Here is a 140,029-nt window from a genome sequence, read left to right as displayed (position 1 = left end):
GTTTAGTCTTCGCCATCATTCCATGCAGTATGTGGGCCAGAAGAGTGTGGGAGATGTGGGCCACAACTGGGCCAGATATCATTTGGGTATGAGAACCTATACCAAGAACGCTCCCTGCAGGTTATTTGTTTTATAAAAGAGAACCTTCCAAAAATGTTCCCCACTGTAATATATATATATACACATTTATGATTTGTAAATCAAAACATTTTTTCTTTTGTCAAATCAACTTAAATAATTTATGTTGTTCAGATAACATAATATTTTGAGTTTCTGGTGATTAAATCAATCTCCTTCATTGTATTAACTCAATTTTTCCATTTAAACGAACTTAAAATTTCAAGGCAACCAGGTTACTTAATTTATTAAGTTAAACCAACAATTTTTTTTGTTTTATATCCAACGAAATTGTGCCATCTCCTGGAAATGAGTTTTTGCAAGGTGGGATCTCTGTAAATAATGATGAAAAGAAGTGAATGTAAGGGAATGTTCTGGGAATGTTACGGGAGAATAGGGGAACTCTCTGCAAACCTGGAAAAATGTTCTATTCCATAATGAAAACTTTAAAATAATCGAAAACAAACGATACAAATACATGTTTTGGGAACCCCAAACTAACGTTCCCAGAATGTTCTTGGAACCATTTTTTTTTTTCTCTCTCTTAAACAATCAAACATGTTGTTCTGTACACTGCCATTATTAAAATGTCAAATGTAACATATGTAGACAGAGACGCAAGCAGAGAGTCAAGGAGATATTCTTGCCATGGGCTAATGCTTGGCAACCTCTACATCTGCAAGAGGAAACAGCTGCTGAATTATTGTGTGACCCGATGACTCACGCCACACATTAAATCCTCTGCCTTGAATTACAGCCAAACCAATATATCCATCACATCCACACAGCCACTCACTCATGACCAATGCTTTGTGTGAAATGACAAAGACAGAAAAAGAATATGAATTTGTGTGTGAAAGGAGATTTTCTGATTCTCTCTCCATTTCTCTGCAGATGAAAAACTGCTAACTGCATCTCTGGTTATCTGAAGCGCCTGGGCTTGATTTAGGGTCTTATAGAGCTCTCAGAATCAATTAGTTCCCTAAAGGCCCATTAGAATGAGTAAATCAAGCTAAAAAATCTGCAGAGCCCACAGTGCACTTCTTAAATTAACAGTTTCAAATGCTCGAGGATGGTATTTTTTCTCTTATGGCTCTTATCTCGGGTAATTTCTGCTCCTGATTACACTGCAAACTCTGACGATTTGCTACACCGGGTGCTTGAATTAAAGCAAGATAACCAATTTTCCTCTCTTTCACAAAACACATGTGGAGGTCGCTAAGATAATGCTGATGAAATCATTTTAGTTTACATTCAGAGCGCAAGATGTTAAAACAGACTTGAATCTTCGTGCAACAGCGCCATCTATTGATGTGGCAACGGTAGATGTAAATCTCATCCCGCACTTTGGGTGGCGCTGTTTTGCTAAATATAATTATTTACCTGCATGCGTGCTGCAAAAACAACAACAATTTGCCTTTTTTTTTTTTAAACCTACAGCAAGTCATTGGCTCACATAGGCTAAAAATAATCCACAGGTTTATATGGAAATTATGAAATCTATGCAGTTATGTTTCTTAGTACACATGACACTGACATCTTATAATTATTTAATCAACCAACTGTCCGTCTAGACGCTAGAGTTATGATTAAAATGCCAGCATGTGAAAGTTCTGCTTCAGTGAGATTTAATCTCAGAAATGTAGTTTTCATTTCCATGACTTTTTTTCACAAAAGTCTAAAATTTTTTCAAAAATATTCAGACAAGATCATTTGAGTTGCTTTGTAGGACTACATTAGTTTTGTAGACCGATTTAGCACATTTACAACATGACTGTAAATACAATTGCTAGGCAACTACCCAGATAGCAGACTGACATTGAATCAACGTGGAAATATGACATCGAAACAACGTTGATCTGACATTGTTTTGCTCATCGAATTAACGTTGAACCAACGTCAGATGCGTCATTCTTTCAAAACTAACGGAAAATCAACTTGAAATCAACGTGTTGTTTCAACGTTATGAAAGCAAACCAATTTTCGATTTCATTTAGCTTTGAAGAATGCCGCGTCTGACGTTGGTTCAACGTTAATTCGATGAGCAAATCAACGTTGTTTCAATGTCATGAGAGACGTCGTTTCCACGTTGATTCAATGTCAGTTTGCTATCTGGGTAATACGCTCAATAATATACAGTAGCTAAAGTAACATTTAAATGTGCATGATATTGTGAAAAGGTCTCGTTTTCTTTTCTTTTTAGTGCTCAGACATACTATAAAGCATCTCGTCCGTGTCTCTTTGCTGTGTCTCGCTTTGAGGGCACAACTAGACCTTCAGGCCACAAAGGATGATATTTTCACTGCAGATGCCTATCTTGAAGAGCAATAAATCATGAAGTTTTAGCTTCACCGTAACGCAAGTTGGAGCAGATTTCAAAAGCGTATTGATTTTTTTTTTTTGGGGCGATGGCAAAGTACTGTCACGCTGTCATCCATTTGAGGTGGGACTGGAGTGTCAGGGAAAACATAGCTAACCTATCCCCCAAAAGAGGAGCCATTTCAAGATGAGGCCTCTTGAACTGAAAAACTTCATGGTATTTTACTTGCTGAGGAGGTAATAGGATTTATCAGTGAGTTCGGTTAACGCATGCAGCTAACATTGCACGTTTTTATGCACAAGACCACATGGATACTCATGTGTGATCAAAGCGAGAGCAGCTCATTTACCTTGACTGAATCATGTTTGCTTGATGCTCGCCCTAATTTATGGTGGAAAATAGCATGCTTATAAACCTCATGTAATTGAGCTGATTAATCAGCCTGGGTTCAAATTTAGCATCATTAATAAGAACTAATCTCCAAATAAGTACTTCATTAAACTTCCAATTCCAGTGGTTGGCAAAAGAGAGGAGTGACTAACAGCACCAGAGAGGTAATAATATGAACATGAACTGACTGAAGTGTTGTTAATTACAATAAAAGCTTTTTTCATCAAGTGGTATAGGTACGTTTAAGTGTGAGTGTCATTATACACTCACCTAAAGGATTATTAGGAACACCATACTAATACTGTGTTTAACCCCCTTTCGTCTTCAGAACTGCCTTAATTCTACGTGGCATTGATTCAACAAGGTGCTGAAAGCATTGTTTAGAAATGTTGGCCCATATTGATAGGATAGCATCTTGCAGTTGATGGAGATTTGTGGGATGCACATCTAGGGCACGAAGCTCCCGTTCCACCACATCCCAAAGAAGCTCTATTGACTGTGCTGTGGGGGTCATTTTAGTACAGTGAACTCATTGTCATGTTCAAGAAACCAATTTAAATTGATTCAAGCTTTGTGACATGGTGCATTATCCTGCTGGAAGTAGCCATCAGAGGATGGACATGGTCAGAAACAATGCTCAGGCTGTGGCATTTAAACGATGCCCAATTGGCACTAAGGGGCCTAAAATGTGCCAAGAAAACATCCTCCACACCATTACACCACCACCACCAGCCTGCACAGTGGTAACAAGGCATGATGGATCCATGTTCTCATGTTCTCAGCCAGATTCTGACTCTACCATCTGAATGTCTCAACAGAAATCGAGACTCATCAGACCAGGCAACATTTTTCCAGTCTTCAACTGTCCAATTTTGGTGATCTCTTGCAAATTGTAGCCTCTTTTTCCTATTTGTAGTGGAGATGAGTGGTACCCGGTGGGGTCTTCTGATGTTGTAGCCCATCCGCCTCAAGGTTGTGTGTGTTGTGGCTTCACAAACGCTTTGCTGCATACCTCAGTTGAATCGCCCGTCTGGCACCAACAATCATGCCACGCTCAAAATTGCTTAAATCACCTTTCTTTCCCATTCTGACATTTAGTTTGGAGTTCAGGAGATTGTCTTGACCAGGACCATACCCCTAAATGCATTGAAGCAACTGCCATGTGATTGGTTGATTAGATGATTACATTAATGGAAAAATTGAACTGGTGTTCGTAATAATCCTTTAGGTGAGTGTAGATGTAATTACAGAAATGAATTACAGATGTAAAAACATGTATTTAAAGTAGCACTATGCAGCTTCTTTACCTTAACTGAATAGCTTCGGAGTTATTGCAATGGTTATAAGACTATTTTCGGGTTGAATGTTGGGCATTTCGACCCGTCTCGAGTGACGTGGTAACTTCGGCACTCTATAACCCGGCACGGTATACATCGAGGCGCATACAATACAGACTGCCGACAGTTCAACAGGGCGCTGCCCACCATTTATGATAGTACAAGTACTCCACAGCGACTCTAGGGGTCACAGTTTGACAAAAACGTAAATCCTGCATAGTGTAGCTTTAAAAAAAAATATTACAATGTTAATCCCATTTCCCATAACCTGACTGTCGCTTCCACCGTAAATGGATTTGGATGAGTTTACAAGTTGTGATTACAAATTTCTACGAGGACCTGTATCTCATAAGACAAATGTCGTTAATGCACCTTTTTTAGAACTGTTTGTGCTGTTTTTCATAACTGTTAGTTCAAAATCTGTTTGTTCCCAATAAAAAATTACAATAATAAAATCTAATTTTCAGTGTGTACTCTATACCCACATTTGAGAGTTTGAGTGCCAGTGTTCAACACATGCACTTTAATGCTAGGTTACAATGATGAGAAATGTTCCTGATTGATGCTTCTTTATTTAGTCAGCTCTGTTGATAAGTGAAAATGAAGTGTAATTTTCTCTTCACTGTGTCCAGTCATTAACTCACTGTCAAGCTTACTTCGCCACCGCAGGAACCCTATAATAAAGACTCTGTAAGATAAGATTTCAAGACAATTCAATGCTTGTCTTGGAAGTATTATTCTTTACAATATTGAATCACAGAGAGCATGGGTATGTTCATTTTCATTCTAAGAGACCTAAAACATCTCAGTCAAGCTAGTTTTGTGGTTTCAACCCTGTTAATAACACACATTATTTGCTGTGCGCATGTCTAACACATTCTACACCGTGTCCTATGTGCGACGGCGTGATAAAGCTACAGGTTTGGGATGCATCAGAAATCGCATACTCTCTTGAGTATAGTACGTATTAGCGTGCTAAAAAGGTATGTTCTGTATAGTGTGTGTGTAGTATGAATATAATCTGGATGTACTATATTCGCCTTTGTCCTCGGATGTAGGAAATTCGTAGGCCTTAATAGTAACTTTTTACTGCACGTTCCCTCAGGTAGGATGGAGGAAGCGAAACAACCCTTACAAACAAGAAGTTTATTAAAGTGTGCTATTATTATACTTCCTTTATATTAAAAATAATAAAGAATATTTTCAGTCTACTTTTTATATTAAACTGAAAATCTTTCTCAGAAATATACTTAAAAATTGCACTCAAGTATACTTGACTTATACTGACAGAGAAGTATATTTGGCCTATACTTGTACTCAATATTTTGATCGAGGTATACTTAAGTATTAAGTACTCTTTTGATTGAGTAGCCTATTAAATACTTTGTTTAAACTGTTTTATAAAGAAAACTGATATGTTCCTAATTCTGAGTAGGGCTATGTGAATTTTTTGATAGGCTAGTCCACTTAAAATCTTAAAATCCACTTAAATTAGAACTTAAAATCTCTTTCCCCGCCATTGACTAAGTTTTCCACCTATCCATCCATATGACACTTCGTCTTAAGGAGTACTGAATCTCCAGATCAAAACACATGCGAAGAAGAAGAAGCAGAAACAAGTGATAGAAGATTGCTTATGCAAATGTATAGCCTAAAATAACAGGGCCATCACGATAACATGATCATCAAACATTAAACAGCATGTAGATTCAAAATTGGATAACGTCACAGAATGAAATGATGACCCAAGAAGATGACTGAAGCTTTGGGGGTGTTGATGGACTCTATTTACGCCATCTATGTTTTAATCATTTTAGGCTATGTGTAGAGATTTTGACAACACTCTCAGAAAAAAAGGTACAAAAATGTCACTGGGGCTGTACCCTTTCAAAAGGTAACCTTTTGTACCTAAAGGCTGCATATTGGTACCTTAATGGTACATATTAGCACCTAAAATGTACATATTAGCGCCTAAAATGTACATATTAGCACCTAAAATGTACACATTAGCACCTGAAATGTACATATTAGCACCTGAAATGTACATATTAGCACCTGAAATGTACATATTAACGCCTAAAATGTAAATATTGGCACCTAAAATGTACATATTAGCACCTGAAATGTACATACTAGCACCTGAAATGTACATACTAGCACCTAAAATGTACATATTAGCACCTGAAATGTACATATTAACACCTAAATGTAAATATTGGCACCTAAAATGTACATCTTAGCACCTGAAATGTACATACTAACACCTGAAATGTACATATTAACACCTAAAATGTAAATATTGGCGCCTAAAATGTACATATTAACACCTAAAATGTAAATATTGGCACCTAAAATGTACATATTACCACCTGAAATGTACATATTAGCACCTGAAATGTACATATTAGCACCTGAAATGTACATACTAGCACTTAAAATGTACATATTCACACCTAAAATGTACATATTAGCAACTGAAATGTACATATTAGCAACTGAAATGTACATATTAACACCTAAAATGTAAATATTGGCACCTAAAATGTACATATTAGCACCTGAAATGTACATACTAGCACCTAAACTGTACATATTAAAATGTACATATTAGCACCTGAAATGGACATACTAGCACCTAAACTGTACATATTAAAATGTACATATTAGCACCTGAAATGGACATATTAGCACCTAAAATGGACAAAAGTTTACCTATTGAAAAGGTACAGCCACAGTGACAGCTTTTGTACCTTTTTTCCCTGAGAGTGTATGTATTAGTTGTATGCTATGTGTGGGCTAAAATCCCAGCAGGAATTCATTTTTATTTTATGAACGTGAAAACAAAACTGCCACTGCTCAGATTGCATTGTTATTTTAGCAGAAGCAGGAGGTTCCTTCAACAGAAATAATACAGGAGCCTCTGTTATTGGCCCAAGTCTGCATATTTTATTTAACAATGAGGGCAATAATAATATAATGGCCAGAACATTCAACTCAATGTCTAAATTCAACACTGGCCTATAAGCATTGCTACAAAAGAAGTGAAATAAAAACAATAGGTCACACAGTATAGTGCACTTTTTGTTTTACTGTGGTCCAGGTAAAACTAATTCTCACAGAGATAGTGAAAAACATGCAAATCACACGCTCCTCCCATATCTCCAACACTGAAAATTACAGAACAATGGGAAAATAATTGCTTTTATTGAATTGTTCCAGGTGAAGAAACCTTGTAACATGTACTTAGATTTTAGTGATTAATTCATGGACTCTGAACGCACCCATTGCTCTATGTCCAAAAAAATTTACTTCACTTGGAAACACTATAGAAACGTCAAAATCAATTAAGACTATCGTTTTTTTTCTTTTAGATTAATATAGCTGATCTAACTGGCTTTTCCCATTGCAATGTCCTTCTATTGGCCTTCACATAAAACCATCATTTCTGCTTCTGTGCCTGCAGGATAATCAATTATTTACTTCTCATCACCGTCTATTGTCCAAAACTGATCATCGCCATTATAGCATGCAGTGGAAGGAATCTCATTAAACAGCTTTCTCATCAGCAAAAACATCATTCTGTCACCTGCCTGACTGGACCGTAGGCCGCGGGAAATTGAACACGTTGCCACATTTAACCCATTTCTCCTAAATATTTGAGACTTCACCTTGCAGAACACCTTAATGGACAACATGATCCGTCCTTCAGAGGTGAACCTGAGGCAAGGTGTTCTGGGTCCTTCTGTCTGACTGAGGTAAGAAAAAGCTATTGATCTGCACTCTTAAAACCATTTTTGCAGCATAGGGGCTTTGTAGGAACTCAGTTATAGGAACTAGCCAACAGGGCGGTTCCCAGAGAACTGCATTTCCTCATATCGACATTTTAAGTGAAGTGACGTCAAATCTTGCTGTTATGCAGGACTTTTTTTTACGGCGCTGTCAACTGTTTCTTTTTGTTAGCATGAAGACATTAAAGGAGTAGTTCACTTTAAAAAAAACTTTTGCTGATAAACAAATCTTTTTCTGAGTCAATTCGCTCGTTTTGTTCGTTGAATGAACCAAACGACTCGGAAAAAGATTCGTTCATTTTGATGAACGAGTTCGAGAGCCACGAACGTGCATCGCAGTACAGAGCAAGGCGAGCATTTGAGCTTATAACACTTAAACTTTGTTATTTATTTATTAAATGAGCGATCGTTTCGCTTGATCAGACCCTTATTCATCATCTGGTATCGTTTTAAGCCCTTTGAACAGTTTAAAGTTTGCACTGAAACTGTCTTTTGGAGCTTGAACCGTTTGGTTCTCATTCAAGTCCATAATTTGGAGAAAAATCCTGGAATGTTTTCATCAAAAACCTTAATTTATTTTCGACTGAAGAAAGAAAGACATGGATATCTTGGATGACATGGGGGTGAGTAAATTATCAGCAAAAGTTTTTTTTTAAAAGTGAACCTTTAAGGCTCAATCCCAATTCACCCCTTGGCCCTTAAAACAGAGTTACAAGGGCCAAGAGGTTGAAATATTCCCCTAAGAAATGGAACAACTCTTCATGAACCCGATAAGCCATCAGTCGTCGGCGATCGCTCTGCCGTTACAGAGTTTTTCCAGGATTTCTCCATGACAACGACTTACAATAAGTGCAGCTGCTCTTAACTTTGAGGAAACATGACGATTATAACATTCCTTCCTCGAAATGTATGTCTTTTCTGCCTTTTGGGGACCCTAAGCAGAATTTGATTTGGGGGCCCCTCCCACTATGCGGAGTCACCTGTGCTTGACGATTATTGACACAAATATCACACAATAATAATACATTATAAATTAATACGTAAATTAAAAAGAATTTTCTTCTGATCTTAAAATGATCTTAAAACATTTTTACACTAAAAGAACCTTTTAATGGAATCTTAAAGGTTTTTAATGGAACCATCAATGCCAATGATGTTTTTTTTTTTCGTCTGAATGCAAAACGTTATTTCAAGCAGACATCATGATTTTTGCTCTGTATAGCTTTTCATGCAATAAAAGCCTCCAAACTTTAGTTAAATCTTGTTTGACATGCTTCTGTTTAAATCTTGATCTCCATCTTGCAGACCTTGAGTTTTCTGAGCGGGCTGCGACACCATGCTTTAGCTATAAAGCCAATGATAGGGTGAGTGCCTGCTGAATTAAAAGAGCCGTGTTACAGGAGTTATCAGTCCAGAGCTCATTAGAGGGGATGTGATCTGACGGTGTGTGTCAAAGCGTGAACACCGCACACAAATAAAAAGTGATTGTGCTGCCTCAGCAGCCCTTGTGGTCTCTCCTCTCTGAAAGCGGGCTGACTCAGTGAGAGGGAGAGCCATGGTGGATTTAAAGGCCCTGTTTTCATCTTCCAGGCAGTTGGTGGACATTAAGACCAGCAGCCATCACAGTTCACCCATTTTACCACAGTATACTGTGTGTGGGAAAGGAGTAATTAAGACAAAAGACATGCTGGAGGTCTTAAATTGTTTCCTTTGTTTTCTTCTTTTGGGGAAGTGGAAACAAATGCTTAGTTTGTGAATGCTGGAGCTTTCAAATTATCTTTCCCATATGGCAGTTTAATAAATATTATACATGATTAAACAATTTGTTAGACAGTTATTAATGTATGTCACTTACTGCACAGCAGCACATTGCCTTAAAAATGCAAACCTGTCAAATCTGGAACATTACATTTGCTTTCTTTTTCAAACATATCAATAAATTCAAACACATTTTTTTTGACACGGGTGTTTCTCAAAACCAAGAATGCAAAGAACAGACTTGTGTTCTTGGGGAGAACGCTCTTGCTAGTAGGCCTAGTTCTTGGAAGAATGAACTCACAAGGTGACGAGCACACAGAACGCTGCTGACAGTTTGAGACGATGTGTTCTTGCTGGTATTGTGCAGTAATACCCCCGCACAGACACCGTCTGCAGTACGCAAACATAACGAGAATTATTGACGATAACAGCCAGGCTGCAATTGTCTCTTGACTGTGAGGTAAAACGAGTCTGTGAGCAAACTGGCCAGTTGGCTCGCTCGCTGGCTAACTTAAAGGAGCTTTTCACCCATTTCAACTTTAATCTTTATTGAAAAGTGGATCATATATGTAGTTGAAATGTAAAAGAATTTTTGAATCTGGTGCCCTCTTGACAGAGAAAAGAGAAAATAATTGAAGGGCGCATTTGTATGTAAGACAACAACTCCCACAATGCACCACATTGCACAGCTCCGCAAGCCACACCCACTAATCCGGAACAGCGCAAACAGAGACATCACTCTTCCGTCTACAAGGCTGACGTTAGCTGCCACCAGAGATTGAAATTCATTTCACACTAAACTTCTAGTTAGTTGGCTGTGGCGAGCAGGACGATCGAGGGTGAGGGACGTGAGAGGACGGCGCGAGGCCGGTGGCGTGAGTGATAATGAAAGACACCGGTCTCTCACGGAGGAGCGAAATCATCAAATGAGGAGCGACGACGGCAGATCGAGAGAGAAACAGGCCTGATTTTATCTTGTTTTGTTTCTGTTGTGTGTAACATTGCAGTAGTCGTCAATGAGGGGCTGCTGGCTTATACTTTTTATTTTGTATTCGTTCATCTTACTATTAAAATGTTTAAATGTTCGCCGGTTCCCGCCTCCTTCTTCCCACAACAACAAACCCTGTAAGCAAACTCATTAGTGAATTACACCTCGTTTGTATTTATTTCTGTTTGGTGAATTACTGCATGATACCTGGATGTTTAGTCGGGCGAAACTATCACAACACAAACGTCCGTGTGCTCGTCTGATTCAGAGATTTCGTCCAGGAGAAATTGCCATCGTGGAAACTCTCCGCAGCAGACGAACCCTATGTGTCCATAGTTCACAGCGAGAGCACATGCACAGCAGTCCGCCTCAGCTCGAGCCAGAGCTCCTCGACCGCGACACGACAGGCAGCCGCCTCCTGTTCCTCCATCAGCCTCAGTTGCTCTTCACTATACTACGAATCGTAAAGATAGCTACGAACATTGGATTCGAGCAGCAGAATTTCAAAATCCTCTTCTTCAAATATCATGTTTAGATTCTTCTGTCATTATCATACTTCCTATCCCCACAGCGCTTGATAACTTAGCTTCCAAACAAGATGGCTGATATTGATTCCAGTTTCTGCAAGTGAAGTCCCACCTAACACAGTCTCATCGCAAAAAGTCATATAACTGACGTCTTGGGACATCTTTTGACCATACGTCAATATCCGCCTTTTTAGGGCCCCCTTAAACGTCGGTAGATGGCGATCCCGGGCCGTCATACAACTGACGCTTTACCTTTAACGTCAGTTAGGTGACGGGTTAGGTTTAGGGTTAGGTTTAGGTCTGGGGTAGAGTTAGGATCCCATAACCTCATCTACCGACGTTTAAGGGGGCCCTAAAAAGGCGAATATTGACGTATGGCCAAAACGTCAGTTATATGACGTCTTGGGATGAGACCGGGTTGTCCCACCCACTGATCTGTAATAGGCCTGTAGCGTGAGTGGGTCCCACACCCTTGAATAATGAGGAGCTAATGTTTGTAGTCTCTACACTTTTTAATGAAATGTGACTTTGCTTATTATGACGCAAAATGACGATTTTTACGTCATGATCGGCAGGAAGTAAAACACTTAAATCCTTATTTCTCCCATCTCAGGGGAAAATAAGGGAATAAACCATGACCATTCAAAAATATGACTGGGTTTCTTAAGATACAAAGCTTAATGCAAATGGGTGAAGTGACACTTTAACACCCGCAGGCGCTTATGGAGATTCTCACTTCCGAAAACGTTTGAGCACTTTTTTGATTCGCCATCAGTTTTCGTAAAAATGCCAAAATTTGAAATCTACACAGTTGATTTCTCGCATCAATTGTTCTCAGAAGTGAATTTAGTGATGAAATAGAAAAAAAAAAACAATTACTGTTTGACCTGCCTCTCCTTCCTCGACTGCCGAATTGAATGCAACTTGACATATTTCTGCTGTCAAGTTCACACAAGTTACCAAACTATGCATCCTCGGTAAAATGGCGTATCAAGAACACACCTGGGATTTTTTACCGTTCTTGCCAAAATGCAAACTTGTGTATTGGGACAGCACTTGGGCCACAAAAGATGACGTTTCACAAGAACACAAGTACAGACAAGAACACAGATTGAGAAAGGCCCATTTTCTTTCATTTTTTTAAAAGCTGCAGTACGCAGTTTTTCCTCTTTGTCGCCATCTGTGTTCGAAATCTGTAATTGCAGTTATTCGCAAAATTATCAACTTTACGTGAGTTGTGCCTCGGCATGGCACAGCCCGAATGAATCCAATGTTTGAGGAGAGTGTGCGGCTGTCAGTCGCCACGCCGGGTGGATATTGTCATTCACAATCACAGATTCTACTTTTTGGAAGTATGACCAACATAATAATTTTCACCGGAAAATGTCATCTGTACAAGTAAGCAACATCCACTTTTGTTCTGGTTCTCACCAACTAAGAATGAAAAAAATCATTGCAGTAAATCGCGCTTATTAAATCTAACAATCGCTTATCATATCACGTCACACCGTGCAAATGATACTTTGTTCTCAAATTATAATGTTGACAACATCAGCATTGCGTGACTACATTTAACGCCCTTCCGATATTAAAAGAATTCTTTGCATCAAAATATACATATATAAAAAGACGCTTTTCTTTTGAAATATTTCACAAAAAAAAGAAGTTTTCAGGTTTCAGAATATGAACCAACAGATACTGTACAGTATATTGTTTAAAATGAAGACAAAATGTCTTGGACACTTTCTGGTTGTCCGACTTGGTTAATATAACAATTTGTTAATATAATGATCTACACCGGTGGCTATTCCGTTGGGAAATCTGACTTCACACATCCACGAAAAATGACCTTGAGATCATTTCATTACAAATAATTGAAAAAGGGGCTCAGAAAATGACAGCTTTTGTTAACTGATGCCTCTTGGCATTGACATTTTTCTCCAGCTTTCCCCTGTGTCTCCCTGTGTTTGGCACTACCTGGATACTTACAAGAAGACGAGGTGTGAGCATTCCTGTTCCCAATCTTCACGTCTACGATCACTCTAGCACCTGCAAAGACAATAAACACCTCTCCATTTATACTCGAAATCCTATAACCTTGATTTTTTTTACCTGCATTACTCCATTTTTCTCATTACTGCGATAAAAAAGAACTGCTGTTGAACTCTGTCAATGTCATTCCATAATAACCATATTTTATAATCTATTCTTAAAGGGATAGTTCACTTTGAAATTAATTTTTGATATGTTTTAGCTTACCTCAAGGGCATCCAGGATGTAGGTGTCTTTGTTTCCACAGTAGTTTCAATTTTAATATTTTTAGGTCAAACCGTTCTTGTCTGTCAGTTGTGTAACGGAGGTCTATGGTCACCACCTCAAAGAGCATGCACAGAGAAGTCCAAATTAAACATGATTTAATGACTCGTAAATGTAAGTACACATTGATGGCCTAAGACACGAAACGAGCGGTTTGTGTGAGAAAACGAACAGTATTTATATCGTTTTACCTCTTGTTACCACAGTCACGTCCAAGTGATCTGAGGGTGAGGGCGCTTCTGTCTGCGCAAGCGCGCCGGAAAGCGCCGGAAGTGATCTCTTAATCGTTTACGTCACTCATTGTTTACACAGAGATTTCAGAAGTGTTATCCTTCACTGTGAAGATCTAAACATATTTAGATATATAGAGGAAATTGCAATGGAAGACGATTTAGATATATCAACAGACAACTTCACAGATATCACTTCCTTCAGATCACTTGGACGTCGCTGTGATTACAAGAGGTAAAAACGATATAAATACTGTTCGTTTTCTCACACAAACCGCTCGTTTCGTGTCTTAGGCCATCAATGTGTACTTACATTTACGAGTCATTAAATCATGTTTAATTTGGACTTCTCTGTGCATGCTCTTTGAGGTGGTGACCATAGACCTTCATTATATGACTGACAGACAAGAACGGTTTGACTGAAAAATGTCAAAATTGAAATTACTGCGGAAACAAAGACACCTACATCTTGGATGCCCTTAAGGTAAGCTAAAACATACCAAAAATTAATTTCAAAGTGAACTATCGCTTTAAGCATTGTTTGTTGTTGGTTCAGGCTATGTAGGTACCTGATGTAAACAGCCTTGTAAAACCTTTAAAAAATATTTCAATGTGCACAAATCTCTCTTTTGTGTATGTAATCCTGTGAACTAGAGTTGAACATTTGTTGGAAACAAAGTTGGCAGTTTTTGGCTGCAAAGTGGACAAAGTTCTACAAGCCCAATACTGGCGCTAATGTGGAAATAGAGATGATCAGGCCTACCTTTCCAGATTTACATGAGCGCTTACAGTCTGTGAGGTTTGAATAGCGATCCTGCCATGAGTTACATGCAACAAAGAAATTTCCAAGCCTCTTCCTTCTCTGTGTCCAACTGTTTTCTCTGAAGTTGTTGTCATCTCTGATTGTACAAATGAACCGCCGCAGCTAAAAATCTGGAACAAAGGCTTGAAATGTGGTATACGGAAAGGTGATAAGCGACAGGCTTGTGGAACAAGATGCTCGGCTCAGATTTAATCCACCAGGCACATCATGCTGCCAGGAATTCACACCTCATAGTGAGAGAGCGAGCGAGAGCGAGAGATTGGTGGAATATACTAAAAATAACCTGGATGCTAAAATGTAGCCTATTTATTTTTTACATTTATTTCTCTACCAATTCAAACATCTGTTATAGTTTTGCATCAACAGACTAAAAGGGAACAGAAAGCGACAATCAATAGTAATTTAGCATGGACCTTGAGGTCGCCCTCAGTTTAATCTGAAAACATTTCAGGATGTGTCTGTGAATTTACTGACACACAGACACACACACAACAAAGTATATTATTATTCTGAATTACAGGATCAGCTTTGCATTGAGACTGTATATGAAGAGTTCAGATGCAAAAGCCTCTAAATGCCATTTGAAATTTTCTTCTTTAATGATGATTTTTATCAAACTTGTATATTTAAGTTTACTAATTTCACTAAAATGGCAATGATAATTACCTATTAATTGTTATTTAAGTGAAATTACTGAACTTAAATATACAAGTTTGATAAAAATCATCATTAAAGAAGAAAATTTCAAATGGCATTTAGAGGCTTTTGCATCTGAACTCTTCATATTATGATTCAAAGATTAATTCTAGTCTCGGCAATAGCTAAACCTCCATTGAGACATAATATGTTAGTATCTGGTTGGTGTTAGAATGCTGGTCATTTCTCAAGTATGATTATTATCTTCAGCAAAGGGCAAGTCATGAATTTATATATCAAATTGTGTTTTATTCTGCAACAGAATCTTGGCAGTGAAGTGCTTATCTGAATAAGAATGTTTAGCGGGTTGTGAGATACATTTCATGGTGGTAGAGTAATATGTTGTCTGATGACACAAAACATCAATCATGCTTTTTAGCTTTGATTTATTGCTCATGGGAAATTACTGGCATTTACTGTATTTCATGTTATAAAATCAGGCTAAAAATTCTAAATTAGCTGGGGGAAAAATGTACACTGAAAAATAAATGGCATTGAAACTACAATATTTTCACTCAGAAATTGGTAGTAAATTTAGGAATTACAAAATTACTTTAAAATCACTGTGGGAAAAAATACTTCTGGAACCAACTCAGTTGCTCATCTGTTCTGATTGGTTGCTAGGGTGTTGCTAGTCAAGGACTTTTTTGCTATTTATACATTGCAGCATCAACTCTTTAATCAAATAATCTGAAACGGCTCAATCAAGGATTCACCCTCTCAAAACCGAGTCTTTCTGAAAATCTACTCTCTGATTGATTGGTCCGATGGCCCAGTCTGCTGTGATTGGTCTATGAACGGGAAACATGTCTATAAACCGCGAGGTATTAAAGAGACAGCTCGCACAATGGGTCCAAGTAAAGTTGTTTACTAATGTGTCCGCTGAAGCTCGGCATACGCAGCGATTGAAGATTTTAGAAGACATGTTTGTCATAAGAGTTTTATAGTAAGAAGAATATAGCGTTTCAACAGTGATCAGCAATAACGATAAGTCTAATACTCACAATACAAATAAGGTCATATAGATCATAACACAGTCTCGGAGGTGAGAAGGGGATTATCCTTCACCTGAAATGTTTGTCTTTTCATTCTGAAATGTGAGGCAAATGTTGGATCACAATAATTAGGAACCACAGTTTCCACAAGTCAGTTTCCACAAGGGATGTTCTCTTTTGTTCTGGACGACAAGGGCATGAGTGTAACATTGAGTGTATTTTGCAATATTAAACACGTATTTATACGGATTTTATCAGGCTCCGAAAATTCTTCACAAAAAACAAAAAGAATGGCCTTCTCAGTTGCCATAGTTGCAACTCTTGCGTCATCAGAACAGTGTGTTCATCGCACCACCGTTACGTTTAAAAATGTTTTGCAACTTTTTGTCGGGGGTGCTAGTCTACTATGTTCTGATTGGTCAGATGGCCCAGTCTTTTGTGATTGGTCTACTTTGTTTTGATTGGTCAGATGGCCCAGTCTGTTTTGAATCGTCTACTTTGTTCTGATTGGTCAGATGGCCCAGTCTGTTGTGATTGGTCTACTCTGCTGTGATTGGTCAGATGGCCCAGTCTGTTGTGATTGGTCTACTTTGTTTTGATTGGTCAGATGGACCTCTCTGTTGTGATTGGTTTACTCTGCTCTGATTGATCTGATGCCCAGTCTGTTGTGATTGGTCTACTTTGCTCTGATTGGTCAGATGGCCCTGTCTGTTGTGATTGGTCTACTCTGCTCTAATTGATCAGATGGACCTCTCTGTTGTGATTGGTTTACTCTGCTCTGATTGATCTGATGCCCAGTCTGTTGTGATTAGTCTACTTTGCTCTGATTGGTCAGTTGCCCAATCTTTTGTGATTGCTCTACTCTGCTCTGATTGGTCTGATACCCAGTCTGTTGTGATTGGTCTACTCTGCTCTAATTGGTCAGATACCCAGTCTGTTGTTGGTCTACTCTGCTCTAATTGGTCAGATACCCAGTCTGTTGTTGGTCTACTCTGCTCTGATTGGTCAGATGCCCAGTCTGTTGTGATTGGTCTACTCTGCTCTGATTGGTTAGAAGACCCAGTATGTTTTAATTGGTCTACTTTGCTCTGATTGGTCAGATGGCACAGTTTGTTGTGGTTGGTCTACTCTACTCTGATTGGTCAGATGCCCAGTCTGTTGTTGGTCTACTCTGCTCTGATTGGTCAGATGCCCAGTCTTTTGTGATTGGTCAACTCTGCTCTGATTGGTCAGAAGACCTAGTATATTTTGATTGATCTACTCTGCTCTGATTGGTCAGATGCCCAGTCTGTTGTGATTGGTCTACTCTGCTCTGATTGGTCTGATGCCCAGTCTGTTGTGATTGGTTTACTCTGCTCAAATTTCACAAATAATTACAAAGAAACGTACAAAATAAATTGGACATTACATTTTGAAGTAGAAAGTACTTCTAAAATGCATACTCTAATAATCTTTGTTTTATTTAAATCTTTACAGTGTTTAGAGTTAAACGAATAATATAAAACAAATCATATAATCTTCATTAAAAGAAATATGTGACGTGAATGTGACAAAATCTTAAATATAACAAAAGCTCTGTTGAGGCGAACATTTTAGAGTTTTTCCAATCATGAGTTACAAGGCAGAGTGCACGCACCAGACATTTTAATATGTCTCCGCATTGATTTGGAAGATAAAGAGTGGCTCTTCATTACAAGCAGAGACCCTGAGGGTCTGTGCACTGTTAACTTCAGACGGAGGCAGATATGGATTCCCGTGCCTTTTCTCACACCCTGGTCACTCAGCTCAGATATGTTTCAGGTTAATATGTTCTAGGACCTCCGTTAATGACGTGCCCCAAACCCTGACTAATTCATTTCCTTATCTTCCAGCCTGGCAGGAATGTAGTTTGCTTTCAAATGAAAATGCATTAACTGGCATCATGATGGAACACTGGCCTTGATAAGGGGAGAACATCCCTGTCTGACTACAATGCTGATACATTGTTGAATTATCAGTGCTGTTTGCCGTGATGCCAAATAAAAATAATTGGTGCATGCTAAGGCAGTGTTATCGTGTAGGATAATTAGTGTTTCTTGCTAAGGCAGACATCTCTATTTGCTCAAATGCTCTTCAGAATTAAACTTCCCACACTGTTTGTTTCACGAACTTAAATATTACCTCAAATCATGTGACCGGTTAAGGAGAGGAATTGATTTCAGTTCAGTCAGGAATTGAGTCTGGGATTAGCATGTTAGCTAACCATGGTCTTCGAAGCATAACAATTGCGATGCCCTTGTAACCATTTAGCAACACCATAGCAACCAATCAGAACAGCTGAGCCCAGATTTCCCACTTTTTCAACTCAGCTGTTTCTAGAAGTATTTTTCCCTTAAGGGGGTTTGAAGTGCACCTATTATGCTATTTTAAAGGTTCCAAGTTTTGTTTTGCAGGTCTCCTACAATAGGTGTACATTCATCCAAGGACTCTTTACTCAAAGAGTCTGAAACAGCTCTATCAAGGAATCACCCTCTCCAAACCCCTCTTTTCAGAAAGTCTACTCTGCTCTGATTGGTCAGATGCTCCACCACAACATGTTATCTCAGGCTCTGGGGTGCTCGTGAACAGCTATTCCCAATTCTTTTCAGACAATTTGAAGTCAATCACTAAATCCATCACCAAAGACACCCTCATACAAGTGGCTCAAATATTCATTTGATGCTATCTGATTCAGCTCACTCAACAAACTCTCTCTCTGCTTTTACTCTGACTACTCCTGCTGCCATAAGTGATCTAATTGTGATGTTTAATTCCAAATCCGGCTGGCTTGATCCCACACCTACTGTTTTCTCTTAGGTTGCACTGTTCATAACACATATGATAAACTGTAGTTTTGTTTCCGCCATTGACCCAGCAGAATTAAAAATGGCAGCGGTGACCCCCATTCTTAAAAAAACAGGCCTTGACGATCTAAACATAGACAATTACAGGACAATATCTAATTTAATTCTTAACCAAAATCCTTGAAAGGGCTGTGGCTTCGCAATTGCAATCGTATTTAGATGTTAATGTTCTTTGCAAACCTTTTCAGTCAGGATTTCACCCATCTCACAGCACTGCAACTGCTCTTCTTTGGTGGTTAATGACATTCTTTTGTCAGTGGATTTAGGGTTAATAAACATCTTGATGCTTTTCGATCTAAGCGTTGCATTTGCACAGTCTACCATGCTGCTCTTTCCTGGTTCATTTCTTACATCAGCGACAGAAAGTACTATATCAGCATACTGCCACTGTTTCGCTTACACAGGGTGTTCCTCAAGGTTCAGTGCTTGGCCCACTATTGTTCATCATCTAGATCCATATGGTGATATAATACACATACATGTAATAGACATCAAGCATTGGATGTCCCTGAATTTCCTCAAATTAAATAATAAAAAAAAACTGAGATATTACTAGTGATTGGCTCTGTTGCCCCAGTCAACCCGGTCTCACCCCAAGACGTCATATAACTGACGTTTTGGGACGTCTTTTGACCATACGTCAATATTCGCCTTTTTAGGGCCCCCTTAAACGTCGGTAGATGAGGTTATGGGATCCTAACTCTACCCCAGACCTAAACCTAACCCTAAACCTAACCCGTCACCTAACTGACGTTAAAGGTAAAGCGTCAGTTGTATGACGGCCCGGGATCGCCATCTACCGACGTTTAAGGGGGCCCTAAAAAGGCTGATATTGACGTATGGTCAAAATACGTCCCAAAACGTCAGTTATATGACGTTTTGGGATGAGACTGTGTTACCTCAGTCAAAAGGATGGACCTGTCCTTTGATATTAATGGAGTTCATATTAAGCCTTCGTCATCTATTCTTAAAGGGTTAGTTCACCCAAAAATGAAAATTAAGTCATTAATTACTCACCCCCATGCTGTACCAACCCCGTAAGACCTTCGTTCGTCTTCGGAACACAAATGAAGATATTTTTGATTAAATTTGAGAGCTGTATAACTACCACATTGGCTCCTAAGGGACTGCCTCTTGACGGCCCAAAAAGTCAATGAAGAAAATGTTTAAAAATCACAAGTGACTACCGTGGCTCAACTATATGTTTATCAAGCGACGCGAATACTTTTTGTGCGAAAAAACAAACAAAAATAACGAGTTTATTCGACTATTTTTTTCTTCCTTGTAGGCCAGAACGAGACTTCCTTATAGATTTCCACGACGCATGCGCGAGAATTGCGATCTGAAGTGGTGTAAGCTGGTGTAAGCAGATCGCAAATCTCGCGCATGCGTCGTGGAAATCTATAAGGAAGTCTCGTTCTGGCCTACAAGGAAGAAAAAAATAGTCGAATAAACTCGTTATTTTTGTTTGTTTTTTCGCACAAAAAGTATTCGCGTCGCTTGATAAACATATAGTTGAGCCACGGTAGTCACTTGGAATATTTAAACATTTTCTTCATTGACTTTCTGGGCCGTCAAGAGGCAGTCCCTTAGGAGCCAATGTGGTAGTTATACAGCTCTCAAATTTAATCAAAAATATCTTCATTTGTGTTCCGAAGACGAACGAAGGTCTTACGGGGTTGGTACAGCATGGGGGTGAGTAATTAATGACTTAATTTTCATTTTTGGGTGAACTAACCCTTTAACCTTGGTGTCTCAAAAATCGACTCAACACATTCAAAAAAATGCTGGGTTGTTTTAACTCAATTTTGGGTCAAATATGGACAAACCCAGCCATTGGGTTACATTTTTAACCCAATGTTTGAGCTTGTCCATAGTTGACCCAAAATTGGGTTAAAACAGTACACTATATATCTTTTGGCTCTGATATTTCTTCCCTTGTTAAAAACCCTTTTTTCCATCTTCGTAACTTCGATCGTCTTCGATCTTCTCTCACTTTAGCTGATGCGGAAACCTTAATTCATGTGCTAATCACATCATGCGTGGATTATTGCAATGCTCGATTGCTTGGTCTGCCCAACAACGTACTGCAAGATTACAGTGTGTTCAGCTCACACTACTCCTCTGCTTCATGACCTTCACTGGCTACCCATGGTTCACTTTAAGGTATTACTTTTAACGTTTAAGGCATTAAATGGTCTTGCACCTCCATATCTGTCTGATCTACTTTACTCTTACCGCTCTGTCAGCTGTCCCTTAGATCAGGTTTATTATCCCTCGTTTCTGGTTGTGTACTGTAGGGAAAAGGTCATTTAGTGGTAATGCTTCTAAATTATGGAATTCATTACCCATTACACCTTGTAATATCTCATCTGTGGCTACATTCAAGACATGTATTTTGGATAATGAGACTATATGTGTCTTTATGTGATTGTAAATGTATTGTAATATACAATGTAAAGCGACTTTGAGTATATAAAACATGTTCCTCAGATATCCAGTCTGTTGGTCTACTCTGCTCTGATTGGTCAGTGAGACTAAATGAAATGACTAAAAAACCCATTTGATCAAAGTTATCATTTCCCTATGAAGAAAATGAATGTACCACTCACATATTTTTAGATAGATTTTCTTCTTCTTCTTCTCATTTAAAGTCTAGAATACTGATTAATAGAGCATGTTTCTAAGCTTACAGCATAATACTCTAATAAAAATATATAGCAATTTTACTAAGATGAATAAATGCTTTAAAAGTATTTTCAATGTCAGTTTCTTAGTGAACCTTATTGTGAAGAGTTTAATTTTTTTTCAAGACCCCAAACATTCAGATGGCTAAAAGAAATGTATATCATGATTGATTGAATATCAAAGACATTTGGCGTGATATAAGAATCAGTCTAGTATTTCAGAACATCAGAAAGCCTATAAAGGTTGAACGCTCTCTGGTGGTACCAGTGTTGTAGTACTCGAGACTCGGACTCGTCTCGGACTCGAGACCATATTTTAATGGTCTTGGTCTTGTCATGGACTCGTGTCCATTTGGACTCGGAATTGACTCGTACTCGAACATTTTTTTTTTAGGACTCGGAATTATTCCCGAGTCCACTCGAGTTCAATTAAAAATATTTTTCATGATTATTAATGTATGTTAATAAAATATTTCTTTAAATTGATTGACACGCCCAGTGATTGGTGATTTTCTAGTGCGCAACTGCGCATGACAAATTGTAATAAAATTACTTTTAACACCACCCACTATGTGGCCTTTTTACCCTGAACTGATCATATTTTTTAAACTAAGTAAATTCAGTAAAAAAAAAAAAAAAAGGATTTCTCTAAGTAAATAAAAGTAAATTAGGTAATCAACCCTCACTGGTCTCGGTCTCGACTCGGACTCGACCGTCTCTGGTCTCGGACTCGACTCTCTATGGACTCGGTCTTGACTCGGACTCGACTCTCTCTGGTCTCGGTGTCGACTCGGACTCGAGTGAGGTGGTCTCGACTACAACACTGGGTGGTACTGCGTGGGGCTCATAATAATAATAATAAAACCTTTATTTAACCAGGTGAGCACATTGAGAACACATTCTCTCTTTACAATGGCGACCTGGCCAAAAAAAGCGTCGAGGTACAAAAACATAAGTTACACATAAAATTACAAGACAAAGTAGTACTCAATTAACATAGAAGATTAATACAGATCCGTAGATCAAGTGCACAGATCAGGTTAGCATGTACAATGGTCCGACAGTAAATTTGCTAACAATGATTTAAAAGTGATTAATGGGACAGTGGATTCAAGTTTCAAAGATTTTTGAAGTGTATTCCAATCATTGGCAGCAGAGAACTCATGCATGGTACGGTGGACCGTACGGACATGCTTAAGATGCTTCTGGCTAAAATGCAGTGAGTTGTCACGGCAGCTGTCAGACAGTGTAATCATAAAGAGCTCCCTGGTGCTTAAAGAGCATGGAGCACAGGCCCTGCTTGTTTCTGATTGCATCGGGGCATCATGCATTGATTGCATCGACCCCCCCCCCTGCTTCCACAGCGCAGAATTAGCTGGAACTACAGTCATGTGAGGCACCTGATGAAAGATATGGAGAAATCTCTTGTCCCCTCCTCCCCTCCCTATCCACATTCGTCTGTTTTTGCAGCGAGAGTCATTAGTGCATTACTGGCCGATTGTGTTGGCTCTGAACACGTGCCAGCCCTCTCGCTGCTTTATTTTTTGGCATAGTCTGAGCATATTTGGAGAGTGCAACAGTTTATATTATATTCATCTTGTACTATGTGAGAGCCAGCATGCACTATAAAACTCATCAGATCTAAGTACTTAAAATCAGATGTCAAAATAAGCTAAGATTAATCTAGAACTGAAAAACGAATTGAATAATAAGCACGCTTCTGTAATTAGGCCAAATTAAGCATGCTTAAGGATCTAAATCAAATGAAGTGTATATTGTATCAAATATCCTTGCCAGATTGAAAATATGAAATCTATTTAAATCTGGAAATAAAATAATTTCAACGGAGACATTTTCTGATGTAAAATGATTTTGAAATGGGTGCTGATGAAACATTTCAGCGTTTCAGTGAAGTTGTTATGGTGATAATAAAATAATGCATGATGAAGAAAGTGTATTAATATGGAAAAATAAAGCATTCAGCAGTGGTCTCATCTCAACACATTTAATGTGATGATGAACGAATTGATAATGAATAGTTTTTAATATTCTGTGACCACAGTTCCAAATTATGTGTAACAATTACACATTTCAGTTGTCATATTTAACATGCTCACAAATTTGAATTTAATAACTAGATATTTTAGAAGTCAAATAAGACTAAAACAGGAATATAGAATGGGATTAATGTATGCTTCAGGCATCGTCAAAATCCGTGGTGCTATTTGTCACATTTGCTCTGGTGTGAATTCTTGGTCACAGTTTTGCTGGTTTTATAAAGTGTAATATGTAAAATGTATTACACCATCACAAAATTAGAGGCAATTAATTCAAAATACCTCTCGTGTATAAATTTAATGGAACTGGCTGCTATTAAATGCTTGGCTGTGCTCCTGAAGAAACAAAACAGCACATCGTTCCTATATTGTCTTTTTCTCCAGATCGTCAAATCGTGTGTTTTTGGCCTTGGTACCATGAAATATATATATATATATATATATATATATATATATATATATATATATACTGTATATATATAAACATTCTTTGACAGGCATCTGATGTTAAAACTGTGTTTTTGTGTACAACATTAATTTTTCCCCATTTAAAACAGAGACAGATGGAACCCACACGTCCCAGCTGATAGAACACTGCTGTAACTGTCACACTTTGGTTGAAAATAAAGATGAGTAAAGGATCTAAATGCAGCAATTTTATGTTTATTTTACAACTCAGGAATTAGGCAACAAGAACAAAACAACCAAATAGGCTAGTGACAATGCCCCAGAATTTTTTACATACCCCAACCGGAGGTAAAACTAAACCCAACAATGCTTTTCCTCATCTCTAAGGTCTCCCATAAATGAAATGGATTCTTGGCTCAAAATATTTTACTGTTAAGATTGTTAAATTAACAGATATTGTTATACACACCCCAAAACCAAAAAAGGACTAAAATATAGCCTGTCCGTATAGGGGTTAAGGCATATAAACTAGTGCAGATCAATCACACACAAGCTCTGATAGTTTGATATCTTAACAATAAAATATTTTTTTTAATTACCTTTCCTTTTTTTGTTGAGTTCGTCACATAAAATACTGCAGCAAATATAGATCCTACTCTTTTATCCCTGCAGCAACCACATGTGACGACTAAAAAATAATAATAAGTAAACCCACAACACCCTAGCAACTGCATTGGATGTTGCTATGCTGCTGCTACAGTTGCTAGAGTCCTGTAGGTTGTTGATAGGAAGCTGTTATGCAGTTGTCATTGTGGGTTGTTGCCCGGGTTTTGCTATGCAGTTGCTAGGGTGTAGTGGGTGGATGCTAGACCACACCAACACCTTACATATGGTTTATAGGAAGTTGCTATGCTGTTGTTAGGGTGTTGTGAATGGTTATTAGGGCATTTGCTTGGTTGTTGTGGGTTGTTGTAAAGAAGCTTCTCTGCAGTTGCTATAGTTGGTTAGTGGTTGCCAGGGTATTGCTATGTAGTCGTTATGGTGTTGTGGGTGGTTGATAAGAAGTAGCTATAATGTTCCGAGTGATTACTTGGCACACAACACCCTAGCAACTGAACAGTACAGTTGCCTTATAGGAAGTTGCTAGAGCATTACAGTGTTGTGGGTGGTTGATAGGAAGCTATTATGCATTTGCCAATGTGGGTTGTGGCCAGGGTGTTGCTATGTAGTGGCTAGGGTGTTGTGGGTGGATGCTAGACCACACACAACACCCTATGTATGGTTTATAGGACGTTACTCTGGTTATTAGGACATCACAATGCAGTTGCTAGGTTGTGGGTGGTTGTACAGAAGCTTCTCTGCAGTTGCTATAGTGGGTTAGTGGTTGCCAGGGTATTGCTATGTAGTTGTTATGGTGTTGTGGGTGGTTGATAAGAAGTAGCTAGAATGTTCCGAGTGATTACTTGGCACACAACACCCTAGCAACTGAACAGTACAGTTGCCTTATACGAAGTTGCTATGCTGCGGCTAGAGCATTAAGGGGGTCGCACACTGGTCTTCAAAATTCGAACACATTATTCTCTATGTGTGTACACACACCGGCGGCGCCATTCGGCGTCTGTCCGCGCTGCCCAGCTACGGCTCAGGACCGTGTTCAAAACCCCGCCGCGCCACAGAGCGCCATTTGCATAGTTTTATATTAAAATTGCATTTATTTGTCTCAAATCGTCGTTAATGTACATACTGACTTCACCCTGCTGCAATATACATTTAAGCCTATTTAACATTTCCAATTTTCCTAATTCCTAACAGCTTGAATAGTCATATTGGGAAAAAAATGTAAAACAAACATAGCCTTTTTAAATCCATTTTTCAATAGGCTACTCTATCACATTAACCATACACTAACTGGGTTATTATTATTATTAAGTACCAGTCTAAACCCATCAGTGCGAAATATTAATGCATAGGTGATGTAACTCACGTGGTTACATTCAGGGTCGTGTAGAGCCACCTATTCGATTTACCAGGTCACAACACACTTCAGGTAATTTCTGTAGCGTAGCAGTGGAGCGAAATGGACGAAGAAAAACTCATCAATGAAGGAGTAGTATGAAGGAGTAGGGAGTAATCAATGAAGTAGTTGCCTAGACAACGGATAACGTTACAACAAAATAACAGACCTAACAAGGTGATAGACACTTTTACTTGGTTAATAACGTTCAAACATCAGCTATTTTATTCACTTAACATAAAAAATATATATATATATATATATATATATATATATATACAGTATATATATATATAATACATCCAGTTTAAACTCACCCATCTTGCAGCTCTTGACTTCTACCAGGAGTTGATTCAAAACTGAGCTCGTGCGAATAGAATGTGCGCGTCCGGTGTGCGATACCTGTGAATTGTTCTAGACGTGGCGCGGCGCGGCGCTGCACTGCGCGCCCGGTGTGCGACCCCCTTTACACTGTTGTGGGTGGTTGATAGGAAGCTATTATGGAGTTGTCATTGTTGGTTGTTGCCAGGGTGTTGCTATGTAGTGGCTAGGGTGTTGTGGGTGGATGCTAGACCACACACAACACCCTATGTATGGTTTATAGGACGTTACTCTGGCTATTAGGACATCACAATGCAGTTGCTAGGTTGTGGGTGGTTGTACAGAAGCTTCTCTGCAGTTGCTATAGTGGGTTAGTGGTTGCCAGGGTATTGCTATGTAGTTGCTATGGTGTTGTGGGTGCTTGACAAGAAGTAGCTAGAATGTTCCGAGTGATTACTTGGCACACAACACCCTAGCAACTGAACAGTACAGTTGCCTTATAGGAAGTTGCTATGCTGCGGCTAGAGCATTACATTGTTGTGGGTGGTTGATAGGAAGCTATTATGGAGTTGTCATTGTTGGTTGTTGCCAGGGTGTTGCTATGTAGTGGCTAGGGTGTTGTGGGTGGATGCTAGAACACACACAACACCCTATGTATGGTTTATAGGACGTCACTCTGGTTATTAGGACATCACAATGCAGTTGCTAGGTTGTTGTGGGTGGTTGATAAGGAGGTATTATTTAGTTGTTATTCTGAGTGGTTGCCAGAGAGTTGCTATTCAGTTGGTATTGTGTGTGAGTGGTTGCTTTGAATTTGCAGAGGGTTACTGAAAGTAATTGTCTGTTGTACGAAAATTTCAACGTTTTTGGCTAAACCCAGAGTTCGTTCTCAAACCTAACTATTGAAAACTCACCATGATATCTAGATGCACTGTAGTGCTTAAAGATAAGCCGTTGAGTCAGGCGTGGAGGTTTGAACCATGAGCATTGACTGTGAAGGCAGATAACACGTTATAGCAGGGTGCTAAGGCACTTACAACCCTCAAGATGAGAGGAGATACATTCATTAGTCCATGACCTGCAAGGTCCTTCGGTGTCACTATTCCCTCAGATCCAAATCTCCTGTTATTGAATTCGTCTCCAAAAAGCAATAAGCAGCATCCTCTTTCAGAGCGGCTGGGGACATGGATGTTAGACAACACGCCAATATTAAAGAATCACAGCCCAAGCAAATGAAATTATGGAGCCTCTTGCTTGCTAAAAGTCACCACCAACCGAACAACACAATGACCTCCTCAATCTCAGATTCACCTAGCCGATGCTTTTCTTCCTTTTGCTCCTCTGGAATTAGGGTTTAATGCTCCTCAAATGGTGGCGAGGAAAGTAAAAAAAAACAAAGATGACATTCATTTAGAAGGGCAGTGGAAAAAGCATACAGAAACAGCTCTGTGAGGGTGGACGAGGATCTGTTTCGTTGAGACTTGTTGGCTGTCCCCCCGTTTTGAAAATCCAGCTTTTAATGTTGTTTATATGCTTTCAGACAAACCATTTGTAGATTCATAAGCACTCACCATTGCTGAGTTTTTTCTCCTTAAATCTGCAGTGAGCCAAAGACAGTCCCAAAAACGAGGTTTGAAATCGCTGATGTTTCTGACGTCACAAGCTACCTTGTAACCAATCAGACATGTGATCGTCAACGAGTGGATCTCTGAGCTGCTGTGAGTGAGTGGAGGCGGGGCTCGTTTGAATATTCATAGAACTGCGTATACTAAATGAGGCAAGGGTGTAGAGTTCCATTCAAGCTATTTTAACGCATGAATAATTTTTCAAGGAAAAAATTTTTGTAATTTGGGGGATCAAAGATGAGTTAAGACTTTAGGACTGTTGAAAGAGTAATTCTTCAGTGTTTCTTCTCATCCGATACTAATCGTTCATGCTTTGATAAAAATAAATAAATAGGGATAGACACTCATGCTGTTCATTCCCATGGAGGTTTTGAGGGTACAATGCAGTGGTCGCCGAAGAGCATCTTTAATACTTCAGATACAAAATGATTTGATGGACTTTGATGGGAGAAGGAATATAGTTTTGTCTGTAATTCTTCTCAATATATTACTGTGCTGGGTTTGGAATTGGACTGTAAATTGGCTCTTTTATTATCCTGGAATATGTGTATCCGATTTTCCTGTTCCGTCTTGCCATCTTGTGTTTTTGGACTTTTTTCTTTCCAGCATCCCACACACTGAACAGCCAGACTTTCACGTTTGAATGCAAGAGAGCATAGTTTGAGGAACTAGTAGATTTCAATCCAAACTTTCTGGGATTGTGCTCATGTGGATGTGTTGCCATAGTAATGATATTTAAATTCCCTAAAGGCAGATTACTTTTGAGGATCTGGTGATAACGCTCATTTGGGAAACCCACACAACACATGTATAATGTGATAATATAACAATAAACTAACCTTTTTTTTCTTACCAGTTATTTATTTTCTGGCAGAGCCCGCATGTTAACTTTAAAAGTCGTGTCTAATAATGCTCTCATGGGGTTTCTTTATTCTTGTACTATTCTCCTGGGGGAGGGACTGTATTTTTGTCCTGTTTCTTCAGGAATGACAAAGTGTCCCATGAGTCTTACTGGATTCTTGTCCAAATATACTCCAGGGCTGCTTTGCTATCTTAGTCAACATGAAATCAAAACGGACCCTGCCTATTTTTTTTTTAATACACATTCTGGTCTCTTTGTGCATGAAAGTGCATATTATAAAAAAAAAAAGAAAAAAAAAAGAAAAAGAAATTGTGAATGTGATCTATCATCGTTCTCTCCTTTAAAATACATACACATTTAACTTATACATACAAGACACATACTTGCATACACGTACTGTACATAGGACTACAATACATCACTTCTATGATGTTTTAATTTCTGAATTTTATTTTGTAAATTATTTTCGAAATTATATCCCTGACAGCTACATAAACTCTAAAAAATTCTGGTTTGTTTCAACCCAAATTTGGGTCAAATATGGACAAAACCAAATGCTGGGTTAAAAATTCAATAAAAAAATGTACAGTTCTTGAAAGTGAAAGTTGAAGTCGGGTTAACAGTTTTAATTACATTTTAACCCAACTTTTGGGTTTGTTTGACCCACATTTGACCCAAATTTGGGTTAAAACAACCCAGCATTGTTTAGAGTGTAGTGTCTGGCCAAATCCGGTCCACATCTGGTACAGGTGGATTCCACACGGCCCAGATGTGGGCCGGATCTGGGCCGACACTATGTTGCTGCATAGAGAGGACCCATGAATCCCTCATCACTGTGTGTGAAGTTTAATAAGACTCTTAAAATATGTGAAAATTTAATTTGATAAAATACAGCTGTTCATTGTTTGTTCATGTCATTGACCCAAATAACAAATCTGGATATGCTATTTATAAGATATTTTCATTATTTCTGCTGTAATTGTGACAAATGTGCTTTTTTAAAAACTTGATATCATCTGAAACTGGGAGTATCTATCTATCTATCTATCTATCTATCTATCTATCTATCTATCTATCTATCTATCTATCTATCTATCTATCTATCTATCTATCTATCTATCTATCTATCTATCTATCTATCTATCTATCTATCTATCTATCTATCTATCTATCTATCTATCTATCTCTTTTATGTTGTTCCTTTCATCCTTCCGCTCAGGCCCATTACACATTAGCACTGCGAGCAGCAGCACACACTCTTAAACACACAGCGTTATGCTACACAGAATACACACGGAAACTGCGGGTGTTTCACATATAAAAAGAGATAATGTTGAAGTTACCAAGTGAAGCGGATAAGCGTAAGGAAAAGTATGCATGGCAACGGCAGTATTACAGTTTTTCTCAATTGCTTTGGCACATTTTTCGAAACAGTCTTAACATTCTCTAAACTGTGAGTGCAAAAGTCACAACTGTTTGCAGGAACTTCAAAACTTTATAGCATGTCTGCAAAATGTAGTTACTCACCCAAAACATTTAATTCATGCTTCAAAACCTAGTTATTTTGTCAATAATTTGGCCAAGGCCACCAAAATCTAAAGTATTTTTGTCATTGTGTGAGCCACACTGGTCAAAATGTTTAGTTGTTTTTTCACCACAACAGTCAACCATGAAAATTAAGGGTTTACTGTAAACAAATCTCATATTTGTTGAGAAAAGTCAATAGTATGTAGAAAAAAAAATCTATGAACATTTGTATTTTTACAGTGTTTATTTTTGTACTTCATGTGTATATACACAATACAAGTGTATTTACTGTACATGTAAAGTAACTGACAAGAGTAACAAGATTTCACTTTACATTTCATATTTGTGTATTACCACAAATACACAAACAACAAATAACATTCATGAAAAAAAAAAAAGAAACAAATTATTCTTGGTGGACATCTTGTCGCTCACGTTGGTCAGGCCAAATATTTTCATCAACATCACATCTGATGTTACCATTGCCACACACCGTGGAAAAAATCTCCTTGAATGCTGCACCCATCCCCTGCAATGGTCAGATTTATGACATGATCCACAAGTGTGGCTCTGATTTCATCAGAGGCTCTGACTCTTCTATTTCCACCTCTTCCTCGATTATTTCTTCCTCTACCACCACCACCACCACGTATTCTTACACGCCTTCCAATTGCTCTTCCATGAGCATGTTGCTGCAGTTCAGGGTTGTGAATGTCCTCCATTCTATATATATACTCCCAAAGTTGATTGGTTAAATGGTTAAATGGTTGATTCATATTAGAGGTAATTTGCAATTAGATTGCGAATGCAATTAGAAGTCATGTGCCAATTTAGCAAACATTACAAACAATGTCAGATATATTTTAGAATATGCATGCATGTATACTAATTATGATCATTGAATAGATCGTTTTGAATGTGATGGCTTACACAATAAAAAATGTCTGAGAAGTTCTGAAGTGTTTGACAGTGTAAGTGAGAATCGAGTCATCAGTTTTGATCAACAAGCCATATGCAATTATTTGTTGTCCAAACTGCAGACAGTTGTATGTACTCTTTGCACACATGTGCCAAAGCATTTGCAATTTGCTCAAATCAATAAGAAATTCCAATCTGATGTGAAAAAGAAGCGAATTGTTCAGAGATCTGAACTTAATGTTTAGGGAAATAAAAAAAACATTTGATAACTGAGCCAAAGCAATTGAGAAAAACTGTAAAGCCACGGGTCGTTTAGATCAGGTCTCAGGAGACACTTTTAATTGACAAATTTGATCTAATAAGGTTCTGCGCGCCGCTGGCTTTCTCCCTTTAAATCACCTCTACCTGAGCCAAGAGATTGTAAAATACTCGGTGGAGATATTGATCCAAAAGATTTACTTAAATGTCAGGTGGTTCTAGAGGCCGCTGTCACTGTTAAATTTAGAGAGACTCTTCAATAAACCCTCAAGGCTTTTTCCACATATAGGCCTTTCTTATGAATTAATTGGATGGAAATGGAAATGCACATGCATATATAATGAGGTCATTTTTAATAACTGTACTTTGTAATAACATTCCATTTTATATTTAGCATAAAATAGGCCCCGCACCGTTCAATATTTCCCAGTGCTCATAAATGTGTTCATTTCAGGGTGAAGCAAATTAGGAGCAAACAGATTGGCTGAAACGGGAGGCATGTTTTCTGGCTGACGCGCCAAGCATTTCATTGCGGTTGACGGTGGACTTTTGTTTGTTTGTTTTCCCCGTGACAGCTGTTCCGGACTCGACCACACAGCAATTTATGAGGACGCTGTGGACAGTTTATCATAGACAGAGCATAGAGCATACAGCATTCATCACAGAGGGAGCCAGGACATAGCCAGGAGAGCAATTCCAGGGGCAACCAGTTTGCAAGGCACGGCATGAATCACTGCCAAAGCAAAGGCACAGAAGAGGAAAAGAGGAGAAAAAACACTTAAAAAAATATAGTTCACCCCAAGATACGTAAGAATGGACTGCACTAAATCCTTCCGCACATCACGGCTTCCGACACCAAGAGACTCCTCAAGAACAACACGTAGGGGAAAAACAGGGATGATTGCAACGCTCAATAAATCTCAGTAATAACTGAATGCACAACGAGCTCGCAGTGGTCCTATGCAAGCACAGATCAGCTCTACTCCCAGAATGATGGTATACACATCCGCTCGGTCGGTGGACAGTTTTTTTTTTTGGAGCCTCTCATGATCTTGATCAAGAGATCTTGCATTTTTTTTCCCCTTTCCATTGCTCACGTCTGATAGCGTTTTGGTTTTGGTATTAGTAGGGCTGTTCTCGATATTAATCGATTCTCATTTTTACGAACCGATATCGATTCTTAAATCTCAAGAATCGATTAGTCATCCTGTTTCATTTGATGGCTGTGCGCATCCAAAAAAAAAAAATCGTAATAATCTTTGTCCTTTGTTACTATTGATATGAAACAAAGTCTGAATTTTCAAATTACGTCCATTTTCTTTAGAAATTCAAAAACATAAATAGCGTTTTGGCGCTGTGGCGTGAGATCGCTCTGGCGCAGCTCAAGAGAAGCAGCAGCGCTGATCTCTCTTCCGGCTTAATAATAGCAGTTACAGCGCGAAATAAACATGAATGAGCATCTGAAAGTGTGTTAAAAGATAGAGTACAACTATCGAAATCCGTATCATCTCACATTGATTCGCTCAATCAGCGTTTCAACCGTGGAAAGACGTCAGTAGAACAGCTTGTAATCAATGTCATGTATCGTCATATTTACCTCAGGATAAACACGTTAGTCAGCTAGAAAAAATAAGGAGCATTTTGCTAAATATATACACCATATTACATATGCATTATAATCTTAATGTTCTTCAATATTTAATGCATATTTGAATAAATCTGGCAAGTTTTTATGACAGCCATCATTTAAATGTTTATATTTCATATAATTTTCTTATTATAAAAATAAATAAAAGTGTAATTTAAGTGTTTGTATAGCTACAAAACAGTTAATTATTACCTTCATATTAGGCTACAACTTGAATCCCATAGTTTACAGCATTAGTTAAGAGATTTGATTTCCTTGAGAAAATTTGCCATTTATTGTAACTGATATCTAAAATAATCAATATTGAATCGAATCGGAATCGAATCGAATTGCAAGCTTGTGAATCAAAATCGAATCGAATTGTGAAATATGTGTCAATACCCAGCCCTAGGTATTAGTATTAGCTTTGGTGTAAGTGCCCTTGCATAGAAAGTGTTTTGTGTAATGTCAGAAAAAAACAACAAGGAGAATGTCTAAACATTTGAATAATTTCCAATGTTTTCTGAGTAAGTGTTGACTGCGAGCGGCCATGTAAAGTTTCTAATGTTCGGCTACTACTGTACTTGCATGTTTCAAATGACAAGCCACAAGTTTGAGGTCGATGAATGATATGCGAATGATTAGATTTTCCTTGGGTACTTTGTCTAGTATCACTGTTTGTGTACATATATGGCGCTTTTCCATCACCAGTACCAGCTCGACTCGCCTCGCTTTTCGATACGTTTCCCATTGCAGACAGTACCGCTACAAATAGTACCCAGTCGTCATAGCGACGCCTTTCGTTACATGTTGCCCCATCAAGCTCTCGCTGGATACCAACCAAACAAAGGAAAGTCTGCACCACCTCACTTGACCATGGCGTATTCTTCCGATTTGCCATAATAATAGCAGTGTTGTAGTCGAGACCACCTCACTCCAGTCCGAGTCGACACCGAGACCAGAGAGAGTCGAGTCCGAGTCAAGACCGAGTCCATAGAGAGTCGAGTCCGAGACCAGAGACAGTCGAGTCCGAGTCGAGACCGAGACAAGTGAGGGTTGATTACCTAATTTACTTTTATTTACTTAGAGAAATCCTTTTTTTTTTTTTTACTGAATTTAAAATATGATCAGTTTAGGGTAAAAAGGCCACATAGTAGGTGGTGTTAAAAGTAATTTTATTACAATTTGTCATGCGCAGTTGCGCACTAGAAAATCACAAATCACTGGGCGTGTCAATCAATTTAAAGAAATATTTTATTAACATACATTAATAATCATGAAAAATATTTTGAATTGAACACGAGTGGACTCGGGAATAATTCCGAGTCCTAAAAACAAAAATGTTCGAGTACGAGTCAATTCCGAGTCCAAATGGACACGAGTCCATGACAAGAACAAGACCATTAAAATATGGTCTCGAGACCGAGTCCGAGACGAGTCCGAGTCTCGAGTACTACAACACTGAATAATAGTAGTAAGTTTAGTAACTATCTCAGACCCAAATAAGTTATTTGACACTGGTAACTTCTGATATCAAAGATTTCAAAGCCATACGCTAAACATTTTCACAATTAATAAGCAAAAACTAAAACCTATCGCAATTATCCCCCTTCATCCAGCACCATTATAATGTATGAATCACATCACATAAACCTGTGTATTATCCTCTCACATGCCCTATAATCAAAATCAGCTGTTTATTCAGTACTATACATCTCTCTGTGCATCTGAAACCGGATCGGTGGCTAACACAACTGTCCCGTGGCAGCCTGGGTCATTTTACCATAGCTTGCAAGTTTTATTTAATTGTTTATAAGCCTCAACAGAGACTGCGTACAACATGGGTACACCAGAGAAAAAAGAACATGGTTTAATCCAGTCCGGCCATTGATCTAAAATGAGTGAGACACCCCTGGGTTAGAGGCTGTCAGAGACCTGCTAAGATGAATAGTGCAGTTCCACTCCAATCTATTAGTCACGTAACAGGCCTAAACAGCTCATGCATTATTTCTAACTGGTTTAATAGTGAAACAATAGGACAAAGGACAAAGCCAGCCGTGGTGCAAGGCCAACTTCCAATTCAGCATTTGTGACAGATATTTGTGCAAAACTATTTCACTGATAAAAGGAACTAATTATTAAAAGCATGTGCACTATTTTGATATTTGTGATGAAATTAGGGTGAAATCCAGCGAATGTGACACTAGTACAGTATGTGCTAATATTGTTACAGCGATCTTGTGTTTTTATGTGAGCTTTTGGACTAAGGTAATGATTTGATTTTATATATTATAGAAGGCAGTATGATCACATTAGGCACTGGATAAACTTGGTAAACCTTTATGGGAGAATCACACTCACTTGTAGTGGTACACTACATATACTGTATAAAGTTTGTGGTCAATACGATTTTTTATGTTTTTGAGACAGTTATTTTAAATTGTAATAATATTTCACAATATTACTTTTTACTGTATTTTTTATCCAATCCAATCCATATATATATATATATATATATATGAAGAGTTCAGATGCAAAAGCCTCTAAATGCCATTTGAAATTTTCTTCTTTAATGATGATATTTATCAAACTTGTATATTTAAGTTCAGTAATTTCACTTAAATGGCAATGAATTGTTATTTAAGTGAAATTACTGAACTTAAATATACAAGTTTGATAAAAATGATCATTAAAGAAGAATATTTCAAATGGAATTTAGAGGCTTTTGCATCTGAACTCTTCATATATATATATATATATATATATATATATATATAAGTCACTAGACACAACACATTTATATATATAAAAACATGTTCTTATAAAATATATTTGTAAAAAAAAAAGAAGACCAATCTTTCTCTAATTAGTGGAACATATTTTGCCAAGACATGTCACGAAACAGTCAAACAAGCTTTTAATTATGTAGTTGAATATTGCGTAAAAAATTCTTGCTTTTTAAAGATTCTCGAAACTGATTCGGAGTGATTTCTATATCCTGAATTCATGCCGGTGAAAATCGTGTGGCTTTAAATGGCAGTGAAACATATTACAGAACAAAAGGACTCAGTATTGTGACATTATAGAGGTAAATCTCCAATAAGTGTTTTTTTTTATTATTAAATTTGCTTTAGAAAATGTACACACATTAAACAATCAACATGCACAGCTTTACTATATACAATCCAATTCTTTTCAATATGAAAACGGTATTCAGCTTGATTACATCATCTCACAGAGATAAGTATTAAACAATGCATTAATACAGAAATATCACAACATCAGGTCAAGTGTTGTTACAGGTATTCGACATATGGAAGGTTGATGTATTTGAATCTAACACGCAAAGTTAATCTCGATCTCGCAATCCACTACATAATGTTCCCGCGAATCAATCTGTGACAGTCACCGTCAAATTGCTTTACTTTTAAAGGACAACACTTGACCTTTAACAAAAAACCCATTACAAGTTTGATGTCATAAAACTGAACCAACAAAACAATACGTACAAAATACAAAACACTTTTACCTTTTTTCTCTGAAGCAATCACAAAAACCAATGAATTTTTTTTTTAAAAACTTTTTTTTTTTTACATTTATAATAAGCACTTAAGGATCTCAGATGAAGTACTCTAAAGCAACTCCAGGATAAAAAAATATGAATAACATCCACAAAATGGCCTGACAAATAATAATAAGCACTTAAGGATCTCAGATGAAGTACTCCGAAGCAACTCCAGAATAAAAACATGAAGAATATCCACAAAACGGCCTGACAACCCAGAACAAAATACAAAAGTCCCAACAGTCACCGAAATGTCAGCAGCCATTATCAAAGGTCAAATCAAAATCATGCAGCAGCCTTCATCCCGGACACACGAAAAAACACACATCCAAGAGCTTCAACAGAGTTTGATGTGACATCTATATTGTACGGCAAGTCTGTGGGGACAAAGCACTCTCACTTCAGACTGCTTCTTATTTGACCTTGCATATCAAAACCAAGGCCGAGTGTGCGGGGCGGCCCTAGAGTCTCCTCAAATCTGCGTGAAAGGTCCTTTGATTGCGGTCATCCCAAAATAACAGAGAAAGGAAGGCGGCTACATCCCTTTCGTGAGGAGAAACAAAAGCTAACCTGCTCCTCGTCCACCTCACATCCATCTCGTCTCGTCTGTCCTAATCACCATTATTCCCTTGCAGATTTGGTCAAAAGCCCCCGTAGGGTGCTCTGTAATTTATTAGCGCGCTTTAATGGCCTCTACATCACGGGAAGGATCAGTCAAATCGTGTGCTTTCGGGTCATGTCTCTCAATTTTTCATTATTCTTGTGGTTTATATATTGTGGCTGCAAAGTCTGAGGCCGTATAAGAAGTATAAGAATTATTTACCGGGACTGAAAGAGTCTAAAGCAATCCGCGTAAGCAGATTTTTTCTTTCCTAAACGCATCTGATTCAGCTGATAAAGGCCCTGAGGAGCATCTGGTTGAGTGGCCTAGAAAGCGAGAACGAAACAAATAAAACACAAGCTATTTATCTGAGCTTTGCTAAAACAAGCTTCAAATACATAAAGTAGCAGACTTTTAACAGGCACAGAAGAACAAGTCACGATGTACATGGCTAGGAAAAAACAAAAACAAAGTGGCATTTTGCAAGCGTTCAGCATTTTGGGTTTGAGATGCGGCAGACGTTTGCAGTATCCAGCGCTGCCGTCGCTTTAAAAAATAGAGATGCGCTGATATCTGTACTATCTGTGCTCGCTCAGACGTAACAGCCTGCAGATAACCAGAGGGCAAAGAAAATAACACAAGCTGACATCTGATTTGCTGTTATATATAAAAACAACTTTAAATGGAGTCAAGAAGGAATTGAGTTTATGCTGTAGTGCTTTGTGTTAAAACCGATTATTAATGCGTCAAACATGTCCGATCAGTCTCACGTTACCGTACCAGCGCTATTGCAAATATTTGGTACTGGAGGAGATCAAAATATATTTCAAAAATAACATGTCAAAATAATATAATACTTGAGCTATCCCTTGTGGAAAAGAAGTACACTTAAGCATTATTTTAAAAAGACTAATTATTAATACACATATTCTATCGTCTTTGTAAATATAGTTAAAGTGTACTGCTGATTGTATTGACAAGCATTTGTCAATACTTTAATGTTCTTTCTATTGAAACTTGTCATGTATTTAAATCTTAAAATGAAGCTGCAATTAAGTACATTTTTAAAAAAAATATTACCTTTAAATGTAATATCGAGTACTCTTTAGTATGTTAGTCAACACATCGGAATAAGTGTATTTCTTTCAAAGCATGACAAAACATTATTAAAACACAATTAAATTGTTCTTTAGGTTACATTTTATTTGGTAACACTGTTTTAAAGTGTCATACGTTACATGTACTTACCATAGTAATAACAGTAAATTGTGCATGCAACTAACACTCAATCAAACCTTGATTATACCCTAATCCTAATCCTATAATAAGGACATGTACTTAATATTTCTCAGTTCTTAAAGGAGTAGTTCACTTTAAAAAAAAAAAAACTTTTGCTGATAATTTATTCACCCCCATGTCATCCAAGATATCCATGTCATTCTTTCTTCAGTCGAAAAGAAATTAAGGTTTTTGATGAAAACATTCCAGGATTTTTCTCCATATAATGGACTTCAATGGGAACCAAACGGTTCAAGGTCCAAAAGACAGTTTCAGTACAAACTGTTCAAAGGGCTTTAAACGATTCCAGACGGTGAATAAGGGTCTTATCAAGCGAAACGATCACTCATTTAAAAAATAAATAACAAAGTTTACGTTTTATAAGCTCAAATGGTCGCCTTGCTCTGTTCTGTGATGAGCGTTCGTGACTCTCCTGTTCGAACTCGTTTATCAAAATGAACAAATCTTTTTTGTGTCATTTGGTTCATTCAACGAACAAAATGAACGAGTTGACTCTGGAAAAGATTCATTCATTTTGATGAACAAGTTCGAATAGGAAAGTCACAAATGCGCATAACAAAGCAAGACGACCATTTGAGCTTATAAAACTTTAACTTTGGATTTTTTTTTTTAAATGAGCGATCGTTTCGCTTGATAAGACCCTTATTCATCGTCTGGAATCGTTTAAAGCCCTTTGAACAGTTTGCAGTTTGCACTGAAACTGTCTTTTGGACCTTGAACCGTTTGGTTCCCATTGAAGTCCATTACATGGAGACAAATCCTGGAATGTTTTCATCAAAAACCTTAATTACTTTTCGACTGAAGAAATAATGACAAGGACATCTTGGATGACATGGGGGTGACTATATTATCAGCAAAAGTTTTTTTTAAAAGTGATCAACTCCTTTAAATATATAATTACACTGTAACAATGACAAAGTTACAGTGTAGTTATATTTAAGTACCGAGTAATAATAATTAACTACATGTACTTACTGTAGGATAAGGGTTAAGATTAGGGTGAGGTTTAGGGTTAGTTGCGTGTAACTATGCACAATTTATAGTAATTACTATAGTAACTACATGTAACGTGTAACAATGACACTGTAAAATAAAGTGTTACCGTATATTAAAGTAAAAATTCCAATTTATAGAAGTGTATCAAGGAACAGAGGCCCTGTTTCAAATGGCACACTTCATTTGTACTTTTATAATTTGTACTTCATTTGTCTCGTGGACTTACAATGGCTGCCATATTCGCGTGATCGTGAAGTCCACCAGACTACAGTATATAGGGTGTCCGATTCGTCATTTTAGGTTTCAAAAGGGTGCTCGTGGGCGCCCCCTTTGATATCTAGTCTGCAAGCCCATGAGCTCTGTTACAGACTACTTCCCAAAAGTGCAGACTCATTGGAAGACAGCAAGAGTTTATGGTGCCATTTTGGACAGGGCCTAAGTTAACTCTTTAAGTACACTTAAGTGGCCTTTTATTAATATCATTAAGTAAAGTTTTTAAAAATATATACTTTGAAGTACTTTAAAAATGCATATTAAATACTATTAAGTGCACTTCTTTTTTTCAAGGGATGATAAAGTGATAATACTGAAAAATGGGTCATCAAAATGTGGCTTTATCACTCCAGACTTGCTGTTAGTGTGGAAAGAAAGCCTAATAATGCTCATATACTGTAAAAATTGGTTGCTGATCTCAGAATTACATTTTCACACACCTATTACTAAAATTACATTTCTGATAATAAAAAAAGAATGGCATTTCTTCAATAAACCAAATCGTTTATGACTTAAGTGTCGAAAGGCTTAATTCAATTTTTAACATCTCTAGCATATTTATAAAAGCCCAATTATTTCCTTGATGTCATTATGATAATTACTATGTCGTCGTGAGTGTAGACAATTTTACCTTGAACTTCTCCTAGTGTTAACGCAGATGCAATGTCACAAAATCTGTGAATGCAGCACTGTGGCCATCATGAATACTGGAGGCTTTTAGGTGCCTGGAGCAAACAAAAACAAGCCTTGTGTGTGTGTGTGTGTGTGTGTGTGTGTGTGTGTGTGTGTGTGTGCACGCTAAAACATAGATAAGGCACAAAGACAACTCTTGAACAAATAACTGAAATGGTAAGCAAGGGCTAAATATTAATTAATGATGTCATTACAAAAAACAAAAACAAAAAAACAGTAGCTTAAAGGGAACGTTTACACCTTCTGTCATCATTTACTCGCTCTCATGTTGTTCCAAATGACTTACTTTCTTCTGTGGTGAATTTTTAAAGCACACATTGGCTGCTCTGTTTATTATAATGAAAGTGAATGAGGACTTCTGACACTGAAACACTGAAAAATGACTTGCTATATGTCTAGTCATCATAAGTGATACAACAGTTTTAACCAGTATACTGTAATGTAAGATTTTAAGTACTTTTCCATTGCTGGTTTATAAGAAAATAAAATTAACAATATTCGATTCATGAACAAATTGTTCTTTCGAGTTTAATCAGTCGATCCTGTTCACAAAAAAATCTTATTTTTCACGTAACGTTCACCCGGCGCAATGTGGCGAAACACAAGTGTTTTTTGCTACTTTCAGCCTGACGCACTTATCATTTTTTTCGTCTTGTGCTACGTGTTTTAAATAGCAAATGCATTTTCACCTATTTATGCGCCCATGGGCGCACTGGTCTGAAAACAAGGTGTGTTCGGGCGCGTTGCTGGATCGTTGCTATTTTGATGAAACTGAAATAGACTGCGCCAACTGAAACCTGGTCTAAAGTCAATGGCGCAATATTGTTTTCGTTATTTAAAGAGTGTGTTAGTAATGTGCGCCAATAGGCGGGTCCACTATGTGCTTAACACTCTGATTACTACACACACAGGGACACACACAAACTAGCCAAATATGATAAATACAAGGATTACAATGTAAAAGACTTTTGTGTACATAAAGATTTGATGGAATCTGGTAAACCTCACACACGAGCAGATCCGTTCTGCTCTGGAGAAGCGTTCAGTCTTTCCGCTTGCAAAGTCCGCCATTGTAAATAGCGAATCCGCCGTGGCGCAAGTGCAACTGGCTTTTTAGGGGATGGGAAACGAGACTCTGGTTGGTTTATTGTATGTTACGCCCAAAACACACCCATTTCTCATTAAGAAAATAGGGACGTACCTTTTAGACAATGTGCTGGGCGCGCAAACCATCTTTTCCCATTGTTAAACTAGGACTTGCTTTAGACCATGCTCTTAGATCCTTAAAATAGGGCCCTCCATTTCCATTCGTTATAGTTACAGTACGTGGGAATGAGCGCCCAGCATCCAAAATTCCTTTTTTGTGTCCCACAGAAAAACAAAAGTCACACGGCAACAACATGAGAGTAAGTAAATGTTTTTTGGGTCAACTAATCCTTAAATGAATGATGTGATAATTACAAAACAATCACAATATTACCCAACAGAAGCTTAGTACAAAGCAAAAGGACGTTAACTACTTTGGCATGTACATGGAAGTAAGGCATTTGTTCTTCGGGATCAATGAGAAGATGCAATCTTAGTGCAGTAATATGACTAATCCCACCTCATACACCGGTTTGCTGCAAAAACCTTCATCTGTAACCTTGTTAGGGTCTCGGATCACTTAAGAGACAATGATACACAGTACATAACATGCACACGAAATCCGACCACCGTGGCGCCGACGTTTTCCCGTTACGCTCCTCAAACGGTTCGCTAGGCATTGCCTCAGATAACGGAGAGATGGATCAATAATCTTGCCTCAGAAGTGTTTTGGTGCACCTCTCCAGCGATTCCACGGCGAGGAAGAGCACGGCCAATCACACTGGCCGGAGGACGTTCGATCCTATAGAGTGTTAACACAAAGCCGGTTGCAGTGTCGATAATGCGATGATAGAAAGCAAGGAGGCTGGGATGGTGTTGGGCCGCCAGGCTCTGGACCCTCGTACGCTCATACCTGGAATATGGAAGACAGGTCCTTAAGACGCCGAAGAGGATTAACTTGTGATAATGAATAGGCTACAAATAGACTCGGAAGCAATAACGAAAGGCTTCATCAGGATTTTTGACATCTGTGACTAAATGGAGATGTGTGTAAACTTTAATAGTAGTCAACATTTGAAGTGGATCAAAATCTTTCATCGAAGTTAAACATGAATTTTGAACAATACCCGTTCTTGTCTTAGGACAACTTTGATGAACTTTTTTGATCCATTTCAAGTGGAAATTGAAGGTCATAAAACTATTAAATAGTAACAAACATTAATTAGAAGAGATTTGGGAAATAAAAGAATTTGATTTGATTACGTTTTGAGTGGATGGCGAGCGCGAGACGCCGAAATGGATGCCAATAAGATTCTGAATGGAAATATTACTTTTAAAAGTTGCCAAATTCAATCGACAAGACCAAAGTGATCTGTGTGTTTTGTCGTTGTGAACTGAGCCATCATCATCACAGCACGTCCCAGTCTGAAATACCACTTGATGATGGCCAAGCACACACACACACACACACACAGCTGATGCGACTTCTCTGCCCCCTCGTCAATATCAGGAACTCGTCAGTATTTCTTTCGCCCTTTCATCGATGGACAGTTACATTCTGTGAGAGATTATTTGCTCCAAGTGAGAATGTTAGTGTGAAATTGAACACAGTATATGCCAACGTTGTTTAAAAAAAACAAAAAAAAAACAAAGCAAGCCAATCCACTTTTCCATGTTGATAAGAGCATTAAATTGCAAAAAAAATAACGGGACAAAAAGAAATCAAGAGACATTTAAAACAGATTAAAAAGTGCGATTAATCGCGAGTTAACTATAATGCGATTAATCGTGATTAAATATTTTAATCGTTTGAGAGCAGTAGTTGTAATTCATAAATGCTTTACAGACCTAACGTTGCTCTCTTTTTAAAGAAGACACTCAGCCGAAGTGAAAGCAAAAAAAATGAAAGTTATAGAAGTTTAAGTTTACAGTACAGCAAATGTACTGAGCTAAACATTTTTATAGTAAATATATATTTTACAAAATTGCTAGAAAATCACATCCATATGTCTAACCAAGTGGATATGACAAAAATTGAGCTCATTATAAGGTTTTAAAGTACAGTTTCCATGGTATGGTTAAAGTCCCCGTGAACCGGAAGTTGCAAACGATTTTTCTCCAGTGCTGTGACGTATTTCCAAGTGAAACGGAATATTGAACAGAGGGCAGGGTTTTACACTAGCGCTCCTCCTCTCCATCTCTCGCTCATAGCAAACTAACGGTTTGAGGGGAGTGGTTAAGCGTTTCCCCACCCAAACTGTGAAACCTACGTCATCAGAAAAAGAAACCGTTCCAGACCGGAAGTAACTTTTCAGATTTTGATTAAAGATTACGAAGGTAAAACATTTTTTTAAATATATATTTACTTAATTGATTAATTGTTCACCACAAGACTAGTAATATGCGCTAACAAAGTAAATAGGTTCAATTTTGATTTCACGGGGACTTTAAGCTTTCAAATGATACCTAATTTATGATGATTACTAAAATATGAGAAAAGTCAACGAAAAAGTCAACAAAAAAGTGCACAAAGCGTCCCGCTACCGGGACACTGACAGTTAAAGGGATGGTTCACCCAAAAATGAAAATTCTGTCATCATTTACTCACTACTACCATAATACTATTGAAGTCAATAGCTACAGTCAATTGTTTGGCTGCCAGCATTCTTTAAGATATCTTCTTTTGTGTTAAACAGATGAAAGAAAGTTGAGAATGACAAGGAAAATATTTTTATTTTTGATTCTTGTAAATGTGTCCTTGTACCCTTTTATTACTTAAGAACAAAAGTCATTAAGTCATTTAAGATATTAAGTTTCATTGCGCCCCTAAAGTTGACATTTTTCAACTTAGAGCACATGTGAGCGTCAAGTCCTAACCGTTGGGAATTGAAGGAGGAAATGATAGTCCACCACTCTAAATCTGGTGGTGGACAGTCTTGTGCTCTGTGCTCTGTTTACATCCACTTACAGTAGACGCTCACTGAGCAGTTTTGTCTGTTTTGAATGACTAACTAATTAATGCAAAAGCACGTTGGAAAACCTTGCCATTGGCACAGCTAATCATTTCCATCATTAACAACCGTAAAAGCCATGGCTTTTTCGTGAAAGCGGGGCATTGCAGGCCATTAAATGAAAAATGTGAACAATAAGCCACAGAGAAGAGTCGCCCCTTGCAGTTGCATCAGCCGGTGACGTTATATCCATGGGGGAACGGAGACGGGAGCGGGACAAGATAGATGGCGAGAGCTTGGGCTAGTTAATAAAGATCAGACTGCTTAGCCCAGTGGAGAATAAAAGGTGTACGAGGAGGACACATCAAATCAGTGAGAACTCATTTAGAGATGCGCATTAAACTCTGTGGGCTGCCGTAACAGAACGTCTACACTGCAAACTGCACCTGCGCTGTTCACTCGGGGGAACAGGACGAGAACATTATGAGGTCAACTGTGCATTGTTTATTTTATAGGGGCCTGTGTGTTTAATATCTCTTTGGCATTGGATATTTATCTTTTACATCGTGGGCCTTGAAAAGCGGAGGGCAGTGAATGTGCTTTGCACACGCCTGCAGGTTTAACTCATGCACGCAAATGTAATAATATGTGAGGATGCAGACGTGTAATAAATGAGCCGAAATATAAACAACTGATACAATCGAATTCATAAATCACGAATTTATCCAAAGTAACAGTGTCCAACAGGGACATCAGGAAGTGTTTTTTTCCCCCTCCCTTTAGCTTGTTGCATGTTCATAGAAGTACTAATCCGTGAATGTGAGGGAGGATGAATGCCATTTCATTTTCAGAACAGAATTTCAATCAACCAATCAGAGAGGGACAAGTTTACAGTTGATGTCACGTTTAGGCTTACAAACAGGGTTAGCTGCTTCTACATTAGTGTTGTTCACGTCTCATTTGCCTCGGATTTTGGGGATAGGTTATGGGTAGGGTTAAAGGGAGGTTCGAGTTTCTCGAAAGTTTCTTTCTTCTGCCAAACACAAAGGAAGATATCCCGAAGAACGATTGGAACCAAACAGTTGTTTGGCACCATTGACTTCCATAGTAGAAAAAAAAATACTATGGAAGTCAATGATGCCCCACAACTGTTTGGTTCCAATCGTTCTTCGGGATATCTTCCTTTGTGTTCATCAGAACATAGAAACTCATACAGGTTTGCAACAACTTGAGGGTGAGTAAATTATGACAGAATTTTCATTTTTGGGTGGAGTCTCCCTTTAAGGAATATGGATAGGGTTAGGACTACATTTTTGTACAGGAATGGACCAGGATCAACAAAAAGGAAGATTCAGAAACATTTCTTGGCAAAATCACAGTGCTCTAATGCCCCTGTATCATGTTCATAACCGTCAACAAGAATACATACTGTAGATAGAGTAAACAATTCAGCCACAAGTTTTGCTCACATCTGATTCAGAAAGATCTGTGAGTCAGTTTTTAGATTTCTTAAAGGGGTGATGAACATCTAAGGTTTTGACATCTAAGAGGTCATCATATTATAAGAATATCCTGTAAGTTTCAGAACTGAAAACGTCCTTGTTAGTCCAATAAAAGCTTTTATTGACACCAGGCTCAGCAAATGACTCGTTTTTCAAAGTGGGGAACTGTGACGACAAAGAGGATAAAACACCACCCCCGCAGAAGAAGATCAACGCCTACTTCAACACGGCCGTTTTAGCCCCGCCCACCGATTCGTGAATTACACGCATAGCTAAATATCATAGATTCCTACCTCGTGAGGTAGCAAACCGGATCGAGCTACTGAGCAATAAACATGCCGTTACAAAATATTGTGCAGTGCCTGGTTGTGGAAGAAGACAGTCGCTGCATACGCGAGTGAGTTGAAGCTCATTATAATACTCAAAACTGTTATCCACTCACAGCAGTGGGCATTTACTTCCAAGTCTTCAATGCGAGATGCCCATAAAACTTTTGAGCTAGGCTCAAAACTAGGGTAGAGAATAGCCTATTACTTATTCATTGTGATGTTTTTTATTGTAAAAACCAAGCGAACGTCATAAGTTGACCTCAGAAAACAATATAATAAAATTTAAAAAGCCAGTTCATGACCCCTTTAAGCTTTCAGAGTGAAACAGGAAATTTAAATATAAAAAATGTAGGGACGACTTAATTTGATCCGTTGAGAATTGGATGGTGAAAAGAGTGTTACATGCCATATAGTCTATTTCCTTTAACCTGGAAACTGTCTAAATCGATCTGAAACATTAATTTGCACTCCTGTTCAAAACTTTGAGCTTAGTATGATTTTTATATATTTTGAAAAATAAGTCTTATGCTGCGTTCACACCGGACGCGAAGTTCAGATTTTTCAACTCGGGCGGCAGACGCGAATTCGCGTCAAACGAGTGAATGCATGGCACTAACTAAATAATTCGCGCGTAATGCCCTTACGTGCGAATGAGGCGTATTCGCATGATTTGCGCCATACGTGCGAATGAGGCGTATTCGCGTCTTCCGCGCCGCAGGAATTTTTACGCGCGTAACGCGTCTTGGATTGACTTAACATTGAAATCATTTGCGCCTGACGCGCTATTCCCGTCCGGTGTGAACGTAGCTTTATGCTCACAAAGGCTGCATTTATTTATAAAAAATACAGTAAAAATAGTAATATTGTAAAATATTATTTGAATTTAAAATAGCTGTTTTCTATATATATATATATATATATATATATATATATACAGTATATATATATATACAAATATATAATGTAATTTATTCCTCAGGAATTATTGTCATATCCTGATTTTTCTATTTAGATGACCATTACAATCAATGTTTAATTTAAAAAGTTACTTAATAAGTTTGTGGATACTTTGATGAATAGAAAGTTAAAAAGAACAGCATTTATATGAAAAAGATTTTTGTGCCACTATAAATGTCATTACTGTCATTTTCTATAAATTAAATGCGTCCTTATTGAATAAAATAATTAATTTCATTGAAAAAACAAAACAAAAAAAACTATATAGACCCCCAAACTTTTGAAAAGTAGTGTACATAGGACTACAAAAAAAAAAAAAAAAAAAAAAAAACACCAATAAATAAATAAATTAAAATGACCCCTCATTTCAGACAACCACCATACTCAAATGTATCGCATGGCGGAGATCTTAGAAAAAACAGCATGATCTTACTAAGTTTATGTATGTTGATGGGCTCGGTTGGCATGCCTTCCCCGCCGTCGCTCAGCGCTCGTATCTGAATGATGTAATCGTCATCTGCAGGTAGGGTGAGCTCCACCGAGGTCAGATTTGTTGTTATCGAGTATATTTCTTTATGCCGGTTTCTTCTGTAAGTCACCTGCAGAGACCAAATGAGAGACGTCCTAACAACCTCTTAGATTTATTCAGCACAAGCTATTTTAGTCAATAAATCAAATTATCATACACTGTGGGGAAACCGCAGTGTTTATTAGCACACCTGGTGTTTTTGCGATACTGTACAGCATATATGGTGTAGATCTGCGTTCGAAATTAGTTTTATTTTTAATTTCCGTTCCCACAAAGGTGGGTAATGGTCCAACAAGAGAAATAATAGAAGCACTTTAATGTAGTTGTTTCCTAAATGCTCACTGGAATAGAACAAGCTAATAGGATTATGTGAAAATAATGCCGTAGAGTTTGGCTTTGAGGTTTACATTGCTGGGAAGCACTTACCTGATACCCAGTAACATCTGACTCCATCTCCAGAGAAATGACAGGCTCCCAATGAACAGTGAGCTTCGAGCCAATCAGGTTCCACTCCACGTTCAAAGGTGGCTGCCCGGGTGCTGAGGGGAAACACAGCCATTAGTTACTGTGCACGTGTGACAACATCACTGAGAACGAGAGAAAGAGAGGCGTCTGTTTGTTCATTACGTATTATACTTAAACAGGAACTAATCTAAAACTAAAAATGAAAATTCTCTTTCAAACTTTGTGAAACATAAAACAAAATTTTTTGCAAAAAACAAAAGACCAAGGACAGTCATTCTTCAAGTTGTCCATGTGATTTGTATTACAAGTCTTTTGAGGTCATATGAATAGCACACAAGTTTACTTTAAAGTTGTATGAGAAAAAGCAGCGTGAACATTTGTTTAAATTTCTATTTTCCATTATCTGAATCCTTTAAATATACAGATTACCGTTTAAAATTGTGGGATTAGTAAGAATGTTGTGAAAGAAATTAATACTTTTATTCAGCAGGGAATCTTTACTTTTTTTATTTTTATTTCAAATAAATGCTGTTCTTTTGAGCTTTTTTATTCATCAAGAAATCCTGAAAAAATACATCACAGTTTCCACAAAATTATTAAGTAGCAAAATGATTGATTCTTGAGCATCAAATCAGCATATTAGAATGATTTCTGAAGGATCACGTTACACTAAAGACTGGAGTAATGATGCTGGAATTTGGTTTGATAAATTAAATTTGAATATATATTAAAACAGAAAACATATTTCAGAATATTATTGTATTTATTGTATTTTTGATCAAATAAATGCAGCCTTAGTGAAGATGAGTCTACATTTTTTTATGTACCAATGCCAAACTTTTGAACAGTAATGTGTAGCCCTCAATCGGGTCATGGGGTCTATATGACTTTTACTTAATAAAAAAAGGTTTCCTTCATCTCAGTGGAATAATATTTTGTTACTTTTCATACATTATCTATCTATACACACACTGAACTGGGATTGATACGGTTGTTCTGAAGGTATGTAAAAAAAAAAAATGTTTACACTTCTGATCTTCAGGCCAATATGACCCCACATTGAAATGAATTGGAAATGTGAAAAAAAAAAAAAAAAAAAAAATATATATATATATATATATATATATATACACACACGTGTCAATAAATAAAAATAATAATAATCTGGCATAAATCTGAATTTTTTTAAGGCCTAGTACTACAGCATAAATGCAATGTATCATAAATAAATAGTTGAGGAATTGTGTGGTATATGTATACAAAAGTACTTTATATCTCCAAAAACACAGCATTAATGAATAGATGAGAAGTAAACAAAAAAATGATATATTATTTGTATGATTAAAAATGAATATTTTTTGTACAATTGCTCAATCAATTGTTGGGGTCGTACCCCGAAGCCCAGAAGTGTAAACAGGAAACGAAGACCATTTGAAGGTTAAACAATGAAATGGTCAGGTCTACATTTACAATACTTCTACAATTGAAGAAAATGCCACATTAAATTTTTATAAATCTGCAGAAGAGGCCTAAATTATATATGAACGAACGGTTAATACTCACGGGACTTCTTGGTGGTCACATTGATAGTAGGAGAAAGAGGGCCAGTGCCCGCCGTGTTGAAAGCGCTCACTGTCAGGAAATACTGAGTGTATCCTCTCAGACTACTGATGTTAACTTTGTTCTGATTGGCAGACACTCTGACTTTGCCCATGGTCTCTGGTTTTGTATCATCCTCCCAGTACACCACCTGATTTCAAGAGCAACAGAGAGAAAGCACAGACTGTGGGATCTAAAGACTATAATGCTACGACACCATTATGTTCAGTGCATGAGAATCATTATTCAGGAGTATTTCACTTTTTTCCTCTCCACACATTGGGTTTTGAGGTGACATGGATGAAAAGTTTCAGAGAGGAATGTGTAATGTGTTCTCTGCCCTTAAAATGATGAAGAAAAGCCATTTCGCCCATGCCGCAGAGAGGGCCCCCCATGCATACGGTAAGAACAGGGTGCCCTATTCTTATTTCCAAATGGAGCGTTTCCATGGGTACAGAGGGAACTTTGAGGTGCAGCGTGGGAGATGACAGGCTCTGACAGAACCCACGGTGCATTTCAAAACCGGACAGAGAGTCTTTTCCATTTAGAAGAAGGGACGCACCTCATAGCCCAACACTCTTTCTGGGGAAGTGCTGAGAATGTGCCAGTTCACTTCAATTTCAGTGGCAGATATGCTTCTGGCCCACACGCCGTCTGGAACGCCACTGGGCTCTGCGGGGAAAGAGAAAAAGGGGAAAAAGATGAATACATAAAGACAGAAGAGAAGAAGATGACAAATGAGACGATGAAACAAAACAGAAAGAGAAGAGACTAAAATAAAAGAGTGGAGGATACAATGAAGAGAGATGTAAACAAGACATAAATCGAGAGGAGAGAAAACCAGACAAGATTAAAAGAAAAGAGACGAGACCGGAGAGTAGAGATAACTACGGAAAAAGACTATGAGGCGAGAAGACCAAAATGAGAAAAGACAAGAAGAAAAGAGAACAGGATACAATTAAGAGAGAAATAAATGAGAAGAGAGATAAACCAACAGGAGACGAGATGAGAAAATAACTAGGATCCAACAAAGAGAGAGGCCAAAACGGGACGGAAGAGGAAAAAAGAGAAGCGAAAGCGATATTTAAGACAAAAACAAGATGAAGCAAGGAGAGCAGTCCAAAATGAGACAATACTGAAAGAAAAGAAGAGGATGCAACAAAAAGAGTAAATGTAAATGAGACAAAACAGAGAGGTGAGATGAGATAAAAGGACAGAAGACACGAGGAGCTCAAGAGGAGTGAAGAGACTAAAGGAGGCGAGGATAACTACGATGGAACAAGGAGAGAAGCCGAGATGAGACTAAAAGAGAAAGAGATGAGAGACACGATGAAATGAGACGGGAAGAGACAAAAACAAAAGGAAAGTGGACACGACGAAAAGAGATGGAAATGAACCAAAACTGAGAGAGATAAGAAGAGAAAAAAAGAGCAAAGAAGAAACGAGAGAAGACAAGATCGAGAGAAGGGAAGAGAATAGAGGAGACGAAAAGAGAAGATGCAACGAGGGAAGCTGAAACAGGGCAGAAAAAAGAAAAGATGAGATGAAATGAGACGGGGTGAGACAAAATGAGACTGAAAGAATAGAGAAGAGAAGAGAAGAACTAGGGAAGCTGAAACAGGGCAGACAAAATGAAATGAGACGGGGTGAGACAAAATGAGACGAAGAGAAGAGAAGAGGATGCAATGAAGAGAGATGGAAATGAGCCAAAACTGAGAGAGATAAGAGGAGATAAAAAGAGCAAAGAAGAAACGAGAGAAGACAAGATCGAGAGAATGGAAGAGAATAGAGGAGACGAAAAGAGAAGATGCAACGAGGGAAGCTGAAACAGGGCAGAAAAAAGAAAAGATGAGATGAAATGAGAAGGAGTGAGACAAAATGAGACTGAAAGACTGAAAGAATAGAGAAGAGAAGAGGATGCAATGAAGAGAGATAGAAATGAGCCAAAAACTGAGAGAGATAAGAGGAGATAAAAGAGCAAAGAAAGGAGAGATGACAAGATCGAGAGAAGGGAAGAGAATAGAGGAGACGAAAAGAGAAGAACTAAAGCTGAAACAGGGCAGAAAAAAGAAAAGATGAGATGAAATGAGATGGGGTGAGACAAAATGAGACTGAAAGAATAGAGAAGAGAAGAGGATGCAATGAAGAGATGAGCCAAAACTGAGAGAGATAAGAGGAGATAAAAAGAGCAAAGAAGAAACGAGAAAAGACAAGATCGAGAGAAGGGAAGAGAATAGAGGAGACGAAAAGAGAAGAACGAGGGAAGCTGAAACAGGGCAGAAAAAAGAAAAGATGAGATGAAATGAGTGAAAGAATAGAGAAGAGAAGAGAACAGAAAAGAGAAGAGGATGCAACGAAGAGAGATGTAAACAAGACAAAACTGAAAGAGATGAGGTGAAACCCAATGAGACAAGATGAGAAAAGATGAGATCAAGAAAAGAGAGGAACTAAGGAGAGAAGCCAAAACAACAAGACTAGAAGAGAAAGAATGAAAGGAGAGGGGGAGAGAAGAGACAAGACTAGACGAGGAGAAGCACAAATCTGAGGCTGATGAAAATCGTTTGTAAATGCCTGATGCAAAATCTTTTGCCTCTAAAATGGTAAATGACTGGTCTTTATTTTAACAGGATAGTAGAGTGACGCAAAAGAATATTATCTGAACAGGAATTCAATTAATGCCGTAGCTTCCTGACACACCGCTGTCTTCCCGTCATCTCAAACGGATCCTAACCAGATGAAAGATTGCAGCATTGGTGCTTCAAATGCTGAGCAAGACACTCAGAGCTTTCAGAGATAAAACCACCTGACATTTACAACACAATATTATGTACTGCTTTACTTTGAAGTTACAGCAAAAAGAAAATTGCACATTGGACATTTAGCCAAATACCATATTCACTTCCTGTTAAAAGATGATAAATTATGGCTAAAAGAACAGAAAATTGCCCCCAATCGTGTTGGAGAAACCATTTGTGAGGCAATCTGGGACAACCCACCACATGGTGAAATTTGACATATTAAAGGTTTTGAGACCATATTTTCCAAATCTGTTTTTATTTATTTTATCGTTTGTCTGTAACAAAAGTTGTGGTTATCTGAAGTCGGTTGATCGCTGTGATTTTCAGAAACGGAATTTTGAGAAAAAACGTCCTGCTATTACTGGCGCTCTTTTTCTATTGCCTTTTTTTCATATCACATATTTTAGTAATCATTCCAAAGCTTAAAAACTCAAAATTCATCCTGTGAAAACCATTGCGAAATTGGACGATTGAGAGGCCTTTTAAGCGAGCAGCTTCAGACTTTGTTGATTTTGTTGTTTTTTGCCCCTCTGCTGCACCGTGCGAGTTCTTAAAGGGGTGATGAATTGAGAAATCAAATTTTCCTTGAGCTTTTGACATCTAAGAGGTCATCATATTAGAAGAATATCCTGTAAATTTCAGAACTGAAAACACCATTGTTAGTCCAATAAAAGCTTTTATTGACACCAAGCTCAGCAAACGACTCGTTTTTCAAAGTGGGGAACTATGACGTCAAAGAGGATAAAACACCACCCACGTAGAAGATCAACGCGGCTGGTTTAGCCCCGCCCACCGATTCGCGCATTAAACACATAGCTAAATAACATAGGCCTACCTAGTGCATGGCTAAACTTTATTTTTAATGCCAGCTGATGAGGGTAAAACATTGTCCGTCTGTTCGCTTCATTTCACTGAGGATTGCTTTGTAAACAAGACTGGATTTGCAGACAGATTAAGAGTAAAGCACGGTGCTGTGCCGTCTATATTGGATCTGACAGGAATGGTGCAACACACGGACTCTGGGTCGAACATGTATGGGCGAATCATTCCGGTTGCCATTTTACAACATCAGACGTTTTCAAAACAATTTCCCCCACTGACGAGTGAGTTGAAACTCATTATAATATGCAAAACTGTTATCCACTCACAGCAGTGGGTGTTTACTTCCAAGTCTTCAGTGCGAGACGCCCTTAAAAACCGAGCGTTTTTCAGCTAGGCACAAACTAGGGTAGAAAATAGCCTATTACTTATTTATTTTAATGTTTTTGAATGTAAAAACCAAGCAAACGTCATAAGTTGACCTCAGACAACAATATAATACAATTTAAAAAGCCAGTTCATGACCCCTTTAAAAAGAAAAAGACGTTTTCAACTTGCCAGTATAAATCACTATTTTTCTGCACTAAACTAGTGAATTTTCCCAAGATGTATTCAGAGATGGTAAACAAGATGTTATAGAATTATAATTTATTGAAATCCCAATTTTAAAATCTGTTTTTAGACCTCACTGAAAACGTACCAGCGTGACATCCGACAGGTTTTCCTATATCGCATCACATTTGTTGACCATTTGTTACAAAATGCTATGTTCTTTCAGCATTGCCCATAACATACTGTAGTGCTGGTGGTGAAATAATCAATTCCAGCTCCTGTTCTCTGAAAGTGTTATGCACCTTACAAAAGCCAGACAAGTACAGAAACACAGCCAAGAGAAAAATCCATTAAAGACGCTGGAAATGACTGAAAAGGTAAGCATTTGTACGACTGAAAGTCTCACCGTTCTCGGCTGAGAACACAATGGTAACGGGGCTGAACGGTCCCTGGCCTTTGGTGTTGTAGGCACCCACTTTGACGCTAAATGGAGAAAAGGGCAGGATGCTCTCGTTTCGGCACACGTAACGGGACTGAGCCGGCACGGAGGTGACGGCGTGTGTCCAGTTGACCTCTCCCAGCGGCCGGAAAGCGATGATGTAGCCGAAACCATCTCCGTTTTGTAGGTCTTCAGGCACAGGCTGGGAGGGAAACAAAAAACTATAGTGATATTAAAACATACAGACCAGATTCGGCCTCAGGTTCACACCCAGTGCCTTTCCAAATCCCACAGTTTCTGCAAAAGTGATGCAACCTCTCGAGAGCGCAAATGAACCGTTTTCTAATATACAACCAAATCTGAATTGAATGCCATTACGGGAGCAAAGGGCCCAGATGGAAAACAGGCTTGGCTTTGACTGAGGTAATAAACACCCCCATTCAATTCCATTTAATTAGCCAAAACTATTACCTCGCACAGAGGGAGTGATAATGTAGACAGATGACTTACCTCCCATGTTATTACCAACTCTGACTTGGAGCCACCCCCACCTCCGACATCGGTGGGGGCCGTGTCAGGAACTGTGTATGGGGAAATAAAGAGAAAAGCGCCATGTTTTCAGAACAGCAGATTCAGGGCAGCCCTCCTCATTGTTTCTTTTCTTTTTCATTATACTCAAAGCCTCATTATCAAGTATCAAAAGAAACAGAGCTCCGGTCCCATAGCAACTGCTTTTAAAAGATTCTGTGGGCAGCGTCTGAGTTAACGGGCTTTGTTTCTAGTGAATTTCACCATTTTCCAAGAGTCTCTCAACAATAATGCTCGGAGAATCCATTCTATATTATACAAAGAGGCACTTGAGGAATGGTCATTTGAAGAATACGGGCACTAACATTGGTGGATTCAATATCACAGCCCACCCACGGGTCGCCTACAGTCGCTCACTGACCATCTGATTCATGCTTAAAACAAAACTGGATTGCGCTTTCTCGATTTGGCAAGCTCTGTTCTGATTGGCTGACCAATCTGATGGTGAATTTATACATTTTGAGGATGAAATTTATCAGTGGACTTGCCAAATTTTGCCATCTTGGTGGCATTATATCAAATCAAGAATACTTAGTGATTCTGTCAGATGTGTCTACGAATTGTCAATTTTGATTTCAAGACGATTTACTCTAGTTTGCTTCTGACCACTTGGTTTATCGGGTCAACAAATTTACTAATAAAAAGTTGAGTTAACAAAAGTTGTTTTGATCAAAGTTTTAATTGAAGTATCCTAATGATCATCGTTTCCTACGCTATCTCACGACCAATTCGTACGAATTCGACGAATGATTAAAAAGTGACTAATTCGTACGACCTCACTCGTACGAATTAGTACGATTTGTCTAAACCCACGTGATGGGCGGGGTAAGGGGTAGGTCATTCGTACGAATTCTTACGAATTGGCCAATTCGTAAAATATGTACGATTTAGCAAAAGACATACTTGTAGTCCTTCTAACTACAAGTAACTTTGCAACTAAATTTCAAACAACTCTATAGTAGACTGTCTGCTTAATGTTGTTTTTTTTTTTTTGGTTTTTTGTTGTTGTTGTTTTTTTGTGTGTTTTTTTGTTGGTTTTTTTGTGTATTTTTTTTTTTTTCTAAATTGGTAATTGTTAATTACTTAGATGTGAAGTAATACTGAAGTAATATATATATATATATATATATATATATATAAAGGAAGGGAAAGAAAAAAAAAGGCGAGCCATCTGTTCTGTATAAGCTTAGATTATTGAAAAAAGGGGCATTCATTTATAAGACTATGTCTTCTTTATGCTCCTATTTAGTAATGAATGTTATTATTTTGTTGTTGTGGAGATTATTGTTGTGTCTATAATAACATCATGACTGAATAAAGAAATTTGATTGATTGATTGAATATCTTCTAACTCTTTATGTGTTGGTTACCCCAACAGACATTATACAGTCTGTAAGTACCGGTAACTTTGCAACTACAGTACATGTCAACTTATTCTAGTAACCTGAACCCTAAGCCCTATCCCTGACCTAACAGTCTACTAATACTACTAGAATTAGTAATACTGTTACTATTCATTGTTGAGTAAGTTAGATAAAAATAATTTACAAACGATCACTGTAAAGAGCAGAATGGCATTTTAGGAATCCAGTAACTTCCAAGTTCTGGAAGTTGACATGTAGTTGCAAAGTTACATATAGTTATTAGAATATCTAAAGTGGAGCATCAAAATAAAAAATGTGTATAAATGAACACTATTGGTGATTCACCTGCATCTTCAGTTCTTGTTTTAAGAGATGCGGGACTCGGTTCCCCCACGCCAACGCTGTTTCTGGCCAGCACTCTGAACTCATACTCCACCCATGCGTTCAGATCCACCACCGTTGCCGTCAAGGTGTTGCCATCAATCACCTCCGGGACTGAGAGCAAACAGAAAAGCCTCGGTTTAACCGTACAGACCTGGATTACACAGCGCCGAAAAGTCAACAACAGCAGCCCAATTTTGAGCCAATGTTTACAGTAAGCCAGAAATGTCACGAAACATTAAAAAAAAAAACTTGTTCTGCTCCATGTCTCTTTCAGGGTGGGATGTTGTTCCAATGAATTGGAATTCGAGCAGCAGGGCAAAAGAGCAGATTAAGTCGTTTTGCGTTAATACTTAAAGGCCCTTATATGTAGTCAAAGCGAGCATAAGCTTCTTTCTAAAAAAGCATATGAGACGTGCTATGGTAATTTCTGCCTCTCGCTGAATTGATGCTCCGCTTGACTAGATTTAGCTAATCCTGTATTGTTACCCGTGTTCACCGCTTGCCAGCCCACTGTGAAAGCTGTCTTGGCCTGGATGATATAGCTTGTGATGGGGCTGCCATTATCCTGGCCGGGTCTCCAAGAAAGCTGAGCCGTGCTGTCCGTGATCTCCTCCACTGTTACACCATCTGGAGCTCCTGGGGGACCTGATTCAATCAGACAATTGCCAGTGAATTAGCAATTAGAAATGAAGTTACCTTCACTGACATCTAACCTTACTCACCCCCCTGCCAGGAAGCCTCACTAAAGCTCTGTGATATAAGGCCAGTCTCTAAAAGGTGTTATTTGCTTTTGTGGGAACACTAGATCTCTTCGAGAACCACAGTGAAGCTTTTCAGAGGCTTGTGCGCTTGGAGCTGTTTTCTGTTTTAAAGCAGACATTTCTCTGCACATCTTTAATTGGTTCTTCCAATTAAAATGTGCAGAGAGCTGCCTTGCTTTGTCAGATTCGCACACGTTTCGGCGGAAATATAAAGAAGCCAAGCATAATCTTTTGTGGTTTTGTCAGCGCGGGTCACTCGCAGCATCACTTACGAGATCAGACAGTCTTTGTTTCTCACTTAAAAAGCACCGTCACAAAAACATGAAGACACATAATACATTTTTTTCTTCTGTGAATCTCAAGCTTTTGACAACAAGGCCCTCCATTGTCTATAACAATATTTGAAAGCCAGTCACTCCTAGTTTCTGTAATTTAACAGCAGAATTTCAGAAGTTTCAGAAGCTCAATTTAGGTTTCCCATTTTTTTTAAGTGTACATATCATGCTTTTAAATCATTCATTTTTACATATAAATCATACCGTTGTGGTCTATATAAAACATAACTGCAATGCTTGGGTCTGAATTCCTCATTATTATAGCTCCACAGGCCCCTTTTCTACCCCTTTTCTGATGTGCGTCTTTGAGCGACCCGTTTCAAAGCGGCCCCTTTAAATAAAAAGGAGATGCGTCACACCCCGCCCGCTCTCCAGGTCGATGAGTTCACGGTCAGTTCAACTCCCCGCGTTCGGTCATTATTGTAGTTTGATTAGAGATATACGATTATATACGAGAACATTTTTATTCACACGTTAATAAAATGTCAACAACAGAAGACTTGTCCATCAAGCCTTACATATTCGAGCCAGAGCGAGCGAGTTGATAAAGACGACGACGAACCTGCAGAACAACGTCTTCATATGGATATATTGGTATGCGAGTTAACTGTTTTGTGTTATTGGTGAAAGTCGACTATTTCTCTTGTTAAAACAAGCACACTGACAAGATAAATGACTACGGTCTAATCTTACCACAAAAAAAATCTGTATTGACAATACGATACGTTTAGAAAAGCATCAGAAAACAACGCAGCTAAATGACCATTGATGAAACTCAAGAACAATAATACTGCAGATGTGTAACGCTACTTCAAAACAAAAACAAAGAAAGACAAAGGTACTGCTAAACCATGACCACCATGTGTTTTAAGAAAGTAAACTACTTTATTTTTATTAACGATATTTACAGCTTATCGAAATGCTCTGTTCGTCGTCTCCAAAGATAGAAGGAATTTAACGTTACCTCTCATTCAGACGAAGTCAATCGGCAAACCCTTCTTTATACTGGCGGAGGTTGTTGAAGTGTGAATCCTTGAAGTGCTTCAGGTCACTAACGTACATCCAACAACCGAACATTTTGACTTGCCCTCACGTAACTTCTGCATCATTGAGCTTGGACTACAAAATCGGAGCGAGAAATAATAATGGCGGATTGCTCGAAGTGTTGGACCGGTAGTCACTGTCCTTATTTGGCAGTTCCGCTGCAAATACGGTGACGCACGGTGACTCAAAAAACGTCATAGAGAACAGAAAAATCTGAACAGGTTGAAAAATATGACCAAAACAGAATATAAAGATATAAACGAAGCACCTGAAGAGAATAATTTCATCTTTTCTGTACTTATAAACACTCAAAATATACAACAAAATGCATTTAAGGGCTAAAAAACTGGATTTTGCATGATATGTCCCCTTTAACTAATGACTTTTCCAGTTGTTCATGATTGGGTTAGTGATTTTAAAGAATACTTTTAGAATACTATTTCTATTAAAATGTACATCCAGTTCTTTTATATTCCCATGGAGTTTTATGATTATGTGAATTTACATGACTTTTCCATACCTAGAAAATCACACGTTTATAATTTGGCAAAGGAATAAAACAAACAAAAACATTTGTTGAGGGAATTTTTGATTGATTTTTAGTTGTTTTAGCTAATATTAATACTTGTCATAATTGAAATCATTTCAAGTGAGGCCCTTTAGTGGACAACTGGTTTTATTTGCACGCCACAGCCAGATTTTACTTGCGTTTTGTGCTTGCAGCGATAGTTACTTTTACACCATGTGATACTGTTATAAAGCATTATTATAGGTTCTGGCAGTTAAAGCTGGCATGCCAATCTAATTTCAATTGGAAGTTATTGATCCGGCTAAAACTCATTTGTGACCTTTGATCAACAGTTTTGATATGTTCCTCTAATTGCATCTAATGGAACGTGTAATAACGGATCAATTCAACAGACAGATACATTTCCATGGCAAAGCAAGAACACCATGTTCGCCTTTCCATCAGATTTTCCTTCCAATTCCCAACCCTACATATAAAGCTCCTCCAAAATCCCTGACCGTTGTTCTCTTACCTTTCACGATTAAAATAGCCGCAGCCGATAAACTCTCGACATCCGTGTCGACCACGCAGACGTACTTTCCGGCGTGTTTCAGCTGTATATTCCGTATCATCAAATCTCCAGATGTACTCTAGAGATATAAACAACACACACATACGCATTACTATCCACTCAATCAGAAGAGACTTTAAAGCGACGGGAAGATGTGTGAGTAGTTTGCTATTCCCCAGCAAGTGATTCACTAAGTGTAGACACCCTGCTGGGTTTGGGAATGAAAATGTGGCCCAACTCCACAGCTAATGGATGACTTTTGGCAAAGCCTGTTCGCTGCTACATTTGAAATGTCCGTCATGGATAAACATTCCCTCTGGCCAACCCTTAGGCTCCTTCGGCACCGCGCAGAACCCAGCAACCAAGCTCACTCGCTAATTGGCTAATTAGAGCTTAATCACATTTAAGAGGTAGTGTGATTGGATTCAGTGTGCCGAAACCCTGTGATACGAAACTGTGCAAGTGATGAATACTAAATCCACACACGACAATTAAATGACTTTGTTAATCTAATAAAGATAAAGAAAGTTGTTCATAAGAGTGGAGGTGAACTTCACCTACTTCATCTATTCCCTTGATTGACTACTTTTAAAGTAATACTGATATGTCCACAATCATAATGATACATGTAAATATCAAGTAAAAAAGCATCAGAATTATCATATATTATAGTTATACTGTCTTTAATATGGCCAAAATGTAGTCCACAACAAATTTCCTTTCGAGGACAATCAAGTATACTACTACTATTACAAGTAGTTATAATCAAAATGTGTACCTTAATTACTGTAAAGAACTTTTCGATAACTGTTATTTAAATAAACAGCACTATGAGTGGGTACATTTAACCGTTACGTTGTCTTGACATTTTTTTTTTTTTGTAAAACGTGTCTAGGGTCGCTAGCGAACCGAGGTATGTAATAGTGTTAGTATAATTTGTCTACGCAACAATCTTTGGATCTCTAATACATCAATAAGTGCAATTCACCTTTAATGTCGGATACACAATGATGACGTGACGTTTAACTTATATATATGAAGATATGTAGGACAAGTTTAAGTTGATGCCAAGTTTTGTTTCATTTCAAGTTTCCTATTTCATTTCTCTCTGGTTTTATGTATAAGGTTTTTTCTTTAAAAAAAAAAAAAGATTCACCAAATATGTAATAATGATTGGCGAAACACTCACGCATTTAAGGGTTAATACCTACTTTATTTCCCCATCTGTCAAAAATCTTCATTTTAATAGAATAGATTTTTTATTTGATATTCACAGACGGTGATTTGCTTGAATGTTGATATTGTCTGTGAAGTATTCGGCACAGACAACTTCACTAATTTAATAAAAGGCGCTTAGATTTCAAATCAGTTAAATTACATGAGATAAGATGTGCGCTTTTATTTAAAAGATTGTGGTTGGCAAACAAGAGGTAAATCTGCAATTTCAGCAGTCAGGACATTAGGCTACAAATTTAGTTTCATTATGGAAATGAGTTCATCCAAGCTGTGAACTTCATGCTGATAATCCTACAAGACGGGTGGCTTCAGAGAATTCATAAGAACCGGAATATAATTACCGAGAAGAATCACCGGCTTAAATGAAGATGAGTGCGTTTCCTACAGTATGTGTGTGTCCAAATGTCGAACCCCCCCCACATTTTCTTAACATGTTCAGATTCATCATGAAATTATCATAATTTTATAATAGTCAAAGATAATTTTATTTTACCATTGCTTCCACAATGCAGAAAACAAACTCATTTAGATCCTTAAACTATGCAAGAAATCATCTTTTTGATGGCTTTAGGGGTGGTGATTAATGAATCTGTTAAAGGATTGCTCAATTGAGTCATGCACATCCAATATTGACCAGTGAGTCCTCATTAGGGCATTCTCTCTGTCATTACTATTTCCAGAAAGACGTCATTACATCCCAGAGAAAAGCAATCTGAGATCTGACCATTCAAAAGCCTTATGAGGATATTACACTTGAGATCCTGAAAGGCATAACTTTGATGGATTGATTTTTATTCTGTGAGGAGGAGGGAAAAGAAGCTCAAAGTCAACATAGTGGGCTGTTAAGCAGTGGAAGCAACAGCTAAGAAAGTGATAAATTGATTCCTGAAGTCTTCCACATTTTAACAGTAGGTTTGGCTCATAGCTCAATGGAAGTATTGCACAGTAAACTACTGGATGCATCTGTTTAGAATCAGATATTAGAGTATAAAAATTAATTTGTTGTGAGAGTTAGTATATGGTACCATGACATTAAAGGTGCACTCAGTATTTTTTATCTCATTAGAAAGCTTTTACACAAAGAAATTGATTGTTTGGTGAGGTTGAAATGCTTGTTATATGTGGAAAATCTTTCTCCAGTTTTATGACACAACAGACAGAATAAACAGAATATGGGGAGAGAAGATCTCTAATAAAATATGACTTACCCCTCCCACATGCTCATAATGCTGGTCCAGTTTATTGAGGAGCTGCCCATTGAAGGCCCAGGAGAATGAAACATCCAGAGCAGGGTCACAGGAGATCTGGCAGGGCAGTACGATGCTCTCCCCGACGATGATTTCCATGTCAACTGGACCCTGGGTGATTTGTGTGGGATCTGCTCAAAATCACACTCAGCTTTACTCAATGGCCAGTCATAAGGTTGATTCAATGAATATTAAATGAACAATAAATACCTCAATTCTCTTGCTTAACCACAAAATGGAAAGGCTATTTTTTTTTCAACCTGATCTCATAAGGAAAACATTGTTGTAAAGCCTGAAATTGCTCTAATGTACAAGAGTTCTGAGCCTGGAACCAAACCAACCAATCACAACAAAATGCAAAACAGACAAAGGTAAGAGTAAGACAGTGTTTGTATACATGAATGATCTACTAATCCCATGATGAATCATTGCGATGGACTTCTATAGAAGCACATTAACAACCGTGGAGCTCAAAGTAGGTCTGTCTTGAAAGGTTTATACAATATCGCTAAAACCCATTTCTCTTTGGAGAAAATTAATGGGATTTTTACTTCCACCCACTTGGTAGGATGATAAAGCTTTACATATTATTATATATTATTTTAGAGAAAAGACTCACTCTTACGGCACTAAACACACTCTTTTATTTATAAAAAAATATAAACCATTAAAATAAAACAGAATTACATAAGTATGTGTATGGAAGCTTGTTTCTGCCACAAAATTGAACATTTTAAAAGAAAATTGTGACTTTTTATCTCACAATTGCGTGTTTACATCTCGCAATTCTGACTTTATAATATGCAATTCCGACTTTGTATCCCCCAATTGTGTGTTAAAAAGTCATATAAACAGTTTATTTCTCGCAATTGTGACTAAATCACGCAATTCTGAGATAAAAAGTCAGAATTGCAAGATAAAAAAAGTCGCAATTACCTTTTTTATTTTTTATTCTGTGGTGAAAAGCTTTTTTTTGGTAAATCATATAGAAGGGATCGTCCTTTAAAAAAATGGGGTTTAGTTATGTCTACAACTTGCTAGTCAGTGGCAGGTGACATTCTCATTGTAGAGGAGGGCAGCAATTTGGGAGGGAATATTTCTGTTCTGTAAAGTAAAACGTTTAAACAGCGTGATGAACTCTTATTTCAAACAATCAGGGAAAAAACAATTTCTATTTAATTGACATAACCCTTTTTAACTACATCAATGTTTTTACATTTGCCCAATTGCTTCCTTTCAGATTCATATTCAAATCTGCTGGGGCGGAGTTAGCTGTAAAATACTGTGATGTATGGAGTAATCTCAGTAAAACCCAGAGTGCCAATGCAGCGTTCTATATTTTTCTCTAAATTGTGCACGCTCAACCTATAACCTACACCCTCACACAGTCCATTAGTGTAATCCAGGGTAATTGCAATGCCATAAGCGGAGCGTAAAAATGGGTAATTATAACAACACACAAAAAGCCACTGTATCCCATCCCTGTTGAGTTGAGCTGAGAAGAAAAAAAAACCCTGCCAGTTGGAGAGCTGAACCGCATGTAAGCCCCAGAAAGCAATCAAACAACTTTTCTGTCAGAATGCATTATATAAAACACAACAAACTACATGAAACAGAAGCACCTTTGTATTTACTCTTTCAGCTGAATCTATTTGTTGTTCTGGCGTAACTGCCAGGTTAGGATAGAATAGTTCACCAAAAAATACCCTCATGTTATCCCAAACTTGTATGACTTTCTTTATTCTGTCGAATGTTTTTGTCAAACAATGCAAGTCAATGGGGTCCAACAGAATCAACATCCAAAGAGGACAAAAAGTTAGTGTACAAGTAATTCATAAAACTGTAGTGGTTTAAAGTTTTGCTATTACTTTCCTTTAGGGTCCAAATCTCACTAGAGGTAATGCATTGACGTCACTTTTTATACGCTGGAAAACGCCCCCTTAGCTGGACTGAGTGGCAAAAGAGCTGCTGCATGACTGGGGAAATAGGGGGAAACCGCGAATACGCAAGTAAAACAAGCGATTATCCGTTAAACTGAGGTTGCACTCAATATAATGTTCATTACAACTTCCCAAAGATCCATAGATATTGACATGCAGCAAGAAATCCAGTTTCCTGACATTTATATGTGCCTGATTTCGTCACCGGGGAAAACATAAAGCTGTGAACGCTTTATAAAAATACAATATGTCTAAATCCGGATGATTTTTTTCGTCAGTGTTTATTTGAAAACGTCCAATTATGCAGAATATAATGGTTAATATTTAATCGATGAGTTGACAATAATACAACATACACTGCGTCAAAAAGTGTGTATACGGGAGAATTCGGACAATGAAAACGCCCGCGAAATGTGCTGTTTGGCAGGGATCTTTGGAACGTTGTTATGCGTACCTGTAAATGCCTGTAAAGGCCCGAAAACAGGAACTTGTCTGACCACATGCTGTTAGTTGATGGCTTGGCTTTTTAAATGCTAATTTGTTTTGGGACTGGCTCAAGTTTGCCCCAATTCCCCTGCCCCCCTCATTAGTATTCAGGAAAGGTGATAGGCTTTACATTGTGTCAATCTTCAACAAGTGTTACGGAGAGCAGAGTGGAGATGTTACTCCTTTACATAGGGACAATATGGCTCTTAAATCTCTGAGTCCAAACGAAAACAGACTGGTGTATATGGCAAATGAAAGTTTGAAGAGGATATTTGAAAAGCTGGAGATGATGGACATGAGGTTGGATAAGATGGAGGCTGACATCAATGAGCTCAAAGAGGCAAAAGAGGAGCCTGCTTCAAAGAAATTAAAGAGAGCTGGGAATAATTCTGTTGCGGTAAGTTATTTTCTGACCATCACAGTGTCTGCTTAACTTTGTGTGCTTTATTTATAAATCTATTCGAATTGAGCCCTCATACTATGTTGGATTTTTACAGGAAGCTGTATGGAGATTGCACAATGGGGAAAACAACATACACAAATATGACGCACAGAGGTATATCTTTAAAACTATGTTTTTTATAACAGTCTTTTCTTCTAAATTATATTTTTAATCAACCTTCTTTAATTACTGCTTCACAGTCTATCCTCCCCCACAACCTCGAGGTCATAATCTTTTTAATGGCTGTACCGGACATAGATCCTGCTGTTGTTAAAGGTAAGTCACAAGAGAATGTACCAAGGCTACAACTTTTTAACTGTATAGATTAGTTAGTTACAAATAAACATATTCTCCCCCTCTCTATCTCCATCTCTCTAGCATCCTGCAAGCCATATTTTGAAACTGTTAGAAGGGGTTACAGGATGGCCCAAGATGATAACAAAGACAAGATGGAGGACAGCAGGATCATTATGCTCACGAGACAAAGAAAAAGAAGAGTAAGTATAAATACATATAAATCTGAGTAAAAGCCTCAGCCTGGGAGAGGCTCCCATCCCAACACATTTGATATTTTCAGTGGTTTAATTACTTTTTTCCCTCCCATTTTGCAGCTACTGAGCTACAGGACTGGGGTTCCCCAGACAGAGGAAGATGCAGCTATCTGGAAGACTGCAACAGTTGACCACATGTCTGAAGAGTAGGATGCCATATTGGATGGAAAGTCGGTGTGGGTTGTTCGGGTTATTATATTGTTTTACATATATTATACACAGGCCTTATATATTATATGGGGTTATTTATTGTATGACTAATAGTAAAATGTATTCTGTGCTAATGTTTTTTTTTTATTTATAGAGTTTTGACTGTGTGTATATAAATATATATGTCATGTGCCCAGTGTCATTTACAAATAATAAAAATAACAAACTCAACTTTGTCTATCTGATTGTCTTGACATTATAACCATGAACACCAATGACAATGAATATTAATAATGAGTAATAATAAACCCAAATGAGGCCATAAACTGGACCAATAGTGTGGGGGTTTAGAGGAGGGACAAAGCATTGAGCACCCAATCCTATGTAAGATCTCTGACCAATTGAAGGAGGCCACTGCCTTGTGTCCCAAAGGTGTGAAATGCTAATGTTCCCTTGCATTGACCCCGACCTGGGGATTATTCACCATGGTAACTGATGGCCCTAGTGGCTCCCTGCTGTGCCCCAAACTTGGTACATATCCAGGAGTTTTCGGGATTGTGTGACGGGACAGCAAACTCCCGTATACACACGTTTATTTGTGGAGTACACAGGAGTACTCAGGAGTTTTACATGCCCGATTACAGCTCTTTTCACGCAGTGATATAACAATATGTTACAAATACACCCGAAAACAACTACAGCTCCACTCGTTGTAAAATGCAAAAGACTTCGGAGTGGCTACAGAAAAAAAGAGACCCATGCGAAAACAAAGATACATATCAGAAGGGCTTTTGAAAGGTATAATTGTATTAGATTTCAGTTTTAAATGTGCATCTGATTACAGATATGGATGTTTGTATTTCAAAGAGAACCTGTTTTAAGGAACATTAATTAGTTCATGACAATTACACTGTAAATTTTTTTTCAAGATTTGTTATCACAACATATTTTCTTTTAGTTGAGATAACTTATTATTTTGAGTTTCTGATGATTAAATGAATCTCTTTCATTGTATTAACTCACTTTTTCCAGTTCAAGCAATTTAAAATTTTAAGGCAACCCAGGTTACTTACTTTAAGTTAAACCAACAAAATTTTTTTACAGTGTAGTAATCACAACATTTTTTCTTTTGTCAAATCAACTTAAATAATTTATTTAGTTCAGATAACATATCATTTTGAGTTTCTGATGATTAAATCATTCTCCTTCATTGTATTAACTCACTTTTTCCAGTTCAATGAACTTAAAATTAAGGCAACCAGGTTACTTACTTTTTTAAGTTAAACCATCAATATTTCTTTACAGTGTAGAAATTAGACTGCACAGAAATGGAAATTGGACTACAGTAGCCCTAATACACATTAAATATAGTCACACAATGCTGATGTTGTCATGAGAACAAAATTTGCACGGTTTGATGTGATATGATAAGCGATCGTTAGATTTAATCGGCGCGATTTACTGCAAAGCTTTTTTCCCCTAAAATGGTCAGAACAAAAATGGATGTTGTTTGCTTGTTCAGATGACAATTTCCAGGGAAAATTCTTAGTCATACCTCCAAAAGTATAATAAATGATTCTGAATGACAGGGTCCACACCGGCACGGCAAATGATAGCTGCACATTCTCCCCAAAACATTGGATTAATGCGGGCTGTGCCATGCCGTGGCACAACTCACGTAAAGTTGATAATTCCGTGAATGCAGTTGCAGATGGCGGAGATGGTGACAAAGAGGAAAAACTACGGACTGCAGCTTTAAATACCTTTCTTCCTATTAATATGCAGCAATTTGAGGCAGAAGTCGTAGTTAATAGTGAGAATTGGACCCTAAACTAAAGTGTGACCAAGTTTAAGTAATCATTGATCAATTAATGTATAGAGAGTCGAAATCAAAAATGGCATGTTGACGTCTTCACACAAAAACTTCAATTTCACTCTGCTATCATACTAAACTATTCCCTGCACCTGAACATGCCTACTTCCATACTATATGGTAGGCGGAAAATATTATGCAAGCCAGTCAGTATGTCTGAATTCACAGTACTCAAAATAGTAGGCAAAAAGTACCTGTATGACCTACTGCTTCCAGTGAGATTCTGAAGTGTGTATTCACTGGACACTTTACTATCCCATGAGGCCATGAGAGGAGGTGTGAATGTCAGTGAAGCGACGCAACTGATGGAGGTCACATGACATTCAAGTCAAGTCACCTTTTTTATATAGCGCTTTATACAATACAGGCTGTAAGTCAGTTCAGTGTTGATTCAGTTCCATTGTAAAGATCATCAGTTATTAAATTAGTTCATTTCCTGTATAAAGCAGCGATAATGCCATCATCCAGCTCAGTTCCGTTCTCGTGCAACAGCGTCACTACAGTCAGATCAATAATATTGGTGGATGTAGTTCGCCTGAATTGAATTCTATGCAGATTTATACTATATAGAATGAATGTTTTTAACGTTTGTGAAGCAAGTGTCAAAACAAATGAAGTATCTACTATATAGTATGTGTGTTAGACGCAGATGGTGTATAAATTCAGAAGACTACAGTTGAATGATGTACTTTTACGCTACATTTATTTCTTTTTTTGGAGCTTCAAACTATTGGACCTCATTGACTATTCAGTGTATAGACAAAAAGACATACCTCAAATATCTTCTTTTGTGCTTTACAGAAGAAACATTCATTTGGAACAACAAGAGGGTTAGTATATGATGACAGAATTTCCATTCCTGTGGGAACTAAGCCTTTAAGAAACTGTCATGATTTTGATTAATTGTCCAACCAAGAACACAGTTGCCTGAAGCCCCCAGAGTTTGCAGACAAATCACCACTTCTCACAGTTGAATGACACTCTAAAATGACTTGTATCTGCAGGAAAAGCACGGATAAAGCCCAAACCGTAATACGGTTACAGTAATCCTTACCTGTGACCAGCAGTCTTCCCGTAGTGCTGGCCGCACCAAACTGGTTTCTAGCCAAGCAAGCATAGTTTCCCCCGTCCATCTTGGTCACATTTGTAATTCTAAGCGTTCCATCAGGGAGAAAAGTTATCCTAAAGGAGAGAACCACAATCCTATCAAATCAAATTGAAACTTGGTTAACTCATAATGGAGCTACATTCCCGACTACAAATGTGTTTTATCTTTTGGGAACAGTAGAAATGTGTTAAAAAGAACATAATGTGTTTCTTTTGAATGGCACATAAATCTTTGCGCATCGCACACTCTCCGTGTCTCTGTGCTGCCCGAGAGCGATGAAGCTGAAGAGTGTGCACTCACACCAAACAGACATTCAAACGTAGAGCCGACAAGCTATAACAGCGGGCTCATTATTTGAATCAGATTACATTCCGACCCTTCATGACTATTTCCTGAACATCTATCTATCTATAAATTACAGGAACGTCTGTCTGTCTGCGTGTGCGTGTCTGTTAATCGCATATCTCTGGAACCGTTAGTCCGATGGGTCTCAAACTTAAAGAGCCCCTATCATAGCATTTGAAATGTTCCTATTTTTGTTTTAGGAGTTCCCAAAAACAGTTTAACATGCATGCAAGGATAAAAAAAAACACTTAATTTGTCTTATAATATGCATTTATTTTTAACTGATTTGCTCACCGACTCCCAAACGATTCATACAACGACTCATTTTTCCAAACCACTCCTTTGCGTGACGCTAATCGGCGGTGATTGGTCTGATGACAGACCCAGTCACGCATAAACATATTGATAAAGCACTGCAGTACTACAAGACGCTCTATTCTTTATGACAAGTCCAATAACAGCGGCAAACATTTCACATATTTGAAAAAAAAAATTGACATTGGAGACCTAGAAGCTGCGCTGAGCGTAACTTACACACACACACAGATACACGCACACACACATACTGCCCCGACGCAACAAAACCGTTCAAAACCCATAAAAGCAACAATTATTAATAATACTTACAGGTTGTGATTCGAAGGAGGAAGCTGATCCATATACACTGGGTAAGTAAGTTACTGAGCCCTCCTTCAGGAACAACCGCTTGCGAATCCACATTTGAATTCATTTATGTTTTTGAACGATTAATTAAAATGATGAGAACACAATCGGGCTATACTGTTGTGATATCGTTGCAAATATGAACTCTAACCACCGATTCTTCACATGCTTGTCCCTGGACAATGAAAACAAAGTGGCTGAACTATCTTTGCATTGTAGAACACAGCGTCTTCTCGACGTGATGCTATGATCAAGTATTTGAATGTGTAGACTTCAAGTTTACACTTCCGTCTGCGCGCAGTAACTGGGCGCGGCCAGTATGTGTCTACGTCACTACGAACCAGCTAATGACTCGTTTCAAAAACAATTCATTTCATAGACTCAGAGTCGACTCTCACTTTGTAAAGACAATAACTTTATATACGATGCACTTTCAGATATAAATCTTTGCAGGATGTTTTCATTCCCTTAGAGCTATATTCCACACCACAGTAATTTTCAAAAATCCATGATAGGGGCTCTTTAACAAGTGTCTTGCTACGGGCACGAGTAAGTGCAGTGCTGAGTTTGACGTTGTTTGGATTAGAAATGCAAAAGATATCCCTAAATACGGGCATTTTGCACTAGTACTCTTAATCTTAAAAAAAATACAAACCTTATTTTCCTCATGCGCAAGTTAAGTGTCTATCATTTGAAGTGCTTTCAATTTTATTGAATTGCTATTTACCTGTAACTGTCATCTGTGACTGTGACACATTAACCCTTTACAATAACTGCATATAACAACTGTAGTTTACATCTAGACATTAATATTAAATATTTTCAATGATTTCAAGGTGTATTTTTTAGGGATGTGTGTTATATCTACTAGAGCTTTGCCTGACGCACACGTCTCTTTTGCTCATCAATATGAAATATTACTACAATTTAATAATTTTAAATTTTAATTTATTCCTGTGATGTTAAAGCTGAATTTTCAGCATCATTCCTCCAGTCTTCAGTGTCACATGATCCTTCATAAATCATTTTATGATGACGATTTGCTGCTCAAGAAACATTTCTTATTATTATCAATGTTGATAATGTAGCAATTGTGCGGCTTAATATTTTTGTGGAAACTGTGATACAGTTTTTTTTATTGATGACCAGAACGTCCAAAAGAACAGCATTTATTTGAAATATAAATCTAATGTAACAAGGTAAAAGTCTTTTCTGTCACTTTTGAGGAATTTATTGCATCCTTGCTCAATAAAAGACTTAAAATTATGAATTTTTGAAATGAAATAAAAGACTAATAAGTATTGCTAATATATATATACTAAGGCAATTATATTATTTTGATGACATATTACTATGATAAGTGCAAATATGTTTCCCTAGTCTTCCAGCATTTTTCTAATGTTACAATCACCCCTGTAATGGTAACTTATTGTATAAAAAATACAATGTAAAAATGTAATGGTACAATTACTGATGGCACTTGTATAGCAGTGTGTGATATGAAAAAAAAAACCAAACAAACATGTAAAATATCTTATAATTGCCCGTGGTCTCAAATACATGTCCACAGCGATTCACAATGCATCATCTAAAGTACCAGAGAGCAAACGCTGGTATCCATCCCAGTACTGGAATGTTAATGTCCTAATGCACAATTCCCCGTCAAGGCGCTTACAGTTAAATTGGACTGCGGCTGTCTCACCAAACGCTCTCAAAACAAACAACTGTGGCTTAATGCAAATCTATTGTTTTCCCACAACAGTTCTCCACCCTTGACAGGATTTGCCCCATACTATTTAATCCAACTTCATTATAAAAAGAGCCAAGCTTGCGATCCACCGTGCTTCCTCAAGTGGCCTCCTACCAGGATTCATTTCACCCTTGACAGACTCAACCCAAAATGACGAGCGACCTCCTGCTGGCCGGGCCTAATGGCCTGCTTCATAATTCATGAGTGTTATGGTCAGTGAGCTACCACAATTGGCAATGCAGCTTCCTTTTGATAACTGTTAAGTTGCAGTGTGTGCACAGATAGTGTGAACATAGCAGGGCTCCTGGGGTGAAGCCTTGTATGAATGGATGGTTGGGAGGAATTAAGGACAAGAAAAGAGAGAGAAAGATTGAATCCGTACCTCTCAGTGCTCTGCAGCGGTTCATTACCTTTCCTCCACAGGCTGACTGCTGTGGGAAAGGCCTGCGGTCTGCACTCCATGGTGACTGTGCTGCCCGTCTTGGCTTTAAGCAGAGCTCTAAGGGGGCTTCTGGAAAAGTCTGGGGGCGAGGCTGTGGAAAAACACAGGGCAAAGAGAGTCAAACTGCCGCCTCAGGCACGGATGCCCTGCACACATAACTGCTGGACAGCAGGGCTGAAAGCAGTGTTGTGTGTGTGCTCTTCTGATCTACTTTAGGACCACCTTAGCATTTTCTCTTAAAGAAACAGTTCATTGGAAATTCTGGAGGGACTTTGCTTGAGTGCTATCTGTGTTGTTTTAGCGATTCAGTAGGAATTATGCAAATCAGGTAAGAAAATTAGGGATGAATCCAATTTGCACGCTGCAGTTTCCCCATCATGCTGTGTGGTTCTGAGCGCTAGGTTTTGTCAGATGCAGTCAACCATTCTTTATTGGGATAGTCCAAAACATTTTTAAATCTTACTTTTGGGATACAATTTTTCCCATTATTTTACCTTTTCTTAGGATAAAACATGCACTTTATTTCACGTGAAATGAGATATAATGCTTTTCACTGAGCAAAGTTGGCGTATTTGATGAATTACTGCTGCCATCATCAACAGAATGTGTGTGTGTATATATATATATACACACACTCACCTATAGGATTATTAGGAACACCGATTCAATTTCTCTTTAATGCAATTCTCTAATCAACCAATCACATGCCAGTTGCTTCAATGCATTTAGGGGGTGTGGTCCTGGTTAAGACAATCTCCTGAACTCCAAACTGAATGTCTGAATGGGCAAGAAAGATGATTTAAGCAATTTTGAGCGTGGCATGGTTGTTGGTGCCAGACTGGCCGGTCTGAGTATTTCACGATCTGCTCAGTTACTGGGATTTTCACGCAAAACCATTTCTAGGGTTTACAAAGAATGGTGTGAAAAGGGAAAAACATCCAGTATGCGGCAGTCCTGTGGGCGAAATTGCCTTGTTGATGCTAGAGGTCAGAGGTGAATGGGCCGACTGATTCAAGCTGATAGAAGAGCAACTTTGACTGAAATAACCACTCGTTACAACCGAGGTATGCAGCAAAGCATTTGTGAAGCCACAACACGCACAACCTTGAGGCGGATGGGCTACAACAGCAGAAGACCCCACCGGGTACCACTCATCTCCACTACAAATATGAAAAAGAGGCTACAATTTACAAGAGATCACCAAAATTAGACAGTTGAAGACTGGAAAAATGTTGCCTGGTCTGATGAGACATTCAGATGGTAGAGTCAGAATTTGGCTGAGAACATGATAAAAATTTTGTTTTTTACTTTTACACCAATTAGAATGAAAATTCACCTTTGCCATCACAGAAATAAATTCAATTTTTAAATATATTCAAATAGAAAATAGATATTTTAAACTGTAATAAACTGGGACGGCAGTGGCTCAGTGGTTCATGTAGTTGTCTACAATCCCCAGTTCCACTTGACCAAGTGTCGAGGTGTCCATGAGCAAGACACCTAACCCCAACGAGCTGGATGACACCTTGTGTGGCTGACACCGCCGTCTATGTGTGAATGGGTGAATGTGAGGCAATTTGTAAAGCACTTCGGTGGCCATGGGTCTGTTGAAAGGACTATATAAATGCAGTCCATTTACCATAATATTCCGCAATATTACCGTTTTTTTACTGTATAAATGCAGCCTTAGTGAACATAAGAGACGTCCTTCAAAAACATTAAAAACAAATGTCCAGACCCAAAAATTATAAATGTAATAAATCATAAAAATATGTCCTTGTATGAAAAGTAACTTGCTAAAAGCTTTTCTTTGTGAGTGTACCATCCCATTCAAAATCCCCCTAAACCCATTTAAGCAAGGGATGACATCAAGCCATGCTGGTATTTCACAGACAGCTGACACCAGTGTTGATATAAGTTATCCAGCTTTTAAAGTAGCCCTTATATGCAAGTCATTTTCCGAAAAGCGGTGACGTAACACTAAGAGACTAGCACTAATTGGGTCTAATGTATCTCCTCTGCCGAGAAGCAGCGTTTATCCAATGCTGTGAATGGGAAATCCGCTCATGCACTGTCATAGCGAACACGCTGTGCCCTAAAGCATTGTTAAATAGCATCTCTATTACCTAATTAGACCGTGGAGGGTTCCTGGCACCTCCACAAATATCATTAGAGAAGGCCAGTGAAGGAATTGGCTACAGTCAGAAATCAGAGGTGACCTCTACCCACTTTACACCATCTCTCTCTCTCTCTCTCTTTCCCCGTGTCTATGTGTGAGCTGATGACAAAGATCTTTCTCTGGTCTTTGTCACTGTCTACTTAAATGTTTTTCCACCAGTGAACCCCTCAGTCGTGGCTTTGTCATGTTGTCAACAGAGCGGCCACAGTTTCCTCATCTCCCACCAGCCAATCAATAGTGGATTAACATTACTAAAAAGTCACAGTGCCACGCCACTCCTCTCTAAACGCAGCTGAATCAATGCTCTTATGGGAAACGTTGAAAAGAGGGCAGCTCCTTGGTGTGAGAGTCCATTTCAGGAGTTTATTTGCCTGTGAAGACTTCAGAGCAGCTCCAGTGTTCTTATATTTATAATGATCCATATTGCGGATTGAACTTCATTTTTTTTTGCAAACTACACTAACCCAGGGACTTGGCTACATGAAAAAACAAAACAACAAAACTTCAAGACAATTTAGAAACATTCCTTTTGTTAAATTCTAGTCATATTTTACTCCATCTAAGGGTAAGCTAATCTTGAAGTTGATCTTAATCTTTTTAGAACTGATATGTACAGGCTGCACATAACTGAAAACACTAACGGCACTCATAAATATGATTATTTTTGCGCTTTTCGCTCTTTCTGATTGAAAAGCAAAGTCGACACATCTGAGGTCGAAGTGTGCATCCGGAGTGTGTGATTGGCTGCCGACGCTGGAGAGGCACGAGTCTACGCCATCTGGTTCTCTGCATTTATTCATGAAAAAGGAACTCTTTTAACTCAATCGCTGCGCTTTATTACGCTTGAGATCGCATTACAGTGGAGAATTTCAGATGTCATTTCAACGCTGTTCCTTCAACTCTGCATGTTCAGCGTTGCGTTCGGAAATGTGCTGTAAGTGTGTGTTTCCTCAGCACAGTAACACAAAAGTGTCCTTTCATTTTCCCCACAATGCTGTCAGTGCTGGACACATTGAAAATGTAGGAAGGGAAGTGAATAACACTCATGATTTGGGAAAGGAATAACGGTCATGATAAAATAAAATACAATTTGAATATTGTTAACATTTTTCCACCTTTGAATATTTCACCAACTGCGCAATCTTTATAGCAGCACATCTGCAAAATCTTAATTTATTTTATCTACTCTAGTCTTAAATTGGTAACCAACATGTTAAAAACATTTTGAAATGCCATAGTTATTATTATGGATGTAACGATTCACTCAACTCACGATGCGATACGATTCATGATACCGGTTTCACAATACGATTTTCTCACGATTTTTCTTTTTTTTTAACATTTCTACCATTATCATTTCTTTTTCACTTTGAAATATTTTGTCAAATAATAAAACTACATTGAAAAAAAAATTCCCTTCAAGTCAATGTTTCTGTCTGTCTGGTCAAGAGGCTGGACACTGGTACCTTCGCACATTAAGTAAAAGACTGTAAAATTAGTACCACATTGCCAGGCGTTTAACATTGTAATAAAGGAAAGATTTTAATTTTGTCATAATTTGTATCATTAAACTAGAAAGAGTTAAAAAACAGAACACATTAAGCAAAATATGCCATAACCATCAACAAATTATTTAAAAAATAAAGAAATCCATGTACACATTTAGAGAAAGAGATACTAAAATAAATACAACACATGGTTGCCATGGAAACACTGACGCACCTTGTGATCTCCGTAGCTCTCACACTTGTCATATTAATGACTTTAACGTGAAAACGGAGGTGATTATTAGTCTACGAAGAGTCAAAATGCCACCACACCTCTGATTTGAATTAGTCAACGTCTACGCTTGCCGTCGCCATGTGTTTGACAGCATGTGCACTCAGTCTATGGCACACATTGGCGCGGTGCGGGCGGAGCAAACCAAGCATTTTCATGTTGTGTGCATAACTATGAGTGCTCACACAAGCTCAAGTTCCTTAGGAATGAAGTGAAAACACTCGCTAGGTTCGCGCAAATTTGTGCTCGCTCCTATTGTGCCTGTAAAGCGAGGTTCACAACTTCACAGTAGGCTATTCAGTAAACGCCCCTGCTGTTTAAAACGTGTATCGCAACTAGTTTAACATTTCAACCGACTTGAATCGTCACTCATTTTTATCGATTTTCAACCGGTTGCGAGTGAATCCTTACATCCCTAGTTTTTATAATACTTTTGAGAGGATGATATCATTTGTGGCAAGGTAAATGAAAGTTACTTCAGAAGTCTTTCATTCAATATTTATATATATATATTTTTTTTTTGCAAATGAGAAATATATGTCATATACATTGTCTTGAAACAATATAAAAAAATCACAATTTATTTAAGGGAAATGAATAGCAGTCATGATAATATATATATATATATATATAAATTATTTGATTTTTGTTGTGGTTTCTAGAACGATTGTAAATGTTGTACTGCAACGTTTTTAAATGTAAAAATATTTTTTGAGTTTGCTGGGATGGAGCGGCAAAGTGAACAAAGGTGCAAGATAATTGGTAATGAAGAAGTATAGGAGGCTCTCTTACCCAACACCACCAGCTCAGCACCAAAATAAATGATTCCGTGTTTGTTCTCAGCGACGCACTGATACATGCCAGCGTCGGAGAGGTTTACAGAGCTGATTGTCAGGGCTCCGTTCTCGATCTGTATCCTGTCCTGTGACACAGAAGAGCAAGCAATGAAAAGCATTTAAAAATAGCTGTGCATTCAACTCAAACAACAGAGACTGAAGTAGTCATTATATGATCAATAAAACTGTTATATACATTTAACAGAGCTCTCCTGCTGAGGTTTAAACTGAGGATCATTGCACTGTCAACCCAGATCTTTTTACAACTACAACACCATTCCTCTTTGCGCTGCTTGAGTTTTACCTCGGCTGCCAGCAGTTCTCCATTCTTCAGCCAGCTGTATGAAGGCTTGGGCTTGCCATTGGCCTTACACTCCCAAAACAATCTCTCATCAATTGACAAAGCGTTGTCTCGCATCGTCTGAACCCACTGAGGTTTTGCTAAAACAGAGAAGAAAAAAAGGTACATTTTATTGTATATTTTTATATTTGCTATATATAAACACAATTTTTGTGTCCCCAAAGCAGCAATTATCTGATCAAAAATAGAGTAAAAACAGTAATATTGTGAAATATTATCACACATTTAAATGTATTTCATTCATATGATGGTAAACCCTATGATGGTATTACTCCAGTCTTCAGTGTCACATGATCCTTCAGAAATCACAATACTGCTAATATGCTGATTTGATGTACAAGAAACATTTCTTATTATTATCAATGTTGAAAACAGTTGTGCTGCTTATTGTTTTTGAGGAAACTGACACATTCAGGTTTCTCTGACAAATAGAAAGTTCAGAAGACCAGTATTTACTTGAAATAGAATCATTTGTAACATTATAAATGTCTTTACTGTCTCTTTCATCAATTTAATCCATTCTTGCTGGAGTGGCCTAGCCAGTCTCCAGACCTTAACGCCATAGAAAATTTGTGGAGGCAGTTGAAAGTCCATGTTTCCCCGAAACATCACTGCTCTAGAGGAGATCTGCATGGACGAATGGGCTAAAATACCAGCCACAGCGTGTGCAAACCTGGTGAAGACTTACAGGAAACATTTGACCTCTGTCACTGCCAACAAAGGTTATGTTACAAAGTATTGAGTTGAACTTTTGTTATTGACCAAATACTTATTTTCCACCATAATTTACAAATAAATTCTTTAAAAATCCTACAATGTGAATTCCTGGATTTTTTTTTTTTCATATTGTAAGTGTACCTATGATGAAAATTACAGACCTCTCTCATCATTCTAAGTAAGAGAACTTGCACAACTAAATACTTTTTGGCCCCACTGCATATGGAGACAATCATATCATAGAGACTTGGAGTTGTGCTGTTTTGATCCAGCAACTACCTAAATATACAATGATTTCAGAGTTTAGCCTTCCTAAGGACACTCTTTTATCTGATTAACTGAGAGCTCAAAATGTCAATAATTACTTGATCTATCGGTCTTCCTGCCAATGGAAAAGGTGACAGGTTTCCATTCATGCCGCCAGTTCTGTCTGAATTCATGATTGAACCATCTCACGGTTCTATAATGTGACACTCTCTTCGTGTTCTGCGCAGATTCACACACGGCCCATGTAAGCATGCCCATAGATTAATCATCAATCACTATTCCTGCTAACATCGCTTGCAGGTTTTGTGGCAACTAAGCACTTAACTGAGAAAACTGATCAGCTCTGCTCAAGAACTAATTAAATCAAGGCATCTCTGAAACGCACGAGTTAACCCTGCAACTGTAACCAATTCCTTTTTTCCGAGCTTTGGCCTTTTTCAAAGAGTCTGCATTATACAAGGCCGCTCGCACTCTGAAAGCCCAGGGAAGAAAAGCTTTCATGTTTTGCATCGTTCGTGGAGGCCAGGTCTTTTCAGGAGGTCGAGGGTGCACCTGCACCTCTAACCTTCTGAATAAGTCATATATAAACCTTGAACTCGCATTCACCATAACCACATTTCATCAGGGAGCTGGACTTAGAAATGGTGTGTACACAGAAATGAGTGGAAAGAACACCTTTGAAATCCCATCTGTCCGGTGCAATAAACCAGTGCTGATTTGGACTAGAGTTTTGTTTGTATTGTACTTCACTAATGGGTTTTCCCTTCTTTGAATATATCCATTTTATATGAATCAATAACCCACCACATGTGAAAGGTTCCCAAGATATCGAATAGCTGTTCTGCCATCAATTATCACAGGAATTGTTTGCTGTTTTCATGTTGCTATTCAATCGGCAGCCACTGCACACTTTAATTCTGTGTGTATCTGGTGATCTCCACATCATTAGGACGAGGCCTGTTCTTCTAGTTATGTCGATGGAAAATGGCAGGCCCAATGGAGGTAAGAGTCATATCTCATCCAGACTCCAGACAGACCTACAATTTGTCCATATTGAACCGATGTCTCTTTGAAACAAACTTTGGTGTTAGATTTGGAACTGAAGTTTGATCTTATAAAACTAAGACAATAATGAATAAATTGGAGAGTAAAATGGCTTGATAATTAGAGCTGACCTAATTGCAGCATCTGAATTGATAATAACGAGTACCGTTATTAACTAAAATATAATGCTAATGAATAACACACCAGAGGTGAGATAATGAGTTCTTCATGCATGTTTGCTATCTAATCATCTATATCTATCTGATTACTCTTGCCATTTGACATCTTTCTGGATCAACAAAAGTGTCTCAAATTATAGCATTTAGCACTGCTGAGACTTGGCACGACGCAACATTACTCTGCCAAATCCATTACGTGAGCTCAGTTTGTTTTGATCTTAACTACGCGGTCATGGACAATATAAGAAAGTCCAGACAGGGCAGAAAGTAATCAGAAAGAAATTCAATGCAACTGTAAAGTGACTGAACTGGCAGGGTTCCTCACAGTAAATGCTGGCGAGAAGTTGAATGGTTATGACAAAAATAATAAACAATGAGTGTTTTAAATTATTAGCAAGAATTAATTTCAATGACAGAAGAAACAACGTGGCAGAGACAGGCTTCTGTAACTCCTACTAATATCCAACCAATGTGTAACAGTACTAGGAAATAATAAAATGGATTAATACAATGGGTTACACAACTAAACCATGTGTAGAACAACAGCACCACAGACACTATACTGTATATTTAGTCCAATATATTTTCAGTCTGTATTTACAATATATTCTTTCAGAAATATTACAGTAGAAATTGCGGTTACACTTAATTTTAAGGTGACGTAGTGACATTGTACTAACTCATATAAATACTGAGTAATATTAATTGACTACATATGTAGTACCCTAAACCAAACCTTAACCATTACTCTATAGTAAGTACATATGTACTTACTGTATAGCAGTGTTGTAATCGAGACCACCTCACTCGAGTCCGAGTCGACACCGAGACCAGAGAGAGTCGAGTCCGAGTCAAGACCGAGTCCATAGAGAGTCGAGTCCGAGTCGAGTCCGAGACCAGAGACGGTCGAGTCCGAGTCGAGACCGAGACCAGTGAGGGTTGATTACCTAATTTACTTTTATTTACTTAGAGAAATCCTTTTTTTTGTTTTTTACTGAATTTACTTAAAAAATATGATCAGTTTAGGGTAAAAAGGCCACATAGTAGGTGGTGTTAAAAGTAATTTTATTACAATTTTTCATGCGCAGTTGCGCACTAGAAAATCACCAATCACTGGGCGTGTCAATCAATTTAAAGAAATATTTTATTAACATACATTAATAATCATGAAAAATATTTTTAACTGAACTCGAGTGGACTCGGGAATAATTCCGAGTCCTAAAAAAAAAATGTTCAAGTACGAGTCAATTCCGAGTCCAAATGGACACGAGTCCATGACAAGACCAAGACCATTAAAATATGGTCTCGAGACCGAGTCCGAGACGAGTCCGAGTCTCCAGTACTACAACACTGCTGTATAGAGTAACGGTTAAAGGGATACTCCACTTTTTTTGGAAATAGGCTCATTTTACAACTCCCTCAGAGTAAAACAGTTGAGTTTTACAGTTTTCGAATCCATTCAGCCGATTTTCGGATATTTAGAAGAATATCAGTAACCAGACCGTTTCTGGTCTCATTGACTTCTATAGTAGGAAAAAAATATACTATGGTAGTCAATGAGACCAGAAACTGTCTGGTTACAGATATTCATCTAAATATCAGAAAATCGTCTGAATTGATTCGAAAACGGTAAAACTCAACTGTTTAACTCTGAGGGAGTTGTAAAATGAGCCTATTTCCAAAAAAAAAAAAAAAAAAAAGAAGTGGATTATCCCTTTAAGGTTTAGTTTAGGGTTAGTTACTTGTAATTTTTATAGCAAAAAATTATCATACCACATTCACTAAAGATACAGTAAAAATACTATGAGTGAAATAATCATACCGTGAAAAGACAGTCGTCCTTGCACAGTGTTTTTTCCCATCTTGTTCTCAGCCACACATTCATAGCCTCCGGCGTCCTCCTGCTGGAAACTGGGAATCTCCAGGACTACATTTGAGTTCTTCATCTTCACCTTGCTGGGAAACGGCACTCCATTCGCTCTCCTCCACGTTATCTCTGGAACTGGGCTGAATGTGTGAGAAACTACGGTGAGTAATCTTGCAATAGCAAAAAGAGAAAAATGAAAAAGCTACACAGAGCAGAAAAAAAAGAGATAGGGAAACAGAAAAGATGAAGATAAAGAATGGGTATTTTGTATAATTTTATTATTTTGTAGATTACTGTCGTTCCTACTCATATCCCAGCTCTAACATGCTAAATGAGAAACATTTCCTCATAAGACACCATCTCATTTCTTTTTGCAAGGGAAACGTATATGGCTCATCCACTAATGGGATCAATTGAGACAGAAAAATTGCCTCAAGGCAAAAACTAGACTGTTATACGGTATTTCCCAAACAGATTTTGACAAGCATGTTTAAAAGGTGGCGAGAAGAGGTGGAGAAGGGCCAAGTTGAAAAACACATTAAGCTCAATGACAGAGTACTATTAAAAGTCGGGCATCGGTAACTACAAAAAGGTGCAGAATTCCACTTACTTCCCCAAAGCAAAACACTCAAGTGTCACAACTGATCCCTTTGCAGCCGGAACCATGTCAGAGAAATGAACCTCTATTTTCGGCTCATATTCACCCATTACGCCTATGAGAGGAAAAAAAAAAACATTGTTATTTTTCCATTCATAATTCATTTACTGATTATGTATAATAAGAGAGACTACTGTATATTTTATGATAAACACGAAACAGTGTTAGTAGGTGAACGGCTTCTTCTCCCGAGAACAAGCGGCTAAAACAAAGGCAACAAATAATTCATACCAATCTGGAGTCTGACACTACGAGGTGTGGTGTTTGCTGCAGTTTTTACAGTGTCTGTAAATATTTTATATAGCCATTGTTTATGTTTACTTCATGACAAAGTATGTTTAGGACTGTGAAAGCATTTCTTGGAGAGTAAACTGGGCCGTTCATGCTAAAAAATGCTATGTAAAACTAATTTACACTGTCATGTTAAAAAAAAAGTGTTTGCATGCTGTCAAGTCAAAACCAAAAGAAAGTGTTTTCTGTGTTGCTATCAAATCCTAAGCAATTTAAATTGGTCTAAAGATGCATTTCTGTTTTTGTTGATTTTATATGCACTTTACATTTCAGTTTAGTTTTCATATTTTCTGTAATTATAGAATCATCTGAAGAATCAACAGATTTGGACAGATTTTAGGCAGCTAACAAGGACGCATTTAACTTTAAAAGCCCTCTACACATTTGTACCAGGTAAAACATTTAATATAATGTAATTATTAAAGTATGTGCATATGTATATAAACTTTTTCTTTAGTTTTAGTCAGGGGGTGGGGTGTTCATCAATGCTTTGAAGTCAAGCTATTTTGAATCAGTCAACCTAACCATGAAACCAAATGAAATCCGACTGCTGTAAATTATCCCGCTACTCTGATTTATTTTCGAAAAAACAACATTTGTATATTCCACCATGGGAATGAAACTCATGTCCAAAAAAATAAAGCTTTAATGATTCAGCTTCTGCCTACTTAACTGCCCACTGAAAAAAACATTGATATTTACCATCCGTTCGTAGTACCAGAGGGGTTGGGGAGCTGAGGACTTTGCCTTTAGTGATGCGGTTCACCACCACGCACGTGTAGTTACCCACGTCCGAAGGCTCCACTTTGGCGATGTAAAGGTTTCCCGTCTCCTGAGAGACAAAGCGACGATTGTCTTGCTGAACAAAGTAAGGGTACTCGTTAAAGACCCATGCAAATGAGAGATCTGGAAAGGAGATGGGACACAGAACATTTATAATTCAAAACAATATGAACTAAGCTTGCCAAACACTCTTGGGAACTTAAATGAGAAATTCTTTGTACTTTTTGGTATTATCATTGGGGCACCAATTCTACTTTTCTCTCCAAAATCATCATAGGGTATGAGAAGAGAATATATATATATATATATATATATATATATAGTACCCTAGTTTTGAGCCTAGCTGAAAAACGGTTGGTTTTTATGGGCGTCTCGCACTGAAGACTTGGAAGTAAACGCCCACTGCTGTGAGTGGATAACAGTTTTGCATATTATAATGGCTTTTATTGGACTAACAACATTTTCAGTTCTGAAACTTGAAAAGGATATTCTTATTATATGATGACCTCTTAGATGTCAAAAGCTCAAGGAAAATGTGATTTCTCAGTTCATCACCCCTTTAATATCTCTGAAGTATATTTTCATGAATATTTTCATTTTTTTATCACACCAGGGTGACTTAACATTAAGTTGTCTAGCTATAACTTATAAATATGATGTATAACTATGAGGAAGACATAGTTCCATAGTTCCAAATCATCCATCACAATGAGTAAAACCAAGAATATAGTTCTGATGTGCAGCAAAAGATTGTTGAGCTTCACAAAATAGAAAGGTTTGTTAGAAAATAGCTAAAGAATTGAAAATCCCCATTTCCACCATCAGGGCAAAAATTAAGAAGTTCCAATCAACTAAAGATATTACGAATCTGCAAGGAAGAGGACGTGTGTCTATATTGTCTTAATGCACTGTGAGGAGGAGAGTTCGAGTGGCCAAAGACTCTTAAAGGATCACAAATGGAGAATTGCAGTCTTGGGGTCAAAAAAAAAAAAAAAAAAAAAAATCAAACAACCCCTACATCACCACATGTTTGGGAGGGTTTCAAGAAAAATCCCCTTCACTCATTCAAGAACAAACTCCAGCATATTCAGTTGTCAGTCACGACTGAAACTTCAAATGGGATTAGGTTCTGTGGTCAGATGAAACGAACAAAAAAAAAAAAAGCTTTTTGACAGCAAACCCACCAGATGGGTTTGGTGCTAACAGGGATAAAAAAATACCACATGCCCACAGTTAAATATACTGCTGGATCTTTAATGTTGAAAACTCAGAGCTGTTATCTTGGCAAAAGAAGGTTGCAAAAAAGCAATAATCAATAAAATGGTGCCAATAATTATGGCCAATGTGCTTTGGAGAAAAAGATTTGATTGTGATCCCCCAATAGTTGTCCGGTGCATAGACTTAAATATCAAATGAGATGAGCTTGCACACTTAATTAAAGTCCTGTGAATTTGTAAACATTTCAAGAGAACACAATGACAGAGTGTGCCAGAGTGTGCAAGCTCTTCCCATTCAAAACACATTAAATCCCATGGAGCACACATAGGCTACAGTATAAGAGTCACGGATAAGTAATACTATAAAAGCCTTACCTCCTGCATATGATGGTGTACCACAGAGTAAAACAACCCCCTGGCCTTCTCGCACAGAGACAGCACTTTTTGTTTGAGTTTTTAAATTCAAGTCTGAAAGGTATAGAAAAAAAAAGTCAGATGATACAGCAGTGCTAGGCGTGAGCATGAAAATGAAAATACCTCAGAGCTGATTTCTTTTATATCAGCTTAACATGTAGAGACAACCATTCATATCTTAATTCTCCCCAAAAGTTCAAACACTGCAGCTCTGTGGTTTGTTTGAGCATCCAGACCAGCTCAAAACACTGTAGCCACATCGGCTCAACCAATGTCATGAGTGGGACTAGGGCTACAACAGCATCATTTTATAGTTGATTATTCTGTCAATTGTTCATAAAAGACACATTTTAAATACTATGTTATTAAAAATAAAAATAAAAAAGTGTAGGCTATAAACATAAATATATACTGATTATGACTAAGTAATTAAAAAAAAAGTACACCTCTGATCATAGTAACAAGTTCTTGCCATTTCTTTATTGCTAATGTTAGACTAGTAACATGTTCATTTACATGTTTTAAATTGACCATCCGACAACAAATATTGCATCAACATTGAACCTGCTCATCATCAATAATGAATATTTCCCAACTCAAAATGAGTTTCCTCTCGATTGTGCTCCATCTGTTTGATGTGCATGCGAACTGTGAAGTTTAATGGTGAATCACTGTCTGGATCTGCCTTTATGCAAAAGTAGAAATACTTCTGTGAATTTTTAAAATTTACATATCAGGATACGACTGTCAAAAGATGCAGAGGGTGAAATGAAATGAAAGGAAAAACCAACATCAGTTGACACCATGTTCTGCCAGAACAGCTTCCATGAACCTTAGCTTTGATTCTACAAGCCCCTGGACCTCTACTGGTGGGATATAGAACAACATACAGTATATTCCCTCATTTGGTGTTTTGGCATTGGTTGAGAACGCCGTCTGACACGCTAGGGTTGAGATACGGTGACTGCGATGGCTATTGCACCATTTGTATTCTCCTCAAAACAATTATTAACCTCTCGTGCCCTATGAATGGGGACCATCCTGAAAAAAGTCCACTCCCATCAGGATAGAAATGGTTTATCATAGGATAAAGTTCCCTCTAAAGGGCCCGATATACTTGGAGTTTTACAAAACGTAATTTCGAACAAAATCTGTCACAGACACACCTAGCAACACACCCCAGCCAGCATCAACTCAGAACACCTGGTCACGCTCATCAACCCCTGAATTCCGATTACTCTACCCTATCTAACGACCAATTCGTACAAATTCGTACGAGTGATTAAAAAGTGGCTAATTCGTATGACCTCACTCGTACGAATTCATAAGATTTGTCCAAACCCACGTGATGGTTACGTTTAGGGGCGGGGTCAGGGGTAGGTCATTCGTACGAATTCATACGAATTGGCCAATTCGTAAAATATGTACGATTTAGCAAAATCTTACTAATTTGTACGAGTGAGGTCGTATGAATTGTTACGAATTAGCCACCTCGTAAAATTCGTACGAATTCCCGTGAGATCGGGTGGGATTACTCGCCACCTGCACTGCATCACGAACTCACCACGCTGCACACAGGATTAAATGCTGTGTTCTAGGCACGTAAATCACGACTTCAAACCACGACACGACTTTGTAGCATTGCAGGCCAGTCACGCCAAACTACCTGAGCGTAAGGAATTGTGGTAGCTAGCTGTAAACAAACCAGCATGGCGGACTTTACGGGGCTTATGCGTAATCATTTCTGTCGCCAAAGGTGCTTACTCCTTGTTTATTTGAGGAAAACGGAGGAGGAAAAATAGCGCATGAGGCAAGATAAGCTGTTATAGCTTTTATTTTACTTTATTTTTTATATTTGGAAATGTATTTGGTATTAATTTATCCTTACACTCAATGGACTGAAAACTAGTTAACGTTGTATTGCCCTAAAGTGTATTCTCACCGTGTTCCACCTGCAGAAACACTGCATCCGTAGGGGCTGCCATTGTTGTTTGGCGGGCTATGTGAGGTCAGAGCTCATAACTGGGAGTACATGGCTCTAGTACGAGTTCACGGGTGGGAAGTCACGGGTTTGACTGCCGTTCCAGTGTACTTTCACAGGTATAAGGTTGCAAAAACAAGGGTAACAGGTTGCCTGGAACGCGGCAACGCGGTCACCCTTCTTCCTCATGCTCTCTGGTTCCAGGATTCCTGTGTACTTGCAGCAAGTATACTCAAGTTTATCACTAAACACTCTCCTGTGTGTATTTCCAAGCAGCCATTGTGTGCGGTGGTGCTTCAGGATTCTCCAGTCTGATTCTCCGAGTTCTTCTGTGCATCTACGGACCTTCTATCTCTTCTCTGCATTCAAGTAAGGAGTTTATTCAAGTCCGCTCTCAGTTCATGTGTCTTCAGGTATTCCTATTCAAGTGTCTACGCATCTGCATTCAAGGTCAAAGGGCATTCGTGTCTGCCTTCAAGCCCTGATTTATCATCAAGTCTACCTCAAGTATTCAAGAGACTGTTTATGTTCCAGTTATTCACTGTTTCCTGTTTTCAGTTCTGTGTGGATCTCAAAGCCATCTATAAGATTGGATATTGCAACAGGTGTATAAATAAAATCTGTTAAAGGTGTAAAAACTTTTGCTGAGAATATACTCACCCCCATGTCATCCTAGATGTCCATGTCTTTATTTCTTCAGTCAAAAAGAAATTAAGGTTTTTGATGAAAACATTCCAGCATTTTTCTCCATATAATGGACTTCAGAGGGAACCAAACGGTTCAAGGTCCAAAAGACACTTTCAGTACAAACCGCAAACTGTTCAAAGGGCTTTAAACGATTCCAGACGATGAATAAGGGTCTTATCAAGCGAAACGATTGCTCATTTAATAAATAAATAACAAAGTTTACGTTTAATAAGCTCAAATGGTCGCCTTGCTCTGTTCTGTGACGCACGTTTGTGACTCTCCTGTTCGAACTCGTTCATCAAAATGAACGAATCTTTTTCCGAGTCATTTGGTTCATTCACCGAACGAAATGAATGAATTTACTCGGAATAAGATTTGTTCATTTTGATGAGCGATTTCGAACAGGAGAGTCATGAAAGTGCATCGCAGTACAGAGCAAGGCGAGCATTTGAGCTTATTAAACTTAAACTTTTTTTTTTTTTAAATGAGTGATCGTTTCGCTTGATAAGACCCTTATTCATCGTCTGGAATCGTTTAAAGCCCTTTTAAAAGTTTGCAGTTTGTACTGAAAGTGTCCTTTGGACCTTGAACCGTTTGGTTACCAGTGAAGTCAATTATATGGAGAAAGATGCAGGAATTTCTTTTCGACTGAAGAAAGAATGACATGGGCATCTTGGATGACACGTGGGTGAGTAAATTATCAGCAAAAGTTTTTTGAAAAGTGAACTACTCCTTTAACCGTATTCTTTGTGTCCTCATCCTTGTAGTGTGACAAAATCAGGCCAAGACCAACTTCGTTTGGCGTTTGTTTTGGTAGTTAAAAAAAAGCTTGCCAAACCAAACTTTCCAAAAAAGTTTGCTATGTCTGATAAACACCTTCTTTTCTCACGTTGAAATCTTTTCCGGGTTAATTTCTTCTTTTCAGTCCATTGAGGTCAGATGTAGGCGAATAAAACACACTAGAGAGTCACATTAAAGTTGCACTTCTGATGAACCAAGAACACCGAAACTGTTTTTTATGTTTAATGCGGTAAAGAATGCTTGATTTTAAGCAATCTATTGTATAAAGTGCTATAAAAATTGACGTGACGTGACTTCGCTTGAGTGCCAAATTGCAGATCTTGTGCAAACATATCCATGTTGCTATGATCAGATGCTTTCTGTTTACACATGTTTTTATTTTCTTATTGTGAGGAAAGCACACAGCAGATCTTTACATATTCATCTAAAAGTTGCTTTCAGCAGTGTGGGCGGCATCGGATGTTCGATAACAGTATACTGCTGGTCACATATTTCACATTTTATTTTACCCTAATTGAAGAATGAAAAAGAACTTCACTTCACAGTATATTGGGGCATTAGGGGACATGTGAACCCAAACCATGCCAGCAAAATACCCTCCACAGCATAACAGACCAACCAGAGGTTACTTCAATTTGTCAGTCATCTCTATGTCTTGGTCTGAATCTTCTTTTTGCTTTGAGTGTCTGGGGGTTCAGACGTCTTTCTTTTTCTTTTCCCTCCTTGTCTCAACTCATATTGGCTGCTCTGGTCATCAGATGGTCTGACCTCACTGTTGTTTCTGTGAGAAGGTCCAGGCCGGTCATCATCTCTGATGGAGGAAAAAGGTCAGCAAGTGTTCTTTATCCTGATCTGACCTCACCTTAGGTCATCATCTCTGAATGTTTCTTGCAGGATGCGAAAACATTGAGCTGAGGGAATCACTTAAAGAATCAGAATCGAAGTGGTGGTTTGATCTCTTCCTTTTCCATTCTCCGCATTCTGACCTGCCGGAAGTCTTTCTTTTTCTTTCAATGCCCTCTCTCATCTTAACGTCTACTTCTTGAGCTTTGGTCAGTGGGTGTTCTGCTCTGATCTGATCTCCCTGTTGTTGACCCAGTGAGATGCTTCATATTGTTCATAATCTGTGCTTGGCCCACCCATAGGTATCTCCTTATGTGTTGCCAGTGGGTTATTATCAATATATATAACTGATAAAATGCTCCAAGGGGTGACACATACAAAGTGAAGGATCAGACATCTGAATTCAAGGCCAGCATGGAGACCAATGGATTGTGTTGAGCACCAGGTGTCTGGGGATATTACAAGAGTTGATTTAGATTTTGCTGACTCCATTTTATACACAAATGGTGTCCGAAACCAAGGAGGTACGTCCCAAGAGATCCATCCGGTCATGCTCGCCAACAATCTCTAAATTAATCACATATTTCATTTTGTCCATAAGCGTTTCATCATCAAAGTCAACAAAGAAAGGAAAAATGAGATTGTAGGGGAAATTTAAAAAATAAAACGAATGTGGAAGGCCCCATGAAAAGAGTCACCATGATTTATCTCAACTGGACTCTAATCAGCTGAACTGCTGAAGTCAGTAAATACTGACATACCGTCTTAACTACTGCTGTTATGAGCCTTGGAAACTCTTCTAGAGCCTGCTAAAATAAAACATTTTGGCATAACCTTTCGGTAAACAATTGAAGTCATTCAGGCAAAATGAAGGTTTTCTTAGAGCATGGATACTTGTCCCGGCTGCTGTATTCGCTGGTCTGAAAATGCAATAAACAGCACACATCTTCCAAAGCACTTTACAGAGCAAGCCACATAAAACTATATGCTTAAAGCGCTTAATGCAACACTTAACATGACACATCCTCACAGTTTGGGCAGCTTGGATTGTGAATTTTTCCCGCATACTGCTCACACTGTGACCTCCGCTATTTTCCAGATGCATTTTATCCATTAAAATGAATTATTCACGGCTGTAAAACGATACGACTGGCAGAGGTTGTCCATACACAGTGCACAGACCTGATTAATTAATAACAACATTTGTTTATTTTTATTACTATTAGTTCAATCGTGACAACTCTCGGAGTGAATTATTAACCATCATATATTGGCATGGGGCATGGAATGTACATATGCTCGATTTTTTTTTTTTTTTCGATTTTCTTGCTGCAAGAATATATTGAACCCCGCCCCTCCTCCATAGCTGATCTCTACATGTGGCACTAGGGAGGAGGAGGGGTAAACCAAATTTTTCATAATTGCGCAGCAGGGCTTTTGCAGGATAGGGTGCGAATATATGTGGTTGTGTTGAATAGGAATATATTAGGGGTGTAACGATATTCGAACCGAACCGAAGAAACACGATACAGAACCCACGATTCGAATCGCGATACTCTCATGGCGAACCGCTCCCTGTTACCCCGGCCCAGCCCAGCCCGGCCTTAAACCTGGAATGTGTACACAACGAATTCAGTTTTGCAGCCTAACCACCATTAACACCAAATAGCAAGCTCCGTGTTTTGTTTCTTTCGATAATAAGCAAGGTGTAATCTTTCAAATTCTGACTATTTGATCACCAAATTCCAACAATAAATGCCGTTTTGGCGCTCTTTGATGTGGCGTGACAGATCACTGCTCCTCATTTCAAGCGGCAGCGCGGAGCGCGAGTAAACGCAACCAACTATTCCTCAGTTACTGTACAAACATGAATAGACACTGGAAGGTTTGAAATATACAGTATATACTTACCGAAATACATCATAACTCGTGTAATCGCTCAATCAGTGTTTCAGCAGCGGAAAGACGTCAATAAAACAGCAGAGCTTGTCACTAGCATTATATTTACCTCAGCAGGCAAGTGATTCAGTGTCCAAAACTTCTTGGTTCATAGAAAAATTAACTCTTGCACTAAATAAATGCAATATATTAGCCTATGCATTATATTTTACTTAACCTGTTAATGGTATCTTGATTATTTAATGTATGTTTAAAATAGATTTCATGAAAATGACAGCAACAAATTAGAGTAAATACATAAGTTAATGCAAGAACACATGTTTATGCTAAGTTTACATGTTTTCATACAATATGTTGGGTGTTGATTATTATATCTAAAAAATAAATACCATCTGAATTTAAGGCTAAAAGTCTAGGCTCTGTTGTTAACCTTTAATGTTAGTAATGTGCGACTCTCTATATAGTTTACAGCAGTAGCAGATTTGTTTTTTCAATTGTAATTGAACTAATTTAAAGACAAAGACACAATTTTTTTCATTAAACCACTGTTTCATAACCCCCCCCAAAAAAAAGAATAAAAAAAAAAAACTAAACTGAACCGAGACGTCAAAACCGTGGGAAAACCGAACCCTCGTAGTTTTGTGTATCGTTACACCCCTAATATATATATATATATATATATATCATTTTTTAGCAATCTATATAATTACAGGAGACTGATCTCAAAAGAATGTGTGCATAATGTTTAAACATACACTACTTATATCTACTTTTGGATATATGCAAAAGAACTAAAATGTAAAAGCTTTTTATATATGCACTTTAGAAATGTAAAAATATATGTACTAAAATGTACACGACAATTTGAGTTTCAGTATAATATTATATATAATGTTTCTAAATAATTCAAAAGTCAAATTAGTTAAATGTGTTAAATGTAATGGAGTTGAACATTTAATTATTGTCCTTATTTATTAAATGCAATAAAACAATGCATTTAATGCAACAAACACAAATTCCATAAAAAATGTATTATGCACAAAAAATGTATGTGCACTAGAGCAAAGATATAATCCATATAACAACCTTTTATCTTCATAATCATTCATTTTCCTGTAGAATCTATATTTACGATTGTATTTGCAGCATTATAGGTGTTGTTAACTCATTTCACTCATTCTTTAAGCTAGCCCAGTATTGGCAGCATCCACTCTAACACCTTTCACCCAGCATTGAGCGGCAGAAGCAATAATATAGCATGCTAACGCACAGTCGATGACTCACATGCAAACTGGAGGCTCGATCTTCTGCTAAGAATTGCTCCCTGTGGGTTGAAAGCAGTGCATTGGTATATTCCTCCATCCTGGGCCCGGTCCAGACTTCTAATGACCAAATTCCCCCCAGATAGCCGCCGACGGGAATCAGTAGTGAGATTAATCAATGTGCCGTTCAGAGACCACCTACAGACACACAAACAGACAGATAATAGTGCACACACAGCTCAATGTGTTATGATAACTGCTGATTTTGAGTGATAATAACCTTTGAAATTGATTTTGTTTTGGATGTACAAATGTCACGTGGAATATCAACGTATCATTACAAAGCTGAATCAGATTGGTATTACATTTCATCCCTGCTTCATTTCAATAAGAAAAGAACTATTTCAAAACCTGAACTGCCTATGAAGATCCAGCTGCATTGTGGAATGGAGAATAACCCATCTACATTTTTCTCATTGAATGTCCTGTTTGTCTCGGAAATGCATCATATTATGGAGGTAAAATGAATTGCAAACGGAAATTCCTATTGACGTCTTATGCTAAAAGATTTTACTGCAGCTCCTTTTGCAGTCCTTTTCATTGTGTGGTGATTAGCACCGGAGAGTATCATCAATTCCACTTCCTCACACCTCATCTACGCCTATCATTAAGACCCAAGCCCACCTGAGGCTCTAACTAGCATGCAATTCAGAGGCCAGCCCACTAATATGGACAGATTTTCAAAGGGCGCAAGATCATTTGAGGATCCTGAGGCTTCACTTGTCATTTACTCTGACGGGGCGTCAGCTGGTTTGAACTCTCAAGTGTCTGCACACCCCAGGAACAGATGCTGAGAGAAAAAAAGGGCCAACTGTTATGCGTTAATTCACTAGCAAGCGTCTTAGCAAGTCTTATATATAATGTGTTTGACTCCAGGGCCGCCCATTGTTCACACAAATATTTGAAGGCCCTATAACCTTTCCAGTTATTCACGATTTACTAAATAAAGACTAAGGCCGTGTGTCCACCAACACATTTTTAGCCTAGCTGTAGGCGTTTAAAAGCGTTTTGGCAGCGCAGCGTTTCTTTTTTTAGTTGAGGCGCTTTGCTTATTATGATACGGAATATCCACAGACGTATTACTAATATATCATTTCGCAGCGTTTGTTCTTTTGTTTTTGTTTCTATTCATACTTTGCACGTGACGTCACAAGCCTTGGCTGGCGGGCAAGAGCGCCGCTCTCCAGCAACGAAACCCAGTAAACTAGTCAAGGATCTTGCCAGGGCGTCGCCAGTTTTTATACAAAAGTTGGTGTTTCGAGATGTAAATGACACGCCAGATAGTTGTTGTGCGATTGGTTGCACTAACCAGATGAGATAAGCAACCTTCACAGTATAACGTTACACGTCTGTGCAGTGATCATTCCATCACTCATGGTAATTTCAACATTTGTTTGAATGGAATGGGTGTATGATCATGTAATTAATCGTGTCTTTAAAGCTACACTGTGTGATTTTTACCCCCATCTAGCGGTGAAAAGGTATATGACCTTCCAGTGAATATTAGTTTCTGTTCCTCTCAATTCCGATTTCTTTTTAACTCTTACGGTGGCCAGTGTAGTCCAGTTATCCAGTTCGACCTCGTCCATGAGTGTTAACTCAAACGTAAACGCGAAAGGTAAAGCTTGAATTAACGGGTATGTCCCTCTTTGGCTAATGTACTTTCAAGATGGAGGGGCAACATGGCGACCGACATTAGAACCCCTTACCCGTATGTATTTTCAATGGCATATTATACACTCAGGAGAATACTTTATTACTTGAACGAATATATGAAGAGCTCTTTTCCAAAAAGCGATAAACGTCATTTTAAAAAAAAATGAGTTTGTCGTGTCATTCTGCTGTGGACAGAACCCTTTCACTGCTCCATCAACGTTTCATGCCAAATCGCTATATTTCCTTGTTTAAAATGTACTGCAAGATACAGTTTCTTTCCAAGCCGCGATAAGCGCCAGCCCTGTTTTTAGCCTAAACACGATAAATCCTCAAATTCAATGAGCGCTCTACACAATCCAGCACGGCGGCACTCTGAACAGAGGTTTATTATGTTCATTTATTCCTCAAAATGAGTCCTAGTTTTCTAGTCGACTAGTAGTAGATCATTTAAGCCATTTGTATTATCAGTAATCACATATATTGATTTAATTAAATGGGAGAGAAACCATGAGCGTTTTTAATTGCCTATTCGCGCATTTCAACGTATGCATAAAGCTTGCCACAAAGAACCGGCAAAAGTAATGATTATGCATGAAACATTTGAATTGTTTATTAATAAACTAGTGTTTTCTGTCAGTGTCAGCAACAAAGATAAAGTTGATGATGCTTACTCGCCATCTTCGCAGTGAACGCGCATAGGCCTATAGAAACGCATACTTCGAATTAGCCTACATACGCAGAGAGTTGCCAATTTATTTTAGTTTTTAATTGTTTTGTTTAAAAGTAGACATTTAAAGCTTTCTGTAGCTTAGTTCTCAGGCCGGTGTGAGGCAAGCATCGCGGTGTTTCGATTCATATTATGAGACGCGCTCCGGTTCACCTGCGCGCCTCTGTGTCCTGATTATATTGTCTGATATTTACTTCTAATGTATTAATCCAGTCAATTTGTCGATGAAACATTTATTAAAATCAAGATACAACTTATATGAAACGAAATTTACAAGCTTTCTACAAAACAAAACTTAATAAGTGGTCAAAATCATGTCTGACGCACTCCAAATATTTTCCGATATTGGGCAGCTTTTGAATTTTGATCCTATCTTACTCATCGCATGCGGTTCCCTTTTCATAGCCTACTCAACATAGATGAAATAATTAAAAAATAAGTAATGTAATATTATTAAAAACAAATGTGAAACGTATATTTTATGTTTATTTTTTATTTTATTTATTTTTTTACTTATATTTAAGCGTCATGCTGCTCCGCTTTGCTCACATGTTATGTAGCCTGTGTGTGTGTGTGCATGTGCTGGAGGGGTGCCCATCCCTTTTTTGAATATCAATATCATATATTGATCATTTTTAATAATTCGTTTTTTTTCATGCATATGTTGAAATTGGTACTATTTGTTTGAGGTTTGACTCTTTACTAAAAATGACTTTACTAAAAATGATACAAAAAATGGATGGATTTATAGCGTTTTGGAAAAAAATAAAATTAACTTTTAAATTATCATTAACAATATTGTTGTTTGATTTAATAATTATTGTTCAAAATGTTCAGACTGAACCAATAAAACATTTAAACAGGATAATTTGAATATTTACAAAATGTGTGGGTCTAGGTAAAAAATGTAGTTTTCCTGAAAACTATTGAAATGGATTTATAGCGTTTTGGAAAAGAGCTCTTCATATATTTTTGTGTGTTTTTAGCTAAGAATAAATTAAAAGAGTTACACAGTGTACTGTAGCTTTAAGTTAACCTGTAGTTTCGTCAATCAACGCCACCAGCTGCTTCGGCTAGTCAGCCGTTTGTGTTATGATGCTAACTGTACGTTTACTCCACCGCCACGAGAGCGGTAAAATTCATTGAAAAATGAATGACTTCTCGCCGGTGGTGGTGTAAACGCAGCTGCCGTATTTTGCTAACAACAACAAAAATGTGATAGATTGTTTTGAGGTTTGTGATATCTATGGTTTTCAATGAGAACAGTAGAGCTAGATTATTTATGGAGAAATTATTATTGCTCGATTATCAAAAAACAAAACAAATTTAACACAATTTAACTACCTTCACCTTGGAGTTAATCCTAATCTATAGTTATGGAGCTAGCTCGCTAACAGACTTGATAGCTACTAGAAAGACCTGGAACTACAGGACTCTATGTTGAAAAAAAAGGTTAAAAAAAGGGACAAATGAACAACTATCACACAAAAAATATTCAGGTAACAACACACAGTATTAAGATTCCAGAGTATGTAAGAGTACATATTCAATACCATACTGCAAACAAACAACAACTAATATTTCAGATGGACATTTTTTAGCCTTCCGCACAGATTTTTTTTTTCATGAGAGCAACAGAAAAAACAGGTGCAGTTTAGACGAAACATTACTGACAAGGAAGGACATGAGCTGGTTACCACCTCCCACACTCAGAAATTCACAAATTTATTCTTAAGAATACACATTTGCTGTCAAGTGTGGCTTTACAGGATGGCACAACAGGTTAACCACACATCCATAACTGAGCATACATAACCGAATAGTACTTGACTTGATGCATCGGTTCCAGTCAAAGCTTCTTAACGTTTTCAATCATGTATATTTATTATCTTTTCTTTTCACCATGTTTATCTCTAAGAGCAGCTGTATATGTCAGGAACATAGCAAGGATCAGGGTAAGGGCCAAGAACATAATGCTCTTGACGTCTCAGAATGAAATAGCTTTTCTGCTCTTTTCAAATAATCAGCGGCTTCTAATGCGAAACCTTTCGCGAGAGATGCAAATAAGAGCCGTTCGACGTCAATAAGCGATTTCCAGTTGGGTAAAAATAGTAGCGAGGCAAGTGAGCCCCGATCAAGGGCACTTGACACACGGTGGCAAATAGGTGACATCCGCGCAGGCTGAGAAAGAAGAAAACGGAGATCAAGTGAAGTGGGGTTACGTTTGCCTCAGGGCTTTTCTGGAAAGTGCCGTGTCTCCGGTGTGGCTATACGGACCGGTTGAACTTGACTCGACCCTGCTGTTCATATCAATTTTATATGAGGTGGGGGTGGCATCATTGATATGACTGCTGGTATGGGCTCCAAAGCACCAGGCTCATCTGCTCATCTCTCTGCTCTACTCATGACGCTGAGACCTTTAACACCTGTGGACCGCCCTGGAGACCAATCTCTGGCTCTGACAGACACACACACACACACACACACACTTACGGGCCAGAGGCTCTCAATACTTTTTTTTTTTTTTGATTTTACAAACAAGAACACAAATTTATGGACTGAGCTAGAACACTAGAGCTGAGTGATATATTGAATATTACCCATATTCATGATGATTACGCTGATAATATAAAATGGCGCAACCTCAGATTATGTCATTGGACTAATCAAAAATTCCTTTTGACTTTTGAGTAGGAGAGAATTAAAGCATGTTTTAATAAAGCTTATGAATTAAACTTAAGGCCTGTTCACACCGGGATGAATTTCGCGCACGATATTCGTCAACGTTTAACGCCTCGTGACTAAACAATGGGCGCCAATGTGAGTGTTCACACTAGGGGTTTCATCAACTAGTCGACTAGTCGACTGTCACAACCACTAGTTGGCGCTGTTGGCTAGTCGGAAACAAAATGATGACATATATATAGATATATTTTTTTGTTAACTATCCCTTAAAATACAAGCGGCAGTACTATTTACTATAAGCACTATAAGGCGCACCTTCAATGACCTATTTTAGAACATTTTTTAAACGTTTGACTGGGTTTGCATTATGCATCCACTAGATGTGCTAAAGGGAATGCAGCGAGTGCGCGGCGTCGGAGGTGAGGCGTTTATTTAGTAAGCGTGAGCGTGGGGCGGGCACGTTACATTCGCAGCCTGCTGACAGCAGTGTCTGTTCGTGTGTGTGTTAGAGAGAGCGCTCGTGAGCGGGAGACACACATAACCTGATTTATACGAGGTTGAACTGGCCGTGTGACAAAGTGGGCATGGACACGAGCGCGAGCAATTGATCCATATATAATGCGCTCCGGATTATAAGGCTTGAGAAAAGGCCGGATTGAGAAAATTAAAGGCTTTTAAGTGCGCTTTATAGTGCGGAAAATACGAGTACTACTCTCGCTTTTACAGTAGACCAGCACGCGACGTGTTTAATATAGACGCATATTAGCCTACACCATATTTTCTCTCAAATGTTTGCTTTCACTTTAGACATAGCCAATTCTGTTTATGTAAACATTGTGTGTATTTAACAGTATTAGCATAATAAGACTTGAAAGATAACTTAGTCCAGTATTCAGGCGCTGTTTGACAGGCTTCTAATGCCTGTGAGCGTGGGGGATATGCCGCGCGCTCAGGAAAGCGCACGTTAGAACAGCGCGTGAATTAAATGTTTAACCGGCAAGGCTTATGCAAACAATGAACTTTTGTAAATTGCAGTGTCCCGTACCTATTCCTTAACGTGTGATGTGTAGGCTACGTGGCGTTGTACAGTTGAGACAGAGGCGCCAGAACTGATAGAATGCACTGTAACACGGTACTACTACCATATTTCTTCAAAAGCAGATCGTGGAGACATTTACTATTCGTGATGTCGCACACCCCTAGAATAAACCATTAAACGACTAGTCGACTAGTCGTCGACTGTTATGCAAAACTAGTCGACTAGCAAAAATCAGTAGTTGTGAAACCCCTAGTTCACACCGACGCGAAAAACGGCGTTTTTAAAAAAACGCCTCGGGTTCGTTTTTTGGGTTTGACGCGCCGCGTCAAACCTATCCGACCAACGAGATTGTCGGGTTTGCTCACGTGTCTGGTACTTCTGAAGTTACAGTAAAACACAACTTGGGGGCGCTCAAACACAAAACGGTCTTGCCGAGCACACATACGGCGAAGAAGAGATAAGATACCTATGGGCAAGATGAATGTTGAGCTGCTGGTCTCGGAGCATAAAGAGCTATATGATAATATTTATATTAGTATTTCTGTAATAATAGTATAGTATAGGGTGACCAACAGTCCTTTTTTCCCGGGACATGTGTAAAACGGTCACTTTGTGCTTTACAGAAATCTGAGTTGAGATGAGAACTGCGCATAGTGTGTAAAGTTAGTGTCAGTCAGATTTTGACGAGAGGAGATAACCGCTCTGCCGACACTTTGTATTCTTTATTTTATTTTTCTATTGTGACCAGATGTTTGTTTGTGTTTTTTTTTCTCTCGCTCGATCCCCATGTATGAGGACGAGTGTGACGTTTGAGTGGTTTTATTAAACGCGGGGAAATACGACAACTCTCGTCTCTCGTGCATCTGTTCATCCGACAACTAGTGCTATGTTTTTATCTCTGGGCAACATCTCAACTTTCCTGACTGTTTTTAAGTGATGAAAATGTTCTGGTTTTCAAAAAAAACTGCTGGGAAAGATCAGTTCTACAGCAAAATATAGATGGGCAAACAAGGTGGATGAGGAAGAAAAACAGGATAAAGAGGATGAAAACAGATTTTGTTAGTTCGTTTTTGTGAGTTTGTGAGAGCTATTTTTTGTTACATTTGGAGGCATTTCTTTTAGTTATTATTTATATATTTATTTTTTCTAATACAGAGGACATTATTTCTATCATTATTTCATTCGTTTTTTTTAATCTGTCATAATAAAACATTGAGACATGAATATGATCACTCTAGTATAGTATTCTATTATTATTTCTGTTTTACATTAAGCGGCATCTAATGTCAGGGAATGAATTTGCATGTTCACTCAGCTCATCGTCAGCGAAAAACGCTTGGGTGTGAACAGAAAAAACGTGTTGAAAAACGCTGACGAATAACGCGCGCTGATATTCGTCACGGTGTGTACGGGCCTTTAAGATGCAATCACAATAGCGAAAAGTCACAATCAAACCGAGCAGCTTTCTGTTGGTCAGCGACAGCTTGGTGAAACTGCACCTGATTCAAAAATGTATTTCACTCCAAAATAAGTGATATAAATCATGGAAGCCTATTTATAATTGTATAGAGTAGACCTTATGCACCAGAGAAAGGTGGGCGCCGTCATCTTTAGAATATTGTCTTTGAACTTCCGGTTTTGCGGTCGCTCCGTATATTTCTATGGCATCGCTGTCGAGGAGTAATTAGCTGGAGAAGTGGATTTACTTATTGTAGAGTTAACAAAAGTTATCATGAGTTTTCATTGTATAGCAGATGTCTTAACAAATGTCGACCGGGAATTTTTTTTTTTACGAGCAGTTCATTCATACCTATGCAAGATTGCTGTGGATGTAAATCAGAGAACTTTTGTTTGCATTTAATTTTCTAGTTTGACTGGAAAATATTGTGACCACAAAAAAAGTACTAAAGAAACACTTTCCACCATCAATGAACCACAGAGCACCAAGCAAAATATTCCAGCAACAATCGCCCATCATTATCACACGACACGCGGACTAATACAAATTTTTCTCATCAACAGAAAATGCTCTTTATTAGAGACATTTTTGCAATAAGTTGAAGGACAAATTGCGAAATGTTCCCTCTGTAAATGACACCTATGCTTTTTGTTTCAAATGATGGCTCCTCTAATCCAAATGTATAGCCTACTTCATTTTTTCCAAGCACATAAATATATTTTAGTAAGCAATATCATTAACCCTAGTATTCACCAAATCTAATAGATTTTTGTTCTTAATGCTTGAATCTGAATCAATTAGTTGGTCTTTACTGTGGCATTTAGCCGTATTTCTTTTCACTGAGAAATATGCACACTACTACGGAAACTCATTTCTCATGCAAGCCTCAGCAGAACAGGAGTTTGGGATTTCTAATATAAATTTGAAAGATGGGAGTGTTTGATCTTTTTCTTTCAAGCAATTACCTTGTCGTTCGCACAAATTTTTTTAGCACCCGCTTCATTTAAACTCCGCAGAGTGACTCGCTTCAAAAAATATATTTTTGTGCTTGTGTCTTCAATCACAGTTCATTGAAGAATTTACACGGATTAAATCAAGTCTTTTGCTGTTGATATCTCATGCTGCCAGTAAGTACTGGGATTTGATAAAGTTTGTCAAATCTTTATTCTTTGGAGTTGCTTAGTCAATATTTTTTTTTAGCCAAGGTGTCGGTAAACTTGGGTGGTAAAGATGATATTTTGACAGTTAGGAGCAAGTGGCGCACTGTTCAAACACTGTCCGGTGAAGAGTAATTTAAAAGTGCATCTACCTTCAGTTTTTATGAGCCTCATAGTTGTAGCAGGACAATTTATTCCAGAGAGCTGACAACTTATATACTCAATAGCAGGAAGGAGACAGAGCAGAAGCGCTACAGCCTTATTTGCACATCAAGAGAGGTGTGCAGGTTAAGGCACCGCTCTGTGTGATGCTCGGCTCAGTCAGAGAAAGAGCAAAAAGATGATTAGAAGAAAGTGAGGAATGCAAAGGCCTACAAAGAGCACTTTAACAGAGGTGGGCACAGCAGCCAATTTGGATGGCGATCAAAGAATTTGTGTCTTTAAAGGAGTAGTTCACTTTTAAAAAAAAACTTTTGCTGATAATTTACTCACCCCCATGTCATCCAAGATGTCCATGTCATTCTTTCTTCAGTCGAAAAGAAATTAAGGTTTTTGAAAACATTCCAGGATTTTTCTCCATATAATAGATTTCAATGGGAACCAAATGGTTCAAGTTCCAAAAGACAGTTTCAGTGCAAACTGCAAACTGTTCAAAGGGCTTAAAACGATTCCAGACGATGAATTATCAAGCGAATTAATCGCTCATTAAAAAAAAAAATACAAAAAATAAATAAAGTTTCAGTTTTATAATCTCAAATGCTCGCCTTGCTCTGATGCGCGTTCGTGACTCTCCTATTCTAACTCAAACACTCAACACCAACATGGTAACAGACATGTTAGTGTTTGATTCACTAAAATGAACTGAATCAGTAGGATCATTAGAATGGGAATCACTATCGCTATGCATTTGATTCACTAAAGGCCAATTCCTCACCGACAGACAGACGCCTACCAATGCAGACAATCATCAGATTACAATACATCAATGATCCGGCAAACACAGACTCAACATGTTGCAGACAAATGGCACCAGAATCTGACAAAACTTGACAAAACACCATGTTGGCATCTGTCGGTTCAGTATGAATTGGCCTTAAAATAACTGATTCAAATGTTCATTGAGTGCTTGCTTTTGACTCACCAGAGTTGTTCATTTGAGTCGCTTGTTATTCAAGTATTTTAACCGTAAGCCAACTGATTCATGGAGAAAATAGAATTACATCTATTTGCACCAAAAATACATCTAATGTGTGAGATTTTCAAAAGTTAACGCAGAGCGCCAACAACTTTAACACCATGTCCTAACTAGACAGGACATGATGCCGCAAAATATTATAAAAGCCACTTCTTCATAACTATGTCAGAGTTTTCAATCCTAATCAGCCGAGTTTGCCTATTTTTGAAAAATATGCCTGGTTGGCAGCTCAAGTACTGAGTGCATTTCTATATTGGGATGGTGTACTATATAATATTGGGGTGGTGATGGCGCAGTGGATAAGACACATGCCTTTGGTGTGAGAGACCCGGGTTCAAATCCACTGTGAGACACCAATGTGTCCCTGAGCAAGACACTTAACCCCTAGTTGCTCCAGAGGCGTGCGACCTCTGACATATATAGCAATTGTAAGTCGCTTTGGATAAAAGCGTCAGCTAAATGAATAAATGTAAATGTAAATTTCACAAGTTCATGCTAACAAATAATCATATAAAGAGTAAAGAGTACATATTTGAAGTGTTGTCCGAGGCGAGGGCTACGAGCTCGGAATTTGTCCCGAACCCTGAATACTCCCCCCGTATCCCTGAGGGATGCAGAAAACCTTCGAGGCGAAGGCATGCCAGTGTCGTGTGCAAAAATTGCTCGTTGCTGGAATCTTTTCCCAAATTGTCTGTTTAGGATTAGGAAGAGAAAGGAATGCTTACAAGCGACCAACAGCACAGCGACCTGGCAACCTCAAAATTTCAGTCAGGGCATTATAAATTAGAGAAAAAACATTTTGACACACTTCAAGCTAGTTTTCAAAGTACACTTTTAAATAAAAGATGTACACATTGCAGATCTAGATTGGTAAAAATTGAATGACGCATGGCACATAACATGTGCCACACGTTTAATTGATGTTAATGTGTCAATGCATTCACCGAGTCCTGCCGGCATGAAGCCGGTGTAAATATTGCAGTTTTATGGCTCTTCTGTTGAGAGGTAGCCCCAGGATGACGCTGAGGTACAGCCTCGAGATGTGAAATCCATAATCCATTAAATTACAGGAACACTCCTGACTAACCATTGCCATCAGATAATGCAGATGTCAAAAAGTGACACACCAGCATATATCTAATCTGAGCATACAGCAAAAATTAATGGACTGTTGAGACATACCAAAATGAACTATACTTTTGTTGTCGCGGGCAACTCTCACCGTTGTGGGTGAACGTTTTAAATTCTGCACATCTTGGTCATTAAATTCTAATAACATCATACAATGCAGCATGAATAAACATAACATCATGCATGATTGGTGTTGCAGAATAATTTCAAGACATGATCTACTGTGGATGCAAAGACCATTCCAAATGGTAGGCGGCATTTCTTTTCCCTTCCAGATACTTTCATTTGGCCAGCATCCTTGTTATTTCTTCATAGAAAAGCCAATAATGCGAAGAGAGAGAACAGTTTAAATAATCTACCCAAAATGGCGGACATGGAGATTATAAAAGATTACAGAAGTCAACTACAAAAATATTATCCATTACAAACCATAAAATCCAACTAATAAAATTGGATATTTAGTGTAAGAAAATATGATAATATAACACCAATTTTATCATCTCTACACTGCTTACCTATTAAGTTCCGTATCAATTACAAAGTACTACTACTGACCTATAAAGCCCTAACTGGTTTAGCTCCTGTGTATTTAATGGACCTTCCATCGCCCTACAATTCATCGCATTCTTTAAGATCACTAAATTCGAGGCTTTTGGTCATTCCTAGGATATCTAAGTCCACTAAAGGAGGGAGGGCGTTCTCGCATTTAGCTCCAAAACTCTGGAATAGCCTTCCTGATATTGTTCGAGGCTCAAAACTAGATTAAAAATGCATCTCTTTAGCCAAGCATTCACATAATGCTTACCTTTTTTTCCTCTGTTGAATCAGATCGAATGCATTTAATATTATGAAAAGCAGCTATGCAAATTATTTCCCATTTGCTTTTCTGCTGTAAAAAATAGCGTTCGTCAGCTCCAGTTTGTATCCAGCCTCTCACGAAGACTTCAGATGCCCAAACACCTGTGATGAGACGACTAAACGCCTGTGAAGAGACCACTCGACGTCGGCGATATGTTATGTCCTAAATTATTACAAGATTAACTAAATGTGTTTTTTCCATGTACATTTCTGAAATGCACTTTCTGTAAAGCTGCTTTGAAACAATATATATTGTGAAAAGCGCTATACAAATAAATTTGAATTTAATTGAATATTTCACATTCACATTATATCTGAAAATGTAGTTTTTATGTTTATTGGAGTGTGGAATCGTTGGCAACATTGGTACCAGCAAACAAAAAGTATTTGTAAGCCCTTATGAAGCCATTAGAAAGCAAAGGACCAGAGTTAGAGTGTGAAAAACAGAAGTCCCATACCTGTACTTAGGGGTAGGAATGCCTTTTGCGTCACAGGTCAGCGTAGCCTCTTCCTCCAGTGAACCCACTGTCAGATCACTGGGCTCCATTCGCCATTTCGGCCCATTAAAAGATTTATAATCCAGACACTCTGAGAGCAAACAACAGAATACAATTTTTATCTTAATGGACAGTTTGAGCTGAAGTTTATCCGTTTTTTCATGTTAATATACCTTTTCCTATCTCATATTAATGAAATAGTTTAAACAGCACAATACCGGTTCTTTTAATAAGGAGAGACGATTATATGTGAGCCATGCTGTAGGTATGCTTTTTATTCCTTCAAAAGATTGCTAAACATTGTGGCGTAATGTTCTCAAAACATTGATCAGTTTGTTTGAGTATGTCAAGCAGACAGAGACAGTGATGCTGGCTCAACCAGTGGTGTGAGTTTGTTGGCAGGATGAATGTCTGTCTGTAATATGTCTGACCAATGACAGATGGGGGAAAATAAGTCTCTGTAAATTGAAAATTGACAATTTCTTTTAATTCCTATTGTGCCCACGTAATCAACACCACAAGGTATAACAGAAATTATTCTGATTATTGTGTTTTCCAACATAATGATGAAAATATTGATGTTTAAACGAGTAGTTCACTTTTCACAAAAAAAAACAAACTTTTGCTGATAATTTACTCACCCCCATGTCATCCAAGATGTCCATGTCTTTCTTTCTTTAGACATTAAGAAATTATTTTAATTTCAAAAACCTTAATTTAAAAATTAAGGTTTTTGATGAAAACATTCCAGGATTTTTCTCCATAGAGGGAACCAAACGGTTCAAGGTCCAAAAGACAGTTTCAGTGCAAAAGAGCTTTAAATGATTCCAGACGATGAATAAGGGTCTTATCGAGTGAAACGATCGCTCATTTAAAAAAAAAAAAAGTTTAAGTTTTATAAGCTTAAATGCTGGCCTTGTTCTGTACTGTGTGACTCTCCTGTTCGAACTCGTTCATCAAAATGAACAAATCTTTTCCCGAGTCAATTCGTAAATTTCGTTCGTTGAATGAACCAAATGACACAAAAAAAGATTTGTTCATTTTGATGAACGAGTTCGAACAGGAGAGTCACACAGTATAGAGCAAGGTGAACACAAGTTTTTTTTTTTTCACCAAAAACCTTAATTTCTTTTCGACTGAAGAAAGAAAGACATGGACATCTTAGATGACATGGGGGTGAGTAAATTATCAGCAAAAGGTTTTTTAAAAAGTGAACTACTACTTTAAAGCTTAAATTTTCATCAGGCACTAATTTGCAAATTCGGGTCCAATTGTTTAAACAGCAATTTAGAGACAGATCTGAGAATTTTTTTTTTTTTTTTAAAAGGAGAATTAAAACAAACCAAATGGAAGGAAAGGAAAGAACCATGTGGGAGCGTTTTACTGAAGTAGTTAACCAGGACCAATCAAGCGGGTATGTGATGTGTGATGTATAACGGCTGTGAAGCAAAAGCCTTTACTTGGGCGGAACATATTTCATTTCTTGTGTGTGTGTGTGTGTGTGTGTGTGTGTGTTCGGGAAGTTGCAGTGACGGAAACAGTGACATTCCAATTTAAGTTTGAAGGGAGTAAAGCCTGCGTTTAGGCTATTAAGGGAATGTACTTTTGCCAAAAAAGAATTACATTTAAGATCAGCCTACTCTAATGTAATGTTACCATATCATCACGCTTAACACTGAGAATTAGAATAATGTGACGATCAGGTGCGGATATCTAAATCAGAGAATGTCACAGGTTTGGCTTTGTGGCGGGTGCATGATTTATTCACTCGAGACATACGTCATGAACAGAACAGATGCTATTTTGAGGAGGGGAGGTTAATTATGTTTTTGATTAAAGAGGGTGTATTACTTTAAAAAAAGATGTTTGCAGATAAATCGTTTAAAAAAACATAGCAACATTCTGTAAAAAAATAATATATATATATATGAATTTCATGATGATTTTTTTTTTGTTAAGGGTAAATATTATGCAAATGACAGAATTGCACAACAACACACACATACATAGAGAGCAGAAACACAGACCATATGTGGAGAGATCACACCAGGTGTGTGGGTTCTAATCAAGTGCTATGCTCACATCACTCAATTTCCACTTAAGATGGTTTCATATCGGCAAAATCACTGGAATAATCACATTTATGTGTGATATTTGTTTAGAAAATGGGATCTAATGCACTCTAATATGACATTTACATTTACATGTGCACAATGAAGTTATACTAAACAATAGAGTGTATTTCTGTTTCTTATCCATTTCTAAACAGTGTAAGCTAAACTGAATCTCTCCATTCAGTTTTATATTGCTTTAATTTTTTTGTCATTTCTGAAACATAAAATAAACATAAAAGTATCTATACCAAAACAGCTATGTTTATACAACCATAAATGAATGTGAAACAATTAAATAAACAATATTTTCATGCAAAATAACATACAGTGGAATAGAGCATAATGTTTAGTGTTAATTTATATACTGCAGAATTTTTTTTACTATAAAATATGATTTACCTTAAAGATTTACATGCGTGTGTTTATTTTGCAGAATTAGAAATAAAGCAAAAGGCAGCTGAATGTGATGTGTGTTTAATAGATTTTTACACACTGATTTATTCATTTTAAGTTTTTGCGCTTTTAAAGGGATCATGAACTGCATTTTTTTAAGTCCCACTGTGGTGAAAATCCAGCTTTTAATGTTGATATTTGTCTATGTGGTGTTTTTAATGTGCTTTAAGACAAACCATGCGCAAATTCCTGAGTCGACACCATTGTAATTTTCTCCTTAAATCTGTAAACCAAAGACAGTCACAAAAGCACGGTTTGTTTCTGACATCACAAACTACCTTTGTAACCAATCACGTCAACGTGTGATCGCCAACGAGTGGATCTCTGAGCTGGTGTGAGTGAGTGGAGGCGGGGCTCATTTACATATTCATAGAATCACGAATACTAAATGCAGCAAGGGTGTAGAGTTACATTCAAGCTATTTTAAGACATGAACAATTTATTTTTTCAAGGAAAAACTTTTAAATATGTAATTTTGATTATCAAAGATGAGTTTAAAGGGATTAAATCATTGACTACAGGGTAGCTTTAAAGGAGTAGTTCACTTTAAAAAAAACTTTTGCTGATAATTTACTCACCCCCATGTCATCCAAGATGTCCATGTCATTCTTTCTTCAGTCGAAAAGAAATTAAGGTTTTTGATGAAAACATTCCAGGATTTTTCTCTATAAAATGGACTTTACTGGGCACCAAATGGTTCAAGGCCAAAAAGACAGTTTCAGTACAAACTGCAAACTGTTCAAAGGGCTTTAAACGATTCCAGACGATGAATAAGGGTCTTATCGAGTGAAACGATCGCTCATTTAATAAATAAATAACAAAGTTTAAGTTTTATAAGCTCAAATGGTCTTGCTCTTTTCTGTGATGCGCGTTCGTGACTCTCCTGTTCGAACTCGTTTATCAAAATGAACGAATCTTTTTCCGAGTCAAGTTGTTCATTTTGCTCCTTGAATGAACAAAATGACTTTAAATTTCTTTTCGACTGAAGAAAGAAAGACATGGACATCTTGGATGACACGAGGGTGAGTAAATTATCAGCAAACGTTTTTTTTTTTTAAAGTGAACTACTCCTTTAAATAAATGTATAATGTTTTCTGAGGTCCACTTATACTGTAATGACTTTTACATTCAAACAGTTTCATCATTTAGAAGTCATAGGCTATTTTCTATCCTGTTTTTATGATGGGCATGCTGCTCTCAAGATTTGGATGTAAAAGCCCACTGCTATGACTGGTTTTGATAATAACATAATTTTATGTCTTCTCCGCAATTAGACGAGGAATTGTTATGAGAACTTTCAATGTTGAAAAATATCAAACCCCTGAAATTCAGCCAAACATAAAGTGTAAGTACTTGGAATTACCACAGTTGACAAAGGATAACTTGCTAATTCAACTTGACTTCGATGAGCAAAACAGTTGGATCTTTTCAACGAATCGGTTGATTCAGTTTGCAAAACCAGTCTGAATGATTCATTCATAAATCAAATTGGTTCTCGAGTTCAACTCAATGATCCCGTCACAGCCATTAACAACTCACAGGCGGTGAAGAATGACTCAAATTGCAATCTGTTCCTCACGCAAAGCTATCGTATGGCTTCAGAAGACTTGAAACACAGCACACATGTTGTACAGACCACTTTTATGGTGCTTTTTCTTCCTGTTCGAAGCTAAAAAAGACTCAGAAGGGAAAGGAGCAACCAGTACAATTTTTCATAATATCGTCCTTCGAATTTCAAGGTTGAATTGGTATTTATAAATCTGTATATTTCCAGTGAATTCATATTCAGAGAAATAATTTCCCCTCCCACATCTATAGGGAGTGAAGCCATAAACTGTAACATACTAGTTCAATTTCCTTGGAGGACACATCGTATCGAAGCCTCCAAAACCTTCTATGGCGCTACACAATTCATTTTCAAAGTGACTGCACAGCTTAATTGAAAGCTCTTCCACCACATCCAAAACACGTCCTGCTCCCGTAAGCCTGATTCTCTGCGTCAGGGTCTATTACTGTCTTCTGCTCATAATCAAGATATGGGCTGATAGCAACAGATCCTGCGACATCACATTTGTTCCTTTCTGCTGTGACTTCACACCCAAACAATAAATGACCAGGCAAGTTGACTACATACATAATGCTTCAGTGAACCAGAGGAGAACGTCGGATGCAACGGTCCGTGACCGTAAAGCTTTCATTGAGGAGCACTTCTCATTTCTATTAACTCTGAGCATCAAAAAATCAGTACAGTCTTCCTATAAAATGATTAAGTTAAAGTTGATAGAGACATAGTTGTGAGTACGCCACAAGAGCCACACAGGGAAAGAATTACCAATTCATTTTACCTGCAAGATACTCCATGATTGATAGCAGCAAAAACTGTTTCCATAGTAACGTCATCTTCAGTTGCCAGCGGCGAGTGTTACTTGAATCCAGTGCGCCGTGAGCGAACGGCTGCTCCCTCGAAGAGAAAAACACTTGACCTGTTGAGGACCAGATTATGAGAGAAATTAGAAATCATTTATAGTCCAGTCTATTTTTCTCAATTAACTGGAAAAAATTGTATGCAAAAGAAAGCCATGAGGTAATGAGCGGTGGCTGCTGTGTGCTTACGATACACATTATGGGGCAAAAATCACAGCACTAATGCAGCTAATGTGGCTTAAAAGATCAAGAATGAGAAGATCTCTTGCACTCAGAACCAGAAAACAAACACTCTCTCCATGACGCAAATAGATGTTCATCGGTTAGATTACATTTTATGTAAATTATCTATTGGAGAGTAACTAAAGTAGTAGGGGTGCAGATAAACAAAACTGACGGTTCGGTTTTCCCATGGTTTTGACGTCTCGGTTCGGTTCAGTTTACATTTCTTTGAAAAAATGAAGAAAAAAAAAATGTGTCTTTCATGAATTCAACTACAATTAAACGTTTTGCAAGGATTGAAAAAAGAAATCTGCTAATGCTGTAAACTATATAGAGTCACACATTACTAACATTAAAGGTTAAAAGAGCCTAGACTTTTAGTCTAAATTCAGATGCTATTTTTTTTTACATATAATAATCAACACCCAACACATTGTATAAACTGAACATAAGGCAGTTTTTGCATTAACTTATGTTTTTATTCTAATTTGCTGCTGTCATTTTCATGAAATTTTAAACATACATTAAATAATCAAGATACCATTAACAGGTTAAGTAAAATATAATTCATAGGCTAATATATTGCATTTATTTAGCGCAAGATTTCATTTTTCTATGAGCCAAGAAGTTGTGGACACTGAATCACTTGCCTGCTGAGGTAAATATAATGCTAGTGACAAGCTCTGCTGTTTTATTGACGTCTTTCCGCTGCTGAAACACTGATTGAGCGATTACACGAGTTATGATGTATTTCGGTAAGTATATACTGTATATTTCAAACCTTCCGGTGTCTATTCATGTTTATACAGTAACTGAGGAATAGTTGGTTGCGTTTACTCGCGCTCCGCGCTACCGCTTGAAATGAGGAGCAGTGATCTGTCACGCCACATCAAAGAGCGCCAAAACGGCATTTATTGTTGGAAGTTCGTGATGAAATAGTCAGAATTTGAAAGATTACACCTTGCGTATTATCGAAAGTAACAAAACACGGAGCTTGCTATTTGGTGTTAATGGTGGTTAGGCTGCAAAACTGAATTCATTGTGTACACATTCCAGGTCTAACGAACCAGGCTGGGCGGGGCCAGGATAACAGGGGGCGGGGCGTGTTCGGTACGCCATGAGAGTGTCGCGATTCGAATCGTGGGTTCTGTATGGCGGTTCTTCCGTTCGGTTCGAATGTCGTTACACCCCTAGATTTTGACAACAACAACAACATTTATTTTAAACAGTGGCCTAACTTTGCTGTAAAAAATGGCAAAGTTAAAAAGGGCTATACACTGCTAATCATAGATGTACGCCTATGTACAATTACATATCGATGTCCAGCAATCGATTAAAATAGTACATTGGCGTGTCCCATCATTCTAAAATTCTCCTTTCACTGCATCTGTGAAGTAGGACAACGTCCCACCAGTCCTTGTTTCGGATTCTCATCCACAGACGACTAGCTAGATAAATATAAGCAGCACGGCACAGCGGTTCATATGCTCATTGTCTCCAAATTATTATTAATTTCTAAATTTAGTTATTACTCCACCACCTGCAAGACATCTGCAATAACCAACGTGGTTGAATGACCAATTTGTGACAGTACGGTTTCAGGGAAATAATTAATTAATTAATTTCTTCAACAATGCACCATGGTTAAGCAGGAAGTTACGTTTTTGTATGTGAAACACGCTGGTGCATTGAAACATGAGGGCTTAAATATACAAGGACTGATCACATAACAAGGAAAACCTGTGAACAATAAAACAATGAACCAATCAGGATATGATGCAAGTACTAAAGAGCTCATGAAAACTAAGATCACATGAGGGGGAAGGGAGTCACATGACAAACCAGGAAACAAGACCAAGACAGATTTCAAAATAAAAAACATGAAAGCATGAACAAAACCAACAACAGACATGGCAACAGATGTTTTGTTCATTTTTTTTTTATCTGAGGCAGAAGCCTCAAAGGATGTGCCCTCTTTTGGCAAACAGGGTTGGGAACAGCAGCTTATTTGCATTTAAAGATACATGCACGAAAACAGCATGTTTTGCATTCCACTCAAAAATGGACATATACAACATGGTGTAATAAATGATCTGTGGGGAATTTTGAGCTGAACTTTACAGACACATTCTTTGAAGCACATTTAAAGTCACCCTGAAATCAAAATTGACAATATTTTTTTGGGGAATATGTGGTCTGTGCAAGAACAAACTGAAGTTGAACACTGAAGTACTTTTTTCCTCATGTCTATTCTAATGCAATTAAGAGACCAAGCGTGTTGTTGTTAGAGTGTTGCTAATCAAATCAGTACATACATGGATTAATATTTGCTTGAATCTATTTTGTGAAGAAAGCATAGTCAAGTTGAATATATGCAGTGTAATATCATACAGTTATAAATTAATAATTCCTTTTCAACTGATAATTCCTTTTCAATTGATAATTAATTCCTTTAATTCCCCTTCCGGCGCACTCAGTGTCCGATTTCACTCGCTCGTTTTCATTCACTCCCTCAAGTGAACTATATTAATGTACTAATGTGGGAATAGTAAATGAGGGCAATGGGGGTGATTTTGAACAGGTACAGTGTTTTTAACATATGACAATCGTTTTTTTAACAAACATTTTAACTTTTCGGTGCAAACGAATTTGCTAACATCCTAAGCTAACCTCTAGAAACATAATATAAAGATGATAAAATGCATTTCAAGCCCCCTTTAGATAGATAGATAGATAAATAGATAGATAGATAGATAGATAGATAGATAGATAGATAGATAGATAGATAGATAGATAGATAGATAGATAGATAGATAGATAGATAGATAGATAGATAGATAGATAGATAATCTTTATTCAGGACACATACACAAGATGGTCCATAGCCCTATACATATACCATAATATTACAAAGTACATTAAAAAGAAAAGGAAGAAAGAGAGAGAGTAAAAAAAGGAAGAAAAAAGAACAGAGTCCTTTAATCCTTGACGGATGAAGTTCCAGAATGCCAATTTTTTTTAGGGCTGTGAAACGATTAATCGCGATTAATCGCATCCAAAATAAAAGTTTGTGTTTACATAATATATGTGTGTGTAATGTGTATAATTATTTTGTATATATAAATACACACATATGCATGTGTAGATTTAAGAAAAATGTGTTATTAATAAATCAAATATTTATATTTATGTATAATATTAATTTTGTATAAATATTGGGGCTGTGCAAAAATGAATTGTGATTAATCGCATCCAAAATAAAAGTCTGTGTTTACATAATATATTTGTGTGTGCTGTATATAATTCTTTTGTATATATAAACACACACACATGCATGTATGTATTTAAGAAAATGTTTTATTCGTATATAAAATATTTATATTCATATAATATAGATTATGTATTTTTATATACAGAATTTAAGCTCAAATAATTCTTAAATATATACATGCATGCATAGGTACAAAATAATTATATACAGCACACAAAAATATATTATGTAAACACAGACTTTTATTTTGGATGCGATTAATCGCAATTAATTTTTGCACAGCGCTAATAAATATATATAAAGTATATACATGCAAATATTTCTTAAATATATACATGCATGTGTTTGTATTTATATATACAAAATAATTATACACACTACACACACATATATATTATGTAAACACAAACTTTTATTTTGGATGCGATTAATCGCGATTAATCGTTTCACAGCCCTAATTGTCTCAGGGTTGCAAGTTTATATCTTGCAATTCAGACTTTATCTCTCAGAATTGCGAGTTTATATCTCCCAATTCAGACTTAAAATTCCCAATTGTGAGAAAAAAGTTAAAATTGTTAGATGCAAGCTCTTTGGTTACATAATCTCCTCAATTTTGATGGTTTCAGAATCAAATATTCACTGAACATGTTCTGGACGGCACAAAGTCATGTTTATCCATATTTAATGTTGTGCATGGGTCATATTTTTTGAACCGTGTAGTTCTGTTCATGATTTTCAAGGATAAGAGCATGTCACACAATCTGTCCATGTTGGCATCTGCCATATTTGACTAGTTTCTACCAAATGGCAGACTAATTTGCGCCCACATACTGCAGAGTTTGATCAGAACAGTCCTGGCTGTGACACATTTTTGGGCTGCGGGTTACCAGTCAAGAACCACTGCTTTAAGATGCTCAACGCCAATTTTCTCATAATACACTTCAGAGGAGCGGTTCACACGATTCCCCGACACACAAAACACACACTTGCACAAAGCCGAGTAATATCCAGGCCACTGAAGACTTATAAGGGCACTCCAAGAATGATAATTATTGCCATCTTGTGTAGTTTTCAGAGCGTCGGGCCTCAGGAAGGATTCCTCTCATCTTTCAAGTTTTAGGCTGGTTTAAGCAGGAGTAAGTGTGTAAAATGGGATTTAAATACTCTGGATTTTGAGCGAAGAACACCGCATGTCATGTTCCGTCTTGCTAAGCAGTCTTGAAGTGAGCTTGCGAGCATTCTCTTCACACTGAACCCATCAAGTGTGTGCCTTACTATTAGGGGCTCTGTTATTTGCTGCCTAATTTAATGCCTTTATACAAACAATTCAACCTCCCTCCAAATAAAACACCCTGCAGATGTAAAACCGCATCAATGATGCTTAATGTTTCGAACTCTCTGAAGCGAAGACTGTTTCAAAGCGCCATCTCCACTCCATTACTGATTCTTTGATTATGTTGCTTTGTTCCTCATTATAAAGGGTCAATACACAAACGCATGCGTCCAGATCTTCGTCAAAGCCATGCAGCAGATGCTGCTGAGATGCCGAAAGTAATGGGTAAACGTGTGTCGCCGTAAATTGACTACGGTAAAGTATTCTTCTCTCCTGAGGACAATATTCTGTCAATAGCATTGTAACAAACTGTTTTATGAAGCTGCTCAAGTGCTTCAGAAAACTGAAATATCAAAGACAAAAAGAGGCATTCAGATAAGCAACACACTCAAACAGAGGGTCCTTGTGTGACAAATAAATCTGTTACAGTCCCGTAACGTTGTTATAGGTTAGTTAAGTGACGCCTTCATGGCACAGCACTTTATTCTGTATAATACGCGGGTGCGATCTTGCTTTGATGGTCCTCTGCGGGGTATAAGAGGGATTATTGTGTCGCTGGCCGGCCTGACTGATTTTCTCAATTACGAAGCTGTTGAGCGCAGTTTAGCGGGACAGATGTTATATTTGTATTCATTTATTTCATTATTTTACAGGGTGGATGACACGTGAAATGAGGCTGAAACAAGAGATGAATATCTATTATGTCCCTTACGTAAGCACACAGATATAAATGGCATCAGGTGTGACTTATGGGAGAGAGAAAAAAAAAAATGCAGCTGTAATGCTGAAAGATTGACTGGTTTAGTTAGGCTGACGTCAAACTGCAATATGTTATTATTTTAGATATTGATTTTAATAATAGAAGCTCAATGAAATAATAAATCAATCTATAATGTCTTATATTAACGTTCAAGTCAGGTGTGTTGACATGCACAATCATACACTTAATAACCTGACAGCATGTAAGGTCATGTCAAACTGTTAGTCGTTACTGTTTAACGCATTGATTTTTGCTCTGATTTCACTCTTCATGTAAACACGTCTAATTCACCATTCTGTTTTCTGTTCATGGCTTTGATGTCATAACCAAGAATAGTAGAGTAGCTTTCCATTTCATCATGACAATGTTTTGTGTGTGTTGTTGTTGATGAGAATGAGCTGATTTCTATCTATCTATCTATCTATCTATCTATCTATCTATCTATCTATCTATCTATCTATCTATCTATCTATCTATCTATCTATCTATCTATCTATCTATCTATCTATCTATCTATCTATCTATCTATCTATCTATCTATCTATCTATCTATCAATTCGTCCGTCCCTCTATCTATCTATCTATCTATCTATCTATCTATCTATCTATCTATCTATCTATCTATCTATCTATCTATCTATCTATCTATCTATCTATCTATCTATCTATCTATCTATCTATCTATCTATCTATCTATCTATCTATCTGTCTGTCTGTCTGTCTGTATATCAGTACATCTTCTATATGTCTATCCATCAGTCCGTCAATCTATCTATCTGTACATATATCTATCTGTCTGACTGTATTTATCTGTCTGTCTGTCTGTCTGTCTATCTATCCGTCAGTCCGTCTAGCTGTCTATCAATCTATCTGTCTGTCTGACTGGCTGACTGTTTCTGTCTGTCTGTACATCTATCTATCTGTCTGTTTATCTCTCCGTCTATCTATCTATTCGTCCGTCCGTCCGTCACCCTCTATCTATCTATCTATATATCTATCTATCTATCTATCTATCTATCTATCTATCTATCTATCTATCTATCTATCTATCTATCTATCTATCTATCTATCTATCTATCTATCTATCTATCTATCTATATATCTATCTATCTATCTATCTATCTATCTATCTATCTATCTATCTATCTATCTATCTATCTATCTATCTATCTATCTATCTATCTATCTATCTATCTATCTATCTATTGATCTATCTGTCTATCTGTCTATCTATATATTAATCTATCTGTCTGTCTGTCTGTCTAATTATCTGTCAGCACTACTGACCTACTAGCACCAACTGTCACCAACAAATATAGAGATACAGTGATGAGCAAGGCCCGATTTGAGGCACAGTTGTAGTGGACCTCACAATATTAATCTCAGGTGGTGACGAGTAAAGCTTTGTCTCTGAAACACAAAGCCATTAATAACAGCCTATCAATTGCTTTCTCTTTCTCTCGAACCAAAGAGTGGCCTCTACGGGTACTGGAGCACATCATCAAAATAGCAAATGAGGCTGGCGGCGAGGGAACCGGTACACAGGGACGCGAGATTCGTGATAATCATCATTCACTCTGTCCCTTTGCCTGTAGGCACTTTACATCAAAACAAATGACAACTGCATCTCATAGTGACATGTTAGTTTAAGCAAATGCATAGAAGACAGCTTATCAAAACCATTCCCGACGGAGAACTGTTGTGTGCCAATGCTGATACGAGTGAGATTTGGGATAAATGTGCAGTCTGCAGCACATCATTGCATTACTGTAACAGGTCTGTTTTTCTGTGATGTCTTTTTAAATTATGAGCAAATGTTTGATGAATAGCTGGATTGTATGTAGCAACAAGTGAGATGACCAATCTAGCGACTGAGACAAGGCCGACCCGTTTCTAGGGAAAACACAAAACTATACCAATTACAAAACAACAGAGATGCAATGGATTTTATTTTCATGGACTTAGAGTAAAAAAAAAACTGATTTGATACATGAATTTCTAAGGCCTGTAAATTATCAACATTAAAACGTGTCTGGAAATTCTGTTGTACACCTACATGCCTTCTGTCATCTGATTTATAGTTTACACTGTAAAAAAAAATATTTTCAAGATTTGTTATCACAACATTTTTTTCTTTTGTCAAATCAACTTAAATAATTTATTTAGTTCAGATAATTTATTATTTTACGTTTCTGATGATTAAATCAATCTCCTTCATTGTATTAACTCACTTTTTCCAGTTCAATCAACTTAAAATGTGAAGGCAACCAGGTTACTTATTTTTTTTTTTAAACCAACAATATTTAGTAAAAGGCCTTTTAGTTTAATCGTAAAAACGTTTGTGGTACACCCGTCTTTTTTTCTATGAAAAGTGATTTTTAAACAGTAAACGTAAGAATAACTTTCATATTGTTACACTGTAAAACAAAATAGTTATGACAACATTAATTTTTCTCATTAAAATAATTGCTTTTAATAAATTATTGCTAATAATAAAAAAAACTTTATGTTATACAAGAATCAACTCAGTTCAAGTCAATTTAATGTAATAATGTAAGTTTAAATGACTTAAACATCAAAGTTGATTGTAAGTTTTATATGGATTGTACTTAAAATTGAAGGTAGCAACTTTTTTATTTTTTTATATTTCAAAATGAACATTGGCTGGACTATAATTATCATAACTATAATTCTTAATGAGGTACGCTCATTTGCTTTGAGGTTCATAATGCTTTGAGGAACGTTTTTTGTTCATTTCTCAGTTGCATCGCATTATATGTTTTGCCCCCCAGATTAAACAACAGGGACTGATAATAAAACTGAGTGTTTATATATCATCATAATAAGACATATTATTGAGAGATACAGTCACAACTGATGTATACATGCATTTAACGTATTAGTCTGTTACACTGCTATAAAGATCTATGTGTTTCTTTTTGGCCATAAATATCAGCAACTGCACCAAATTGCACATTTTTTGCTCAGTTTAGGCCACTGAATAAAATCAAGGTGTTTTTTAGCCTCCTTGAGTATGAGCTCCATATTCTCCTATATCATATTAAATGAGCCATAAAGGCCTGATGTATCAAATATGCACACTTTTAAAAAAAAATTAATAAAGTTTTCTGACCATCATATCATATACAAGGCTTTACAGGGTAAATCTTAACCAGTGTTAAGGTTTTCTTCCTTTTGATCAATGTAAAAAAAGAGGCATTCTTTCAATACTATTATGTTTTTTCCTTCCTCTCCTTCTTAAGTACTGACCTCATTTAGCTTTATTACAAGACCTTCAAAGCTACAATAAAGCCCCGTGAAGCCGTGGTTTACAGAGAAATTAAAACAGCTAAACTCACTGTAAACCACGACGTCACGGGGCTTTTATAAAACGTTTAGTCCATGAACATATTTCTTTTAATATTTATCGCAGGTGTATGATTGTAGATTGATTTACAATGGCTACAAACGAGGCTCAACCAATCAGAAACAAGGATCCATTTTATCATGTCCATTTTGACTTCCTTTCTGAAAACAAAAAAGTGCTTTCACTAACAAACTAAACACTTTTAATCGTATAATAATACGATTAAAAGTATTATTGTATGTCTTTGAGGTACTATATGTGTCTTTGAAGTACTATATGTGTACACTCTAAAAAATGTTGGGTTGTTTCAACCCAAATTTGGGTCACAAACCCAAATGTTGGGTTAAAAATGTAATTAAAAAAAATTACAGTTGAAAGTTGAACATTTTAAATGACATTTTTAACCCAACATTTGGGTTTGTCCATATATTTGACCCAAATTTGAGTTGAAACAACCCAGCGCTGTTTAGAGTGTATAGTAGTGCTATATGTATAAAGCACTATATGTATAAAAGTACAGAGGATTTTTCTGTCACATTGTGTTGTTAAGTGCTGATCTGTTATAATTAGAGAAGGCATGCGTTTGTCCTTAATTTATTTGCTCCCTTAAGCCCAAAGTCAGAGACACTCATTAGGATAACGAATGGCAGCTTTGGAAAGAGGTCTCAAGACACAGAATTCTTCCAACTCCTACATGACCAGACGACTAATAAGTCTCATCATGGCTGCTCCCCGTGCGTGAGGATTTTTGAGAACAACACCGTTTTTAAAAAAATGTCAACCCACAAGGGCACTTACGCTAACAAATACCTAGAATTGTTTGTTTTTGTGCCATATAAACTCACACCGCAAGAGATTATTCAGAAATGCAATTTAGTTCTTGGCGTGAATAAATTGAGGGGAGCGCACAAATATAAAGCAGGTCATTTGAAGATTCTCCATGGTGTGAATTTTCACGCAAGTTGTCTGTGGCATAACTGTGGCGATGAATGACTTCATTTCACAGCTCTAATATTATTAGAGGTCCACAGAATATTTACACCACACGTGTGGAATGAAATGAGTGAAATGCTGCATTAAATCCAGGAGTCTCCTCTCCACACATTTATGCGGAATAGTCAGAGGCTGGATTTTATCGTGGATTCGTATTAAATCTGTGTGATGTGTGTGATGAAAGGACATTTGGCAGTTGGCACTTCTAAGCGGTGTGAAAAGTGTGGGACATTTCTTGACTTCTCTTGACTCCATGATGTGATTCAATGATCATCTCATATTGCAGGCATGATTCGGATGAATAATTCAAGTGAAATTAAAAACCAAAAGTTCACATTAAAAATGCAAATCCATAATACAAGGATCATTTCGGGAGGAAGTGGTTGATATCGGTTCAACCACAGAGCATGGGGAAGTGTTACATCACATGAGAAGTATAAAAAATATGAAATGCCTCACTGATGATACAATATCATAACTCTTTCAGGAAACACAAACAGGCATTTTAGGGCACATTCAACCCACTCTTTACATTACAGTATTCATGTTACATTATTATAAGAAGTAAAAAAAAATGAGAGTTTTTTTTTATACTAAGCTATACTTGTAAATACAACACTTCATCAGACAATTGAGTACATGATTCAGAAAAGTTATTGTGTGTAGGTGTGTGTGTGTGTGTGTGGGGGGGGGGTCTTTCCAAGAACTTCATAAAACTACGATGTAACCTACTTTCTGAAAATTAGATAGGCTTTTATACTGGTTTTACTAACAAAACACCTTTAGTCGAAAATGTACTATTTTGTTTATGCATATTTCATAGCAGGGAAATACGCATGTTTAGAAACATTTTTTTTTTTTGGCTACACACACATATATACATACATACTTCCATACATATACATATGTTTTTACATTGCTTTAACTTAAAATAAGTTATAGCCTACCTACAAGATTCAAATAATCTTTTTAAGTCAGTTTAACGTAATTTAAGTTGAAATAACTTAATGACATTCGAGTTGAATGTACTTTTTGACAGATTTTTACTGTGTGTGTTTTATCACTGTAAAAAATATTTTCCTGATTTGTAATCACAACATTTTTTCTTTTGTCAAATCAACTTAAATAATTTATAGTTCAGATAACATAATATTTTGTGTTTCCGATGATTAAATCAATCTCCTGTATTAACTAAATTTTTCCATTTCAATGAACTTAAATTTTTTAGGCAGCCAGGTTACTTCATTTTTTAAGTTAAACAACATTTTTTTTTTTTTACAGCAAACAATACTATTTGCAAGCAGCTCTGTAGTACCACATGCAGTTTGTTGTAACAAGGACATTGTAATGTAAAGCGTTAGGCACTTTTTGTTCTGAATGTCAGGCTCTCTCCAGGGGTTTTCCTGACACACCAGCAGAGCACCTGTGCATTTCTGCAGCTGAAGCTCTGCCTGAACTTCACTGCTGCAGAGCTCCTTATACCCCTATCTGTCAAATCAAACCCTGTCAATCACCCTCATGCAGCACACACACACACACACACACTCTCTCTCTTTAACAGTAAATCAACACGATCTGCTGTTATTTGACCTGCTGATTAAAACATCTGCTGGTTCAATCGTCACTGATTCGATGTGAATTCTAATGCAGCAACAAATAATGAAAACACACGGCTGCACCTGAAACCCCAATGCAAGGTGAAACAATGAGCAGACAGAAAATGTATAACAATAAAACACTAAATACTGATTTGAAAATATCTACTCAACCCGAAAAACGTGTTTTGTCCCTCCTCGCAGTACGTGTATTTCTTCAGTCTGTGTTCCACAAGCGGTAGATGAGAGATGCTGACATCGCAGTCACTGAGATTTCGGGAAAACCATTTTGCCCAAGTCTTTGCGTCCAGAGAGAGCGAGAGAGAGAGGGAGAAGAAAAGCTCAGGATGTAGGAAGGTTTCGCCCTTTCTCCTTCGGTTCTGACTTCACCTCTGAATATAATATTCCAGCACGGCTCCCTCAGTGTGTCTGCAAACTGCGCTCAAAGCTAGACAGTCCTGCGCCTGTGCCAACCTCACCTCGCTGGGTTCACAGCCACACAGAGAAAGACTGAGACGTTGTTTGCGGCCAGATTTACATTCAGCGTGTCCAGCCAGCGCTGGGTCCAGCAAATCAGCAGAATGATAGCGAAAGACTGGAGTGAGACACTGTATGAACAACAGCGCCACCTCCCGACCGAACCGCACAACTCGCTCTTATGACTAATTAGGAATTTTTTACAGTTTTAGATTCCCCTTCACGATTCTGAATCCATAATGGTTCTATATTTAACGATTTTGTCTTTGTTTTGATGAATGAAAAACATTATGTTTGTGTGAAATAAATGTCTTTACAACCCACTTTTGACCAGTCTTTGCTGAGTATTTTTTTTAGTGTGTTAAAATTAGGCTACCTCAAAATTTGGATAGTACCACAGTTTTTACAAAACTATTAAGCAGCAAAAACATCAACAAAATACACTTTTTCTTGAGCATCATAACGACAAGGCTAATGTCTGATTTGAGCAATGATGAATGACAGTACACTAGTTTTAGTATTTTATATTGTAATAATATTTCACAAAATGACTCATTTTACTGTATTTTTTTACCAATAGAGTCTTGCTGAGCGTAAAAGACTTAAAAAATTATTATATTATAAGCGTAGAATTTCTTAATTAGTATTTTTGTCTTGATTTCTGGTGTAAATATTTAAACGTTCCTGAAATATAATATATATAATTTCAGATGAAAAAAAACAAGAACATAAAATATTAAGTCTTATTTCAGAGAAATGGAATGAAATTTAGTGATATTTTTGCTTTGCAGGGTAAGAAAAAGAAATGTCTTCCTTTTAAATGTACATTTTTTAAATCTCATTGGCAAATATTTATTTCATTGAAATAATGAATTATTATTGAAGTCCTTCTTAAATGTAGAAATGTATTTTGTTTTAAGCTGTGATGTTTAGTTATGTACTGGAAAAAAATTCTCTTTTTTTTTTTTTTTGGCAGGATAATTGGGATGTTTCCACATGAAGCTCCATTTTTAGGAAACCTTCCAGAAGATTTTTTACAGTGTAGGCTGTATAGCTTCCATTGCACTGATCTTGAAAGTTTCATTAACATAAAAAAAAAAAAAACTGACTGACATGCTTTATCTCTGAAACCTGCAGCAGAGAGCGAACTGAGCTTGTTTTGTGAAATATGACAGGCTTGCAGTTATGCTCAATGCCTTGAGAAAGATTACATATCCGAGTGTGATCAAATTGACCTTGAAACAAGACGAATCCCATTCATGGACAAATGACGTGATTCTGTGAAAGTACACCTGTGTCAAAAGACAAGAGTGTCACTTTTGTGTGAACTTTTCTCCCCACGTTTAAACAACTTAGAAGGGTTAACAAGCTTTACAGGTCTCGGCAATAAACAAATCCCTTCACCCCGGCACGCGCACAAATCTAATTCAAGGAGGAGAGCGAGTTTAATTGAGCCTTTAGTTAAGCTACTTTCTATGTTTCATTTGCACACAAGTCAAGAACTTCTATAAAAACATCACTGTCGATCAGCAGACCCCATGCACTGGAGTGTAAAATACGCACGTTCGCCCACCAAAAACACCGCGTTTTATTAGCACTTCCCAGACATATCCATCCATATCACCCCATTATAATTGTTGTTGGAAACAAGAGCGGAAGATTAGGTGATCTTTGGAAAGGTCGAACTCTCTCCTCCGGGTGTTGAGAACAGGTCAATTCCAGAGACAAACCCCTGTAAAATAAGCTCTCTTTATTAAAGCCGACGCCGTGTTCCTTCCCCACTGCCATTAAACACACATTAATCATGCTTACTTCAGCCCAGGATACTTTAACACAGCCCAGCCATCATTAATAACGCTCCATCCAGTCCCGCGTTGACATTTCCTTTAATTATCTCCGTAATTTATTCATGTACTGTATCAGTGGCGCTTGTTGTGCGAAGCTGCCTGCGAGGAACATTTTGCTCAAGCCTCTTCAAGACACAGGATTAACTATGCTAATGAGGAAGCTGGGAGGCATGACTGCTATTTGTGCGTGTTAAGCCGGGAAGCCATTAGGCCCCAGATTTACACGTGTCAATTGAAACAGGTTTGAGTTTGTTACCTTGTCAGATATATTTTGAGCATTGTATCTGTGTGGCTGAGAGACCTTTTTTTAGGTTTTCATTCTTGGTTGTAGTAGAAGTAGAAGCAATGGTGACATTTTTTTCTCCATTCTATCACATGGTGGAGTTTGTGTTCCTTGCCACTGTCGACTCTGGCTTGCTTTGACACTTCATATTCAACAATATATATATATACGGTATATATATATACGGTATATATATATACGGTATATATATATATATATATATATATATATATATATATATATATACGGTATATATATGGTATATATATATATATATATATATATATATATATATATATATATATATATATAACACAAACTGACTTCAGCTTACCGAAATGCATCATTTTCCTTTTTCACTGTGGCAAGCTGCTTTTAAACAATCTGTATTGTATAAAGTGTTATTTAAATAAAGGTATGTATAAGTAGGCTAATTTTACAGCAGTTAATTCTAGCCCTCAAATTTGATTTCATAATGTTGGGGATTTTCAGTTACTCCCGCTGTAAGTTTGCGAAAAAATGTATTGCCTTTATAAGTGAATCATTGAATCATTCACTCACCCAAAGATGGTGATTCAATCAGTAACAAAACACCACTTTTGTTGCAGTGGCTGAAATAAAAACAATTCCCTATGCAAAAAACAGTACAACATATTAGAATTTACAAATGCATACTATTCGAAAAACAGTAGGTGAACATTTCAAATCAGTTTACTATCCCATGCAGTAGCATCTCATTGCAGTACACGAGGTGGATTCAGGGGGCGGAGTTGGATCCAGATCTAATGGGTGGAGATTGGTAGGAATTAGGGGTGGGGTTATGGATCAGGGGGTGGAGATGGGTAGGATTAGGGAAGGGGGCGGAGATGGCTAGGATAAGGGGTTGGGTTAGGGAACAGGGGGCGGAGATGGTTAGGGTTAGGGGTTGGGTTAGGGATCAGGAGGTGGAGATGGGTAGGATTAGGGGTGGGGTTAGGGGTCAGGGGGGCGGAGATGGTTAGGGTTAGGGGTGGGGTTAGGGATCAGGAGGTGGAGATGGGTAGGATTTGGGGTTGGGTTAGGGATCAGGGGGCGGAGATGGTTAGGGTTAGGGGTGGGGTTAGGGATCAGGAGGTGGAGATGGGTAGGATTAGGGGTGGGGTTAGGGGTCAGGGGGGCGGAGATGGTTAGGATTAGGGGTGGGGTTAGGGATCAGAAGGTGGAGATGGGTAGGATTAGGGGTTGGGTTAGGGATCAGGGGGAAGAGATGGGTAGTAATAGGGGTGGGGTTAGGGATCAGGGGGCGGAGATGGGTAGGATTTGGGGTTGGGTTAGGGATCAGGGGGCGGAGATGGGTAGGATTAGGGTGGGGTTAGGGATCAGGGGACAGAGATGGGTAGGATTTGGGGTTGGGTTAGGGATCAGGGGACAGAGATGGGTAGGATTAGGGGTGGGGTTAGGGATCAGGGGGTGGAGATGGGTAGGATTAGGGGTTGGGTTAGGGATCAGGGGGTGGAGATGGGTAGGGTTAGGGGTGGGGTTAGGGATCAGGGGGTGAGATGGGTAGGATTAGGGGTGGGGTTAGGGATCAGGGGGCGGAGATGGGTAGGATTAGGGAAATTTAACTTGAGTTCAAAACTGGAAATCACAAAACATTTGCAAATAAAGCAGCCAGTTTCCAATAAAAATGGAATTGCTGCAATCGAGAAAGCCACTTTTACCCTACTGTACATCATAAATAACTTGCCTCTCAGAGTGCACAGATGAAACACTGTCATGTTATCTTCCGTTCAGATGCCTGGTGTTTGGAAATGCAATCATTGGAGATGCTTCTGGGGGGGAATTAGCTCTCTATTTTACAGTCATGTTACCCATGTACATACTTATTATGCTAATTGCAATAATTGGGTAATAACTCTACTAACCCTGAACCTATCCCCCTCAACACATGTTGCCTTATATTAGCCAGTCCTTTCTTAGGTAAGTACACTGTAAGTACATTGGGGAATGAAACCAAACCAAATGGGCATTTCAGAATGATCAACCCAACATTCGAGATGCTGTGCAATGACATTGGTCCGCTGGTTAGTCCAGTTATCCAATCACACCCACTATTGAGGCATATTCACGTGACTTCATTGTTGTGCATCGAGGGACTTATTCGGTAAATGTGTTTCCATCTCAGTTTATGCACGTCTTCCTATCAGATCAAAAATGTACCTGCCTCAATTGAGCGCATACATTTTTTAAGCGCATTTTTTAAAATTCATGCGTAACTTGGCATTTCCATTCAGCGTTTTTCATAAAAGAAAAGTGAATGGAAACATACCTTGAGCAAACACACTACTCACAAAAGTGAGGACTTAAGTAAGCAATTGCAACAACAGTACCTTAATCACTTGCATGTGCAACATGACATGAACTGTTGAGGGGGATTATTTTCTCTAAAGATGAATGATTTTCGCATACACAAGCATAACCAATGACATTGCTACAAAATACAGCAACAACTGCAACATTCTGTAGTTCAATCCCATCAAATCCAGTTCGCAGCACTGCGTGCCAAGTGCCATAATCACTGGAATGGAGCTCAGCTTAGTCTATGTGTAATTACCCTCTCTTGCCTTTAGCTTAAGTTTACTTACGTGCTGTCAAGAGAAGCATATCTATGAAGGCAATAACAGCTCCTGGCAAGACTGTCAAACCATCTGGCATAGAGAACAGGGTGACAAAAACAAACGCAGACAGGGACTTGGTCTTCATCCAGTTTGGAAGGGAATGGAGAAACCTCCGCGCTCCAGGCAAAGCTTACTCAGCATCACTGAAGGAAATACACGTTAGGTCATCACTGCGCAATCCTATCCATACATCTCACTTTTGTTCTTTGCCTCTTAGGTTATGACCACAGGAGGACCATTTCTCGTGCACTGCGGCAACTATCTATTTGTACTCGCCGGAGGCGGATATGTATTCTGAAAATGGGTTTAGATGGTAATTTCCCTTTTGAATCGCTGTTTGACTGTAGTCGTATTCCTTCCACAGACGGGTTTGCCTAATGGAAAACATCATGCATCATATTTAGCGCAGTGTGAATATATTCCTAAATTCCAGTCTCTAGTTTTATCACCGTTCTTTATTTTCACAGGGCTCATTTTCTCAGGGAGGGCGTAATACGCTTTCAATCCGAAGAATCCGGATGAGCGCCCCCCAGATCACTTCCTACCCTTCTAAAAATGACAGCAATTTAATAAAGTTCCCAAATGCGCAGTCATAGGTACAACTTTCGGCTTTAAGTGCCGATATAATACACATTCATAAACAAACCGAGCAAGACACTTTACACACTGTAGACGTGTTGCAATTTAAAACTCCCGTCACAGCACTCTGCCTTTGCCTTGCCTTGAGGCTATACGCTCTTAAATGAAAATATGCTCTCAAGACGAAGCTTTTTTTCCCTGGTAAAACATCTGAATCCCCCTAAATGAAGGAATAAACCAAACAAATAAATAAGCATGTGAAAATATATTCCCACTCAATAAGCGGTGAGAAACTTTTTTATGTGTCTGCTTGTCAGTTCGGGGCCCGTGTTCCTCACAGTATTTGTCTCTTATGGAGAATTTACCTCTGCAGTGTGAGCCTTATTTCCTCTGGGTGCCCTAACCCTCTCCTTAGTTCATTATCCTGCCTGCTGCTAGTCGGGCCGCATAAGACTAATGGCCCTCTCTGCCTCTCATTGCGCAGTGCTCTGCAATGGTGGAGGGGTCTATTACGGCTGAGCAGGTTGAATTTACCTTCTCCAAGAGAGTCCATCGTGGACTTTAATGAGAGGACAGCATCCTAGACATAAATCCTTATTCGGTTCGGTCCGTGGAGTTGGTGGGATGCTGGATGACAGTCGGACCACGTGGCCCGCGGAGGCACATGACAACGATAACTTATCCCAGACAGACCGCGGCTCCGTCTGTGCTTGCGTTTCCCGCTACGGGGAGGGAAATGAGAAGGGAGCAGGTGGCGGGTCTAAACACTTCCAAATGTCAATCTGGCCTTGAGATTCACGGCACAACAGGCAAAGCTTCGTCGACTCCAGTAAATTGAGATTTAATCAAACCGCTCTTAATTGAAATCTTTTCTCCAAACACTGTTTAATTCAGACCTGGTGTCGTGGTTTTGTATTAAAAAAAAATTGAGAAAACCAGAGCTGTTTGACAGTAATTGCTCGAAGTGCTTGGCTCTAACATGGTTAGAAAGTAGAGATGTACATCATTGTAAATTTAAGTTGTCAGTTATGCCTCAATTGTCAATATAATGTAATATAACATATCATTTTTGGAAAGAAATATGAATAAATAATTGTATTGAGCATTAAATTGAGAAAAAAAACATGAGAGTAATAACTTTTATTATGTTGAAAAAGTTTTTATTTTAAACAAATGCGGTTCTTTTAAACTTTCCATTCATCAAAAAAGTATCATTATTTCAACATTAAGGGCCGTACACACCGGGACGAATATCGGTGCACGTTATTCGCCAGTATCTTTTAGCGCGTTTTTTTTGCGATTTTCGCTGACGATGAGCCGAGTGAACATGCAAATTCATTCCCTGACATTAGATGGCGCCCATTTGCTCTGCAATCTTATCAAGATGTTTGTAGTCCCTGTCGCGTTTATCATAGTTCTTTATGTTCCGACACCAACGAGAACAGCATCTCTACATTCATCTTGCCTTGCATCTTCCTCGTCTTATTTCTTCCCGGCAGTGTAGAGCTAATGGCGTAGATCATCTTTGACATTACGTATGTGTGCTCGGCAAGACGTTTTGTGTTTGAGTGCCAGCAAGTTGTGTTTTACTGTAACTCCAGAAGGTCCAAACACATGAGCAAAAGCACCAATCTCATCGGTCGGATAGTTTTTGAGGCGGCGCGTCAAATTAAAAAAAAATGAACCGAGGTGTTTTAAAAAATAAATAAATAAATAAATAAAAAATTCGCGAAATTCGTCCCGGTGTGAACAGGCCTTTATTTTCCAAATTTAGCACATTAGAATAATTTTTGAGGAATCAGGTGACACTGAAGACTTTTTTATTATAATGATTGTTTTTACTATAATTTTGATCAAAACATGCAGTCGTTGTGAGCATAAGAAACCTTTTCTAAACACATTAACCCTAAAACTGTATTCTGGATAAATGTGGGCAAAACAGTTTTGATTTATTTTAAAAAAATACTTTCCTTGATCTGAGCGGTACAAGACTTGGCTACTTTTCCTAAATTTGCCTCCTGAACACACACACACATTTTTTTTTTTTTTTACTCAATTCTACAATGTTAAGTGGGTAGAAAAAAACTCCTTAATCTTGTATTTGGGTCAAAAATGGGCACCCATAGAAATGAATGGGAAAAACTGTAATTTAGAGCACTCTAAAATAAGGCAAAATAAAACAGCAAAGTCACTTCATCTTTGGGTTTTAGCTCTAAGAACTTATTGGAATGAGATTATAATGTAGTTAAAAAAATAAATAAAAATAAAACATCAAAATAAGCATAATTTACATAGAAAATATGGTAGTTTTTGAAGTAAATAAATTCAAAAATATCCCCAAAATGAAAAAAAAAAAAAAACCACCATAAATGGATAGACAAAACTTTATCGAAGATTAACATTAACATTTATAATGAATAAAAATTAGGATCACACCTGAGTCCTCTGTGCCCACATTTGTCCACAATTACAGGATTAAGGGCTATAAAGTGAATACGGTTTGGGCTACAAAACCTTAACAATGCCAACCTTTAGAATGGTAGACTTTTATACATAAAACCAGCTTTTTCATTAAAACCAGTAAATATTCAGCCCTAATTGCAACAATAAGCTTCGCATTTGAGTGTTAATGACTGGGGGAATTGCATTAAGTCAAAATGGGCGATTAAACCAACAGAAATTCTGCAATTGGGACGCTTCTAAATGTGTTCTAAAAAAAAACACACATTTAGTTGGTATAAATGCTGGTTCAGTTTGGATGCAACTAATTTTAATTTTGGCAGTTATATTGCTCCTCATGTTTTGAAATCCGCTTTTCTCTTTCTCTTTTCTCGTCTGCACCTCGTCCTCGATAATATCTTCCTTTTTTCACGTGGCCATCTCATTTGTCAGTTATTTAACTAGGGCTCAATTATTAATCCACCTGCTCATGGAGATGGATCACAGTCAAATTGTGGTCAAAAAAGCTGAATATGCATCATGGATAAATATTTCAGCACTTATTTTCAACAGACTGCTCTTTTCCCAGCTTCACTGCTGAGGTAGGATGTTTGTGGATGCATTTCTAAACAGCGAAACAATGAGGCTGTAGAGCACAAAGTGTTGAGACCGTAGGATCAATATATGCTAATGTGTTACAACAATAACAGGCCTCACAGATCACATTCACCGGAGCTAAATGTAGCTTTGGAGTTTTTGTTTCATAAAAGCATTCAAAGCTGGAAATTGTATATTGTCTGGTGCAAAAGTCTATCGCCCGCAATTTTAGTGTGATGCAACTTTGAGTAACCTGATACACACAAGATTAAATTCTAGTCGAGATTAATTACGTGAATAATCTCCATAAATGACCCAAGGGCTCAGGGAGAGGTGCAAAGTTGGGATACTGGTGCAAGCACTGAGCTGCTTGAGGCTTGCATGAGGAAAGACTGTATTGCATCTATTTCTCTTAAATCGTTTTATTATTTTCTTATGTATGGTGAGCTGTTCTGGAAAGTTCTCCAAAAATAATATCTCTGCTGTCACAATGCAAGGTCCTCCTGTGACATTTTATAATTGTGTGAAACATTCTGGAAATACATTTGATATAAATGGAAAGAATGTTTTTTGTTGTTATTGTAGTTTTGTCTAATAGACTTAGACATCCTTCGAAGGCAGCATTTTGAAGCTTTTGGATGCAGCCCTAGTTAAGTTTAATGAATGTTGGAGCAAAACTCTGCAGGAACGTGCTCAAGCTCAAGGGCCAGAGTTGAGATGCCTCGGCTTATTCAAACCAAGGAATATTCTATACTTAAAGTTATTCTTTATGTAACAAAATCTTTTGTTCAAGCTACAATTTATTAAAGTCTCCTCCAACCCACTTGACATGAAAGCAGTTTTCTTCTGAAAAGACTCAATATCAAAAAAGCTAAACATGATCTATTTCCTACATGCCGGAGCCACCGATCATCAAATTGAGGTTACAAGGCAGCCAGAGAGCTGTCAATCATCCTGCCACACTTAGCCTACACATGTTCAGAGCAGCTTCATTCGCCATGTTTACCAAAGGGTTGACACTAAAAGCTTTCTGACAGCAGCAATGATCGGTCACAAAAGATCATGAATGGCCTCCTCAATGCAGTTGTTTGCTGTATCACGGTGGTTGTTAAGGCACTGGAACACTGGAGCACCACCAATTCTCAAATCCTCATGTAAATCAGTTTATGAAAGCCATGAACAGAAAATAAAACTATTATAATTTGCAATGACAGAATGGAAACATGTTTTATCTTGTGTAACAGTGCATTAGTGAGACGAAATAATTAATAGGCTATGTTTGCAAGCTCTGAAAACAAGCTTTTTGTCCAATGAATAGTAGCCTATATAATGCAGGATTGAAGAGATAATCATATTTGCCACCTAAACACTTGTAACCATGGTTTCTTCCCTTAAGTGCAATGAATTAAACAAATACTGAATTGTAAGTCTTTCAAGCAACAGATGGCCTGGATCAAACATTTATTTTTATTTTTTTTGCTGCAAATGAAGGTTACAAGCACTCCATTGCAAATACACAATGATGGAACAAGTGCCAGTGCAATTTGTGGCACTAATATAATTAATTTTCATCAGTAAAACAATTATTCGTGAGCTTAGAATTATAAGGTTCTATCTCCACTTTTGGTCGAAATTGAGTTTTTGACATAATCTGATCCATTAGGTGTTTATTAATGCCTGTGTGGTGTTATTTTTGTAAAAAAAATATTTTGTTAGTAGTTATTAATAAAATAAAAAGGTTCCATCTCACAAAACATAAACCGAGTTGGGATTATAAGGTTCTATCTCCAGTAGATTCAATATCCAATCAAAACCTTGAATGAACACGGACGGACCAATCAAAACCCACCTCTTAGCTCTGTAGCCTGACAAGATTGTGAGTAAGATTGTGTTTTGTATAAACACTGCTTTGTTTTGCGGTACTGGAAAAGTATCTGGGAAACCAACGGCACAGATAGAAAATGTGGCATAAAGACAACTACAGAGAAAATAATTTTATATGAAAACACCCTTCAATTTAGGAAGTACTGTACAGGTGCTAAGCAATGCAATTGTCAGGTATTAGGTGTTTATTAATGCCTGTGTGGTGTTATTTTTGTAAAAAAAAATATTTTGTTAGTAGTTATTAATAAAATACAAAGGTTCCATCTCACAAAACATTAACCAAGTTGGGATTATAAGGTTCTATCTCCAGTAGATTCAATATCCAAGCAATGCAACTGTGACTGTTTATCCTGTTGAGTCCTGGACAGTGCCTCAGTGGGTCCCATTGTCTAATCTGTCTAATATTTATCCATGTTCAAGTACATGCCTGCAGTTGACAAAGCATACTACAAGAAGGCAGTATTTAGAAAGTAAAGATAGAAGGTCGGAAAGAGTCATGACAACATAAATTACATAACATGAAGTACATCATACATAACAAAACAGACATACAGAATAATAAGGGATGAAAACATAATTTTCATGATGTTACAATATTTTGTGTTAATCTACTAAATTAAACGTTCTTAATGTAAGATGCTCCCTAAATGTTTTTTTTACAGTACAGAGGAGTGAGGTGTAGTAGTATTGTGTAATTACTCCATGTCCATGTTCTTTGAAAATATTTTTTTTCTTACAAACTTGCTTGCTTGGCTTTGATACTATACTATTATATTATATTATCAATGGTTATAAACAATTATTCTTTTAAATGTGGGGTTTTAATGGTAAAAGTGGAGATAGAACCTTATAATTCCAAACAGAATCAGAGCTCTCAGACTTAAAAGGTTCTATCTCCATTGGGGTCATCTTAAAAAATCCCATTTCCAAATGTGCCAGGATTTTGATATTTTATTCACAAAGTACCTGTAGGGTGATGGTCTTGTTGAGCTATAATAGAAGATTATACTACATAACAGTTTTGCCAGCTGGGATGTAAAAACTTTGATGCTCAATATCTCAGAACTACCCTAAACGGAGATAGAACCTTATAATTCTAAGCTCACGTATTCTCTTTTCTGTTTCAGAGATGGTTAAGAATATTTTAGGTGAAGATATAGAGGGTTGCCATCATTACTGATGATTTTCCAGGCCTCTGATTGGTTAAAATTAGAACAATGGAACAAATTAATTAATTAGTTGTTAAAATAATTACGAGCAGCATTGGAGGTCCTGTTCAGCAAAAAAAAAAAAAAAAACAAAAAAAAACACACAATAGCGGAAAGGCAGATCTGAGACCACTCTCCGGGAGTGCTTTTGTTTCATCAGCATGAAGCTAATAAGAATGCTCTCAAAGCCAGTCTTAAATGCTTCAACGTCTTGCAGATGGAGCGGGCTGAGGTCTGCACAATGGCCGGCTTGAATGTTCATTTACTGTACTTTAATTGTAGATTAATTATTAACACACAAAATCCTTTATTAAATAACTTGACGGCTCTGTCTGACTATATATATGTTCGGTTGTGCCGTGAATAATAATTTTTTTTGTGTGCATGCTTTCTTGAAGACAAAATATTAAGGAACCCTGAGACAAAATGTCAGGACAGTCCAAAAACACTTCAAAACATAATATTTAAAACAAGGTCATTTTGTAATGTTGTACCATTCAAAACCAAATCCAAAACTATCTTTTTAAACATTGAGAAAATAGAAAAATATTTACTGTCCACCATGCTGTCATAACAGTAATAAATGATTTACTGCTTGTCAAAATTTTCAGGTTAGATGGAGTCAAGAAGACTACCACTTATAGCTGGACATGTATTGATGGTTAACTTGGAAAATAGTATATATATATATATATATATATATAATAATTTATAATTTAATTCATAATTTTTATATATATATATATATATATATATATATATATATATATATTTATTTATGGGTCACTTTTTCCTCTTATATTAGGGTAGATTAAGTTCTGGATTTGCTTCAATAATGTATATTTAATCTCATTTCATTAAGCATATAGGCAAGACATAAGACTGTCAAAGACCAACTCAAAGCAAGTGAGTGCCCTCTAGTGTGCAATAACTTTGCCTATGGTGCCTGTGCCGAGTTGTTATTGACAGCTCGGAATTCAAACACATTGCCTGGAATTAAATTAGTTGACAACCTTCTGCAGCATGATGTTAGAGTGTGAGAGACTGAGATACATGACAGCTAAAGAGAGCAGACAGCTCTAAGTAAAGCTGTCTTGATTACTTCAAATTCCATTCACCCCTTATCACTTACTCTTCCCTTGTCACTACTAATGGAGATTTTTAAAGAGAAAAATGTTGACAGTTGTTTTTTTTTAATAAACGAACAAGTCAAATTTGCATCTGTATATCGGTAGGCTATACATCAGAAAAAGGTGCAGTAGTTGCACTTTATTTTGCGATTTCACTGGGATGGAGAGGAGAGGGATATAGAAGTAATCACTGCACTCTGTCACTGTTGCTCCACTAAACTGGCTACGACTAGAAGATAATACCTTTATAAAGTCACCAAATCAAAAACACATTTTTTATAGAATATTGTAGTGTTTATTATAAATGATTTATCTGTGCACATTATAATTTGTTTTTATAGCCTACATTTTTTTTTACATCTTGTGCCCTCATTTATCAAAATAACTTCCCCTCCCACAGCTCAACTCTTGTCTTTTCTGATTTTAGGCTTGTTCGACTTGAACCGGTGCTGCACAGAATAATCGGTGTATGACATCAAAATACCGCGAGAGCGATTAGAGAGCAGACTCTGCATGCCTTTCAATCGCTCTCGCGTTACTTTGATGTCATAAACCAATCGGCCTGTGCAGCTCTGGTTCAAGTCAAGGGGGTAATCTGAAGCCTCGCGGGAGCCGCCATTGTAGCAGAACTTCAGCAAAGATGGTCCTCACAGCAGAACATGAAATCCACGGGGAGGAGTCAGATCCAGATCCAACTCCTCCCACCTTACATATAGCTAAACCTACCCAGCTCCACCCCCTAATCCCTAAACCCACCCCTAAACCTACCCAACTCCACCCCTCTGGTCTGGATCCGACTCCGCCCCCTGGATCCTGTGTACTGCAATGAGGTGCTACTGGGTTAGCATCCCATTGACTCCCATTCATTTTGGCGTCACTTTGACAGCGAATAACTTTACATCTGAGGCGTCCAAAGACTTAATTTGTCCATTATTTATTTCTAAAGAAACACGACAATGTATAAAATGCTCCATTACTTAGGCTACGTTACGGCCCCGTAGAAGTCGTTTTTGTAAAAATATGCTAAAGATTGCGTCATACTTTCTGTTGCGCGATAGAGACATTACTGTATAGACAGGAGGAGAAGCTCGCAGGCAATCTTTTACTGTCAATGAGGCAATCAGGGGGACATGAAGGCACAAAGTCAAGGTTGAAGCCCATAGATAGAGAGTCCATAAAAACAACGGGACAAAATATTTCAACAACATTTTTGAGGAATTAGGTGATTCAGATTTGTCTTGGCACAGCTACTAGAAGATTTTTAACTGTCAGACTGTCGTCACCATAGATATCTACATAAAGGATATGTCATCCACGCTGCTGGCCAATGGAGGTCGACGTCTGCATCTGGCGGCCATCTTGTCACGGGCAGCTCGCTCACTCGTAACATTGTGTTAATGGTACATGTACTATTTAAATGACCATAACTTGCTCAATTTTCTACCGTTTTTCAAACGGTTTGTTTTGTTAGAAACGTCAGAGATGTAGTTATGACACTGCATACTTATGAATAAAAAGAGTATAAATAAATAATCATCCTGATAATTACAGCCACGTTAATAACGTTTGTAAGAAACCTAACCGTTTGTAAATCCGTCAAGATTTCAACGAGATAAGAGTATTTGTTTTCGTACTGACCACTCATCTTACATCTGTGACAAGATGGCCGCTGGTGATGACGATGGAAACTCCACCGTAACACATCTAGCCTTTATATGGTCGTCACACTCAGTTTGAGCCTGCACAGTCGCTCAGAAATCAGACAGGAAGTGCAATAATTGAGCTTCAGTCTTATCCATTGAAATCAATGGGGTCACTGTGTCCATTTCTTTTACTGTCTATGGTTCAAGTCGAACAAGTCTAATGTGTTTACTGTTGTGAGCAACCTGTCAATGACATCACAGCAATAGCAAGCCACAACCATCCAATTAATTCCCCATGGAAAAAAATCAAGTCACGCCATTTTTTTTTCTTGTTTGAAAAGCCATTTCACTCAGATACTCACAAACATTAGGAGGGAAATAGCATATAGCCAGTCATTATTAGAGGTAACCATTCAAGCCAATCAGAATTAAGTATCCATTAGCCAGTGTTGCCAACTTAGCGACTTAGATGCTAGATTTAACGACTTCACAAAAAGCACCTAGCAAAATATCAACAAAACAAATTTTTGGACTGCTGGTTAACATGTAGTCGATGTCAGAGAGAAAATAGAACAGAAAATAGAACAGAACAAAAAAAATAGATTTTTTTTTTTTTTTTTTTAGCAGAAAGGTCTATTATTATTGAGAAAAATGACTCGAGTACACTTTTAATACACTGAACAAAATTATAAACGCAACACTATTGTTTTTGTCCCCATTTTTCATGAGCTCAACATAAAGATCTAAGACTTTTTCTATGTACACAAAAGGGCTATTTTGTGAGATAGATGGATTATCTCGGCAAAGGAGAATTGCTCACTAACACAGATTTATGGACAATATTTGAGAGAAATAGGCCTTTTGTGCACATAAAAAGTCTTCGATGAAAAATGGGGGCAAAAACAAAAGTGTTGCATTTATAATTTTGTTCAGTGTATTACCTTGTTTTTCAACACTGTGCCTCCCCTCTCTGCCTCATCACAGTGCTTGAGGTTTCAAAAGCGTCAACAGTTTTGTCTAAACCCACATTCAGCTCTCACTCCTTCTCTACGTGAGCGAGTGAGACGTGCCAACCGCCATCAGAGACTCTGCAGGCATCACGAGTCTCCTGACTGTGTTATCTCTAACAGCAGCCTGGTCTTACTAAAGCCTCGAGCAGTTCTACTGTGTTGGAGGCGTGTGTGATTGTTGATACTGAATGGAAATGCTGCGTCCAGGATGTGTTGTACATGCTAAAGTGTTCCCATGCTGCTCCTGTGGTTTGTCTCTTACACTTACACTAGAGGGCAGTGGGCCTACTATATTACTGGAGGCAAAGCATGCCATTAAAGGGAAAGTTCACCCAATAATTAAAATTCTGTTATCATTTACTCATCCTTAAATTGTTCCAAACCTGTACGAGTTTCTTTCTTCTGCTGAACACAAAAGAAGATATTCTGAAGAATGTCAGTCATCATACAGTTGACAGCACCCATTGACTTCCATAGTATCCTACTATGAATTGAAAGTCAGTGTGTACATTCTTCACATTTTTTAGTTCAACAGAAGAGACAACATACAAAGAAAGTACACAGATACATTTTGGTGGCGTTGTAAAAAAAAATGATTTCTCACAACTTGTGTGCTTCTTCTGAGTGAACTGCAGCGCTAATATAAGAATGAACACATTGTACGGCCATACACAGAAAACCAACGGCCAAGTTCAGAATTTTCGTAAAATAATACTTCAAATTTCATGTCTTATCCCTTTGTGTCTTTTTTTTTTTTTAAAAAAAGCTTGATGTTGGTCTCTATAGACCCCTTTTGCACTGAAGTCACGTCACAGCGCTAACTGGAGGCAAAACAAAGTGAAAACTGGAGGCGGCCAATACAAACCAGCACAGATTCGGCTACATAATAAGGAGCTTAAATTGTTACTATTATTAAATGTCATCTTGTTGTGTTGTTTGGTGCAAGAATTGATGAAAAATGAATGTGCTGTATCTGGAATTTTTAGAAAATATTCACATCATTAAAATCGCACCGTAATGTCACTCTTTAGATTGTGGTCGACTCGGCGCTGGCTCGGCAGAACTGTGGATCATACACATAAGTCTTGTACAGGACCATATAGGCATCTAAAGATTTATATGCCCTCAGTTTCTCTTTACGATCGGTTTCTCTATAAGATACGTGTAGAAGTCTCAGGCCACTCAACCGAGGTGAGTGAGCATGTAGCTATGGGTCGGCCAATCTGGTTCCGTCCGTTAAATATAACTTTTGGAAATATCAATCGCGGTCCTGGACACTGAGTGACCTTACACATTAAGATAAAATTGGATTTCTCCAGTCATTGTTAAAAAAACAATACTTGCTAACTAGCGTTAATGAAGCGGCCAGAGGGATCGTTCTGCCTCCACCTAAGCTCCGCCCACAAAAAACGTCACCATGTTTACCAACTGAAAAGGGGTCTATTCACTGCCATTTTATGCGCAAGAGAGACAGTGGCTGAATTTAAAATCGCTCCCATACTCTTAATTAGGGTATTATTTGATTGGAGTTGTGTCCGAATCCATAGTGGACATTATCGAGTGCACTCATTCAATCCCACATAGCACCGCAACACCGAAATCACGGCCAATATAAGTTCAACGACTGTCAGGATTCGCTCACTTGTTTTCATTCACCCCACAGCAAGTGAACTGTATTAGTGGACTAACATAGGGAATAGTGATTGAGGGTTTAGGGGTCATTTGGGATTCAACCATTGTTTAAAAGTTTTCTTTTGTGGTCCATAAAAAAGAGGAGAACGGCACCGGGGTGAGTAATTTATGACTTAATTTTCATTTAAAGGTGAACCACCCCTTTAATGGAAGGTTCCATTGTAACTTGAGAGGATGTCTATACACAAATCGACTTTCATAAATAAACCTGTCTTGTGAAAGATTACATACAGTGGAATATAAGAACCATTTACTCAGCCTATAAAAAAAAAATCTTCAAACGGCTTCATTTAAATGGACAAAATGTTCCATTCCATTTACTTTTGAAACTTTACTGCATATATAGTGTTTGTGCTTCAGTAATGAAAGGAAGTAGCTCTCACAAGGTTAAAGTTCAAAGAAATGCAAAACAGTAATGCAACATTTGAGAGATACTCAAAATGCAGAAATATGTAAAGACAAAAGGTGTTGTTAAATGTAGAGGAGACTTTTTTTCGAATGCTGTGATTGATGTGTTTTAATTGCTATCTATATTTGTCCGAGTGCCAGCTTAAAATACACACATCAGACGGGATTTACAAATGGAATGAGCCTAACGGCGCAGCTCATTAAGTGACTTTGAGCATTCCACCGAGTCAACATCACCATGACAACAGAAAAGGCATCTTTTAGGACAATAGTGTGCTAGGCAGTGAATGAGGATTCAGAACGTCCCTCATGTGCACTCTGATCCTTCTAATGCAAAACTGCCTTTCCACAGCGTAATCCGCAAAGAGGGGGTCTGAACCCCAGCCGGCCGTATACAAAACA

General features: G+C 37.7%; 1 protein-coding gene and 1 long non-coding RNA gene across 2 annotated transcripts; one reads left to right on the top strand and one right to left on the bottom strand.

Annotated features, from left to right (window-relative positions):
* Nucleotides 1–41,085: 41,085 nt before the first annotated feature.
* Nucleotides 41,086–122,345, bottom strand: cntn3a.2 (contactin 3a, tandem duplicate 2). Its single transcript, XM_039652879.2, has 23 exons — nt 121,948–122,345; nt 110,154–110,291; nt 105,203–105,332; nt 92,800–92,975; nt 85,266–85,358; nt 83,593–83,796; nt 82,552–82,654; nt 81,897–82,081; nt 77,811–77,947; nt 77,463–77,592; nt 72,653–72,803; nt 69,459–69,586; nt 62,924–63,093; nt 60,441–60,558; nt 57,747–57,905; nt 57,222–57,371; nt 55,435–55,505; nt 54,892–55,126; nt 50,879–50,988; nt 50,281–50,467; nt 48,679–48,791; nt 48,157–48,322; nt 41,086–42,897 (listed from the first exon to the last, which is right to left on the bottom strand). Exons 2-23 carry the CDS (start codon nt 110,206–110,208, stop codon nt 42,797–42,799), a joined length of 3,072 nt encoding a protein of 1,023 aa, XP_039508813.2. The 5' UTR covers nt 110,209–110,291; nt 121,948–122,345; the 3' UTR covers nt 41,086–42,796.
* LOC148970555 (uncharacterized) lies at nt 66,039–66,762 on the top strand. Its single transcript, XR_016148118.1, has 3 exons — nt 66,039–66,106; nt 66,209–66,327; nt 66,442–66,762. It is a non-coding gene; the product is annotated as an uncharacterized LOC148970555 (long non-coding RNA).
* Nucleotides 122,346–140,029: the final 17,684 nt, after the last annotated feature.

The sequence above is a fragment of the Pimephales promelas genome, chromosome 20 (genome assembly GCF_988280905.1).
Source record: "Pimephales promelas chromosome 20, fPimPro1.hap1.1, whole genome shotgun sequence".
Taxonomy (NCBI): domain Eukaryota; kingdom Metazoa; phylum Chordata; class Actinopteri; order Cypriniformes; family Leuciscidae; genus Pimephales; species Pimephales promelas.
Note: the sequence above shows the minus strand (reverse complement) of the source record. Positions and strands in the feature narration are given on the sequence as shown.

Bases quoted from the DNA above. Each gene is read 5' to 3' on its own strand.
- cntn3a.2 (XM_039652879.2), bottom strand. From the start codon at position 110,208: ATGACGTTACTATGGAAACAGTTTTTGCTGCTATCAATCATGGAGTAT. The intron at 55,506-57,221 runs GTGAATCACCAA...CCCCATACACAG, and splicing joins AACAAGAACTGAAGATGCAG to TTCCTGACACGGCCCCCACC. The intron at 50,468-50,878 runs GTGCGTCCCTTC...TCTTGAAATCAG, and splicing joins AAAGAGTGTTGGGCTATGAG to GTGGTGTACTGGGAGGATGA.